Source organism: Sinohyriopsis cumingii, chromosome 14 (assembly GCF_028554795.1).
Source record: "Sinohyriopsis cumingii isolate HCF-2022 chromosome 14, ASM2855479v2, whole genome shotgun sequence".
In the NCBI taxonomy this organism is placed as follows: Eukaryota; Metazoa; Mollusca; class Bivalvia; order Unionida; family Unionidae; genus Sinohyriopsis; species Sinohyriopsis cumingii.
The window spans coordinates 1,711,846-1,827,845 of NC_142974.1; the positions used below are offsets into that span (position 1 = coordinate 1,711,846).

At 35.6% G+C, this 116,000-nt stretch overlaps 1 protein-coding gene across 2 annotated transcripts; it reads left to right on the top strand.

The window, feature by feature from the left end:
- The first annotated feature begins 16,120 nt into the window (after positions 1-16,120).
- LOC149783086 (uncharacterized) lies at positions 16,121-110,557 on the top strand. Of its 2 annotated transcripts, none has more exons than XM_089931301.1 (20): positions 16,121-16,209; positions 18,773-19,840; positions 20,430-20,908; positions 23,399-23,512; positions 26,758-26,907; positions 32,468-32,664; positions 36,843-36,991; positions 40,848-40,874; positions 51,036-51,183; positions 55,557-55,666; positions 59,822-60,014; positions 61,283-61,406; positions 78,564-78,634; positions 84,046-84,230; positions 87,425-87,713; positions 91,549-91,663; positions 96,314-96,439; positions 99,644-100,051; positions 102,777-102,854; positions 105,493-110,557. In XM_089931301.1, exons 2-20 carry the CDS (start codon positions 18,910-18,912, stop codon positions 105,550-105,552), a joined length of 3,954 nt encoding a protein of 1,317 aa, XP_089787427.1. In that variant the 5' UTR covers positions 16,121-16,209; positions 18,773-18,909; the 3' UTR covers positions 105,553-110,557. The 2 variants fall into 2 exon arrangements, with proteins under 2 accessions (XP_089787427.1, XP_089787426.1); XM_089931300.1 differs by having other exon boundaries at positions 105,489-110,556.
- The last annotated feature ends 5,443 nt before the right edge of the window (positions 110,558-116,000 follow it).

Sequence of the window (116,000 nt, forward strand, 5' to 3'; positions counted from 1 at the left end):
GTCAAACAGACGAGACGTTTAGCTTCCAGATTGCTTAGATGGTAGGTCAATTAGATACAAATTATTTTATATTGAAACAGACAGGAACACATATAGTACATATATAAGTGAGGCTATGTACATTGTTATATTGCACTACCAGTAGAGTAAAAGACGTACAGTAGAACATAACATGTCAATATGCCTTTTCTTTCTACGTTCTTGTATACGTATGAAGAAAGATAACACATCATAACAGAAGGATGCCATTTTCGGTGAGAAAATGAAAACATTTTGTCTTTAAATAATGCAGTGAAAATAACAGCAAATTAAATGACAATACAACAGTATATATGATGCAAATATACACATTTTGTTTTGTGTTAGAACATATGTACCACCTCACAGACAATGACGTATTACAGAAAAGCCAGCTACATAAATCACATCACCGAAAGGTTTAAAAATTGGACAATAAATATATCATCATGAGAACGATAGTATTAAATGTTCAAATGTATGCCTAAGATTGAATAATGGAATAGAAAGTATTACAGATGAATGAGAGTGCATGCATTCTCAATAAATGGACCACTATAATGACCACTATGATGACCACTATGATGACCACTATAATGACCACTATGATGACCACTATGATGACCACTATGATGACCACTATGATGACCACTATAATGACCACTATGATGACCACCATGATGACCACTATAATGACCACTATGATGACCACTATGATGACCACAAAAACCAAATGGAGAATTAAGGCCACCAAACACGCGGAATGGAATTTATGAGTTATTTTAAAGGATCATTTGAAATTTTTGTAATCACTTTTCGCGTATATTTAATTTGCTTTGTTTGTTAGTAAGGTTTTTTAAATGTATTTCAATTGTTCTTTAACACTGTGTGTTGGACTTAACTTTGTCCGATATTGAGTTCATTTCTCCTTGATCTGAATTTACTTTGTTATTGTATTATGTGTAAACAACTAATAATTAACTAAATTATTGTCTCTGTGTGTGGGTTTAAAATCAGAATTATTATTAACAGAATTAAATATGTTTGTTTAGGTCTGGGTCTAGGTTTTAGAATTTCCTTAGTGTATTTGACTATTTTGTAACATCATGATCATTCATGAAGGTTATCTTCCATAAGGTAATAGCTTTTTTATAAAATGCTAATTGTAACCTGATGTAGAGTAGAGAACTATATAATCTTGTAGCTGAGAATATTAACAGTCGTGCCTTAAGATTTTGGACCTTGGAGTTGTATTATATGTTGTGTCCATCTGGGCTGAATTTTATGTCTTCTAATTATTGATGTCAAGTGATTATGTTCACTGAAAATGCAAAAGTGCTCTCATTCAATTCTTGGATAGAGGCAATCACTGGAATTTATAGTGAATTTAAACCTGGAATTATATAACTGTGATTCAACAAAAAGATTGTTGACGCATGAACACTCTATATATTACCACAGACACATCATCGCCTTGAGTTTTTGGATCTGTTCTGAATTTATTCAGAATGTATTCAGAGCTCTAAATTACTAGGACTTGAGTCTGTAATTCTTAGATTGATTTATGATTTCATTTGCAATACGATACTTTTTTTTCTCTCTTCTCATTGGCACTTTGTATTCTATGGAAATAAATTATTTGTTGAATTTTACAAAGCGTGTTGCCTTTCGCTCTTTTCTTTACTTATTTTTAGAGCATAGATTCATAACAGAATATTGGGAGCTTCTCAGGGATACGAATCTCTCTTAAATATTCTTGAAAACTTTGTTTTTAAAATTTAAATTGACTTAGATTCAGAATTTGCTAAGTCTAAGGTGTTATTTCACATTCTATAAATCTTGAGTAAACCAATAAACTTTTTACAATGCTATCTAAAGTGAAGATCTTTATTTAAAATACTACCCAGGAACCGTTCGACAGAAAAGGATATATTACTTCTGCTTGCCAGAAAATATATGATCTTTCTGAGGCAAAGGCTTATTTAACGAAGTGTTATGTTTAGGCCCTTACAAAACGTAACAAGAAAAGATTGAAGACAACAAGCTTTGTAAAAATTTAACAAATAATTTGTTTCCCTAGATAAATACGGTAAAAATGAAAAAAGGAAAATACGGTTCTATGAATCAGATCCAGAAATAATCCAAGAATTATAAAATAAGTCCTAATAGTAAAAAGTCCTAATGAAACTGAGTTCGAATCCCAATGAGATCCAAAATTGAAGGATATGACGTATGCTGTGATCAGCGTCGTACTGATTTGTCAACAGTTCTTTGTTGAATCACAGAAAATAATATTCCAATTTGAATTCTGCATAAATTCCTATAACTGTCTTTGTCCAAGAATTAATTTAGAGCCCTAGTATTTCCAGGGAAAAATAATCTCTTTTAATCCAAATAATTAGAAGAAAAACAAATATTTTGCCCAAAGACGGGTCACAACATAAAACACTTTAGCTTCTCAGATGTTAAGGCACTAATGACCATTCGTTTTCAAAACATCAATAATAAATCTAGCTACAATTCGAAACAGATGCCCGGATGTTGGTCAATCCTCTGGAAAAACCTAATTGATACATGTTCTTTGTCATATACTCCTAGTATGGCCTCGACTCCACTTTCTGCGAAAGAATTTTTAAAAAATATAAACCTTTTTTACTACAACTCTTACTGTTTCTAAATCAAGGTCATGAACTAGGTCAGCATTAGATATAAAGTTTATATTACTAGTTGTTTATAAAAAAAGGTCAGGTCAAACATAACTGAACTGAAGTTCTGGACAATGTCAAATCCAGCAAATAAAGTTGCATTCCAATAGCATGTAATGGAATAAAAAATAAATAACATGCAAACAATTAAATTACATCAAATAAAAATAATATCAAATATACATGAAAGAAACCATCCAGAAATGAGTTTTGCCGAGATTGTGTCATAATTTTAGGATAAATAAAAACAAGAGGTTGTTGAGATATAAGTGATGCTGCAAGAATACAGCATCGATTTTCACCACATTAAGGGAAAATTGGTTTAAATATTAATCATTCCGTACTCTGAAATGAAGTATTGTTCATAATGTCTCGACCGGATACAATTTCATGAAATCCTTAGAAAGAGTGGAGAGAGAAAAGTAATATCTAATCTCAAGAATTTTAAAATGAATTAAACATTAGCTGGAGTATAATGTTTAGTTATTTATTCTGCCCTTAGCCCGTTCGACGCAATGCTCTTCCACATCCGCCCCAATCTCAAAACTCAATACAACTCTGCAGCTGTACCGAAAGTATTTCATTCAGTTTTGTCGTCTTCTTGTTGTTGGAACAAATATTAATCTTTTGTTCATGCATTTCCGTGTACGGGTGGGTGTGTTTTCTATCATGGTCTTTGTGTCTGACTCTAACCACGTCTCTATGTCTATGTCTGTATTTGTCCCTGGAGTAACGCGTATTTAGGTCAATCCCTTGCCACATTGTTGTGCCCTATGGAGGTCAGTCACTTTCAACATTGTTGACCTTGTTTGCCAGATTATATGGAGTGTTAAGACCATCTAGGGACAATGTAAACACCCATGTTAAATTTCCTATGTTACATTCCCATTGTCCCCGTTTACAAACACCCAAATTTAACACTAAGGTCGCATTGTCCCCCAATCGCCCCCCCCCCCCTTCACCACTTATATACAACCAGACAGAGAATGATTGTCCACCGCAATAAATCCAAAATTAATGTTGGAGGGTCCAATTTTCAATTTGAACACTAAACTAGCTTCGATTGTCGGAGGTAAAATGTGCAGCAGCGAAGCTTAAAACTATCAACACCTGACGGCGGATGGGGGGTGGTGGTGTTGGTGATGGAAAAGAGTTATTGGCCTTTTGTCTATGTGAGATAGACAGGATGCGACAATTTTTGTCTTTTAGTAAGACTGGATTCATGAAGTAACAAGCTACTATTCTTAACGTAATGTGATTGGAATAATTATCTGAAGGAAAAAGAGTATTGTCACAATTTGAATTTTCAATATTATGAGTTACAAGTAGGAAAAATATCACAGGATAAAAAGTCACAATTTGAATTTTTATAACGTTGCATGTCACAGGATAAAAAGTCACAATTTGAATTTTTATAACGTTGCATGTCACAGGATATAAAGTCACAATTTGAATTTTTTATAACGTTGCATGTCACAGGATAAAAAGTCACAATTTGAATTTGTTATAACGTTACATGTCACAAGATATAAAGTCACAGCTTGAATTATTTTTGTAATGTTGCATGTCACAGGATATAAAGTCACAATTTGAATTTTTTTATAATGTTGCATGTCACAGGATATAAAGTCACAGTTTGTATTTGTTGCATATCACAGGATATAACGTCACAGTTTGAAATTTTAGAATGTTACATGTGACAGCATATAAAGCCACAGTTTGAATTGTTTGTAATATTGCATGTCACATGATATAAAGTCCCAACTAGAATTGTTGATAATGTTGCATGTCACAGGATATAAAGTCACAGTTTGAATCTTTTTATAATGTTGCATGTCACAGGATATGAAGTCACAGTTTGTATTTGTTGCATATCACAGGATATAACGTCACAGTTTGAAATTTTATAATGTTGCATGTGACACGACATAAAGCCACAGTTTTGAATTTTTTTGTAATGTTTCATGTCACAGGATATGAAGTCACGAATTGAATTGTTTATAATGTTGCATGTCACAGGATATAGTCACAGTTTCAATTTTTATAAATATCCAGGTTTAAAATGAAGATATAACCTAATTAACTGCTCCTTAGTCACTGAGATATTATCACCATGAACCGTTAGCTGTATGATTTTTAATATTTTCAAGATATTTAATGGCAGTTTGTCACAAATAAGAGTATCCACTTTTTTAAAACTCACTGTTAATGCAAAAGTTCGTTAATAAATTAATTGATACGGTCTTTGTCGGATAATTCTTGGTGAATTACTACAAATCTTGTCAGTCGAATGTTTATAGCAGCACAACAAAGAAATTCCGAAATGGTCTTCCTGTCCGACAGATAATCAGCACACAAATTATGTGGTCTTTTCAGCAGTAAAACTAGGCTTTGTGGTTCTCTCTTTACGACTTGGATTCCTACTGAATCTTGCTATACTATTTTGGTAACTATGTCATTTTCTCTCTGAAACCAGTTTTTGCAGGTTCATATTCTTGGTTGTGATGAGCCTACTTAGAGTGTTGGCACGTGGGTTACCAAAAGTAGCTGTTTCGCGTACACTCCATACGGCTCTCTCTCTCTCTCTCTCTCTCTCTCTCTCTCAATGAAGCAGTATAATAGAAGGTTTAGAAATAGTTCACAAGTTCTTCAGCATTTGGTGGCTCCCATGACATAATTGATGGATGTAAGCTTAACACTGTAGCACATGGTTTATTGATAAAAGCTAAGGCGTCCAGAATCCAGATGACTGCAGAAGAAGTGGAAATCTGGATCATTCATGTAGCGATTGGTCTGTACAACAATCTGTATGTTCCTCAGTCTTGCTTGCGTTAGATGGTAGAAGCAGCCTTGGCGTTCCATATGACATCCAAATACGGCAGGTACTGCGCTCGGCATACTGTCATGAGTAACGACTATAGTGACGTCTATAGTAACTACTGTAGTAAAATCATTAGTAAAGACTATATTAACGTTGAAGTTTAGACCAAAACGGCTTCACTTGTCACTGATGGCTTGGAGAAACGTCATAATTCAGGGTTCAGTGACTAAGTTAAAAGTATTTTCAAAAAAAGTCACGTGACTAAGAAAGATCTAGGAGTATGCCAAATCACATGACCATGAAAGATATGCAATCACAAAAAGTCGTTGATTCCGATGTTTTAAAATTGTATTGATTTCCTGGCTCAACACAGAGTGAGATTTAAAAAATTAGAACCGACAAACTGATATAGCATTAGCCAGACAAACACATAAATAGATGGATGGACTATTCAAATGTAAATTTCCTGCAATTAAAACAATTCCAAAGCGACTTCTGCATTAAATGTAGTATATAGCGAGACATTTCCAAAATTAAATACGTATTGCCTGCTGTTACAATAATCACAAAGCGATAAGAAATGTCTTATTCGTGCTTAATGGAATTGTTATTAAGATTTCGACAATTTGAGGTCAATCAAATGAACTTAACTCTTATGATTATTTTTAAAATCTTCGATTAGTAATAGTTTATCTTCTAAATGTACATACAAAGCTATTTTATTCAACAGGCACACATAGGAAATACTTCTCATCACAAGGGATCAGAGAACTAATGACTATTTGCAGCTCTTTTCCCACACTAAGTTAGAATTCATTACTACTTATAGTAATAATTAAGACAATTGAAAGGAAAGGAAAGAAAAAAGGCATGGTAAAAGTTTACACTGCACCGAAAGCCTTATTTCTAATATTGATCTGAATACAGTCTTTTATTATGCAAATAATATTAATTTACCATACTGATAATATGGTGGAAACAATACGAAGCCGCTGATGCTTTTACCTCTAAAAGATCAACAATTTATGCACAAAATTCTAAAATACATGCATTGATAATGATATGCCTGAGTTAAATACGAATTTATGATCACTACGAGATGCATAAACCAGAAAGAAAGTTTTAAAAAAATGTTACATGAGGCATAGTAAAACAATTATATTAAAAAAATCACAAAATTTTAAAAAAGAAAGTGTTTCTATGGAACAAATGTGCAATTGTTTTTAATGGGGTGGCCATATATTACGTCACTAATCGGGGGGGGATGATGATGGATGGTACTTGGAGTATTAAAAATGTGACGTCATTAAATAACACCGGTACCACCTACAACATCAGGGAGGATGAACAGACCAGAATTTCAGACCGAAATAAAGCTATGTATGGAGTGTGAAAAAATACAAACATCAATAACGCTAAAGTAGTCATGGTAAATAGATCAGAATTTCAGACCGAAATAAAATTGCCTACGACGGGTTAAAAAAACGTCAATGAGGCCTCTAACTTGGTTAGTTTATTTTTGTGTAAAATATATTTACGTGGGTGGTCACCCAATCTGCTGCCATATGTGTAAAAAAAAAACGCGGTAAGATCTGTCAACCAAACTTTTTACCGAGACCTATTCGATATCGCGATCGAGTATCATGTAAATTTATCGTGATAAATCCACGAGGAATCGCTTGCGCGTGCGAGTCTTTAAATTTAATCATATATATGTCACCTGAACACCAAGTCTGATGAATATTTCGTAGGCTGTATGTATCAACACCATTAAAAACAACCAGAAGATTGCAGTTATCTCTGATCACTTTAGGTATTTGCACATATCGTTGAGAAATATATATAATATCGGTGATTGTGTGTCTTGCTCAGGAAAATATCCGAACTGGATTTGATTGTTTATCTAGCATCACATAATCGTATGCTACGAGATTGTTAATACTACCATCAAGATCATCTACGTATGGTGCATCTCTGACGTCGGTGATAAAATCAATAATATAATTACCGTTTTGATTAAATTCTTTTAGCACGGCGTAACATCTCTGATCATCCACAGATGGTGCCACTAACTATAACTTGTCGCACTTGAGCAATCTCAAGATCAGGTTCAGTAACTATTGAATCTTACCAGACACATATGGACCTAGGATAATTGATCTGATAGAATTTGGTAGAACTGGATGTTGCTTGATTGGCTCATGCTTTCGTGTCGCTGAGAAATCAATGACATTCATGTTGTAGGAATATATAATAATTCTATGAATGTATTTTGTGTTCGATGCAAAGCATTAGTCGGCCGGTTATTATGAAGAAAAAAAAATGGAATCGATGTATTATAGCCTAAGATGTTATTGGAGAGCAGCGATTAGTAAACTTGCTGATGGAGCAGGTGTCGCACGTTCCATTGCTGAAAATCAGTTAGTACGATAGGCAATATGGAAAAATTACCTACCACCGCCTAAAACAATTCAGTACGTACATTTTGACGTCAGAACTCCCAATGAAGTTCATCAGGAAGATAGTTTGTTTTTACCACATGATACTATTAAAATTGGTAGACATCAATCACGCACATACAAATACGCGTTGACTGTCGTTGATGTCGCAAGCAGATATAAAGAAGCATAACCACTATCAACTAAAAGAGCAAATGAAGTTGCATCTGCGTTTAAACGAATTTATCAGAGAGGACCATTGCAATGGCCACAGTTGCTACAAGCTGATCATGGCAAAGAATGTCTTGGTGCGGGAACGTCGATGATAAAACAGCATAACGTCAAAATCAGACGAGGACACATCGCAATTCATCGTGATCAGGCACTCGGCGAACGATTTAATCGAACACTTGCTGAGCGATTGTTTGGATATCATTGTGCGCAGGAAATTTCCCTGAAAAAGTTTAGTCGGACAAGGAATCTCGTGAATGGGTTACAAGACTAATAAATGTGATAGCCTCATCAAATAATGAAAATACTCTTCGAATTTATATGAAACCTTAAATACAATCACAAAAAACACATGTCAGTACAAAGACATGACACTTTCACAAAACAAACAATACTAGGTAACGTGACTGTCAAATATTTATCTGAACCTGGCGAACTTGAAGGAGGTTAAAAAAAAGCAAGTGACCCAATATGGAGTGTAACCACACATACAATTTCCAGCGTTGTAAGATCCACGGGTAGACATGCAACCTGCAAACTAGATTCAACTGCTCCTCAACGTGGATTTGTACGTGAACACTTAAAATTAATTCCTGAAAATACTCAATTAACACAATGCCTTCACTCTTGTAAATGATTATTAGCTAAAAGGGCGCCTGCGCAGCTACGTCGATTACATTCAAGACAGGTCAACGTCATATTTTCACGTGTGTGACCGAGACTATTATTAATTCTATCCAAGGTAAATTGTCTTGGATTGTTATTCGAATAAGAATTCGCATTAAGAAATCTTTGAACACATCTAGCGACACCGTGATTATTTCATCCCATTCTTCAAATGTATTTTTCATTAAATTTAACAGTTCCATCTCGTGGAAATAGGGTTACGTCGGTCAACCACACGTGAGCATTATGATCAACAACCTCTAACTAAGCTCCCTTTGATTTATATTGCGATTCATATAAAATCTCGCCTATTATTGTTTTCATCCTCATTTGAAAGTTTAGTTTCTTTTCCAGCTCGGCAACGTCGTTGATTGTAGCTCCCTGTTGCTTGACACCCCACTCATTTACCTTTTTGAGTCTCATATATGTTAGACCATTTCTACGTATATATCACCTTTGTGAAATGTTCTGTAACTCGCTCAGCTTCCCAATTCTTTATTGTCGACATAATAATTAATTGTCCTTGCTCGCTGGTCATTCATTGTAGCATCAATCCTAAACATGTCAGGGGTTTTATTGTCTAGCCTAATTCAGAATGTTGACCACGCAAGAATCGCACCATCGTTGCGAAATTCTTTCTTAGCTTCACGGATACTATTGATTATATATTTATTTGCCAAAGCTCGCTTTGGCAAGTCAGGGGTTATTCTGTCTAGATTGAATCTAGCTTGAGGAGGTTTAATTGTAGATAATCTCGTAAATTCCTTCATATTATAATCAAGGCAAATACATAATTAAATTAAACTTTAATGTATAATATACAATGATTCAAGCAAAAACATCATTGTAAGTGGTTGATGATTGGATCTCAATTTCTTGTAATCGGTCTTGCGTAAATGAATTAAGTAGGTATCATTTACAAAGTGTGCGACGGGCAGTCAAGGGAAAAAGCCGTTTATGAAATGTAACAAAGGAGTCCGGGAAAAATCGCAGTTGTGTGTAGAATGCGATGGTAACAAATACAGAGCTTTGAAACAATATCATGATAAAAAAAATACTAACGGAGTTGAATCTCCTATATAAAAAATAGACCGAAGACTATCTCGCTAGATTTTCGTGATAGCATCCCACATACTTTTTTCCAATAATAAAAAATAATTTAGACAAATAATATTTATTGTATAAATGGAGCAAGGAGAATTTGTTACACATCCTATCGTTAGAAATTATGAGGCATCACGTGATGGTATCATTTGAAATTGTAAACTAAAAATCTGGTCGGTTTGGTTGATAATGCTTGTTATCTTAGACGCTCTTGGTAAAAAGGTATCTCTGTCACAAGTCTGTCTATGAATGTTTTCAAGGACTGATGAACGATAGCCTTGTGATTGATCATATTCATTCAGATCCAAAACATTATTCTTTGGATAATTTGCAGGAGTCAGAATTGTAAATTTGGAAATACTGGTAAATATATTAAAAATAATTCAAGACCGTTATATCTGTGAATATAGAAACATATGAAGAAACAGAATTTTGATCGTTGTAGGCAGCTCCAAATATTTTAATATTTTCCCATCTTCGGTACAACATGTCGCGGATTTTTAAAAAATCAATCAGCATTTTCAAAGAAATACAAACAAAGCATGATATTTTGGTAAGCCGCCACTTCTGAATTAGAACAAAACATATTGAATTAGATATTCTTTTTTATGTTTTGGTATTTTGCACCGCGAGCCAGTGAAGGGAAATAACTCTGTCAAGTAAAGTTTCCTCCAGTGTAGGGGTTAAAGAGTTAACCTCGCTTGTATTTATTATAAATACTTTCACTTATAAATTAATTTTTAAAAATTGTGGTTGTTTGTGGGTTTTTTATAATTAAAACAAACATTATACTTGTTTTTCTGACTTTGTAAGGTTTCTTAACACTTCCGACTTTATCAGGGTTAATAGTTTAAAAAAAAGAGAAAAATTAAACCACGACCCATGGATGAGCTATTTCTGAATCAAAATATAAATATGTTTAACTATGTATGAAATAGATCTCCAGTTATAAGTGGGGGTCCTCCCAATGCTCGATATTCAACAGACGTGTACTCCTTCCCACCATGTCACCACGTGGTGTCTTCTATTTTGTACCTCCCCGGGGTTACTTATGGGGGAGGGCGTACAGAAATCTGTTGAACGTATAGAAGGCCCCTGGTAGTTGTAGGTGTGTAGATGTAATTAATATATGCAAATATACATATATGTAAATACATGTATATATGTAAATAAATGTATAAATACATATAGAATTGTAAAAAAGACGTGAAAATATGTCAATACGTGTATATATGTAAAATAGATGTAAATATGTAAATATATGTAACTATGTAAATAAACATGTAGATATGTATATAAACTCAGAGATAACTTCACCATTGTAGGTAAAATCCTGTGACAATGAAAATAAATCTCATGAAACTACAGCACTTCTTTGAGAAAGATTGGCCAATGAGAACTTTAGGGAAGTAAGTGGGTCAAAGTGGAGATGTAAAACTCCTGAAATTGAATTTCCTCTATTAGGGGTGCCGGAAGTATGTGAATTGTCGTTGTTCTAAAGAGTAAGTTAATATTATATGTTGTGCTGTCCTTAGATCTGCTGTAAATGCATTTCTTATTTGAGGAATGCTAATAGTTTTTATTTAAATATATATTTATTGTATAACCACTTACGAAAATATTAATACTATTATTTCTGCGATTGTAAAATTGCATGATTATATGGTAAAAATAATTCTGATCAACTTGATACTGAAAAAGCCCTTTGTGATTTTGAATCACTGCAGGAACGAAAATTCGAAGGTCAATAGCATAATCGTTGGCGAGCGTCCATGACGCGCAAGTTGAAAAATTCGTTTCAGTCGCACAGGCGATTGAAAAACTTAAATCAGAGTTGTCTCAGGAATACGAAACAAAAGAGATTTTAATGCGCATGTAAAACTGTTGAGAACGATTGTGTCCGATTATAAACATGGTGACAAAGTCACTTGTGAAAATGAAAGTGATTGCAACACTAAACAAAGTGAAAGTGTGAAACAAGGGGAATAAATAATTTTCGACTATAGCAAAAATAATATTTATTTGTTTCGTTATGAATCAAATATGTATTCTAATATTTTTTAACTTATGAAATTTAAGGCAAGAATGTGAATAATTCAGAAATATATCTCTATCGTACACAATCGTAATAATATGTTCACGTTGCAGCTCATTTAACTGCTCCTGCATTACCAAAAAATCTTCACCGCCATAGTAATCAATAAGTATATTAACACTAAACCTTTCTGTATGTGACTTTGTCAAGAGGGGACAGTGACAACATTGTTCTGATGTCACTTTCGAGTACCTCTTTGTTGTATACAAAAACTCTCGAGTGTTGGTATATATATATATATATATATATATATATATATATATATATATATATATATATATATATATATATATATATATATAATGCCGAACAAATAATTGTTTAACAGAATATTTGTATTTTACTAAATCCTAATTTTGAAGATCTACGATGAAGATCTATCAGCGTCAAGATCTAAGTTCTCACATACAAACTTCTTGTGGAAAAGTATCCTCGCAAATCAAGGAGGTATCCGCGCTGGTCAGTAAGTTTGAAATGTATCCATGACATCAGCGAATTATGGCATAGCAGATAAACAGGATGAACAGGTTCTAATACAAACAGAAACCCAGGTGGAGTTGGAGGGTTGAATGTGTATCAAATGTTTCCCTGCTGGCCTGGATGGATTTTGAAGTTCTATTTGATAGCTGCCATCGATTGCATCACATACAAGACTGACTCAGATCGTAGTTTAATCGCGACAACACCTGGTGGAATATGACGACCTCCACTGTATAGATAATTATTGTACTTTAGGATGTTTGCAGAGATATTTGTCTCGATGCGGCAGCGATTTGTGGAAAATATTCAATGATAATGTCATTGATTTTGATAAGATTTCCGTAGAATTTAAGTTTTGGCAAATCATTCTCAGATGCTACCATTACCTTTAAAAACTTTTATTTGATTGGTGTTTGTTAAATCAATAACAGACTGTACAAGTTTGGAAGATTCAAGATCATACTCTATTTTGTTTGTGTGTTTTATCTGTGAAATAATTCCCTCGCTATGTTTGTCATTGTGATATTCTGTTACGTAGCTGGCAAATTTCTTGCGTACCTCACCTATACTAGCATTATAATGGACAATAATATCATTAAATAAAACTTTAATGTCACTAAAACGATAATTCTTATCAGAAACAGAGGGTATGTTAAACTCCGAGAATATTCTTGGATTTCCATCTCTAAGGAATTCAACAGACGATTTAGGCGTCAGACGCACGCTCACACACGTCCACATGTAAGTAGGGTCACTATAATCTATATAGGATACTCCAAAATACTCCTTTTTGTAATCACGGAGTTGAGGTTCTGGTGGTCCCAGATGAACCGGCTTAATATCGTCGAACCTACATTATGACAAACGCCAGTTTCCCGACCAGCAATAATATATCGGGTACTGTTAAAAAAAAAGCCATAATTCCAATATTAACAAATCCACCCTGCTCATCACCATACTGAATACCATCGAGTTTTACAAGTCTAACCTGAACTTCAGTGAATGCCTCTGTGGGCAAGAAATATATACTTGTATCCTGAACATGTAATTCAATTCGTCCACGTTGGTTTAGTTCTCGTGCTTCATAAGCATGCTGTTGATAATACTGACTCATCCTTGAGTACTGGTGTGTCCATGTCAAATACTGGATCAGATACACATTTGAACATTATTTATATTTGCTGATGTCTAGAATGATGCATTCATCAAGATTGCTTAGCGATTGCGACGCTATAACTCAAAGCTAGCTACCAAATTTGCAGCTATTTTTTGAGGTTGGTCACTGGCTAATTCTTTCAATCGTTAATTTTCAGCTTGATTTATCATTTTACTAACGTTTGCTGGCATCATTTCGATGCTAGTAGTTTTACTTGCTAGGTTATCGTGGTATTAATCGTCTTATTCTATCATTGAGAATACTTGACCAGCAACATCACCAACAGTACCAATACCTTTATCACGAACAACGTCAATAGCTTTCATTCCTAGCTGCTTTGTTTTGGGGATTATCCTTCTGAATAGATCTTGAACAACATCGCCGAGTTCAGCTCCGTAGATTGCTTTATGTTTGTATTCACGAATTTATCACACTAACCATTACAGGTCAACGTTGAGCATTATGTATGATCATCTCATTTTCTTGCCACTGATCAAATTACATAGCCTCAATAACTGCGAGAATATCAGTGATTTATTCGATGAGTGAACGATAATCATTATTGGCCATGATACTGCCTTTAAATAATCTCTGACAAATAGCAGCTGTTTCATTAATGATTTCTGGGCTCGTCTTTCACCGGTGAAAATGTATAGTATGTCCACGTCGGCAAGGATGCTATTAGAATAAAGTGTATAAATTTTTTTTACACTGCCAGTGACAAGACCTCCTCCGGATTGTTGGGGTTGTCATTGTTCTCGTAGTCACCATGAAAAATAGTCATCTATACCATTGATAAAGGCAATATCATTGTATCATTATTTCGGGCCTGATCAACTCCGTAGTGTATGCGAAATATTCATTTATACCATTCATCACGGCATCATCAGCGTCCTCGGGTTTCAAATAATCTTTTCTGATATCAAAACATGCCGCGGCAAATGCAGGTAATTATCTTACTAAGTTGTTAGATGTGGTTAATACTTTCTTCGGTAAATTTATCGATCACTTCAATTCTCTCTCTCCCTCTCTCTCTCTCTCTCTCTCTCTCTCTCTCTCTCTCTCTCTCGCTGGTTCTGGTATATGGTCCCTTATATCGTCTACTTCAGAACGAAGCTGGTCAATACCCTCAAGTGTTTCTTGTGTTTGTGGTTGATAAGCAGCACCAGCTATTTCACATGAAGTTCTCTTAGAATCTTTTGTTATTTATTTTATAGTTCGTTCTGCTATGTTTCCAGTTGGTTTAGCGGTTTGCTCAGTTGCTTTAGCGGTTTGCACCAGCGTGGGATGATGACCCACGGCAGCCTTCGTAATCCGTTTAAATAACTGTTCTGCACCCTCTGTAAATTCCACCTGAGACTCCTGACGCTCTTTTAATTTTTGTTTGACAGAATCACGGATTGGAAGATATTTTTTAATTGCATCAAGTCGCAGTCGAGCTAGTTTAGTTGTGCGAGATTCCATGGCTAACACATTATGGATATAATAGTGGGTTAATTGCACCACCTGCCGGTACATCTTTTTTACACATTTTCCTCTGTCAAGTCGCACACAAGGGTGACTCCTAGATAAATATGTTTGACATACAATGATAATACTAATAATAACCAGTTAGAGGTCTCGGTGACACTTTTATTTTTTCACCGGTCGTAGGAAGGCTTTACCGCGCAAATATAATGTGTCTGTTCACTCCAACTGCTTAGCGTTATTGACACTTGTATTTTTCACCCTCCGGAGGAAACTTTATTTCGGTCTGAAATTCTGGTCTGTTCACCCTCCCTGCTGCTCCTACCAAAGAAAACGAAAACTGCATATCATCGTAGTATCACCATTGGTGGAAGAGAACACGGAGTCACAAATTCATGATATGAGATATCTCCAACTTTATTTCTTGAAGTTTAAGTCTATTTCCTCTCAATATTTTTGTCTTAATATAGGTTTCCAGAGGATTAAACCCCAGAATTATCAAAATATAGTGGCATGTTATTCTAAACAAAGTAATTTCGCACCAATTTTAGTTCCGACATTTATAGGGGTGGGGTTGTTATAGCCTAGTGACATCATATGAGAGGGGGTCTGAGTTTTTGTGACAAAATGTGATGATTGTCAAAAATCAACCAAAAATTTATATAAGAGGGGCTCATCGGTGGGAAGCTACTTCTACTACTATCAACACCTACGACATTTTATCAATCCAACAACGTATCTTAAAAATCAGTATACGCTGCTATTTGTTTAACCATAAATCTGTGCCTTTTCAAAGAGGGAAATTTTTTATTGTCATAGTAATGCTCTCCGTTAATTTCCGTGGCAATTTGTTATACGAGACTTCTGTCCGTAGCTTAATTCACCTATTTCCGGTACAGACTGGTACTTGACAAATTATATACAGATTAAGATGTTATGGAAAAAGTGAGAAACTCGTCAGTTCACGATTCAATGCAAATGGCAACGTTGTATGTAGGTTCGAGACCAGATGAAAGCCGTTCGTTTAGGTAACTTTTATAAGGGAGGCATACCTTTCAAAATTTATATCTTTTTCTTTATTTATTTGTAGATTTAACACAAACTAAGTAATTATGCTGCATCGTTATCTTTAGAGCTATGGAGATTAACGTAATGTTGACTACACTGGTACAGTACAGTACTAGTACAGTTTACATCATTCGCATACTCCCTTTGCCCTTACCCACTACCGATTTTTAAAAAATGGAATTAAAACGAAAAGCATCAGAGGTATATAAAGTGCATACAAAAAGTCATTTGTTTCATTTTAGTATTTCTTACCTGGTTGTTTGTGCATTTTTATATCATTGATGTTGTTTGTTTTTAAAATAGGCCTACACTACAGGTACTTGATTCTGTCGGTTGAAAACCAATACTGAGACTGTCCCATACTGCTGATTAACATGTATGTTTGTTAATTGGGAGTTGGGGAGAGTGTTGACATTTGTTTCCGCCTTTTTCAGTCGATATAATTAAGTGATCTTGTACTAGTTTACAAGATTATTCATGTAGCCATATAATGTATTTGATCAATAATTTACAGTTGAAATGCTCTTAGAGAACACACAGGGCTTAGTTTCTTAATTGAGAACTTTTGTGTTTTATATCATGGACTCCTTTTCAGAGATGATTTATAAACATTAGTTAATTTAGCATTGTATGGATAACAGAACGTTTGACTGGAACATATGTATATTATGTCATGCATATTTATGCACATCACATAATTATTTCTTCCTGTGATGACATTGTACATATGCTCCAGTAATAAAATTGTTTAAATATATTTAAAAAATGTTAGTCTCAGCATATGACTTAAATTGCTTTGTGTATATGCAGAACCTCAGTCTGTGAATGTAGTTTTTGGAACTTGAAAGCTGTTTTTGTTACTTAATAACTTATTTCCCTTGAAGTGCAAATAATCCGAGACAGAAGACATAATTACACCAGATGATTTTATTATAATTCTTACCATTATCAAACAATTAAAAATGAAAAAAATTAGTCAATGATTCTAACAATTTTCATACAATTAAAAATTAAAAAAAATAAAAATAAGTCAAACATGTTAAGTAACAAAAGAGTACCTTAAATAATTATTGAAAATTTAGAGTTAAAGTAAAATTGTTTTGTTGAAAATCTGATTACTGTTTTTTTAAATAACCAAAAATGTTGTGTTTGTTGGTTTAATTATGTAATATGATATAAAAGTCTTTATATAAATTTCAACAAAAATAACAAAGTGCCTCCACTTGGCATCAGTAATGAGAGATCCACACAAAACATTATAATTGTATACATCATTCTAAATAGTGATGCGATTGTCAACTTTATGTCACACATGTTGAGTAGCAGACACTGACTTTTATGGTGGGAAGTTTTATTGCCCTGAGAAATTAGTTGGCAGGATTTTTAAGCAGATATACTGATTGAAAAAAATGGAGTTTTTCATGAATATATCTTTGTTTCATTTTGCAACTGATAATGACAAAGAGTTTTGACAATTTTTCTGTCTGCGTGACTCAGTGTTGCTCACTGTAAGCACTCTTGTGGTTATGACATCACTGAGAAATTCTTGCAAGAATTTTGTGATTATGACCTGGCATTAGGCCAGTTATAATTGTAATCATAACTGACTGTAATCAGTTCCAGTGAGAGCTGTGATTGTAATTATCATCATTGATTTAGATGCTCTATAATCATAATTATAATCATCCTTCTTTGGCAGTGTAATCTCGCAGTGTAATGATGATTGCAAATGATTACAACAAAAATCAAGAACTATATTGTTAAATATTCTAAGAATAATACAATTTTCCCAAAAGACCATGAATGTTGACTATTACAATAAGGAATCGATAATTTTAGTTGACTGTTTGTTAATTCGAAAAATCATGTTCAGTTAGGAACTCATTCATTGGGTATAAGTTAGCAGCAAAGTATACTTCCAATAAATGTACTTAATGTGGCTTCTTATATAGTTATGCCAAGTTATATAGTTAAATTTAGATACAATCTGACATGTTAACTTTGAACGCTTTCTTGTAAAATGTTGATGTGTATGTGATGCTAATTAGTTCTCATTTGGTGTCTTAATTGGTATGTAAATAATTGTCAATAGACATTTACATAGAGTTAAAATTGTATTTCAAAACAAATACAAAGCAAATAAAGTGTAATTGTAATCGTAATTAAACACCTACAATCATTCCCATGCCTAATTATGATACTACATCACAATATAATATTGGATAACAGTTCCTCTATCCGACGTAAAAGTTTGGAAAATCATGCAGGATTCCAAGCTTTTGTAATTTACTCTGGAAACTTTTATTTCCAATGCATCAAATGCTTGTCGCAGATTGATAGATTGAAAAGGGGTGAGCATTTTGGATGCTGAAAAAATCCCTTAATATGGCTATTCGATGTTACATGATGTTTTTAAAAAAGGCCCACCCCAGTCAGAGAACTAAAATCAAAACCATCTGAAACTATGCCACACTTTGTCGTGTAATATATAATTACTATGAACTGACTCTCCCCTTTTTTCAGATGACTTAAGGTATGAAAAGAAAGTAAGGATTTGTTAATGTTTGGTCCAACAAGGTGATCAATTAGGTCATTGTGACTTGCTATTTTTGAAACAACTTGCTTCACAATTGTGAGTGAGCAGAGGCAAACTAGTCACGATGAGTAAAAACAGCCCTATTAAACCTTTCATGACCTCAACTCCTGTTCCTGCAAAGAGCCGGCAGCAAAAAGAAAGAATAAAGAACTTTTGTGAAAAATCAAATCAGCATGATAAAGGTAGTGAAGTGGATGCTGGCAACCATTCTGCTTATGATGGAAAGAAGGAAGCAAGTATAGAAAAAAAGAAAAGAGGCAGGCCAAGGAAAAACAAATGTGAAAATGAAGGCAGTGAAAAGAAAAAGGATGAAGTTGATAGTTCACTCATTTTAGAAACCTCTTTGCAAACTGAAAAGCAGATTAATGAAGCAATCAATGTGTCATCCATTAAAAGTGAATTTAGTATTAATGAGCTTAACTCAGACGCACAGAAAGAAGGAGTATCTGTGAGTTATGATGGCAACAAGGATGACGTGAAAAAGAATAAAGACAAATTGAGTGAAAATTCAACATTTAGTGATTTGTCTGAGGTGTCTGGATATCACTCTTTACTCAACTTAGAGAAAATTGAGAAATCTGAAAAGCAGGTTAGAGATACATGTACTAGTAAAGGTAAAAGAGGTAGACCAAAAAAAAAGATCGGTTCTGATGAAATTTTAGAGATTTCAGTTGATGTTCATGAATATTCAGACAGATCTGTACAAAAGGCAAAAGAAGAAAAGACAGACATTCTACATAATTCTTCAATAAATAACTCAGGGATGGAAGATGCCAATAATTTTACAAAAATAACCAGTGGTACAGAAACCCAAGATCCAAATCAGAAGACTAGGAGAGAGCGAAAACCATCCAAGTATTTGACTGAAGAGTACACAATGGATATTTCCAAGAAAATATCTGATAAATCAGTTAATGGAGAGCCCTATGAGTCTCTGGAAGTGAGTCTTTCTGAAACAAGCATTACAAGGAAACGAGGAAGACCCAGGAAACAGAGTAAGTTTTCCTTTGCAAGAACTGTCTATTTTGTCTGAGTTATAAAGAACACTCTGTTTTATATCCCCTGCTGTTATTATGCCTGTACACAATTTATAAAGGTTATTTAGTGTCACTAACTGCAGTCGATCTATTATCCATCACTGTTATTATCTATCAGTGTTATTATCTATCAGTGTTATTATCTATCAGTGTTATTATCCATCAGTATGTTGGACATTAAATAAGTGTACATTGTTATGTTAAAGTTACTGTATTTCTACTGATTACTAATCCTTCATGTGCTTTATTTGTTAGCAATAGTTTAATTGATATTAATGTATAGGATTGTGTATAAGCATGCATATTTTTTCCAAGGTAGATTTGCTCAGTTTCGTATTTGTATGTACATGTTGGTGACATGTAACTTCAGCTCTTCCAAATATAAACTGATTCTTGAATCTGTAAACATTTTTGTTTAGGTAATTATATTATTTATAATTATTACTGCATTGGCTTGGTTAAGTATTAGTTTAGTGTTGTTCAATTTAGAAGAGAATATTCATGCATGTTAAATGCACTAGCTTTTTGTTTTGATATTTAACTATAGAAACTCCAAATGATGCGATGGGAGAAAATGGAGGCAGAACAAGAGAGACGCTGGACAGCAGTTGCAATCATAAAGAATCAGATGTGGTTCAGATCAGCAACACCAGGTCTGGCAAAGAGTTGCTGTCAGATGAAGACACAAGTAAAACAAAGGGAGATAGCTCTCAACATGTACAGGACACTCCTGAAGTTGTCCCAGTAAAAAGAAAAAGGGGTCGCCCACCAAAAAATGCAACCCAACCCCATGACACGATGAAAAACTGTCAGAAAAGAAAAATTGAGTCTGTAAGTCCTGATACATCACTGGGAGAAAAAGACAATGGTGGTAAGAGAGAAAGAAAGAGGAGGAGAATAAGCTATAATAATGAAGAGGCTTGTTTGGATGAGGAATGTGATGGGAACAAGGAGGAGGAGGAAGATGAATGGGAAGAGGAGAAATGTTCAAGGAAAAAGAGCAATGTGAAGGAAGACAGTTTGGGGGTAATTGATAATGTGAATTATCAGTAGTTTAGGTTGGGTTTAATTGATGATCAATAGTTTAGGTCAAGTTTAATTGATGATCAGTAGTTTATGTCAATTTTAATAGATGATCAGTTGTTGAAGTCAGGTTTAATTGATGATCAGTAGTTTAGGTCAGGTTTAATTGATGATCAGTAGTTTCAGTCAGGTTTAATTGATGATCAGCAGTTTAGGTCAGGTTTAATTGATGATTAGTTGTTTAAATCAGGTTTAATTGATGATCATTAGTTTAGGTTGGGTTTAATTGATGATCAGTAGTTTAGGTTGTTTTTAATTGATGATCAGTAGTTTAGGTCAGGTTTAATTGATGATCATTAGTTTAGGTCAGGTTTATTTTATGATCAGTAGTTTATGTCAGTTTTAATAGATGATCAGTTGTTTAAATCAGGTTTAATTGATGATCAGTAATTTAGGTTGTTTTTAATTGATGATCATTAGTTTAGGTCAGGTTTAATTGACGATCAGTAGGTTATGTCAATTTTAATTAATGATGAGTAGTTTATGTCAATTTTAATTGATGATGAATAGTTTATGTCAGTTTTAATTGATGATCAGTAGTTTAGGTCAGGTTTATTTTATGATCAGTAGTTTATGTCAGTTTTAATAGATGATCAGTTGTTTAAGTCAGGTTTAATTGATGATCAGTAGTTTAGGTTGTTTTTAATTGATGATCATTAGTTTAGGTCAGGTTTAATTGACGATCAGTAGGTTATGTCAATTTTAATTAATAATGAGTAGTTTATGTCAATTTTAATTGATGATGAATAGTTTATGTCAGTTTTAATTGATGATGAATAGTTTATGTCAATTTTAATTGATGATGAATAGTTTATGTCAGTTTTAATTGATGATCAGTAGTTTAGGTCAGGTTTATTTTATGATCAGTAGTTTATGTCAGTTTTAATAGATGATCAGTTGTTTAAGTCAGGTTTAATTGATGATCAGTAGTTTAGGTTGTTTTTAATTGATGATCATTAGTTTAGGTCAGGTTTAATTGACGATCAGTAGGTTATGTCAATTTTAATTAATAATGAGTAGTTTATGTCAATTTTAATTGATGATGAATAGTTTATGTCAGTTTTAATTGATGATGAATAGTTTATGTCAGTTTTAATTGATGATGAATAGTTTATGTCAATTTTAATTGATGATGAATAGTTTATGTCAGTTTTAATTGATGATGAATAGTTTATGTCAATTTTAATTGATGATGAATAGTTTATGTCAGTTTTAAATGATGATCAGTAGTTTAAGTCAGGTTTAATTGATGATCAGTTGTTTAGGTCAGGTTTGATTGATGGTCAGTAGTTTAAGTGAGGTTTAATTGATGGTCAGTAGTTTAAGTCAGGTTTAATTGATGGTCAGTATTTTAAGTCAGGTTTAATTGATGATCAGTATGTTAAGTCAGGTTTAATTAATGATTAGTAGTTTAGGTCAGGTTTAATTGATGATTAGTTGTTTAGGTCAGGTTTGATTGATGGTCAGTATGTTAAGTCAGGTTTAATTAATGATCATTAGTTTAGGTCAGGTTTAATTGATGATTAGTATGTTAAGTCAGGTTTAATTAATGATCAGTAGTTTAGGTCAGGTTTAATTGATGATCAGTATGTTAAGTCAGGTTTAATTAATGATCAGTAGTTTGGGTCAGGTTTAATTGATGATCAGTATGTTAAGTCAGGTTTAATTAATGATCATTAGTTTAGGTCAGGTTTAATTGATGGTCAGTAGTTTAGGTCAGGTTTAATTGATGATCAGTATGTTAAGTCAGGTTTAATTAATGATTAGTTGTTTAGGTCAGGTTTGATTGATGGTCAGTATGTTAAGTCAGGTTTAATTAATGATCAGTAGTTTAGGTCAGGTTTAATTGATGATCAGTATGTTAAGTCAGGTTTAATTAATGATCAGTAGTTTAGGTCAGGTTTAATTGATGATCAGTATGTTAAGTCAGGTTTAATTAATGATCAGTATGTTAAGTCAGGTTTAATTGATGAGTAGTAGTTTAGGATGGGTTTAATTGATGATCAGTAGTTTACATCGGGCTTGCACTTTAAGAACTTTATAATACCCCAGTGCTAGACATCACTATAAACTGTCACACTGCAGACATCATATCGATAAGGCATTGGAATTTATGGCTGGGACTCTCAGATATAGACTGGGGACTTCAGAGTTCCAAGAGTGTTGAGTCCTGGACTCCGTATCCTGAAATTCTGTTGACAGCCTTGTAATAATAAAAGTAATAATAATAAAGTAACTCTGGAGTCATTTGAAGTTGTAGAAGCAAGCATGCATACAAGCCAGTGTAATCACCAAACAGATTTGTATCCACTTTACTGTTAATATTGATAAGAGTATGGTAAATTGTTTGGTGAATTATGGAGAAATTAAATTGTGGTTGAAACAGCATTTAAGATGTGGAGAACACTTCTTTTTATTATCAATTATTTCCAGAATAAAGTAAAGATTGACGGTCCCCAGAAGATATTTGAGTGTGTTCACTGTCAGAAGCAGTTGGACAGCAAGACCAGAATCAAACATCACATGGCTATTGAACACCAGGCACTGGTCAGTTGTAATCTTTTGCTAAATGTTTGACAGTTTTGTCTCTTTTTACATCACACCATAAACATATTGACTTGCTCAAATGTCTGGTCTAAATACAAATAACGTAGACCCTAACCTGCTATTGCACAATGAACCAGCAAATCAGTTTCTGTTCTGTTTGTTCTACTTATTAATCCTGACAGACTGCATTGATCCAGATCTGGCAGAGCATTGTGTGATGTCAGAAATGGATATATGGAGTTTGTTCTTAGCCTCAATTTACAAACAAGTATAGTTAGATCATGTAGTATTACGTAACCAATTTTTTCCACTGATTATATTTTACATTTAGGTCAGTTAATTTTCTGAAATTATTGTGGGGTGTTTGTGTGCCATCAGTATAATGTAATTTTTAATTTGCATTTGTAGACAGAATGATGCTATTGTTGTTTGGGGTTTAACACCATTTTCCAGCATATGCCATCAGTATAATGTAATTTTTAATCTGCATTTGTAGAGAGAATGATGCTATTGTTGTTTGGGGTTTAACACCATTTTCCAGCATATGACATAATACATGGCATTCAGTATATACGGTGGAAAAAGAACATGACCTTTTTTGTTCACAAGTTTTGAAACTTGCAAGGAGGGAGGGTAAATAATTTAGTAGTCTGCAGATGAGACAATAGAATCATTTTGCTCCATGCTGACCACTCCATTGGCCTAGTGTTTAGAGTGTCTGCCTCAAATGTGGAAGGTTGTGGTTTTGATCCCTGGCCAAAATGGTACTAACAGCTGCCTCGCTTGGAGTTCAGCATTAAGAGGTTAGTGTTAGGACTGGTCAGCCTGGTGTCAGGATAATGTGACTGGATGGGACATCATGCTACATGTCTGCGGCATGATAACACAGTGTTAGACATCACTATAAACTGCCACACTGCAGGCATCATAGCGATATGACTGAAAATTTTTAAAGCTACATTAAAATTTAAAATCATGTCACATCACACATGCTCTATGCCCACTACAATGCAAAATTGTGACAAACTGTATACAAAATAATTAAGGCAAATTGTACACTAGACAATTAAGGCAAATTGTACACAAGCCAATTGAGGCAAATTGTACACAAGCCAACTGAGGCAAATTGTACACAAGACAATTATGGCAAATTGTACACAAGACAATTACAGCAAATTGCACACAAGAATAATATGTTAGTCTGACAGACTTTTCTGACAAAGTGATGAATGCATGGATATAATAAATTGGCATTTTTCAAACTGATTAGTTGGAAAGTTGCTTATTGCTTGGCCTATAATTGGAACAAAGCAGCATGAGCTGTAATCAGGGAAGTCTCATTGTCCAGAGGGAAAACAAAATAACTAGAACAGGGAAGCCTCATTGTCCAGAGGGAAAACAAAATAACTAGAACAGGGAAGCCTCATTGTCCAGAGGGAAAACAAAATAACTAGAACAGGGAAGCCTCATTGTCCAGAGGGAAAACAAAATAACTAGAACAGGGAAGCCTCATTGTCCAGAGGGAAAACAAAATAACTAGAACAGGGAAGTCTCATTGTCCAGAGGGAAAACAAAATAACTAGAACAGGTAACCTTGGCAAAAAGTTGCCTAATTGTCTAAATTATGTGCATACAAAAACTAACACAAGATTTAGAACTGGTGCCTTTATTGCAACTGCAAATGACTGATGCAAGTGTCTAATTGTACCTACCGGAATATAGGACATGGTTATTATATAAAGTTATACAAGTGTCTAATTGTATATAATGAAGACATGACTATTATATAAAGGGATACAAGTGTCTAATTGTACCTACCGGTATTTAAAACATGGTTATTATATAAAGTTATACAAGTGTCTAATTGTATATAATGAAGACATGACTATTATATAAAGTGATACAAGTGTCTAATTATACCTAATTAAGACATGACTATTATATAAAGGGATACAAGTGTCTAATTGTACCTACTGGTAATTAAGACATGATTGTTATATGATTGTTATATAAAGTGATACAAGTGTCTAACCTTTCTGACACCATGGGTCACTGAAAAATGTTTTTCTTGAAGCCGAGGGCTGCAGCAGACAACTGAAAAGGAACAACTATACAGCTGCTCGAGCTCTGGCGGGCCATTTAAAATCAGCCCGTGGGCTGCATGCAGGGTGTGGGCTGAGGGTTAAACTAGATTCCTGAAGGCCGATTTTTCTTGCCACTACATGAACATAAACAGGCAGTAAATAAAGATTAGGACATTCCATTATTAATTTTTCCCCTATTGTGTAACTGTTTAATATAAAGACTTTGGGCAATGTTTGCAACTGCCATGATCCTGATGGCCTCAAACCATCAACTTTTGAGACAGGACATGAGATTTTGAGAAAATTGTACTATATCCTGAAATATTTGCTTTCCCAAAGACAAACAGCTTTTGAAAGTTCATTTCGAACACTTGCTTTTGAGAGTAGATGTTTGTTGCTCTGCTGTATTCTCACCAGCACTCAGTTGGAGCACTCTGTTGAAGTACTGATGTTTTTATGCAAGTTGAGAATCTATGTCCTTCCCTGGATGACCATTTAGATGAGAAATGTTTATTTCAGGTTTTCATTTTAGTGTGGGCTTGCCATATTGGTCATGGTATTCTTAAATTTGCAATTAAACAAATGTTACATTATTAGTTACAACCTTGAAAATCCTTGAGTTTGAGGATTTGCCTTGAAAATTGGAATTTCGTAAAGTTGCTTTATTCTTGAAAAGTCATTGAAGTGGTTGAAAAGTAATTAAATGTATTGAAAATTATTTCCCAGATCCTCTTCAGTATTTCAGAGGGAACAATACCATTAGGAGTGAATGTGCATCACTTTTTAAATGCAGATATTTTTTGTAATTTATGTACTTCAAAAATAAGATGAATAAAATGGGTTTTGATCAGTCCACTGATCCATAATAGGGCGAGTTGTCTTGAGTAGTGTCCCATTGGTATGTATATTTATTACTGGTTTTATTTTTTTATCTTCTTACAGTGATAAATAAAGTAACAAGTAAAATATAATTTCTGTATATAGAAAAGAAATAATGGAAATTTTATGATGTCTTTAAAATTCTTCAAAATTTGTTAAAAACAGCTTACTAGAACTGTACAAAGCATGTTTTAGATAATATTTCAAATAAATAAAACAAATTTTCAGAGTTGTCATTCATCTGGACTTGTCTGCTAATATGTTTTCTTCTTCCTTTGTTAGTGGGCACCAGATTGTCCAGAGGGAAAAACTGACATGACTTCTTTACGTCAGGTTATCCAGATAAAAAAGTTTCTTAACTGTACCAAATGTGGAAAGCGTCACAATCATCATCACTACTACAAAAATCATCTGGAGTGGTGTGGAAGAGAGGTAAATTATGCGTACTTAATACGGATTTGCTGCAGTTTGTTAGAAGTATTCAGAAGGAGGAAAAAAAACCAGTATACAACAACATAGACGCTGTAGGATTTTGCATATTTGCAATTGAGCAACTGCCGTTATAATATCATTGTTAACAAATGATCTTCATTTCTTAAATGTTCTATATGGTGATATTTTGTTAAACAGCATCAGTGTGGAGTTTATTTCTGCTTCAGATATATTCCCTGATCTTATTACATCAAGAATATTAGCCTGCTACATCACTAATCCAGCCCTAGTAAAAGACAGAAATCATCTTTTTTTATCTTATATACATAGGGCTGTGATTACCTCCCCTTGCCACCGCATCATGTCATTAGTTTTTTAGTTTCGCTATGGTACTGATAAGATCATAACATTTTAGTATTCAAATTTGGACCATCTAACTTTTCCATTTCCTGTGAAATTTGAGGGACGTTACACCATACTATTGTTGACCTCATGAGCTAGCATGACATTGACTTTTGTGCTTGTTCTGTTGGTAATGGAGTTGGTTTTAATGAGTTTAGCACACTGAATTGCTACTTTATGCTTTTTTTTTCTTGTTTCATTACAGTAGAAATGTCAACTAAATACATGAAATGCATAAGTTCAGAGCATGTTCTAGAAGGCATCAAAACGTGACACTGAGTTCAGAGCATGTTCTAGAAGGCATCAAAACGTGACACTGAGTTCAAAGCATGTTCTAGAAGGCATCAAAATGTGACACTGAGTTCAAAGCATGTTCTAGAAGGCATCAAAACATGACACTGAGTTCAAAGCATGTTCTAGAAGGCATCAAAACGTGACACTGACTATTTTTGATTGCTCTGTTAGTAATAGGGGTGATATTAGTGAGTTAATAACATGCTGAATTACTAATTTATGCTTAGTTTTCTGTCGTTTCATTAGAAATGTCATCTAAATGCATGCATGAAATGCAAAAGTTCAGAGCATTGAAAGTCTGCCTTGAGTCTTGTTTTATATATATATACTAAGTGTATATTCTCTATAATGGACAGAGGAAAATCTTGGTTACATTATTAATGAGTTAGTAACATGCTTTGTTTTCTCTTCTCCTGTCATTTAGGAAAAATGTCAACTAAATGCATGAAATGCAAAGTTCAAATCAATAGTCCAGAAGTCATGAAAGGGAAGGAAAGATGGAATAAGTCAAGGAAGATAACATTGATATCCTCAGTATACATTCCTAAAGTTCATTGATTGCAATTCCAACTCATTGGGGGAGTTTCTCCCCAAATTTAGGCAGTCCATTGGGCGTGAGTCCCCTCACATGGCCAAGAGTATGGCCTTCAGACCTGTAAGTCCAGATGTATAGGGTCTGTACTCGATCCATTTCATAATACAGCCTCACCATTGCCGACTGTCTAACATGGGGACCTTTTGAAAAAATGTAGTGATACCTTAAAACATTGTCATGGCATTGACATCAGTGTAGTGATACCCTAAAACAGTGTCATAGCTTGGGCATTAGTGTAGTGATACATCAAAACAGAATGTCATGGCATTGATATCAGTGTAGTGATACCTTAATACAATGTCATGGCATTGACTTCAGTGTAATAATACATTAAAACATAATGTCATGACATTGATATCAGTGTAGTGATACCTTAATACAATGTCATGACATTGACTTCAGTGTAATAATACATTAAAACATAATGTCATGACATTGATATCAGTGTAGTGATACCTTAATACAATGTCATGACATTGACTTCAGTGTAATAATGCATTAAAACATAATGTCATGACATTGATATCAGTGTAGTGATACCTTAACACAATGTCATGGCATTGACTTCAGTGTAATAATACATTAAAACATAATGTCATGACATTGATATCAGTGTAGTGATACTTTAAAATGTCATGGTATGTGTTACATGTTTATGCTCTTGCAAAACGTAACAAAGAAAAAGTGAAAACAACAAGTGTTATAAAATTTAACCAGTAATTTTTTTCCATAGAAATACAATGTAAATATGAGAAAAAGAACTTACAGTTCTACGAATGAAATCCAAAAATGATCTAAGAATAATCCAAGAATTTAAAAATAGAATTCCTGATAATAAAAAGTCTTAATGAGTGCAATAATACATTAAAACAGAACATCATGGCATTGATATCAGTGTAGTTGGAATCCCGAAGAAATCCAATATGGAAGGTGATGACATATGCTGTGGTCAGTGTTGTACTCATGTGTCAACAGTTCTTTGTTGAATCACGGAAAATAATATTCCAGTGTTTGAATTCTGTGCAAATTGTGATAACTGTTTTTGTCCAAGAATTAATTTAGAGCACTAGTATTTCCAGGGAAAACAAACTTGTAATTCTGATAGATTAAATTAAACAAAATAATAAGTCCAAAAACTGGTCACACCATTAAACAGTGTAACTTCTCAAGTGTTAAGGAACTAATGACTATTCTTTCTCAGACATCAATAATAGATCAAGCTACACTGTAAAACACATGCCTGGATGTTGTCAATCCTTTGGAAAAACCTAATTGATGCATGTTATTTGTCACGTACTCCATGTATGACCTCGATTTCACTTTATGAATCTTACTCTGAGAAAGAATATATATATATAAAAAAGTTGTTTACCGCAACTCCTACTGGTTCTGTATCAAGGTCAGGAACTATGTCAGCATTAGATACAAAGTTTCTATTAGTTGTTTCCTACTAAATTAAATTTCTGAACAATGTCAAGCCCAGTAAATAAAATTACATTACATAAACATGTAATGGAATAAAAATATTTAAAACTAACAAACAACAATTGAATAAAATCAAATATTAATTCAGTCAAATACACATAACACATGTACATCAGTGTAGTGATACCTTAAAACACTGTCATATAATTGATTTCAGTGTAATGAGGCCTTAAAACAATGGCATGGCATGGACATCTGTGTAACGAGACCTTAAAACAATGTCGGGGCATAGACATCAGTGTAGTGTTACTTTAAAACAATGTCACTGCATGGACTTCATTGTAGTGATATGATATAAAGGATGTCTCAATCACATGGCCCATGGGTCGCATGTAGCCTGCAAAGCTGTGTCCCGTGTCCCGCAAAATGATTGGTGTCACAAGGTGTCATGAGAGATAACAAAAGTGGTGCTGCCTTTGCCCTCATGTGGCTGTCACTGTGGCATTGACCTCAATCTAGTGCTACCTTAAAACAATGTCATGGCATTGACGTCAGTGTAGTGATACCTTAAAACAATGCCATGGCATTGACATCAGTGTAGTGATACCTTAAAACAATGCCATGGCATTGACGTCAGTGTAGTGATACCTTAAAACAATGTCATGGCATTGACATCAGTGTAGTGATACCTTAAAACAATGTCATGGCATTGACATCAGTGTAGTGATACCTTAATACAATGTCATGGCATTGACATCAGTGTAGTGATACCTTAAACAATATCATGGCATTGACATCAGTGTAGTGATACCTTAATACACTGTCATGGCATTGACATCAGTGTGGTGATACCTTAATACAATGTCATGGCATTGACATCAGTGTAGAGATACCTTAAAACAATGTCATGGCATTGACATCAGTGTGGTCTTACCTTAAAACAATGTCATGGCATTGACATCAGTGTGGTGATACCTTAAAACAATGTCATGGCATTGACATCAGTGTGGTGATACCTTAAAACAATGTCATGGCATTGACATCAGTGTGGTGATACCTTAAAACAATGTCATGGCATTGACATCAGTGTGGTGATACCTTAATACAATGTCATGGCATTGACGTCAGTGTAGTGATACCTTAATACAGTGTCATGGCATTGACATCAGTGTGGTGATACCTTAATACACATGGCATGGCATTGACATCAGTGTAGTGATACCTTAAAACACATGGCATGGCATTGACATCATTGTAGTGATACCTTAAAACACATGACATGGCTTTGACATCAATGTAGTGATACATTAATACAATGTCATGCCATTGACATCAGTGTGGTGATACCTTAATATAATGTCATGGCATTGACATCAGTATGGTGATACCTTAAAACAATGTCATGGCATTGACATCAGTGTGGTGATACCTTAAAACAATGTCATGGCATTGACATCAGTGTGGTGATACCTTAAAACAATATGGCATTGACATCAGTGTGGTGATACCTTAAAACAATGTCATGGCATTGACATCAGTGTAGTGATACCTTAAAACAATGTCATGGCATTGACATCAGTGTGGTGATACCTTAAAACAATGTCATGGCATTGACATCATTGTAGTGATACCTTAATACAATGTCATGGCATTGACATCAGTGTAGTGATACCTTAATACAATGTCACGGCATTGACATCAGTGTGGTGATACCTTAATACAATGTCATGGCATTGACATCAGTGTAGTGATCCCTTAATACAGTGTCATGGCATTGACATCAGTGTGGTGATACCTTAATACAATGTCATGGCATTGACATCAGTGTGGTGATACCTTAATACAATGTCATGGCATTGACATCAGTGTAGTGATACCTTAATACAATGTCATGGCATTGACATCAGTGTGGTGATACCTTAAAACAATGTCATGGCATTGACATCAGTGTAGTGATACCTTAAAACAATGTCATGGCATTGACATCATTGTAGTGATACCTTAATACAATGTCATGGCATTGACATCAGTGTGGTGATACCTTAATACAATGTCATGGCATTGACATCAGTGTCGTGATCCCTTAATACAGTGTCATGGCATTGACATCAGTGTGGTGATACCTTAATACAATGTCATGGCATTGACATCAGTGTGGTGATACCTTAAAACAATGTCATGGCATTGACATCAGTGTAGTGATACCTTAAAACAATGTCATGGCATTGACATCAGTGTGGTGATACCTTAAAACAATGTCATGGCATTGACATCAGTGTGGTGATACCTTAATACAATGTCATGGCATTGACATCAGTGTAGTGATACCTTAATACAGTGTCATGGCATTGACATCAGTGTAGTGATACCTTAAAACACATGGCATGGCATTGACATCAGTGTAGTGATACCTTAAAACACATGGCATGGCTTTGACATCATTGTAGTGATACCTTAAAACACATGGCATGGCTTTGACATCATTGTAGTGATACCTTAATACACTGTCATGGCATTGACATCAGTGTGGTGATACCTTAATATAATGTCATGGCATTGACATCAGTGTGGTGATACCTTAAAACATTGTCATGGCATTGACATCAGTGTGGTGATACCTTAAAACAATGTCATGGCATTGACATCAGTGTAGTGATACCTTAAAACACATGTCATGGCATTGACATATATGTAGTGATACCTTAAAACACATGGCATGGCTTTTGACATCATTGTAGTGATACCTTAATACAATGTCATGGCATTGACATCAGTGTAGTGATACCTTAATACACATGGCATGGCATTGACATTATGCAATAATCATTTCTTGTACTCCTACAGAATGAAACATATATATGTGAATTATGTGGTGGTGAACTGATTGCGCGCTGGAAGAAGATACACCTAGATTACTGCAGAAAGAAGAAAGAGGAAATAGAGCTCATCATGTCTCAGAAGAATGAGACTCTTATGAAAGAAGATATGGATGGTAACAATGATGGCAGTGGCAAAAGACAGAAACGTAAAGCAGCAGAAAAGTGAGAAATATGTTGATTAAATCATCTACATCTATTAAGTCATACATTGAACATGAGTCTTAAGTTCATTGAAGCCTAATGACTAGTTATATTTGCCATCATAATTGTTGTGAAAAATGGAAGGTATAAGCAAATTCATGAAGAAATAAAGTTGTAGCAGCAGGTGTTTGTGAATTAAAATTGAGCCATTTTGTACCAAAAGTCACATCCTAGATTTTGGCAAGTTATATACCACTAAAATCTGCTTTATGGTAAATCAGTGAAACTATTAAGACATTCAAACTTGTCCTATTGGTCACATTCAAACAGTGGTCACAATCACCATTCTAATTACCTTGAAGCAGATTCCTGTTATACATTGGTCACCTACTGTTGGAAGTCAGTAGTGAGGTGTTTCCTAACCAAAGAATGATTTCTTGTTTTAACAAATTAACTGCTGGAGGTTCTTGTCATTTTTGCCTGAAAATCGAGTAGGAAACACATTTTGAAAGTGGGGCCCCGAGTGGCTGAGTGGTCTAAAGCGCTCTCCGCTACGGATCATTGCCATCTCACCTCTGTCTGCATGGGTTCAAGTCTTGGATTCAGCCAATGTGGGTATGTGAGAAAGCTTGTCAGTAGCTTCTCGTGGGTCGGTGGTTCTTTCCGGGGTTTTCCTGGATTCTTCCTCCACCATTAATACTGGACACCATGTATAGCCTGTCTTGTGCTGAAAAATGGCATTAAACCCTACAAAAACATTTTGAAAGCTATTTCTAAATAGATCCAAAAACACCCAATCCTCAGTGATTTTTCAATAACATATTGCCTAGTTCTGTTAGAAACGTCGTTTTTCATTGGCTATTTGACTCGTACATGAGCAGAAGGGTAAAAGTTGGAGTTCTTTTGTTTTGGTTTTTTTTTGTTGCTAAACGGAAACATTATTTTTGTATCAAGACCACTCTTTATTCCAAATGCCCATCTTATCCTACTTTTTGCAAACGCTCATCTGTGTGTTTGCAGTTCATACCAGTTTGCCTTAGATCTGAGACCAAAAAGTCTCAAATCCAGACACAAACTCAAATTCTGACTACGTGATAATTTTGGGTAGAAAAAAGTCGGGTCTGTATTTTGTAGTGCAACTAGATATTCCAGATTATTTGGTATCATTGTAGAACTACATCTGTCTACCTTTCCATAATACTACCCACGTTAGTGTATCATGTATGACCATGATGCTAGAAAGCTTGGCAGTAGGCTGCTACCTCCTGCCCCATTAAGTCGTCGCTAGGAGTTAATGTGTTCAGTGATATCTGAACTCTATCAGCAGTGACTGTTCTATCTATACAAATTCAGTTTTTGTTTTGACTGCTCTCTCTATACATGCAAATTCAATTTTTGTTTGATTTCTCTTTCTATACTTGCAAGTTCAATTTTTGTTTTGATTTCTCTTTTTATACTTTCTCTTTTTATACATGCAAATTCAATTTTTGTTTGACTGCTCTCTGTTTACATGCAAATTCAGTTTTGTATTATTTCCCTTTCTATACAGGCAAATTCAATTTTTTTGACTGCTTTCTGTATACATGCAAATTGAATTTTTGTTTTGATTTCTCTTTCTATACATGCAAATTCAATTTTTGTTTGACTGCTCTCTGTTTATATGCAAATTCAATTTTTTTATATTTTTCTTTCTATACATGCAAATTAAGTTTTTTTTGACTGCTTTCTCTATACATGGAAATTCATTTCTTTCTCTTACTATACATGCAAATTCAATTTTTTTTTACTGCTTTCTCTATACATGCAAATTCAGTTTTTGTTTTGACTGCTCTCTTGTTATCTCTATAGACACAAATTCAGTTTTTGCTTTGACTGTTCTCTCTATACATGCAAGGGCCCTGAGTGGCCGAGTGAACTAAAGCACTCTCCGTTATGGATCACTGCCATCTCACCTCTGTCTACGTGGGTTCGAGTCTCAGATTCAGCCAACGTAGGTATGTGAAAAAGCTTGCCAGTAGCTTCTCGTGCATCGGTGGTTATTTCTGGGGATTTTTCCGGGTTCTTCCTCCACCATTAATACTGGCCGCCATGTATAGCCTATTGTGTGCTGAAAAATGGCATTAAACCCTACAACAACAACAACTATACATGCAAATTCAATTTTTTTTTGACTGCTCTCTCCATACATGCAAATTCAATTTTTGTTTGACTGCTCTCTCCTTACATGCAAATTCAATTTTTGTTTTGACTGCTCTCTCTGTACATTATTTAGATAAAGGATAAAGGAATAGTGTTCAAAAATTGGCATGTAAAAGTTTGTTATCTTCTACTCACCATACTCCAGTCACAATGCCATTGTATTAAATTGTATCATTTTACCCAAACTGATATTTAGGCATATAGCCATAGCGGAAATGGGAGTCGCTTTTTATGACAGACAAGTTTTATTTAAAATCTTGCATTTTTATATTTCATGAAAAAAGTTAACATTTGAAGAGAGATACAAATTTGTCCCATGGGGGGTGGGGGCAGCCACATGAAGCTTTTTTTTATTCCCTATTCATCACGAGTCTGTAATTTGAAGCCAAATCTTTTGATCTTGGCAAGTTCATGAACAGGTTTATCCAGATATTGTTTTGAGATGAGAACATCTGTTCCGAGAATTAGTTATGCAAATTGTCTTAACAGAGAGTCATTATTCTGTTTCAGTCATGTGTCAGCTGTCATTGAGTAGTGCACTGAAGGTTTTGTCATTGAGTGTAACACAAATGTCACATTGTCAGTGATTTCTTTTTCGTTGGATGGCAGGTTTTGACAGATTTTATTTAGCATGATGCAAAATTAAAAGTTTCTCTGTTTGTAAATTTCACAATGTGTAGGCATTGAATTTATTTGTGTAGTGAAAACTATCTACAGATTACACTCAAGGGATAAAAATGTGTCCTTTATGGATGTGTATCCAATATATAAGTTGATACACCATACATGACAGAATATTCACACATACATTTATAAGTGCATAGACATCTCTTTAGTCACAACTTTAAAAAAATATGAGTGGACATGTCTCAATCCATTCATGTAACACAGTCAAAACCTGTCTGCAGCATTGTAATTTGGTGGAACTTGTTACTGTGGATACCTGGATGCTAAAATCTGCCTTCAAACTTGTTACTGTGGATACCTGGATGCTAAAATCTGCCTTCAAACTTGTTACTGTGGATACCTGGATGCTAAAATCTGCCTTCAAACTTGTTACTGTGGATACCTGGATGCTAAAATCTGCCTTCAAACTTGTTACTGTGGATACCTGGATGCTAAAATCTGCCTTCAAACTTGTTACTGTGGATACCTGGATGCTAAAATCTGCCTTCAGTTAATTAGTAATTATTGTAACATTTTATCATGGATACCTTCCTGTTCAAAACCTGCCTGCAGCATTGTAATTTGGTGGAACTTGTTATTGTGGATACCTGGATGATAAAATCTGCCTTCAGACTTGTAATTTGTGGAACATTTTATCATGGATACCTTCCTGTTCAAAACCTGCTTACATCATTGTAAATCTGTGGAACATAATACAGTGCTTACCTGCTGACTGCCCAAACTTATTTAGGGATAAATCTTACATGTGTGTTATTCATTATGAATGTTATGGGGCAGCAAGGATATCCCCACCCCATCTGTGTGAAAACATAACAATACAGAAAAATGAAGCTAACTTTTTTAGTTGTAATGATAAATGCACGTAATGGGAATTTGTGTTAAAGAGAGAGGAACTCAGGAAATAAGATTAGTGCCTGACTGTGAAAACCTTAACAAAGTCTAAAGTTCTTAGATTGGGTTACATGTCCATATCTCAGCAATTTTGATTGGAGAGTCAGTTAATTCTTATGCTGTGAGAGATGATTTGTCTGGAAAATGTCATTCATCTAATCAGTTTTCAGTCTGTAAGGAATTCAGATTCAAAATAAATTTTAAATCACCTGGGTTTCACACTTTTCACTTAACAGAATAGTCAAACTTTCAGTCTACTGGAGATTTGGATTTTAGCAAAGTTTGTTATTCAGATTTTCATGGGGTACCAATTATTGGGATGTACTAACATGTTTGATGATGATCTTGCATTTTACTGAACTAATGTCGTGATCCTGTTTCATGGTGACTTTGCATTTACTATGATCTTACTGTGTTTGCAGAGCATCTGCTATGTTGCATGACCTGTCTAAAGCTGATGACCAAGATGGAAATTCTGATGATGACAAAGACCCAGATGCTAAGCTTGATGAGGAGATGAGTGATGAAGACGATTATGACTCTGATGATGTTGTTGATGAACATAAAATAAGTAAGTTTTTTTGTGTTGGTCTACACACATGGTCTTGTGTTTACAGTCTCAACACATTATACTACCAAATGGGTTCTGAACTTGCCGATTTTAAAACAGTGGACAAATTGATACATAAAAGTATTTTAGAAATTGGAATTTTCCATTAAAACATACATGGGACCCAGGGAAGGTAGTTTTAAAATGGGGTACTTGCCCAAAGACGCAATTTAGAATTTTCTTATCATTTTAATATGAACTCTGTGAAATCAGAGTACCCAGGCATATATTTTTTAAAAACTGCCTTCCCTTAGCACTGTATATGTTTAAATGCAAAAGCCCTACTAAAATGCAGATCAGATTTAATTAGGAACGATTGCAAACATTATGCAGTAAAGTACAAGCAATAGTTCATAAAAAACTTACTTTTTCTTATCTTTGCATCTACATATTGTGATGCACCATTACATTGACAAAAATTACAATTCCAAGCACCGTTACATCAACAGAACTTACAATTCCAAGCACCATTACATCGACAGAACTTACTATTCCAAGCACCGTTACATCAACAGAACTTACAATTCCAAGCACCATTACATCGACAGAACTTACTATTCCAAGCACCATTACATCGACAGAACTTACAATTCCAAGCACCATTACATCAACAGAACTTACAATTCTAAGCACCATTACATCGACAGAGCTTACAATTCCAAGCATCATTACATTGACAGAACTTACAATTCCAAGCACCATTACATTGACAAAAATTATAATTCCAAGCACCATTAAATCAACAAAAATTACAATTCTAAGCACCATTATATCAACAAAACTTACAATTCCAAGCACCGTTACATCGACAAAAATTATAATTCCAAGCACCATTATATCAACAAAACTTGCAAGTCCAAGCACCATTACATAAAACAGTCCAGTAAACTCAGACAAATGTACTTTTACTTCAAAACATCACCAATATTTTGATGGTTTATTGCCAGAACTAACTGTGAACCTGTTAACATCATGCATTAAAATGTTTTCTAGTTGTAATTTACGAAGTTAAAACCATGATTCAGTTTTCCCACTGACAAAGTAACATTAAAAACCCCAATTAAAAACATGTTAAATAACTTGTTGAATTGTACCTAATTGATTTCCTGATTTTAGTGTCCTGATAACTCATTGGGTTGAGTGTCTGCAGCTTTTGACACAATAGATCATATATTACTTCACCATCTCCAGCATGTATTTGGCATTCATGATATAGACTTACTGTGGTTCAAGTCCTAATTGGTCAACAAGACACAAATTGTATCTGCAAATGGAATACACTCCAGCCCAGTTGATATATGTTTTGGTGTTCCACAGGGGTCTGTTCTTGGACCTGTTCTCTTCATTCTATGCACTCAGTCACTCTCAAGTGTCATAGATCATCATCAAGTGTCCCACCAACTGTATGCTGATGACACCCAAATATACAAATTTAGCCACCCAACTGAAGTTGATGCTACCATCCAAGGTGTAGAGAGGTGCATTTCTGATGTGAAATTATGGATGACATGTAACAAGCTGCAGATGAATGATGATAAAATTGAGGCCATTTTGATCACAACATAAAGACTTTCTCATTCACATCCTTTACCTCAAACAATAAATATCAGCAACACCAACATTAAATTCACAAAATCAGTACAAAACCTAGGTGTTACTCTGGACAGTACTCTCACACTGCACCAACATGTCATGAACATATGGAAGGCTGCATATCCTGAGCTGAGACGTATCAGCTCCATTCACAAATATCTTTCAGTTGATGCCACTGAAACACTTGTGTGTTCATTAGTACTTTCAGGACTGGACTATTGTAATTCAGTTCTGTCTGGTTCATCTCAATATCTGCTCCAGAAACTTCAAAAAATTCGAAAGACAGCTGCTCGGATCATACTTAGAGTACCACGATCAGAGCACACCTCCCCACTGCTCTGTACCCTACACTGGCTATCCATTCGATCCAGAATCAAACACAAAATTTGTTCTCTGTGCTACATTTCACTGTTGGACTCTAGTCCAACATACCTATCTGACCTCACCCATGTGTATACACCAGTAAAATACTTACGCTCCTCTTCTGACAATCGTATACTCATTATTCCCACTATGAAAACAAAGTGATATGGACAGTGTTCTTTTGCATACTAGGGCCCAGCAACATGGATCGAATTGCCCACTGAACTTAAGACACAGTGATCCCATTCAAGAGTGCTCTCAAAACTCACTTACTTCAACTACAAGAACAAACTTAAAGACCTAATAATGTTTCCTACCTTAAATATTCTCAGCATGTTTTTTTAAGCTTTCTAATTTCATGGTGTTTGTTTTTGTAATCATATCATTATATGTTTTTTATCTTATATGTGTTGTCTAATGTTGTAAACTGCTTAGAGCTTCTAAAGATTAGGTGCTGTACAAAGTCCTCATTATTATTATTATTATTATATGTCACTTAATCATTTTAGTGTCCTGATAACTCAGTCACTTGTGCCTTAATATTAGAATAACATCTACTTTCTTATGATTGATTTCTGTTGTGTTTACCTTTATAGAATTGTGTTAATAGCACCATGTTTTGTAATATCTATGTTTAGAATAATTTATTAAAGATTTTATTAAAGACATGGTGGAAGATAATGAATGGAAGAAATGGTTGGAAATTTTGGTAGTTGATGATAACTGCACCAGCAGTTTATAATAAAAAAATTATATTTTATGCAGGTCTGTGAATTAGTCGATTTTCCAAATAAAATAAATATGATAGTTCACTGGATAAATAATTTACTTCCACATCAATAAAAAGATAACCCAGAAATTCAAAATTATTCTTATATGCAGCTAAGTGGTAAAACTGTCTGCCTCCCCATAAAAATGTTGACTGGATATCAAAATCCAGTAAGGAGCACATAAACATTTCTTAATGTGCTATTTCACTGAGAATTGGGAAGGAGAATCATGTATTTTCTGTGTGAAAAAACACAGCTAAACATAAATGGTAAATCACAGATATCACAAGGGACCCAGACTACTTCAGACTGTTATATAATACATCTTGTTAGCCAATACATTTAAGAATAAGATAAAATGAAAATTTGCTTGCTCTGAGTGAATAACATATATTTCATCTCATGGATTAGAAACATTTTAAGTATTTTCACCCAGTGAAATATATTCATTATTCACTCATTTCAAGCAAGTATCCTATATATAATTGTTGATGATACTTTTTAATAGCATCTTTACAACTGCAAATGCGTGGACCCTTGTGACATGATAATGGGTGTTGACCATACTTTTTTATAGCATCTTTACAACTGCAAATGCGTGGACCCTTTTGACATGATAATGTGTGTTGACCATACCTTTTTATAGCATCTTTACAACTGCAAATGCATGGACCCTTGTGACATGATAATGGGTGTTGACTATACTTTTTATAGCATCTTTACAACTGCAAATGCATGGACCCTTGTGACATGATAATGGGTGTTGACTATACTTTTTTATAGCATCTTTACAACTGCTAATGCATGGACTCTTGTTGTATGATAATGGGTGTTGACCATAGCTTTTTATAGCATCTTTACAACTGTAAGCAACATAGATCAAGACAAACACTGGGCAGATGCATTACATATAAAAAGGAATGTTTTTTATTGGTTGACATCATATTCAAATATTATATAATAATAAATATGGGAATTCTGGCAGCAGTGACAACATAGAAATTGGAGTATATGTGAAATTCATTTAAGAGGAATTCAGTGAAATTGTTATTTGCAAAAATCAGTACAAAAACTTTGATCTTTATTTTCAGAGCCATTTGTATGCGTGCATAAGAGAGGTTGGTATTATATTTGCAAGTACATTCATTCCCTTACACGTTTTTGTCAGCATGGTCAAATTTACTTACCTTAAATTAAATACTAATTGTTGTTATGCTAATATATTTAATGCTTTGAACCTTAAATGTCATTAGAAAGCTTCCAAATGAAAATAATCTATCACTGTAGAATTTTTTATGTGGCATCCTCGTAACAAACTGGGTGAAATCACATCTAATCATAAAATATACATGGTAGTACAAGTTTTTGCAACACTTGAAGCTTTTATTGTGACATGACAGTGCATTACATTCAATCCTGTTTGTACATATCACACCTTGAGGTTGACCTTGTCCCAAATATACTTTAACATTGATATTGTCTTTTGTATTTCTTGTAGCATGTATATGATGACCTTCCAAGGAATAGGGGTGTATTAAGAATAAATTAAAGGGAATGATCACTATTTCAATGCATGTGTAATCAGATTCTAAAAAATGATACATATTGCTGAATTAAAAATACCAATAGGTCTACATGACCTGCTTGATTATACTGTACTTTAAATAGGTGTACATGACCTGTATGATTTGTGCTGTAATTTAAGTAGATGTACATGACCTGTATGATTTGTGCTGTAATTTAGGTAGGTGTCCATGACCTGTATGATTTGTGCTGTAATTTAGGTAGATGTACATGACTTGTACTGTAATTCAAGTAGGTGTACATGACCTGTATGACTTGTACTGTACTTTAGATAGGTGTACATGACCTGTATGATTTGTGCTGTAATTTAGGTAGGTGTCCATGACCTGTATGATTTGTGCTGTAATTTAGGTAGATGTACATGACATGTACTGTAATTCAAGTAGGTGTACATGACCTGCATGACTTGTACTGTACTTTAAATAGGTGTACATGACCTGTATGATTTGTACTGTAATTTAGGTAGATGTACATGACCTGCATGACTTGTACTGTAATTTAGGTAGACGTACATGACCTGCATGACTTGTACTGTACTTTAGGTTAGATGTACATGACTTGTACTGTAATTTAAGTAGGGGTACGTGACCTGTATGACGTGTTCTGTAATTTAGGTAGATGTACCTGACCTGCATGACTTGTACTGTAATTCAAGTAGGTGTACATGACCTGTATGACTTGTACTGTACTTTAATAGGTGTACATGACCTGTATGATTTGTACTGTAATTTAAGTATGTGTCCATGACCTGTATGACTTGTACTGTACTTTAAATAGGTGTACATGACCTGTATGATTTGTGCTGTAATTTACGTAGGTGTCCATGACCTGTATGATTTGTGCTGTAATTTAGGTAGATGTACATGACTTGTACTGTAATTCAAGTAGGTGTACATGACCTGCATGACTTGTACTGTACTTTAAATAGGTGTACATGACCTGTATGATTTGTACTGTAATTTAGGTAGATGTACATGACCTGCATGACTTTTACTGTAATTTAGGTAGATGTACATGACCTGCATGATTTGTACTGTAATTTAGGTAGATGTACATGACTTATACTGTAATTTAAGTAGTTGTACATGACCTGCATGACTTGTACTGTACTTTAAATAGGTGTACATGACCTGTATGATTTGTACTGTAATTTAAGTACGTGTCCATGACCTGTATGACTTGTACTGTACTTTAAATAGGTGTACATGACCTGTATGATTTATACTGTAATTTAAGTATGTGTCCATGACCTGTATGACCTGTACTGTAATTTAGGTAGATGTACATGACCTGCATGACTTGTACTGTAATTTATGTAGACGTACATGACCTGCATGACTTGTACTGTAATTTAGGTAGATGTACATGACCTGCATGACTTGTATTGTAATTTAGGTAGATGTACATGACCTGCATGACTTGTACTGTAATTTAGGTAGATGTACATGACCTGCATTACTTGTACTGTAATTTAGGTAGACGTACATGACCTGCATGAGTTGTACTGTAATTTAGGTAGATGTACATGACTTGTACTGTAATTTAAGTAGGGGTACGTGACCTGTATGACGTGTTCTATAATTTAGGTAGATGTACCTGACCTGCATGACTTGTACTGTAATTCAAGTAGGTGTACATGACCTGTATGACTTGTACTGTACTTTAAATAGGTGTACATGACCTGTATGATTTGTACTGTAATTTAAGTATGTGTCCATGACCTGTATGACTTGTACTGTACTTTAAATAGGTGTACATGACCTGTATGATTTGTGCTGTAATTTACGTAGGTGTCCATGACCTGTATGATTTGTGCTGTAATTTAGGTAGATGTACATGACTTGTACTGTAATTCAAGTAGGTGTACATGACCTGCATGACTTGTACTGTACTTTAAATAGGTGTACATGACCTGTATGATTTGTACTGTAATTTAGGTAGATGTACATGACCTGCATGACTTTTACTGTAATTTAGGTAGATGTACATGACCTGCATGATTTGTACTGTAATTTAGGTAGATGTACATGACTTATACTGTAATTTAAGTAGTTGTACATGACCTGCATGACTTGTACTGTACTTTAAATAGGTGTACATGACCTGTATGATTTGTGCTGTAATTTAAGTACATGTCCATGACCTGTATGACTTGTACTGTACTTTAAATAGGTGTACATGACCTGTATGATTTATACTGTAATTTAAGTATGTGTCCATGACCTGTACTGTAATTTAGGTAGATGTACATGACCTGCATGACTTTTACTGTAATTTAGGTAGATGTACATGACCTGCATGATTTGTACTGTAATTTAGGTAGATGTACATGACTTATACTGTAATTTAAGTAGTTGTACATGACCTGCATGACTTGTACTGTACTTTAAATAGGTGTACATGACCTGTATGATTTATACTGTAATTTAAGTATGTGTCCATGACCTGTATGACCTGTACTGTAATTTAGGTAGATGTACATGACCTGCATGACTTGTACTGTAATTTATGTAGACGTACATGACCTGCATGACTTGTACTGTAATTTAGGTAGACGTATATGACCTGCATGACTTGTATTGTAATTTAGGTAGATGTACATGACCTGCATGACTTGTACTGTAATTTATGTAGCTGTACATCACCTGCATGACTTGTACTGTAATTTAGGTAGATGTACATGACCTGCATGACTTGTACTGTAATTTAAGTAGGTGTACATGACCAGCATGACTTGTACTGTAATTTAGGTAGATGTACATGACCTGCATGACTTGTACTGTAATTTAAGTAGGTGTACATGACCTGTATGACTTGTACTGTAATTTAAGTAGCTGTACATGACCTGTATGATTTGTACTGTAATTTAAGTAGCTGTACATGACCTGCATGACTTGTACTGTAATTTAGGTAAATGTACATGACCTGCATGACTTGTACTGTAATTTAAGTAGGTGTACATGACCTGCATGACTTGTACTGTAATTTAGGTAGTTGTACATGACCTGTATGACTTGTACTGTAATTTAAGTAGGTGTACATGACCCGCATGACTTGTACTGTAATTTAGGTAGATGTACATGACCTGTATGACTTGTACTGTAATTTAGGTAGATGTACATGACTTGTACTGTAATTTAAGTAGGTATACGTGACCTGTATCACGTTTTCTGTAATTTAGGTAGACGTGCATGACTTGTATTGTAATTTAGGTAGATGTACATGACCTGTATGACTTGTACTGTAATTTAGGTAGATGTACATGACTTGTACTGTAATTTAAGTAGGTATACATGACCTGTATGACGTGTTCTGTAATTTAGGTAGATGTACCTGACCTGCATGACTTGTACTGTAATTTAAGTAGGTGTACATGACCTGCATGACCTGTACTGTAATTTAAGTAGGTGTACATGATCTGCATGACTTGTACTGTAATTTAGGTAGTTGTACATTACCTGTATGACTTGTACTGTAATTTAAGTAGGTGTACATGACCCGCATGACTTGTACTGTAATTTAGGTAGATGTACATGACCTGTATGACTTGTACTGTAATTTAGGTAGATGTACATGACTTGTACTGTAATTTAAGTAGGTATACGTGACCTGTATGACGTGTTCTGTAATTTAGGTAGATGTACGTGACCTGCATGACTTGTACTGTAATTTAAGTAGGTGTACATGACCTGCATGACCTGTACTGTAATTTAGATAGATGTACACGACCTGCATGACCTGTACTGTTATTTAAGTAGGTGTTCATGACCTGCATGACTTGTACTGTGCTTTAAATAGATGTGCATGACTTGTACTGTAATTTAGGTAGATGTACATGACCTGCATGACTTGTACTGTAATTTAAGTAGGTGTACATGACCTGCATGACCTGTACTGTAATTTAAGTAGGTGTACATGAGCTGCATGACTTGTACTGTAATTTAGATAGTTGTACATGACCTGTTTGACTTGTACTGTAATTTAAGTAGGTGTACATGACTGCATGACTTGTACTGTAATTTAGGTAGATGTACATGACCTGCATGACTTGTACTGTAATTTAGGTAGATGTACATGACTTGTGCTGTAATTTAATTAGGTGTACGTGACCTGTATGACGTTTTCTGTAATTTAGGTAGATGTACCTGACCTGCATGACTTGTACTGTAATTTAAGTAGGTGTACGTGACCTGTATGACGTTTTCTGTAATTTAGGTAGATGTACCTGACCTGCATGACTTGTACTGTAATTTAAGTAGGTGTACATGACCTGCATGACTTGTACTGTAATTTAGGTAGTTGTACATGACCTGTATGACTTGTACTGTAATTTAAGTAGGTGTACATGACCCGCATGACTTGTACTGTAATTTAGGTAGATGTACATGACCTGTATGACTTGTACTGTAATTTAGGTAGATGTACATGACTTGTACTGTAATTTAAGTAGGTATACGTGACCTGTATCACGTTTTCTGTAATTTAGGTAGACGTGCATGACTTGTATTGTAATTTAGGTAGATGTACATGACCTGTATGACTTGTACTGTAATTTAGGTAGATGTACATGACTTGTACTGTAATTTAAGTAGGTATACGTGACCTGTATGACGTGTTCTGTAATTTAGGTAGATGTACCTGACCTGCATGACTTGTACTGTAATTTAAGTAGGTGTACATGACCTGCATGACCTGTACTGTAATTTAAGTAGGTGTACATGATCTGCATGACTTGTACTGTAATTTAGGTAGTTGTACATTACCTGTATGACTTGTACTGTAATTTAAGTAGGTGTACATGACCCGCATGACTTGTACTGTAATTTAGGTAGATGTACATGACCTGTATGACTTGTACTGTAATTTAGGTAGATGTACATGACTTGTACTGTAATTTAAGTAGGTATACGTGACCTGTATGACGTGTTCTGTAATTTAGGTAGATGTACGTGACCTGCATGACTTGTACTGTAATTTAAGTAGGTGTACATGACCTGCATGACCTGTACTGTAATTTAGATAGATGTACACGACCTGCATGACCTGTACTGTTATTTAAGTAGGTGTTCATGACCTGCATGACTTGTACTGTGCTTTAAATAGATGTGCATGACTTGTACTGTAATTTAGGTAGATGTACATGACCTGCATGACTTGTACTGTAATTTAAGTAGGTGTGCATGACCTGTACTGTAATTTAAGTAGGTGTACATGAGCTGCATGACTTGTACTGTAATTTAGATAGTTGTACATGACCTGTATGACTTGTACTGTAATTTAAGTAGGTGTACATGACTGCATGACTTGTACTGTAATTTAGGTAGATGTACATGACCTGCATGACTTGTACTGTAATTTAGGTAGATGTACATGACTTGTACTGTAATTTAATTAGGTGTACGTGACCTGTATGACGTTTTCTGTAATTTAGGTAGATGTACCTGACCTGCATGACTTGTACTGTAATTTAAGTAGGTGTACGTGACCTGTATGACGTTTTCTGTAATTTAGGTAGATGTACCTGACCTGCATGACCTGTACTGTTATTTAAGTAGGTGTACATGATCTGCATGACTTGTACTGTACTTTAAATAGGTGTGCATGACTTGTACTGTAATTTAGGTAGATGTACATGACCTGCATGAATTGTACTGTAATTTAGGTAGATGTACATGACCTGCATGACTTGTACTGTAATTTAAGTAGGTGTACATGACCTGCATGACTTGTACTGTAATTTAAGTAGGTGTACATGAACTGCATGAGTTGTACTGTATTTTAGGTAGGTGTACATGACCTGCATGACTTGTACTATAATTTAAGTAGGTTTACATGAACTGCATGACTTGTACTGTAATTTAAATAGGTGTATATGACCTGCATGACTTGTACTGTTTTTTAAGTAGGTGTACATGACCTGCATGACTTGTAGTGTAATTTAAGTAGTTGTACATGACCTGCATGACTTGTACTGTAATTTAAGTAGGTGTACATGAACTGCATGACTTGTACTGTAATTTAAATAGGTGTATATGACCTGCATGACTTGTACTGTTTTTTAAGTAGGTGTACATGACCTGCATGACTTGTAGTGTAATTTAAGTAGTTGTACATGACCTGCATGACTTGTACTGTAATTTAAGTAGGTGTACATGAACTGCATGAGTTGTACTGTAATTTAAGTAGGTGTACATGACCTGCATGACCTGTACTGTAATTTATGTAAATCTTACTAATTGATCACATTTAAAGTTAGTGCTGACTGTGAACTTCATTCCACAAAGATTCATTCTATATCAGAATTGTTTAAATTTTGAATTCAGTCTTGATTAAGATGACAAAAATTTGTAAATATGCATGACTCATTAATTCTGCACTCATCTGCAATTGTCACCTTCTTAGCCAATTAAAATAATAATAATAAATAATAATAATAATAATAATGACTTTATTTAAAGAGGGTAACACATTTACCTAATACAGTACTTTATCTACCTTGAGGCCCTATAGAAATACATTTATTTATTTTCACTGCATCTCTGAAGCCACTGGATATATTGGGTTTGGAAGAAGGAAATAGAGTGGGCATTTCGAATGTCAACTAGAATACTATTCCAGAGCAAAGTATAGAAAACTTTTTTTAAATAATTCCTTATTTGGATTACAGGTGGGGAATGTAGCCAGGTAGTGATTGTAAATAATCAGGAGCACTATTATGGGATATACTGTACATTAATTTGGCTTTTCTCAATCAGATTCGGTCTTTAATAGGTAATATTTTTAACTTACCAGCTAAATTTTCCTTGCTTTCATTCTGTATTGATATTAGCACAAATACTCTTTCTGAAGATGTGCCAGCTTAGCTATGTCTTTATCATTGGAATTACCCCATATTGTATTACAGTAGTCTAAATAGGGTTGTGTGTAACTGTTATAAAATAGTTTTCTATTCCTTTCAGGGAGAAAATGTCATATCCTACTGAGAAGCCATAAACTTGTATTGACTTTTTTGATATGTTTGATATGTTCAGTCCATGATCGGTTATTATCTACCAAAACACCAAGTAGTCTATCATGACAGACCATTTACAGATTTGTATCTTTCCATGTCAGACATAGTTCATCACTATCGAGATTTGTTCTTTTTAGCTGTGTTGTGATACGTAATAGTTTAGTTTTACCAGTATTTACCATTATGCATTGCATGTGCACCAGTTGGTGTACAGAGTGTTACCAGTATTTACCATTATGCCATTGCATGTGCACCAGTTGGGGTATAGAGTGTTACCAGTATTTACCATTATGCTATTGCATGTGCCCCAGTTGGGGTATAGAGTGTTACCAGTATTTACCATTATGCTATTGCATGTGCCCCAGTTGGGGTATAGAGTGTTACCAGTATTTACCATTATGCTATTGCATGTGCCCCAGTTGGGGTATAGAGTGTTACCAGTATTTACCATTATGCTATTGCATGTGCACCAGTTGGGGTATAGAGTGTTACCAGTATTTACCATTATGCTATTGCATGTGCCCCAGTTGGGGTATAGAGTGTTACCAGTATTTACCATTATGCTATTGCATGTGCCCCAGTTGGGGTATAGAGTGTTAACCTTGACCATCCATTAGTTAACACCCATGTAAAGTTTGCCATTTTCAGTAACTGATGAATATATTTCTTGAACTGTAAAAACTCATCCCTGCTAAATCTAACACACACAGTATTCACTGTAACATAAAGACCATATATCCTGCTCCATTACCATTTTTACCAGTCAAGTGTGCTTCAGTCACATTGACAGAATGGCTGAAATATCAGCTAAAGTTATTTTTCTCATTACATTAATACAGAGCATTTGCAACCAGCTTGGAACTATGTACACTGTGATACATTTTGTTTAGAAGTATAACTTTTATTGCTGTTTAGCATATGAAAAATACAACCTCTGTATTTATGTGGACCATTAATAATAGTGGAGTGTTACCATTGAACATCCATTAGTTAACACCCATGTAACATTTGCCATTTTCTGCAACTGATGAATACATTTCTTGTACTGTAAAAACTCATCCCTGCTAAATCTAACACACACGGTATTCTCCCTCACCACCTTCCCATATGGCCATAACAGTGTGTTTAAAGAAAGTTTAGTATTGACAATTCCACCTGAATTGTTGGTTGTATCAACATAGGGTCTCCATTAAGAAATCTTTAGCCTTGTATCAAGATGGGGTCTCCATTGAAAAACCCTTTGCATTGTGTAGTTTATTAAAATGATGCTAATCTTCAAAATGACTGCCTTAATGAGCATCCTGAAAACTAGTTTTACAAATAGATGGTTTTATTTACTAAACACAGTATGTACCAGATTCAGAATGAAAACAGTTCTGATCTGACCTCCATAATTGCAAACATTGTGGCCATACAGAAGCTCTTGTGGTCACTGATCCTCTTGATTGACAGAAAAACCTCATGCAGTGTTTACTTGATTGACATAAACACTCATGCAGTATTTAATTGATTGACAGAAACACCTCATGCAGTATTTAATTGATTGACATAAAAACTCATGCAGTATTTAATTGATTGACAGAAACACCTCATGCAGTATTTAATTGATTGACATAAACACTTATGCAGTATTTAATTGATTGACATAAACACTCATGCAGTATTTAATTGATTGACATAAACACTCATGCAGTATTTAATTGATTGACAGAAACACCTCATGTAGTATTTAATTGATTGACAGAAACACCTCATGCAGTATTTAATTGATTGACAGAAACACCTCATGCAGAATTTAATTGATTGACAGAAACACCTCATGCAGTATTTAATTGATCTCGAAGGAAAATGCTACAGATCTAACCACCACCATGTTTATACTCTTGTGAACAAGTTTGAAAACACTATTAGGCTTTAGGGTCAAGTTAAAATAATATGCTTGTGTTTTTTTATTACATTCTCCATGTTAACACAGTGACCTGATACATCACTCACTCATTGGGTGTGTCCTGATAACTTGCATTGGCTTGTTATCATTCACCCATTTTAGTGTTATGATAACATAGTGAATTAGATATACATCACTCACTCATTATAGTGTTATGATGACATAGTGAATTGGATGTACATCACTCCCTCATTTTAGTGCTACGATAACATAGTGAATTGGATGTACATCACTCCTTCATTTTTGTGTTACGATAACATTGTGAATTGGCTATACATCACTCCCTCATTTTAGTGTTTTGATAACACAGTGAATTGGATGTACATCACTCCCACATTTTAGTGTTATGACAGTGAATTGGATGTACATCACTCCTTCATTTTTGTGTTACGATAACATAGTGAATTGGATGTACATCACTCCCACATTTTAGTGTTATGATGGCATATTGAATTGGGTATACATCATTCTCTTATTTTAATGAGTCCTGATAACTCAAAATAACTTGCATGTTAATCAATCCCTCATTTTAAATCCTGATAAAAGATATTGTATGTATATCGTTCTCTCATTTTAATGAGTCCTTATAACTCAAAATAATTTGTATGTTAATCATTTCTAATTATAGCGTCATAATAACACACACACACACACACATGCTGTCCTTTTGAAACGCAAATGTTTCTGTTTTAACCCTGTTGTAGCATATCTAAGTTTGTTAATTGTGCATTTTAGGTTTCAGCAGAGGTAGATTACGCCTTGATGCAGCTAAATTTTATGTGGCTATAAAAAAAGTATTGAAGTACACTGAAGAGAATTACCTGAGGTCTGTCCACCCCAATCTGCTCCCATGTGTGTCAGACTGGACTCTACTTAGTGAAAGGTATTATGTCTTTATTTCTGTACTAAAACCCTGACTATTCTGTTGTTATGAGCAATAAAATGATTGAAAATTTAGGAAACCCAATGTCTCATAAAGTACCTTTTCTCGAGTCCTTTGTGTAGTCTCAAGTCTTTTTAGCAGTCTTCAGTCATTTCCATATTCTTTGCATACTTCTTATGACATCTAGTTGATCTGAAATGAAAATTATGAGTCTGATTCCAATATAATCATCACAACAGCTATTTGGAAAATGTTGTTATTGCTACACGTAAATGGAAATTCATTAAAAATAATGTATTTCTACTCCTCCTAAATGGAAATTCGTTGAAAATATTGTATCTCAACTCCTCCTAAATGGAAATTCATTGAAAATATTGTATCTCAACTCCTCCTAAATGGAAATTCATTGAAAATATTGTATCTCTACTCCTCCTAAATGGAAATTCATTGAAAATATTGTATCTCTACTCCTTCTAAATGGAAATTCATTGAAAATATTGTATCTCAACTCCTCCTAAATGGAAATTCATTGAAAATATTGTATCTCTACTCCTCCTAAATGGAAATTCATTGAAAATATTGTATCTCTACTCCTCCTAAATGGAAATTCATTGAAAATATTGTATCTCAACTCCTCCTAAATGGAAATTCATTGAAAATATTGTATCTCTACTCCTCCTAAATGGAAATTCATTGAAAATATTGTATCTCTACTCCTCCTAAATGGAAATTCATTGAAAATATTGTATCTCAACTCCTCCTAAATGGAAATTCATTGAAAATATTGTATCTCTACTCCTCCTAAATGGAAATTCATTGAAAATATTGTATCTCAACTCCTCCTAAATGGAAATTCATTGAAAATATTGTAGCTTTACTCCTTCTAAATGGCTTACTGTATCAACATTGGATTTTCACCAGTAGTCTTCTCGTGATGCCTAGTTGGTCCTAAATGAAATTGGTACCATTGGTACATCCAACATGGCTAATTGGTACCATTGGTACATCCAACATGGCTAATTGGTACCATTGGTACATCCAGCATGGCTAATTGGTACCATTTTTACATCCAGCATGGCTAATTGGTACCATTTTTACATCCAGCATGGCTAATTGGTACCATTGATACATCCAACATGGCTGCAACAGCAGCTTTCAAAAAAGATATTACTGTCACTGCTCCCCTTGACTGAATGATCATTGTGAAATGGGGTTGTCACCAAAATACCTTCTAATGATGTCTAGTTTGTCCTAATTGAAAATGGTGCTATGCTGATTTCCAGCACCACAGCAGCTAAAGTCAAAAATCTAGTTATCAGATAGGAAGGTAGATAGTTTAACACTCAACTGTTAAAAGGAAGAAATATTGTTATTTTGAATTCCTGAAAATTGCTTCTGCTTCTTAGAATGGCAGTGCATTTGGGAGACTTTTGTGTATCAGTCTGTTCATCATTTGTACTATAAATGTGCAGATGAAATGAGGTATGTTTTCATGGGGATTTAAATATGAATGCAAGAGTTTGTTACAGTAATTAACTGTATAAATATTTGTAATTCTCTTTATGTACATTGCTCACTCAGGTGGGTCATGATTATCTCTAAATATGTTACTCAGTTGGGTCATGACTATGACTAAATATGTTACTCAGGTGGATCATGACTATCACTAAATACATTACTCAGGTGGATCATGACTATCACTAAATATGTCACTCAGGTGGATCATGACTATCACTAAATATGTTACTCAGGTGGATCATGACTATCACTAAATATGTCATTCAGGTGGATCATGACTATCACTAAATACATTATTCACTCAGGTGGATCATGACTATCACTAAACATGTTACTCAGGTGGATCATGACTATCACTAAATACATTACTCAGGTGGATCATGACTATCATTAAATATGTTACTCAGGTGGATCATGAATATCACTAAATACATTACTCACTCAGGTGGATCATGACTATCACTAAATACATTACTCAGATGGATCATGACTATCACTAAATATGTTACTCAGGTGGATCATGACTATCACTAAATACATTACTCAGGTGGATCATGACTATCACTAAATATGTTACTCAGGTGGATCATGACTATCACTAAATACATTACTCAGGTGGATCATGACTATCACTAAATACATTACTCAGGTGGATCATGTCTATCACTAAATATGTTACTCAAGTGGATCATGACTATCACTAAATACATTACTCAGGTGGATCATGACTATCACTAAATATATTACTCAGGTGGATCATGACTATCACTTAATATGTTACTCAGGTGGATCATGACTATCATTTAATATGTTACTCAGGTGGATCATGACTATCACTAAATGTTACCCACTCAGGTGGATCATGAATATCACTAAATATGTTACCCACTCAGATGGAACATGACTATCACTAAATACATTACTCAGGTGGATCATGACTGTCACTAAATACATACCCACTCAGGTGGATCATGACTATCACTAAATACATTACTTGGGTGGATCATGACTATCACTAAATACATTACTCAGATGGATCATGACTATCACTAAATACATTACCCACTCAGGTGGATCATGACCATCACTAAACATGTTACTCAGGTGGATCATGACTATCACTAAATACATTACTCAGGTGGATCATGGCTATCACTTAATATGTTACTCAGGTGTATCATGACTATCACAAAATATGTTACCCACTCAGGTGGATCATGAATATCACTAAATACGTTACCAACTCAGATGGATCATGACTATCGCTAAATACATTACTCAGGTGGATCATGACTATCGCTAAATATGTTACCCACTCAGATGGATCATGAATATCACTAAATACATTACCCACTCAGATGGATCATGACTATCACTAAATACATTACTCAGATGGATCATGAATATCACTAAATACATTACTCAGGTGGATCATGACTATCACTAAATACATTACTCAAGTGGATCATGACTATCACTAAATACATTACTCAGATGATCATGACTATCACTAAATACATTACTCAGGTGGATCATGACTATCACTAAATTCATTACTCAGGTGGATCATGACTATCACTAAATACATTACTCAGATGGATCATGAATATCACTAAATATGTTACTCACTCAGATTGATCATGACTATCACTAAATACATTACTCAGATGGATCATGACTATCACTAAATACATTACCCACTCAGGTGGATCATGACTATCACTAAATACATTACTCAGATGGATCATGACTATCACTAAATACATTACTCATATGGATCATGAATATCACTAAATACATTACTTAAGTGGATCATGACTATCACTAAATACATTACTCAGATGGATCATGACTATTACTAAATACATTACTCAGATGGATCATGAATATCACTAAATATGTTACTCACTCAGGGGGATCATGACCGTCATTAAATCCTAAGTTAAAAGGAATGGCAGACTCCAAATTAAGTGCAGTTCATTCACAAAAGTATTTTTGACAGCAGTTTTGCCATTGTTTTTTTCTTCTTCATTTTAATCTTCAAACTTATGAGACAGAGCAAGTATAAAATGCATGAAATCAATACCTTACACAATAAAGATGAAGCAGCAATTTTTGACATGACAATCAATACCCTATGCAATGAAAGATGAAACAGCAGTATTGGACATGACAATCGGTACCCTATGCAGTAAAGATGAAACGGCGGTATTTGATGAGAATTGGTACCCTATGCAACAAACGATGAAACAGCAATATTTGGCATGAGAATCAGTACCACTATGCAATGAAAGATGAAACAGCAGCATTGGATATGAGAATCTGTACCCAATGCAATAAAAGACAAAACCGCAGTATTTGACATGAGAATTGGTACCCTATGCATAGAAGATAAAACAGCAGTATTTGACATGAGAATCAGTACCCTATGCAATGAAAGATGAAACAGCAGTATTTGACATGAGAATCGGTACCCTATGCAATGAAAGATGAAACAGCAGTATTTGACATGAGAATTGGTACCCAATGCAATAAAGACTGCCATATAGGTCAATTATGAAAGCCTCTATTAGTATTTGTTGTAAGGATTTTTTTGTGTTACATTATCCGTTATGGTTGCTTTTCCATTTTGGACAGGTGCACACATTTAAATGTTGTATGTATGATTTAATTAAAATAATGCATAATTTTATAAAACACCAAGTCATCCAATTACTTTTGCAATCAGATGTTTGTAACTTAAATTTATATTGTGAAGTTATAACTAGGGTTTTCAAATTATATCTGTGGTATAAATCAGTATGAGTTTTGTTATCTCATGCCTAAAAAGATTGGAATGTTTTTTCCATTTTCAGTGAAGCCAAGAAATACCTACCAAACCATTCTAAGTCAGCAGAATTTAAATTCACAGGCAAAATGGAGAACACCACATGTCTTGAAAGTTTTGAAGGAAGATTCACATGTGGTAATCTATTTTTGTGTGATATATATACCAGTGTGTACAAATGTTTGTGTGATACCTGCCAGTCTGTAGAAGTTTTGTGTGATACCTGCCAATGTTTATAAATGTTTGTGAGATATATGCCAGTGTTTAGAACTGTTTTGTATGATACCTGCCAGTGTGTAGAAATGTTTGTGTGATGTATGCCAGTGCCAGAAAATTTGTTACTTTATTGTCGTTAATTTTATTTATACTTCATATTCTTTTTCCTAACATGCAAAAAATATCTTACTAACAGAATTAAAATCATTTTCTTAGCTACATAAAATTGGAAAAACATTTAAGAAGAAAACACCTCTTTGTTACAGTAGAAGTTAGAGGACAAAGTAAAAACAACATAATGGATTGATAATGTATGGAAACTTAAATCATTAACATAGAGAGTCCCATTAAAATTTGTTTACCACATAAGCTCATTTATAAAGTCAAGTGAAACTGTAAACAGTATAGACTGATACATAATGTGTCAACAGATAAGGGTTTGTATTGCTCTGCCCTATCCTCTAACAATTTGGATAGATCAGATGTACTGGGCCTGGCACATTATGCATTGGCAGATCAGGGTCTGTGTTGCTATGTTGAATGCCCCTAACAATTTCCACAGATTAGATCTGTTGGCCCTGGCTGGCACATTATACTTTGGCAGATCAGGGCATGTGTTGCTATAGTGAATGCTCTTATTTTTATATATCAGAGCTTTTGGGCCTGACACATTATACACTGGCAGATCAGATTCTATGTAGCTATGCTGAATTCTCCTAACAATTTGCTTAGATCTGATCTGTTGAGCCTGGCACATTATACATTGGCAGATCAGGGTCTGTGTTGCTATGCTTATTGCTCCTAGTGATTTGAATAGATCAGATCTTTTGGGCCTGGCACATTATACATTGGCAGACCAGGGTGTGTGTTGCTATGCTGAATGCTCCTAATGATTTGCATATATCAGATATGTTGGGCCTGGTGCATTCTATAATGGCAGATCAGGGTTTATGCAGTTTGCAGTTGGACTTGATTCATAAACAACTATATGAGGTACTGCTAACTTGGGAAGGCAGTTTAAATATCCTGGACTAGCCTGTTTTTATGCACTTTAAACACTTCACCTTTTGAGAAATATACTTCTTTCATGAAGATATCTCTCATTACTTTGGAAGTATTAGTTATTCAGCAAAGTATGGGTAATAACGATCCCTCATACTCCTTAATAAGCTTTCATCAGATGACCCCTAGTCACAAGCTAGTGTAGAACATCACCTATTTCGATGCATCTCACAGAAGTATACTTTTTCTGTGATATTATTGTATAAAAGCTCTGGAGAAAATAATATCGCATAGAAAGCTCAAGTTTACAGGAAAAATGACATGAAATGTAATTATTTAGCATTCAAAAGATTCTTATATTTATCACAATCTTCATCTTGGAACAAATTTTGTCACAAAAGCTAAAATAATTGAATTGTGGAAAATTATATTTGTATCTTGATAAAAATGTTAACTTATGATTAGAAATTAAATTTAGTGTATAATATTTTTGAATACTTAATTGGTATTGTTAATGTTTAGACCCTCAATCTTTGAATGCACCACTTTTTAAACTTTAAAACTGGTTAGCATTCTTCACCAATTGAATCATTAAAAGTGAAAATAATCAAAGACAGAAGACAAAGTTATAAGAGATGGTCTTAGTTTCATTTGTTGTAATTCTTACCATTATTAAACCAATTTGTAAATAATAAATTGGTCAAAGTAAACTACATACATGTATTGAGATTCTCATTAAGGCTGCAAAGATAGGTTACAAAGCAAGAACCATTGACAAAGTATAAAAATTTTCACTACAACTAATGTTTTGAAGATAATGTACACTTCAGACAGTAGATGCAATTGTAAATGTCATAAAGGACTGGTTTTTTAAAATGGTCAGAAAAGCAACAGCTTTAACAAAGTTTTAGCTTGATAATTATATTTTGCTGGTCAGTGTTTTCAATATTTTCAACTTTCTAAGTTTGGCCATCGCTTGAAACTGGTTGCACATTAAAGTTCCAATACATGACTTAACCTCAGCAATGCCAACGCTGGTCGGCCATTTGAAACAATTGGTTTTGGTATTCATCTGACATAAAAACTGTATGAGTGCCAGATCGGGTTGGTGTACTTCCAACACTTGTCCAATGTAATATTGGTCATCGTAATACACAGCTACCCATGTGAAGGAGTATGAGGATAGGATGTCTCAGGGTAGAGTTTCTTAATCCACTCATGAACTTGAAATGTAAAAGGTTAAAAAGAGTTAAGTCAGATGCAAAAGAACTTAAATAAATTTGTGTTGATTATTTTTTCAGCCCCAAATAGTTTTTCATTTTTAAAAATGGTCCTGTTTTGTGGTTGAGCACTGCTTGTTCTTTGATTTCCTAAATGAGGCTGAATTAATTTGTTTCACATGAAGTATTTAAAATGAATTATGTACTTTTAGCTACATTTAATGATGCTGACCTGAAAATTTACCGAGTTGTTACAGACTGGAAATAATAGAAATGCCATAAAAATTGGAAATTGCGGATAGGTCTCATAGTTTTAACATACTAAATTGCCAGTCTATTGCCAGCTAGATTTACAATGCCCTTTCATCATTAATAAACACTTATCCGAAATTTTGGACCCTGCTCAAAATTAAAAATAAAAAGAAACAAGGTGAAAAGAAATAAAGAAGGGTAACAGAGTGCATTTTCCTTTTGGTGAATCATGTTTACAAACAGAAAGATCAAAAGTCACAATTTTATTGCTATCCAATTCAATCTATTAATTATTACTTGCTTAGTCACATGCAAGAAGAAAAAACTTATGCCAACAAATTTACTTTAAATATGTAAAATAACATGCCAAGCTTCATTCAAGGCCATTTTTGCATGCATATTTCATGTGTAAAAATGACTTAGCCAAGGAAATTGGACTAGAAAGGTTTTCCTTGAATCACAGAATAGTAATATGAATAAATAATTCCATCCAAAATGAGATACTGAACACAACAATAAGGCTGATATCTGCTTCAGATGTCAGCATTGTCTAAACACAATATTATTTAATGGAATTTTCTATTATAGAACAGTCTTGGTTCACCACAAGATAAAAGCACTTACTGAAATTACTCTAATTAATGACATCAGGTACTCAATATACAGACATAAAGACAAAAATAAACATAAAACATTAAAAACGAATCATTTTACTTACAAGCTAGCGATAAATAATCCATGGATGGAATATTGGAAGTCATTATATGTCTTGGATTTACATCGAGTCATGTGGCATAAGTGTTAGGCTAGCCATTGCATATGGCTCATTCCCAGCATATGTTAAAATGCGCATTGATCTCATGTGACGTCATGGAAAATTCTGTCATTTAGAAGTTTTCATTGTGTAAAATTTGAAGCAAAAACAAACCGATTTACACAGTATAGATATCAAAATGTAGGTCATTCTCTCTGCGTCACAATTTTGCTAAATATAGCAGCATGGGAAATATCATGCATAATCCCAAGCCTTACAGTAAACATGTATGTAAAATTTTGACGTTGGGACGAATAGCCGCTGCATAAATTGTGCCCTTTACATACCTCAAAGAAACATATTTTCAAATATGAAAATAAAATAAAAACACAAAGATTTATGCATAAAATGATAGAAGAAAAGTGGTTAATGTGACAAATGCATATATTTATTGATTTTACGAATAGTGATGGCATAAAATTTATTGTTCAAAATGTGAAAAACTTTTACTTTTGCCCTGCTAGCAGCCCATTGACCTGGTCAGCTAGGGTAGCTTGGAACACCAAATGTAAATATATTTTAAAAACATTTGAGAGAAGCTTAAATTTTTCTTTTTTTTAAATATTTTATTAGTAGCTTGGAAGAAAGTTTTACAGAAAATGACACAAATTTCTTGGTCAACTGTGCAATTGGTTATTATACAGATATCAGCTTGGCTTATGTCTCTTGCGTATACGCGATTTAAAGGTTTCGTAAACTAAAACAAACTATGCATGTAATGATTTGTGATGTCCTTATCATTATTGTAGGATTCGTAAGTTTTAATCCAATGTCATGTGATTGCTTCAGGTCAGTTTAGTTTCTACACTGGCTGCTCAGTTTGGCGAGTTTCATGGTGTCCAGTTCCATGTGACAGTACATCAGACCAGTACTTAGCAGTTACGGGTTCACTGGACCATGACAATTTACACCCCATCACTCAGACTGCATCAGGTCCTGGATTGATACAGATCTGGAAAGTTCCCATTAGTTCCAATAAAATGTAAGTGCTTGATTACATGGCATGCATGGGGACAGGATAAAATATAAAATGTCAGTTACAGTGATGTTTTTTTAATTTTCTATGAACTTATTACATGAAGTTAAAACAGTATGCAATGGCCCCTTGGTTTTGATTTGGTGGTTTGAAGAGGGGATGTTGTGGTCTGGATTGGATTTGCCATGGCCCCTTGTTTATGGTTTGGTGATTTTGAGGAGAGAGTGTTGTGGTTGGGATTTGATGTGACATGGCCCCTTGGATATCATTTGGTGGTTTTGAGGATGGGTGATGTGGTTGGGATTGGATTCACTATGGCCCCATGGCTGTGATTTGAGGTTTTGAGGAGTGGGGTTTGTGGCTGGGATTGGATTTGCTATGGCCCCATGGCTATGATTTGAGGTTTTGAGGAGTGGGGTTTGTGGCTGGGATTGGATTTGCTATGTCCCCTTGGCTATGATTTGATGGTTTTGAGGAGTGGGTATTTGAAAAGGTATGCTAGGTTATTTTCTAAATATTGATTCCTAGCAAATTGTGTCAGGCTTTTATTAAATTATGTGGCAAAGATGCTTTTTATGTGCTCTGCAACCTAGCTTATAAAAGTACATCTTATTACTTGCATTTTTCATATCATGTGTGAAAATATGTCGCGGTAAGGCATATTACGTTGAGTAGTGTGGTGTGAAAATAAGCCGTGGTAAGGCATATTAAGTTGAGTAGTGTGGTGTGAAAAATTCTCATTTGGGCCAACGTGTGCCCCTCATCTCTTAGATATGAAAGATGGCCTTTAAATTTTCATGCATTGTTGATTTGAACAAATTAGTAATGTTTTATAAATGTACGTGGCATATTTTCATTATAACCACTTACCATTGAACACTGTGAATTCCAAGTAAAACAGGAAACAAATCAACACTATTCTATCTAGGTCCCTCAACTTATTTCCCATGTGTCTATCATAAACCCAGCTGGGTAGATATTCTAAAATTCTGTTTTTTCCAATGTAGAAGCACTTCCCTCCTTTAAGCAATTTTACAAGGTTTTTATTCCATTGTGTTGCCCCTAGTGGTGCAAGATTAATAGTCAAAAATCCCCTTGGTGTCAGAACTGGGAATCAGCATGAGGGAAAAACAAACCTTGGTGTTAGAACTGTGGGTCAAATGAAAAATATGATGCCTTAATGAGAGTAAATGGAAACTGCTCCAATCCCCACTCCTCACTGGCTTTTCGTAAGAAAAATACTAAATCCCCATGCCCTGTCTCTTCTGTTGCAGTGCAAAGGAATCATCTGTACCCCTAATGGAATTTGGTATTGCGCATGACTATGGTTTTGTTACAGACATGAAGTGGTGTCCATCAGGCTGCTGGCAGTCACCAGATGACCCCAGTCAATTACAGGTTAGTGAATGTTTTGTTCACATGGAGTTATGATAACACCTTTTCTGTTTGTATATTATGTCATTTCTATTTATGTGTGGCATGGTTTGTATGTTATGTCATTTCTATTTATGTGTGGCATGCTTTGTATATTATGTCATTTCTATTTATGTGTGGCATGCTTTGTATATTATGTCATTTCTATTTATGTGTGGCATGGTTTGCATATTATGTCATTTCTATCTATGTTTGGCATGGTTGGTATATTATGTCATTTCTATCTGTGTGTGGCATGGTTGGTATATTATGTCATTTCTATTTATGTGTGGCATGGTTTGTATATTATGTCATTTCTATTTATGTGTGGCATGGTTTGTATATTATGTCATTTCTATTTATGTGTGGCATGGTTAGTATATTATGTCATTTCTATTTATGTGTGGCATGGTTTGTATATTATGTCATTTCTATCTATATGTAGCATGGTTAGTATATTATGTCATTTCCATCTGTGTGTGGCATGGTTGGTATATTATGTCATTTCTATTTATGTGTGGCATGGTTTGTATATTATGTCATTTCTATTTATGTGTGACACAATTTACTCATGTTAAAAAGGATGTGCCTATTGCATGTGTCTGTACTCAGTGATGCTGTATATGACAGTATTATATTTATGACATGCAGTGTGTGTGCATTCAGTGACACTGTATGACAGTACTATATTTATGACATACAGTGTGTGTGCATTCATTGACACTGTATGACAGTATTATATTTATGACATGCAGTGTGTGTGCACTCAGTGACACTGTATATGACATTAATTATATTTATGACATGCAGTGTGTGTGCACTCAGTGACACTGTATATGACAGTATTATATTTATGACATGCATAGTGTGTGTGCACTCAGTGACACTGCATCTGTCTTAGAGATTTGCACATTATCAATAAACCAATAATGGTATCTTAGAGATTTGCAATTATCAGTAAATCAATAATGGGGTCTCAGAGATTTTCACATTATCAATAAACCAATAATGGGATCTGAGAGATTTGCAATTATCAGTAAATCAATAATGGGGTCTCAGAGATTTTCACATTATCAATAAACCAATAATGGGATCTCAGAGATTTGCACATTATCAGTAAACCAATAATGGGATCTTAGAGATTTGCAATTATCAGTAAACCAATAATGGGGTCTCAGAGATTTTCACATTATCAATAAACCAATAATGGGATCTCAGAGATTTGCACATTATCAGTAAACCAATAATGGGATCTTAGACATTTGCAATTATCAGTAAACCAATAATGGGATCTCAGAGATTTGCACATTATCAATAAACCAGTAATGGAGTCTCAGAGATTTGCACATTATCAATAAACCAATAATGGGATCTCAGAGATTTGCACATTATCAATAAACCAATAATGGGGTCTCAGAGATTTGCACATTGTCAATAAACCAATAATGGGGTCTCAGAGATTTGCACATTATCAATAAACCAATAATGGGGTCTCAGAGATTTGCACATTATCAATAAACCAATAATGGGATCTCAGAGATTTGCACATTATCAATAAACCAATAATCGGGTCTCAGAGATTTGCACATTATCAGTAAACCAATAATGGGATCTCAGAGATTTGCACATTATCAATAAACCAATAATGGGGTCTCAGAGATTTGCACATTATCAATAAACCAATAATGGGATCTCAGAGATTTGCACATTATCAATAAACCAATAATGGGATCTTAGAGATGTGTACATTATTGAAAAGAGTTAGCATGGTGCCTAAATAGATTTTTTTATGTAATAATTCGTTGTTTGTTAGTTTGTGGGCTGTTTGAACTGTTAGAAGTTTTGAACCAGCAGCAGAGGGGGCGAATCCTACAAACTACTTTTCCGAGATACCCCATCCACGGAAACTATTCCCGATAGAAGCGTTATTTCCATGAAATAACACTTTTATTCAGAAAACGAGACAAAAAAAAAAATGTCCTTGAAAATGCTTTGTATTTCCGCTGATATAACGCGAGTTACTTCAATAAATCCGACTCGTATCCGACATAATTTCCACGGTGAGGTATCATCGAAAAATCAGGTGTAGTTTGCGCCCCCTCTGCTGCTGTGGAAAAAATATTTTACGTTAGTGGAATTAAATCATTGACAAATAAATAATGGCAAATATTGGAGAATCATTTACTACTAGACTAGCTCGAGAACGTCTCGAAGCAATTCAGAAATTTCTTCCTGTCCGTGATAGTGTCAGACAAAAATTACAACTAAGACAGCAAGCACGGGAAGGCTTTGCAGAGACTACGGAGGAATTATTTAAACCCGTGACCAAAGCTACTGAAAAATCCGCAGCTGTTACCAAAGAGGCTTTAATAGAGCAAAGGAAAATTTTACAGGATATTTCAGCTGGACTTAAACCCCCGCCTCCACCCGATGAAGTTGTTGTGTCAGTACCTGCTGGTAAGCGAGTAACAGGGAGAATTACTGACCCCGCCAAAAGATTTACGCCGGATTATATTGAACTTCTTAAAAATGTACCAGAAGAGAAATTACCTGAGACAATACTGTTAGGATTGATTAGAAGAGATGTGTCTTTAAACCCAGAACACGGTTCTATGACAGATGATAATTTTATCAAATATTCGTATCGTATACGTGAAAATAAAAAACAAATCAGCAGGGACGATACAAAATACGATAGACTTGTAGATGCTATACGTAAACTTGAAATTCCACCATCGCAACCTCAAGAAGAAAAATCACCGTTGCAACACACAGAACGACAACAATATCCTTCACGGCGAAGAGCAATAGATCCTGACCTAACTCCGTTAAGTGAATACGAGGCTGCATCTGAAGGAAGTCCGCGGGGCCAAAAATTCAAACAAACTAGGTCGCCGATAATTAGCTTAACAACATCTTCTGAAAGTTTGCCTCAAGACATTTTATCCCCAAGAATTGTACCATCAACAGGGGAGGGTTTAGGATCCGGTTTTATTGCCTGCCCTAATAATATCATCGATGATGTATCACGGTTGGAAGTTCTCATCGGAGGAAGACGTGCCGGAAACAATTCTCCGGAAATTATAAATGAAGCCGCAGATATCTGTCAGAGACTATTTCAGCGTGGCATCATGGATATCAGCATCTACCGGGGGCTCATTGATGAACTCGCAGACGGTTACCACAGCGACTAATAATTAAATTTGCTAGCAAATTCAGTTAGATAAACAATAATTAAATAAAATGATACTACACGATTCTTTTCGCAGACCAAGAAGTGTCAGAGTAGTAAACTCACGATTACCAGTATACGAGGTTGTTTACGGAGATGGAGTCGGTGATGTTGTTAGGGATTTAGTCACAAGAATCGCTCCGAAAGCTGGACCGTTAGCAAAACAATTCGCGATGAAAGCCGCTGATGTTGTCAAGGATAAAGCCATTGGCACTGTTGGTAGTCTTGCCGGGAAAGCATTTCAATCAATCAAGGATCGACTAGCACAGCTGATACGAAAAAAAAACCCAGTCGAGAGGTTGGTGCCAGTAAAACTACCATCCACTGAAGCTATGCCGGCAAATGTTAGTAGCGTAGTAAATAAGGCCGTAAATCAGAAATTAGCTGAGATCGCAACAGCAGGAATTACCTCCAAAGCGTTGCAAGATAGTGTAACTGCTAATTTGATAGCTGGTAGTGGTTTCCGGTGACGATAACATTTTAATTAGATCATCACAAATAATAATAATGTTTGCACGAAAATCCAATGACGCGTTTGATATGTCCAAACCAGTACTTAAAGATGATTCTGTACGTGATTTTCAATATTATTCTTATGAAGCACGTGATCCTAACCAACGCGGAAGAATTGAACTACAGGTCCAGGATACAAGTAGATACTTCTTGCCCGCTGAGGCCTTCATCGAAGTTGAAGGTAGGCTTTTAAAGAATGATAACACTAACTACGGAATCGGCGACCGAGTTGGATTTGTTAACAACGGCATCATGGCGTTATTTAAATCCGCTATTTACATGATAGATGGAAAAGAAATTGAAACAATTCATGATAACGTCGACGTTGCCACAACAATTCTCGGGTTGGCGAGATACTCGGATGATTACACCAGATCAGCCGGACCATCAATGATGTTTGCAAAGGATATAACCGACAGCCCCGAGAACAGGAATGTAACAATGAATAATGCCGGTGACGCAGTTGCATCGATGAACGAAAATTTTAATTTGGGTTTTGCAACACGTAGATCGATGTTAAGTGGAGATGAAGAGTTCTCAGGTGTGATTCCATTGTCTCACATCTTTGGATTCTGCAGAGATGTCCACAAGGTCATATTCGGTGCCAAACACACAGTTGTACTTGTGCGAAAACCTGATGATAATGACGCTATCTGGCGAGATGCTGCTGTTGCCCCTGGTCAGGTAATACTAACTAAACTGTGGTTGTGGATGCCAGTGTTGTCTCCGTCAATCACCGAAGAACAACGACTGTTGTCTTTCATGGACACGGGCGGTAAATCACTGCTATCCTGGAAAACAACAACCACAGACGTTATTCAGGGTGATAATGGTGGGTTGTTTACATGGCATATATCATCGCAACAAGGAGTATCAGCACCACGACATATTTTCATTGCATTTCAATACCGTGCTAGAACAGATAGCCAGGAAAGAAATCCAATGGTATTTGATACACTTGGAGTTTCTGAAGTTTCGTTGAGAATAAATGGGCATCAGGAGCCATCTGAGGATATATTAATAGATTTCGAACATCATCGTGTCGCACGCGCGTATCATCGTCTGATGTCATTTATGGGGCGCGACCTTAATGTAGACACTGGCCTGCAAATATCACAGCGAGACTTTATGAGTTTATATCCGATTTATTACTTTTCGCTGGAACATCTTGATCTGGTTAAACAATCTGTTGTCGACCTACATTTCCGAGCTCGTGTAGGTGTTCCTGCTGGTGGTTACAGAGCGATTGCTGTCATACTCTCCGATAAAGCAATGCTGCTTGAAGGTGTTGGCGGACGAATGAGGGTCATCGACGCTCCAATCGAGAATATGTAACGCAATTAAAATCAAACTTAGGATATAATGTCATACAGTCATGTTAATGTCACCTTGACTTCCGGTCAAACGAAGAAATTGCAATCAAAGAACGCAAGCACGTGCGGGACATCAATAACACTAAAACGAGATCAGATTACTGGTGGTCCAAACAAATTGTCGTTGACTAATACTCAGCTTAAACATTTTAATAAGGCACTAACAGCAAAAACCGGTGTCCGACTTGATTTCTCTGCTGCAGCTATCAAGGACATGACTAAAACCGGTGGAATATTTCCTCTTCTCGCAGCAATACCGGCGTTGATTGCCGCGGCAGCACCAGCCGTAGCAAAAGCCGCAGCACTCGGTGCAGTTGGAACGGCGGCCGGAATGGCACTTAAAAAGGCAACCGGAAATGGATACAAAAAAAAGGGACGCGGTCTAAGACTACCAGGAACTCCGGCATCATGGTACCCAAAACGGGTTTAAAAACGCTTCGTGAGACGCAGTCTCCAATGAGCAATTTTGATTTATTAGATGCTGTTAAAAAATTGCGTATAAAACATTTCAGAGGTGTATTCATGCGAGATCAATTACCGCAACGACCAAATAATCCAGAAACTGGCATTATCAATCTCGACAACAAAGACGGTCCTGGAACTCACTGGGTTGCTTACGCGATCGATCCACGTGGAATTATTTATTTTGATTCGTACGGGCTAGCACCACCAGTTGAGTTTCTCAGGTATGTCAGCAGCAGATTTTATAATGTTCCAGTGTGGCAGTCGACGTTACCAACACAAACACTAATTGATCCGCCCATTTGTGGTCGGGAGGTTTTAAATGTTCTTGATGCGATCTCAAGAAATCTGGCAACGTCTCCGCATCGAGTAGTGCATGAATATACCGCATCGAGAAATGCTAGCATCTAAAAAACAGCAATAACAAATAATGGTAGATATTTATGGAAGACCTTTCACAAGAAAAGTCAAACCAAGCACGGATGTTGATCTCTCAAAATATGCGACCCGAGATGAAGTCGATAATCTTTTGAATTTAGCGGGAGTTGACCCAGATGAAGTTGCTATTTTTCAAGACAGGCAAGGAAAACTAAGAACGAGCAACATTAAGTGGAATGATATAATTCGCAGAGTTCTTGGAGCTACCAAGGATAACTTCGTTGCATTTAGTGATGGCGGCCGGATCAAGGACTCGAACATATCAATCGCAAGCATCAAAGACAGTATTGATAAAGGTGTTGACAAGTGCGTGAAAAAAGCCGGTGACACGATGACAGGCGAACTCAGCATGAGCGGCAACAAAATAACCGTTCTAAAAAATCCGGAAGGTCCCGAAGATGCCGCAAACAAACAATACGTCGACGCGCAGCACAAACTCGTTGTTGGCCTAGTCAGCGACAAAGTAACAAAATCCGGCGACGTAATGACCGGCGGACTTGACATGAGCGGCAACAAAATAACCGCGTTAGCGAATCCCGAATCCGACCAGGATGCGTCAAACAAACAGTACGTAGACATCGTCAACGGTAAACTAAATACGCTGCGTGCAGAGTACGATCTTCACGTGGGCGCGTTTACAAGACTTCGAAGAAACTTCGCAAAAACTGATGAGGCCGTGGATAAGTTCTTTGGGACTCCTCCAGTCGTCGATGTGAAACTCGCTGATGTAAAGACCGACATTAACACGATCAAACAAACACAGCAGGATATCGTATCGGGAATTCCTGAGATCGTTAACAAAACCAGTCTGATTAAAGTCCCCACTGGAGTTACTCCCGGGCATATCACCAACATCGTATTCACGGTATCATCGGGATTCGCAACATGGTCACGACAAAATAACACTATCAAATATACAGCAACAGCCACCGGTGTTTACAGGTTGTCTGTGTTTTCAGCCGCTAAATTTGAAATCTTCACAACATATCCTTGGAGACATTCCACCGATAAGTATTCCGGGGTTTGCACTGTAATACTAAACAGCGGAACCGAGGAAACATTTATGCTTGAAGCCGAGGACGATAGTTTAACAGCAACATCTTACTGGTTTTGTTTGGAATTCGTCGCTGCAACACCTCAATTGGTTACCGCGTAATTGAATAATGTCAACGACGCCAGATGCTCAACAATATCGATACAATCAGGTCCGGACGTGGCAATCTGAGTTAAAAACTGTCATCGACGCGACGTCCCAAAAAGTAAAAAAATACCGCAGACGCATAACAGTGTTAGACGTTATGGTTTATTCAGTATCCGCCGTTGTTGCATCCGCGGGAGTAATACTATCAGCGGTTACTCCAGTGACTGCAGTAGTCGCTGCCACGATCTGTGTTTCCACGGCCACTACCGCGGCAGGAGTTTTTAGCATCATAGTAAAAAAAATATCCTCGTGTGCTAACACGAAATTACACGATTACACGACAAAATTAAATACAGCCACGACCGCATATCAGAAATTATCATTGCTGATATCATCATCGTTAGACGCGCAATCCAGCGACGCTACGTCGATATCAGATTCTGAATTTAAACTAATGTCAGATGCGTACAATGACTATTTGAAAACTAAACAAATAAATAATGTCACAAGAACTGCTTCAACAAATAGTCACAAACACAACACCGGTAAGGACCACAATGATCTCAGCAAGTTCGACAAAGCCAGAATTCAGCATTAATTTTCGAACTCCAATTCGTGCGAGTGAAATCGCGTTGGCAAAGCTCAGTGTGTATCACAGCTGGCCCAATGTTAGGTCGGAATCATTTGGCGGTCAGCAGCCGAATAATTCGTTTGTGTTCTCGTGGAAAACCAAAGCGGACTCGGTCGACTCCCGCGAACTCGACTGGGATACAATTACACTTCCCACTGGGAGTTATCAGATCGAAGAAATCAACAATGAGATACAACATCAAATAAAACGAATCACCGGCAAGAAAGCCAAAATATCTATAACAGCTCATGAACCAACATTGTCCGCGGTCATTGAAATCTCAACGCCAGGATACGCCGTGGATATTTATAACAGCTCAATCCGAACAGTATTAGGATGGCCAAAAGACCCCGAGGTTAAACCGCGTCCACCAAAACCTGAAAAATCGGATTTTATGACCAATAAAGAAGCACTACACGACCTCAAGTACAGCAATTATTTTTCCCTTGCAGATAAATTACTAGCAAAAGAAGAAATTTTTATGACACCAGATATTACAGCCAAGAATTGGAGTATATCAGTTGCACGTGATGATGGAAGTATGATGTCAAATGTTTACAGTTTTGATAATATAGAATCTGAATTATTTATTCCGATCAGTCAAGAACATAAACAACAGCTACAACTGTTGCGAGCATATTTCCAAGATTATATTTCTGATTTAACAAGTCCGCGTGATAATATTATCACAACCATAAAAAAACTAAACAAACTCGCATCCGCCATGGAAATCATAAATCTAGAAATAATTCAGTCTATACCGGGGGGGGGGTCCGGATGCCTGGAAGGAGGATCCTCTGAATGTCTTTGGGGATCATGGACAGGCTGTTAGATTAGAATTTGCAACACGATATGGTATTCGCGTGGAGGATATTCCAAATTTTAAATTTCCTGGATATAACGCGCCCACGCTGAGAAAATCAGTCTCTGATCTCATCGATCAATCTTTCGAAGATATTCTTGCCACGTACGAACAAATAAAACCACAACCTGTTATTCTCAAGCACGACAACAGTACAGCATCCGATGGCAGACACATCTCACCGGGGATCGTAAATATCACAGATGTTATTGCGGTCAATCTTGTATGTGACGTCATCGATGGCAGTTACAGCGCATCAGATACTACGACGGCACAACAGGGGTTTATCCTGTATACGTTCACACCAAGAGACCCCCCTGGTTTTCTGATTGTGCAAGAACCAATCAATCCGGTCTATCTACGGTGTCATAACCCGTGGTTGTCAACGATAAATTTCAAACTCACCGACCAGAGGGGGAATTTGTTGGACCTGCGTGACGAGACTGTTAGTATAAACTTACTGGTGAAGTCCTAAGTCAAGGGATCCATAATATTTATAATAGTTTTTTTTTCTGCACTGATCCATTTTCGTCATTTTATCGTGCAAATACCCTATCAAAACCAGCATAAGTTATCGTTGAAAGTGCTAGCACGCATTTAAAAAAAAACGGTTGTGTATAATGTATCAACCCGAGTACATTCATGCACGAGTTCATATTCATGATAAGCAAATTCTTTACGAGGCAATAAAAACCGCATTTCAAATACAGACATTCCCAGAACAGTATTTCCCCGTTAAAATAGTTATTGACGTGTATGGTGACGAAGACTTCTTGTTAACTCCGTCACAATTAACAGAGCTACAGCAAAATCATATGATCATAGTTTGGTGTCAACGAGAACAGATTATGAACTATTCTCATTCCTGTATTGATGTTGAAACGCTTAAGCAAATCCTGAAAATCTGAAAGCGCCCTTCACTTGAGAAACTCTTTGAGTTTCCAAGGGCAAAAAAAATAATACACTTTTTTTTTTACCCGTGGAAATGTGCTTTACACTCCAAGCGGGGGGGGGGGGGGGCGCTAGCGTTCTCAGGTTCTACTTTCACTTTGTGCTGTGAGTCACACGCTATGCGGTTTATACTTCCTTGTCGGCCTCGTAGTCAGAAACACTAGTATTTTTGTCAGAAATGCAAGGCATTTCCGTGTCTAGATTCTTTATATAACCTTTTAACCGTCTCACCCTGGTGCTAATTAATTTTCGAGTCTCATACTCTTGTGACAATCCAAGACGAATCTTCTCAACTGCACGGCACAGTGGAATAAATTCAGATACCTGATTTTCAGTTATCCCGGCAAGTGACCTGTAAACGTGATCCTGTATATTTTTAATGAACCTATAACACGCGGCAAGATTGTTCTTTCCGTTCCGTGATAGCTCATTCAGGGATTCAAAATCTGACATAATTGTTTCAGTGTTTAGTAAAATATTAAAACCCCGCTGTTGCAATTCTTTAATTTCAACAAGTATGGTATTTATGTTTTCGTGATTGATATTATTATATATTTTTATATTTTTAAATTGCATGAGAAATGTTTAGGAGTTATCGTCGTCGTTAAGGATAAGCTGTATGTGGGAAAATGAAATATATTGTTTGAGCGTTTTTGAAAATGCTGTTTTGTAGATCCCATCTGCGACTCGTTGTACCGAAGGTCGACAAATACCGAAATATTTGCCAGCTGCGGCCATTGATTGAAATATTATTTCTTCACGAGTCTGTATATTTCGAGACCTAACAGCCCGTTTTCCAACTGTTTTACAACGACCTGTGTTACCCAGTAAGCAGTTCTTGCTCTGCGTGACCATCCGAAGATTGTTTATGGCATTATTCCTAGGATTCCCGTCAACGTGGTCAACGACAAGACCCTTAGGGATCAATCCATGGAAACATTCATAGACGAAACGATGACAGAGATAATCTTTTTCTCCAGCATGGAATTTTAGATAACCGGTATTACTTACAACACCAACTGGTTTCCTCAACCTGCAGTGTCTCACCGTACCATCTCGTGACGCTTCATAATTTGGGATAGTTGGATGTGGGACGAATTCTTGATTCATTATACTATAAGCAAATCATTGTCTAATTCATAATTTGTCTGAAAACTTATTTATGTAATCACGCTCCGAGAGAGTGTTATCACAGTCTGGATTTTTTTTATCATAATACCGTTTTAGTTCTCGATAGCGTTTTCCACCACACGCTGAACATAATTGCGTTTTTCCTCGTACTCCAATGCCGCATCTGATACACGGTATCGGTCCTAGACTCCCACCGCGGACCTGTTGAGCATGTTGTCCACAGTATTCGCCTCTGCAGGGTTTGCTACACGGCGCTGATGAATTTAGTTTGATCCACTTGCATTGGTTCATCATATAATATATTTGTCTATTTAAATATTTGTCTTAATTATAATAATGGGTTTTGAAAGACTATCCAGAATAAAACCCATATCAGGTTCTAGATTCGATCTTGACCGGTTAACCGCTGATCCACGACGAAGAGAGTTAGCAGAGGTAATTGGTGTTATCAAGAATGCCAAAGAAGAGTTTCGTCGTGATGGTGCCGCACACACGTGGTCTTCGTATAAAATTATCCTCGGAAACGCGAGCATTTCTCGTGACCGTATCATTGATGCTACCATGAACGATACAATCGCGCGTAACATAATTGGGTATCTCGACGATAGAAGATATTTCGTACAGATAAAATTTATTGTTGGAGTCGGCGAGGGAACGTGGATTATCAGAGACAAACTAGACCCTGTTCTTGATGCCAGAGGCGTTCGTGGAAAAACCGTTCTGTTAAGTAAAGACTCAAAACCGGGAGTACTTGTTGGGATTGATATACCATATTATGCCAGAGCGTATCCTGTGACCGCAGTTGTTTATGGAATTTATCCGATGAAGAAACCACGCGTTGATAAACTCAAACCGATGAAGGTGTCGGTGTTGAATTGTGTAGCTGAGCGAGTAATGGAACATTTTAAAAATGCACCACGTGGAAATGGTCTAACCGAGATCAGAAAAAATAAAATAACAGAATGGGCTAAACGAGTAGCGGATACAGGCGCATCAATAAATGATGTTGCCGCGTTGGAACGCTCGCTGAGATTTCCTATAACTGTTTCATCGTTAACCGGTACGGTATTGTACGAGTCAAAATATAATCGCAATGGAGCTTCAATAAATATTGTCGATCATAACAGTCACGCTTGGACTGACCAGGTTAGGATATTTCCGCGAGACCGTGTTGTCAAGTATTACTCGGGAAATATGTTTGATTGTATTCATCGGATAAGTAAAACCGATCCAGTGTCGGTGTGGTTATTCTCGAGCGAAGATGGAGAATATAATCAGTTTGTGAGACCCGACGGGGAAATATACAGAACGGCGGCGTTATAGCACGAAATGAAAAAACTCGCAGAAAAATATCATGCGACGGACACTGATACGTTACTGCGACACTGTTTTACTGTCCCGGGCGTTGCCGCGCATGTAGCCCGGGAACGAAATTCATGGAGACCAACTCCGAAAAGTTTCCTTGGGGATATCCAACAGAGCTGTGTCGAATACGGACACGGCGGTTTGTGGAATACTCGGTATGATTACCGCGATATGATATCCGTGGACATGACGGCGTGTTATCCCGGAAGTTTCCTTGGGCGTGGAGAATGCAGTGAATATTTTAAACGGTTTGGCCACGTCGGCAACGCCATGACAAGAGTAGCTATCAACGGTGGTTTACCCGATTTTGACTTGACCGGATTTGCTTGTGCGTCGTCATTTAAATTCGCTACGGATTTACATCCTGTGTGTTATGTTTGGTTTGGCAGACATTTCGTTGAACAGCGATGGGCTCCAATAGTGTTATTGCGATACATGCTTGACAGTCGAATACTGTTGTCGCTGACGGTCAGCGAAGCGATTATATGTTATTGTCGTCAAACCGAAGTTTGGTTGCCAACTCCGGTTACGTCACAAGAAGTCATCGAAGATTGGTCACGAGAATATCCAGAAACTTCTATCGACGATATTATCAAAAATGATGCAAGCACAGCAAAAGATCTAGGACGAAAAATAATAGGAAAATTCACTCAAGGTGGAGCGTATGATCATAAACAACATCACAGTCGATTAATCATGGACAAGACTGAATTGGATCTTATTGTCGCTGATGCAGCCACGAACAACATGTTCTGTAAACGCGAAGATGTGTTTCTGTCAAACGGGGAAAAACTAGGGACTGTTTTTAGTTACATCGACGGAGAATCATCTCAGTACACACATTTGAGATCTTCGATGCTCGCTTATGTATCCATAAATTTGTTGTCGATGATTAATAGATTCCCCGTTGACGCAGTGAGAGTTGCAACGGATTCATTTTATATTGATAAAAAACACTTAGCGGTGTTGAATAATGTTATATCGGATGATCCATCGTGGGGCTCGTGGAGAATAAAGAATGAAATGTTACACGGATATTGTGAATCGGCTGATGTGACAATCGAAGATAAATACCGCAGCGCAGAAATGCCTTCGACGTCGTTGTCGCCGCCGGTGCACGATCCTGTTACAAGACACAAAACAGTTTATCTGAACGGTCCCGGTGGTTCTGGTAAAACAACTCGAGCGATTGAATTATTTAGAAACTCTGACATGATTGTGCTAACACCCACACACAGACTTGCCAGGGAGATGAGACAACGCAAAGTAAAAGCTTGCATGTATCACAGTTTTTTCAAATACAGTGGTGGTACGTGGACACCATCGCGGATGGGGACGAAATATATCCCTGAGAAAATCATCTGGGATGAGATAGACACTGTGCCGTTGGATACATTAAAACAGTTTCTGGATTGGCTGCTAAAAAAAAATACCGCAGTGGTGATGTGCGGCGATCATGGTCAACCACCGCCATTTACAGGTGAATCTCCACACGAGTGGCTGAAAACTTTTGTAGATTATTATGAGGAAATAACTAACGATCACAGAGCACTCGATGAAACGCTGAAAGAGTTTAAGACACTGATCAGGCTACAAACCAATAAAGTCCAGTGTGAGATAATGCGTGAAATAATTCCACAGACGGAGCTGAGCGACTTTTGGGAAACGTGGAAACCAGATGATTTAATTGTTGCAAGTAGAAAGATAGTCAGGGACACGCTTCAGCAGCAGTTATTTCAGTTACATCAGAAGAAATTTCCCATGTTGCCAACGCCGCTGTGTTATAGACCAGCTGATACGCGACTGCAGAATATTGATGTTGATATTCCAGGGCGCCTGACTGCGTCGGGTCCGGAAAAACAGAATTTAGTATTAAATGATATTGTTGTCGTTGATGTTGATGCTGTCGAACAGGCACTAAAAATGAGCAAATCCCCGTGGACGCTAGGATACGCTATGACCATCCACAGTTCGCAGGGACTAACTATTTCAGATACAACAGTTTGGATTGTTGATGATCGCATCGAGTGGTCAAATTTAGTTTATTTAGCAGTCTCCAGAGTAACAAGGATAGGTCAGTTACGAAGAATTGTATTAGATGATGTTGTCAACGACAGCATCAACAGATCAATCGCTGATGATACAATAAGAAAGAAATTAGCCGGTTACAAACAGAGCGACAAAAAAAATGGTAGAGAGTTTGATCTCGACGAAACATTTATTATACAATTACAACAACAGCAGAATAATCACTGCGCGAGTTGTAATTGTTTATTGCTGTGGCAGTATTCGAAAAATAATCCAAGGCAATTTACCGTAGATAGAATAGATAGTAATCGCGGTCATACGCGTGAAAATGTAATGCTGACCTGTCTTGAGTGTAATCGACGCAGAGGTGTTGCTGCAGTTATTTAAGTGTGGATCACCTCAGTGATCGAGGTGGTAATTGTGTATCCGTGGGAATCACCTGAAGTTGCTCGCGTGTGAATCCACGCTGAGGAGCAGTTGAATCTAATCTGTAGATTGCGTTTCTCCCAGTTGATCTGGTTATGCTGGATATCTTGTGTGTGGTAACACTCCATGTCGGATCGGTTGCTCTCTTTTTTCCTCCTTCGGCCTCGCCAGGTTCGTATAAATACCTAACGGTGACATTACCCAGCACTGGCCGAGCTGAAACATTTTGTTGCTGTTTTTTGGGTATATATTTTTTTGTGATTGCATTTACAGGTCTCATGTTTGTTGTTCTGGTAATTTCATTATTCAATGCGGCTATCACGTTTGGCAGTCTTGCAACCCATTCGCGAGATCTACCGTCCGCGTCAGATAACGCGGAAATGAATTCCCTCGCGTACTGGTATCCGAATAATCTCTCAGCGAGTGTTCTATTAAATCGCTCAACAATTGCCTGATCCCGATGAATTTCAGTGTGTCCTCGTCGTATGATAACGTTATGCTGCTTTGTCAGTGATGATACCGCGCCCTGAAATTCTTTACCAGGATCAACTTGTAATAATCGGGGCCAGCTTAGAGGTCCTCGCTGATAAATTCGTTTGAACGCAGAAGCAACTTCAGCGGCTGTTTTAGTCGCTAACGGTTCTGCTTCTTTGTATCTACTGGCAACATCAACTACTGTTAGCGCGTATTTGTATATTTTTCTACGGACAGTATCATGAGGAAGAAATAGTATGTCAGCCTGATGAACTTCATTGGGCACACTAACATCAAAATGTGCAAAATTGATTTGTCGAGGTGGTGGTAGGTAGATTTGCCATATTGCTTGTTTTGATAGCCAATTTTTGGCAACCTTGCGTGTTACTTTTGCTGCGCTGGCGAGTTTATTAATTGCTGCATTACCTCTCCAGTATCCGGCCGGGGAATAATAAATCGCTTGCATTGAAAATGCTTGCATTTCTATTAATTATCCAGCGCCTAATGCTAATTTAGATTTCATCGCTGATCGTACTAACCAATTAGCGAGTGACTCCTTAAATGATTTATTTTTTATGGCGCTTAGTGCATGAATTAATTTCACATCCGCGATATGCCTGTCTTGTAGATCTTTACTTCGATAAGCAACATCATGTATGTGACACGCTGCGTCGATAGCGTTTATCGGATACTCTCCCGGTTTTGGTTTAGATTGTTCATCAAGTCTGATATCTAGTCGTGTCCCTGGACCGCAGTAATTGTATCCCGGAAGATGCTTTTCTCCTGGATATTTTGCCCAGGGAGTTCCGGGGAGCTTTCCAAGTTTGGCTGCAATGTCACCTCCGGTCGAACTAGCTTTTTTTTTTGAAATCTAAATTTTTTTGTGCCACATCGCGCACACTTACCAGAGAGTGCTTGTCTGTTATTTTTTGTTGTAATGGTTGTTATGTCGTTTGTAGGGGTTCGTGCCTTGCACTTTACACAATATAAATCCATAATTATTATTCTTTATATACAAATGGAAATCACTGATTTTTCTGCGACGCGAAGGAAAGAACCAGTCAAGCATAATTCCGTACTACCAAATTCTATCAGAATGATCATCATAGGACCGTCAGGATCAGGTAAAACGCAACTGCTACTGAACATGATAATGAAGTGGATGAAATGGGACAAACTATACTTGATAGCTCCGTCTGTGGATGATCAACGTTGCTATGATGTTATAAAAGATTTTAATGAAAGTGCAAAAGCGCTGAGTGAAGACGGCGACGAGGATGTTGTTGAATTTATAACTGATATTGAAGAAGCTCCGTCCGTGGAAGACCTTAACGGGGAAATAAATAACCTAGTAGTGTATGATGATGTGATGCTGGACAAGCAAAAAAATCCTGCAAGAATATTTTCACGAGGTCGTCATAAAAACACTGATGTGATTTATGTTACTCAGCGTTATACACAAATTCCTAAAGTAATTAGAGACAACTGTAATCTTCTTGCGGTGTTTAATGGAGTTGATGTTCACACGCTGAGAAACATTCATCAGACATGGTGTAGCGGTGATATGGACATAAATAAATTCAAAAATTTCTTTAGTCGCGCTCAAAGAACCCCGCACGGATTTGTAACAATAAATTTACACGACCCCAGAACAAGATACCGTATCGGACTTGATACACTGTATGGTTAACATGAAAATGTTTCCTTGGAAATCTTCGACTTCTCACAGCAGCAGAGGGGGCGCAAACTACACCTGATTTTTCGATGATACCTCACCGTGGAAATTATGTCGGATACGAGTCGGATTTATTGAAGTAACTCGCGTTATATCAGCGGAAATACAAAGCATTTTCAAGGACATTTTTTTTTTTTGTCTCGTTTTCTGAATAAAAGTGTTATTTCATGGAAATAACGCTTCTATCGGGAATAGTTTCCGTGGATGGGGTATCTCGGAAAAGTAGTTTGTAGGATTCGCCCCCTCTGCTGCTGAACCACATACACCTTTCTCCATTAGCTCGTGGTTTATGGGTATCAATATGGTCACAAAGTTCTTCATACTTTGGTAATTGTTTGATGATCATACATGTACTCAGGCTGAGCACTCTTTTTCTACAGGAACAGTCAGTGGTTTTACGTCTAGGACTCCTTGCCATTTCTTGCAGTGACTCGACAATTAGAATTTATAGGTATGTGTCAGTCTTTAAAGTTCATTTAATTAAGGTTTTTTATGTTTGTGTCATATTTTGTTTGACAGTGGCATGGAACATTGATTTGGAAAGCTATTATGAAAAGGAACTTTATCAATGCTGATGTCATAGCTTAATGTATAATGTTAGACAAGTCAAGGTACAAGTATGTTGGTATAAAAGACACCATCAGATGCAGTCAGAACTGATTGTGATACATTACAGCCCAAATTTTTCCCCAGATATCATTTTTCTCCAGATGTCATTTTTCTGTCATTTTTCCCCAGATGTCATTTTTCCATTAAAATTACAGGATTGTCACCATGGTTTTATTGTCCCCAAGGGAGATAACTCACAATGAGAGTATGTATTAATGGATTGTTACAATCTTGTTTTGACATCACTCAGTATCAAGCTCCCTGACTTAACACATGGGTAAATTTTATGAATAGCTCCCTGATCTAATACATGTGTCAACATGTGTCACTTTTTGAACACCTCCCTGATTTAAGACATGGATCATTTTTTGAACACCTCCCTGATTTAACACATGGATCATTTTTTGAACACCTCCCTGATTTAACATATGGGTCACTTTTTGAACACCTCCCTGATTTAACACATGGGTCACTTTTATGAATAGCATCCTGACTTAACAAATTGATTACTTTCATGAACAACTCCTTCAACTCCCTGACTGAACACATGAGTCACTCTTATAAAAACTCCCTGACTTAACATATGGGTAATTTTATGAATAGTAACTACCTGACTTAACACATGAGTCACTTTTATGAACAGCTCCTTGACATAATACATGGATCACTTTATGAACAGCTTTCTGACTTAACACATGAGTCACTTTTATAAACAGCTCCTTGACATAATACATGGATCACTTTATGAACAGCTTTCTGACTTAACACATGGGTCACTTTTATAAACAGCTCCTTGACATAATACATGGATCACTTTATGAACAGCTCCCTGACTTAACACATGAGTCACTTTTATAAACAGCTCCTTGACATAATACATGGATCACTTTATGAACAGCTTTCTGACTTAACACATGGGTCACTTTTATAAACAGCTCCTTGACATAATACATGGATCACTTTATGAACAGCTCCCTGACTTAACACATGAGTCACTTTTATAAACAGCTCCTTGACATAATACATGGATCACTTTATGAACAGCTTTCTGACTTAACACATGGGTCACTTTTATAAACAGCTCCCTGACTTAACACATGGGTCACTTTTATAAACAGCTCCCTGGCTTAACACATGGGTCACTTTTATAAACAGCTCCCAGACTTAACATATAGGTCACTTTTATAAACAGCTCCCAGACTTAACATATGGGTCACTTTTAACAGCTCCCAGACTTAACATATGGGTCGTTTTTATAAACAGCTCCCAGACTTAACATATGGGTCATTTTATGAACAGCTTTTTGATTAACACATGGGTCACTTTTATAAACAGCTCCCTGACTTTAGATGTGGGTCCCTAAGTTAACACATATTTCTTTTATGAGCAGTTTTATAGAATGGAAGAATGTATTATGGTCCATATTAACTAAATTTAGTGAAAAATGCCTGAACTCCCAATTAAAGAGATGTAGAGTATGTAATTGGCAAAGCAAAAACGTTCTCTATCTTTCCTGTAAAAAGTGCTACTGGAGAGCTCGAGATCAGATTTAATAGTTTATATTATCGGATATTTAACACAATCTTTTTTGTGGTCAGTGTTTGTAGAAAAATCTTCAAAAGGAAAGAATGTTGGTTTAAACACAAGGAATAAAAAATTGAAGTGCTCTGTGTTTACAAACTCTGCAGAAATAAAAATGGAAACATCTGGAAGAATTGAAAAAACAATGTGCATTGCTCACTGATGCTAACAAGAGCTTATACCCCAAGATTTAAAAAAAATATTTTGCAAGAGTTTGTTATTGACTACCTATGGAGTCGAACAATGGATTAGATTGTACCATGACTCAGAATGGAAATAACAGATGAACAAATGCATTTATCTCCTGCCAAATTAATCTTGAAAACAGTTCTTGAAAAATGGGTTGTTCCTGAGGACCTCTTAACCCAAGAGTTTGTAGGAGTTATCAACTGCATATTGTAACTAGAGGCAATTTGACTTTCAAAGAATGCATTAGAAAGCATGGTGGAACTATTTTGCAGTCGGTTGAAGTTACACACCTACCATATGTCAACCCTATTGAAAATCTTGTGGTTGTGCAGGTACTAATTATGAATTATCAGTTTGACACACCTGTGGACTTTATTTCAGCCAATAATTAGTTCAGTAGTATTATGTATTGCATTACAGAAATTAACTTTGGCGGTTCTATAACAGGTGTCTGTAAATCGAAGAAAAAAATTCAATAGTCACGACAACAGTGGTCACACGACCTTATTAGTAGCAATACTGGCTTCTCCAGCACCATTGGTGAGCCTGGTAACAAAGGGTTATATAAACCTCTCACTTTCATAAAATGATCAGCTGAATGTATGAATCAAGCCAAATTATTCCCTCTGATGAGCTACAATAGTAAAAAAACTGGTCAGGGACATGTGATGACTAGAACACCCCACATCCAGTCAGCCATCTTCTGAATTTCCTTCATCCATGTTGACTCTGTTGATGGGACTGCATTTTAGAGTACACCAACACAAGAAGATTACTTAATGTCGAGGCGTAATGAGTTAGCTATTATACATCATTTGTGCAGAATTCATAGAGTACGAGCTGCATGGATAATATTAACACAAATAAGGAACTTTTATATTGGCCATCCTTGTAAAAGCACTCAGATTTTGTGTTTTACTTTATTTTGGTTTTCTTGATAGTTTAGTTGATTAGGCAGTATATCAGCAACTGGTCAAGGCAAAATGATGGTAACTGGTCAGTTAGGAGATAGGTCATTACTTAACCTGCCAGTTGTTTAATGTCAGAACTCATGAATATGACTCACATTAACTCTTGTTATGTATATTTGATTTAATTTATATTTCATTAAATTTAATTATTTGTTTGTTAGTTTTTTTTTAAAAAATGTAATTCTATTACATGCTATTGTAATGTAACTTTGTTTACTGGATTTTATATTTTCCAGAATAGAGCTCAGTTCTGACTGATTTTTTTTAATTTTTTTACGTAAACAGACATTGCATCTAATGCTGACCTAGTTACTGACTTTCATTCAGAAACAGTGGCAGTTCTGGTAAACTTAATTTTTTTTATTCTTTCCCAAAGTAGAACCATTGATTTCAGTTAAGGCCATACTGGGAGTACGTAAATGTAAAAATCTTCTATTTTGTTCTAGAAAGATGACTATGTGACCCTCATTCGGGCATCTGTTTTGTGTTGTAGTTAGACTTATTACTGATGTTTTGAGAAAGAACAGTGATTCATGCCTTAACGCTTGAGACCTCTAGGTGTTTTATGTTGTGTCCAGTTTGGGCTATTTAATTTTCTTCAGATTATTTGGAGTTCAAGTAATTGTTTTCTTTGGAAATACTAGTGTTCAAAATTAATTTGTGGACAAGGACCTTTATCAAAATTTATACAGAATGCAAAAACTGGAATAAAATTTTCTGTGAGTCGACAAGAGACTGTTGAAAATGAAGCACTTCACAGGTTACAACAGATGTCATCATCTTCCATTTTGGATTTCATCGAGATTCAAACTCAGTTTCATTTAGGACTTTTTAATAATAGGACTTCTATTTTTTAATTCTTGGATTAATTTTGGATTTGATTCATAACACCTTAAGGTCTTTTCCCCATTTTTACCTTTCTTTTAGGGAAACAAATTATTCATTATATTTTACAAAGCTTGTTGTCTTCACTCTTTTCTGTTATGTTTTGTGAGAGCCTAAACCAGTAGCACTCTAAGCATTTGTGAAGCAATAATTAATAAGATAAATATAGTGTGATATGTTCGGATGGGTTTCAGACCTTGCTTAATGCTTGCTTTTGTGGAAATGTGAAATATCAGCCTAAAATAACAAATCTCGATCTCTCGTAATAAAAGTCACAACTTGAAGGTGGAACATACTAATTATGGGTTTTGTAAAATAAAATAAAAAATTGTTCTTTTATCGATATAATTATCACACCTATCAAAAGGTAACATACATGGGTTTCAGATTGTTAAAAAAGACCTCAGCCTAATATATTAAATATAATTAGGATTTCACTTAATGAAGTCAGCAGAACCCTTTGTAATTAGGACTCCAGTTGATGAAGTCAGTGGACACCATTGTAATTTAGGAGTCCACTTGATGAAGTCAGCAGAGCCCTTTGTAATTAGGACTCCACTTGATGAAGTCAGCAGAGCGCTTTGTAATTAGGACTCCACTTGATGAAGTCGGTGGACCCCTTTGTAATTATGACTCCACTTGATGAAGTCAGCAGAGCCCTTTGTAATTAGGACTCCACTTGATGAAGTCAGCAGAGCCCTTTGTAATTAGGACTCCGCTTGATGAAGTCAGCAGAGCCTGTTGTAATTAGGACTCCACTTGATGAAGTCAGCAGAGCCCTTTTTAATTAGGACTCCACTTGATGAAGTCAGCAGAGCCCTTTGTAATTAGGACTCAACTTGATGAAGTCAGCAGAACACTTTGTAATTAGGACTCCACTTGATGAAGTCGGTGGACCCCTTTGTAATTAGGACTCCACCTGATGAAGTTAGCAAAGCCCTTTGTAATTAGGACTCCACTTAATGAAATCAGTGGACTCCTGTAGTAATAACAGCTTTCAGTCTATCCAGCTGTCTATATTTCAGCAATTCCATTACCCTCAAGGAAATCTTGATGGAATTTAAACAAATTTGTTATTCTGTTTAATTCTGATGAGACCTAAATTGATTTTGATTTCTAATTTTTCTGGCATTTACTGGAGTTATGGCTCCTGATTGTATGTCCTGCTGACTTTGGTTTCTGCAGGATCACTTTACCAAGTACTGTTGTATTTCATTATTATTATTTCGAGAAGACTGAGTGATTTTTTAAAAAAAATGTTTAACCATATCATTTACAAGAGTTATGACCCCTGATGTGTCCTCTTGATTTGGTTGCTGTACCCTAACTTTAAGGGATATTGGATTCGAAAGACATGAATTAGGACCCTTGACTTTCTTCTTCATTGGGTATCTGTAATGTAACTTCAGTAAAGAAATTGGATTTCACACATATATTGAGGAGACCTTGAATGAATTGAATTTCCAGCATTCTACATCCTCATTTTTGCCCTCTGATTCAAAATTCCACAAACTTTGGTTTTGCAACAAAGTTTGTCTGTTGAAAGACCTGCAGAACAAATTGTAGTGATGTTGGCCTTCTGTGATGCACACATCATGAAGAGCTTCCCTTTCATGTATCATTTCAGTGTACCTCAACCCAGCAGTATGTCTCAGCAGAAAACAGAAGAGGGACCACCTATTGTGTACCATGTACAGCCTTTACTGACCCTCAAACCCAGCCGGAACCCATCTAGTCATCCAATGACGTGCTCATCTCTAGCCTGGCAGAGTGCCAACGATCACCAGTACATGATGGGAGGTTTTTCTGATGGTATGTAAAATGGAAGTGTATGTAGTGCATACTGTATCATGTGGCCTCATAATGGTAACGTGTATATGTATAGCATATAATCTGACATCGTGTGTTGTATGCTTTGTTCAGTGTGTGATCTAATTGTGTGTGTTTATATCCATGTGTACAGTATATTATATGATTTAGTGTGTGTGTGTTTTGGATTTTTATCCATATGTACAGTATATTATATGATTTAGTGTGTGTCTGTTTTGGATTTTTATCCATATGTACAGTATATTATATGATTTAGTGTGTGTGTGATTTGTATTTTTAACAAAGCTTTACCAATTTTCAAGTCATATTACTATGACGTCAGCAGGGTGTCAGTTTAGTCTAGCACTGGTGCATCATGTTGCTGACATGTAGCATTATGTCCCACCCAGTCACATTATCCTGATACCAGTCCAGCTAGTCCTAACACTAACCTCTTAATGCTGAGTGCTAAGCAAGGAAGGTACAAGTGCCATTTTTGTAAGTCTTTGGTATGACTCAGTCGGGGTTCAAACCAGTGATTTCCTGCATCCGAGGAAGGTGCTTTAACTACTTATGACACTGGAGTGGTCCTCTGGTTTAGTGTATTTGCATATGCGCTGTATATAATCTGGTTCTGTGTGTGTGCAGTATATGAACATTTTACTTTCATTTACTCGAGTTTGTACAGTATGCAATCTGATTAGGTGTATGTATATGTATATGTGTATGTGTATATATATATATATATATATATATATATATATATATATATATATGTGTGTGTGTGTGTGTGTGTGTGTGTGTGTGTGTGTGTGTATATGTGTGTGTGTGTGTGTGTATATATATGTGTGTGTGTGTATATATATATATATATATATATATATATATATAAAATTCATTGATAAATAGAGATAAACAATTTTAGTAATATTTGTATTATGAATAATGCACACTATTTAGAGGTACAGAAAATAAATACATAAAAAAGAGAAAGAAAAAAATTATATTAATAAAACAAAATAAATAAATAAAATAAAAAAATTTAAATAAAAAATATATAGAATATATATACTAATATAATCTTTACAACTGTTAATGAGGTTAGCAGAACTCAATTTATATAATAAAAAATATGGTGTGCATAACGCTTGCTATCAAGTATTTTATAAATAATTAATCATATTATATTGAAAATTAATTTACAAATTCACTTTCATTTTTAAAGAATTAGTAATCTTATTTTTTTTGTTATTAGATTATACTTCTACCAATTAAGATTTTCTGCAAAGTAAAATAATATGAAATATTCATATCTAATTGTAAACAGGGGACATAATTCAGAAAAAAAATTACTAAATGTCATATAGTGTTTTTGAATTTAGACCTTTTGGATATACCGTATTAAGACAGTGAATCCAATAGGTTTCCTTTTAGTAGATGTTCCATTTCAGAATCAGCTTTAACAATAGGTTGGAAGGAGAAATCTTGCAGTGTATGGGAATTTTTGTTAAAATGTGCGGCAACATGAGATGAAAATGATTGATCGGTATAATTTTTTATATCTGATCTATGTTGGTTCATACGTTTAGATATTTTTTAACTGGTTTGTCCAACATATTGTATGCCACATTTTTTGCATGTTATCAAATAAATAACATTTGTTGTTGTACAATTAATATTACAACGCATATTAAAAGTTTCTTTCGTATTGTTATTATTGAAAGAAGTATTTTCATTAATAAATGAACAGTGTGAACATCTAGGTCTATTACATTTAGTTGATGATCCTATTTTATATGATGGTTTTTCTAATTTGGAATTAGTTAGGAAATCTTTAAGATTTTTAGTTCTTTTACAAGCAAGTGTGGGTTTGCTTTCGTGTAGCGATTTAACACTTGATATACTTAATACGGTATATCCAAAAGGTCTAAATTCAAAAACACTATATGACATTTAGTAATTTTTTTCTGAATTATGTCCCCTGTTTACAATTAGATATGAATATTTCATATTATTTTACTTTGCAGAAAATCTTAATTGGTAAAAGTATAATCTAATAACATAAAAATAAGTTTACTAATTCTTTAAAAATGAAAGTGAATTTGTAAATTAATTTTCGATATAATATGATTAATTATTTATAAAATACTTGATAGTAAGCGTTATGCACACCATATTTTTTATTATATAAATTGAGTTCTGATAACCTCAATAACAATTGTAAAGATTTTATTAGTATATATATTCTATATATTTTTTATTTAATTTTTTTTTTTATTTATTTATTTTGTTTTATTAATATAATTAGGGGCCCCGAGTGGCCAAGTGGTCTAAAGCGCTCTTCGTTACGGATCACTGCCATCTCACCTCTGTCTGCGGCGGTTCGAGTCAAAGATTCAGCCAATGTGGGCATGTGAGAAAGCTTGCCAGTAGCTTCTCGTGGGTCGGTGGTTCTTTCCGGGGTTTTCCGGGTTCTTCCTCCACCATTAATACTGACCGCCATGTATAGCCTATCGTGCTGAAGAATGGCGTTAAACCCCACAACAACAACAACAATAATATAATTTTTTTCTTTCTCTTTTCTATGTATTTATTTTCTGTACCTCTAAATAGTGTGCATTATACATAATACAAATATTACTAAAACTGTTTATCTCTATTTATTAATAAATTTTATATACAGTTATCAGTAGAGATATATGTATCTGTAAGATCCAGTTTTATATATTTTTATGTATTAAGATATCATTAATCTTTGCTGTATATGCACATCTCCATTTAAATTATTCGTTAAAGTATAAGATAATTACGTTAAAAATGTAAGCTATGACGTCATCTTGTTTATGTCATATTGTTTATTTCATTGATCACTTAGAAACAACATATTTAATGACGTAAGCAATGATATAGAATTCAGTTTGAATTCAGTCTGATGAAGCATTAAAGCGAAACCGGTCATACATTCTACGTGTTGGTGTTGTTTATTTTATAATTTATTTATATATATATACATATATATGTGTGTGTGTGTGTGTGTGTGTGTGTGTATATATATATGTGTATGTATGTATATCTGGTTAGGTGTTATTCTATGAATATGCACAGAATATAACCTGATAAAGGGTATTTGTATATATATGCATATAGCCTAGCCTTTAGTAATAAACCATTCCTTCATGACTTTTATTTATTTTCAGGAACTGTAAGAATATGGGATCTGTGCACATCCTCCCTCATGCTGCGAGTTAACCAAGAGTTATTCCCTTTTCACTCTTTCCATGCACATAGCCGAGTTGTTAGAGGGTGTGACTGGTCAAAACTGTCCGAAAATTATTTTGTTACAGCAAGTGATGACAAATTTTTGAAATTTTGGTGCTTGGACAACACAGAGTATCCAGTATGCAAGGATAAATATAGCGCCTTCAATGGAGTAGAGTGGCCCCTTATGTACCCAGGAGCTTTGAGTGCATCTGATGATGCCATGGCGTGAGTGTCTTTACTGCATTTTGATTGTATATTATATGCAGACACGATTTTTCTCTGTTTTAAAGTGGAATTCCGTTTTTCTCTGGACTTCAATCAGATTTTTCTTGATATAGTCCATTTTTTATATCATCTCTGATCCAGTTTTTAAAAAGGGTCTATCTGCTCCCATTCAGCAGTGACCCTTGTAATTTTTTTGTTCCATATATTAGTTAGTACATGACCCTCATAAAGAGTATTCTGATTGGTCAAAGATTTAAATTCATCCAATGAATCTTTGTATAATGGAAACTGATGGCAAGGGGAAGAAGAAGCATGCTTGCAAAACATGACATCCCGAGTTGTTGAGAGAGACCATGACACAAAATGTTTAGATTTTGGTTTAAAAAATGTATGGAAATGGTAATGGCTGGAGCAAAAAGTTTATGGAAATTTTTAGAAAACTGAATGCTAGAGGACTGGCATTTTGTGACCTCTGCAATAAAGATCTGAATTATGGTAATCACAGTTGGAAGAGTTTAAAACAGCACATACAAAAGAAGCTGCATACGGAAAAATTGTAGCGCAGAAGGCATCTGGAAAAAGTGCAGTTAATTACTATAAGAAGAAAGATTTCTTGCATGAGATAACAGATGTAGCCATCTGTGAGAATATGCACACTGTATGTCACCAATACAAGCACCAGCTTGAAAGGGAAAATGCTGTCATTGAGAAGGAAAAAAAACGATTGCACATTGAGCCAAAAAAGAGCTCAACTGGCATATCAACAGGTTGTGTCCACTGGAGAAAAAGACAAGTGAATGTATGGGATATTTGTATATATTGATGAACTTGGGTGTTTATTTTACAGCATTGTTATGAAAAGAGAGAAGTATAATATATTTGCTGCAAAAATTGAGAAACCATTGTGACATTTATGATGGGAACACTGATAGTCACATGAAATAACTTCAGCATCAGTAGTACTGGAGAACAAATTCATGTGACTTTAAATATTGTGAAATTATTCAAGTTTAACATTTTTGGTAAGATTTTCAAATGATTATTTTGGTTTATTTTATATCGTAAGTTGCACCAGGAGCAGTTTTTTATGAGTGTAAAATGCGTTTCTGGCTGGGGTCCTTTGGCTCCCTGGACCCCTGCATCGGGGTCACTGCCCCTTGAGACCCTGCTGGGGGAGGACCCCCAAACCCCCCTAAAAAAAATCAGCTTTTTTTACGGAAGACCAAAATCTATATATGGTCACATCACAGACAGTGTACATCTGGTCATTCCCATTCAACCCTTACATCATCTGCAATTGCCTAAATATATCTTGCCAGAATTTTTAACTGTTCTCTGAATATTAAATTTGGATGCATGCAAAATGAATCCACTCTGAATATAGTATATATTTATTTGTAATGCTACTGTGTGTTGTAAAATTCATAGAAGTTATGAAGACTACAAAGATAAAAGCATATTACTGTAGTATCGTATGTCAAGATTGTTTTTATTGCCAATGATTGTGAGATGTTTTCTTCCAGCTGTAAGGTTCAGTGAGCCATTCATGTGGTCCTTCATCTGCCAAGTCCATCCATTTGTATGGTCCTTCATCTGTCATGTTCATCGATTTGTATGGTCCTTCATCGGTCATGTTCATCCATTTGTTTGGTCCTTCATGTTCATCCATTTGTATGGTCCTCCATCTATCATGTTCATCCATTTGTATGGTCCTTCATCTGTCATGTTCATCCATTTGTATGGTCTTTAATCTGTCATGTTCATCCATATGTATGGTCCTCCATCTTTCGTGTTCATTCATTTGTATGGTCCTTCTGTCATGTCCATCCATTTGTATGGTCCTCCATCTGTCATGTCCATCCATTTGTATGGTCCTTCATCTGTCATGTTCTTCCATTTGTATGGTCCTTCATCTGTCATGTCCATCCATTTGTATGGATTGTCCTTCATCTGTCATGTTCATCCATTTGTATGGTCCATCTGTCATGTTCATCCATTTGTATGGTCCTTCTGTCATGTCCATCCATTTGTATGGTCCTCCATCTGTCATGTTAATCCATTTGTATGGATTGTCCTTCATCTGTCATTTTCATCTATTTGTATGGTCCATCATCTGTCATGTTCATCCATTTGTATTTCCTAGAGAAACAAATTCAAAAATCTACTGAGAAATAACCTCTTCAGTGAATTTTTAGCATACTGTCTTTTATTTCTGAGTTATCAGAATTTATTTTGCAGGCTCTTGCATAAAAGTACACAGGTTCTGAACTGTATTTTGATTAATAATAATAATAATAATGACCTTATTTAATTTTGATTGAATATAAAGGTTGCTTCCTTGCTCAGGATATTTCATGATCATTAGTTATTTCCCACACTAAGAGCATAAATATCTTAGAATTTGAAATGTTCTTCAGCGACTAATGTTGATCACGTCTCTTATTATAATCATGTGATTCAATGAGACTGGTGTAGATGGGTGGTAATTCAAGCCTCTTGTCCCTGTTTAGTGTTGGCCTCTGCTGTCATATTTTTGGTAATGTGATTCAATGAGACTGGTGTAGATGGGTGTTAATTCAAGCCTCTTGTCCCTGTTTAGTGTTGGCCACTGCTGTCATATTTTTGGTAATGTGATTCAATGAGACTGGTGTAGATGGGTGGTAATTCAAGCCTCTTGTCCCTGTTTAGTGTTGGCCTCTGCTGTCATAATTTTGGTCATGTGATTCAGTGAGACTGGTGTGGATGGGTGTTAATTCAAGCCTCTTGTCCCTGTTTAGTGTTGGCCTCTGCTGTCATATTTTTGGTCATGTGATTCAGTGGGATTGGTGTAGATGGGTGGTAATTCAAGCCTCTTGTCCCTGTTTAGTGTTGGCCTCTGCTGTCATATTTTTGGTCATGTGATTTAGTGAGACTGGTGTAGATGGGTGGTAATTCAAGCCTCTTGTCTCTGTTTAGTGTTGGCCTCTGCTGTCATATGTTTGGTCATGTGATTCAGTGAGACTGGTGTAGATGGGTGTTAATTCAAGCCCCTTGTCCCTGTTTAGTGTTGGCCTCTGCTGTCATATTTTGGTCATGTGATTCAATGAGACTGGTGTAGATGGGTGGTAATTCTAGCCCCTTGTCTGTTTAGTGTTGGCCTCTGCTGTCATATTTTTGGTCATGTGATTCAAGGAGACTGGTGTAGATGGGTAATAATTCTAGCCCCATGTCCCTGTTTAGTGTTGGCCTCTGCTGTCATATTTTTGGTCATGTGATTTAATGAGACTGGTGTAGATTGGTGGTAATTCAAGCCTCTTGTTCCTGTTTAGTGTTGGCCTCTGCTGTCATATTTTTGGTCATGTGATTCAGTGAGACTGGTGTAGATGGGTGTTAATTCAAGCCCCTTGTCCCTGTTTAGTGTTGGCCTCTGCTGTCATATTTTGGTCATGTGATTCAAGGAGACTGGTGTAGATGGGTAATAATTCTAGCCCCTTGTCCCTGTTTAGTGTTGGCCTCTGCTGTCATATTTTTGGTCATGTGATTCAATGAGACTGGTGTAGATGGGTGGTAATTCTAGCCCCTTGTCCCTGTTTAGTGTTTGCCTCTGCTGTCATATTTTGATCGCCTCCTTGACAGGGCTTGAATTATCACATATCTACAACAGTCTTCGCATATCATGTGACTATTATAGGTCATTACAAGTCAGCCACTATGATGTTTTGTAAGGTGTCTAACTTTTGAGTTCTTTGCCAGTTACTAAGATGTTGTACAATAGTAGAACTTAGAAGATCTCTACCAGATAAGAAATCTAACTTTAAGATCTAATAATTGGTATTTTTTCCTATAATACATTTAGAATGATTAGCAACAGAGGGCGATTTGTGGAAGCAGGGCACTTAAAATGCAACCTTCGAGAGGATCTGATGAGAAATAATATCTTCTTCCTTACTGTCCACAATGCTGCCATTTGGGTAAGTCAGCATTTTACTGTTACATTACAGCCTTCTGGGTAATTGGTAAGTGAACACTTGCTTACTGTCCATTATTATTCTGTCTTTGTAAGTCAATGCTTCCTTACTGTCCACAATGCTGCCATTTGGGTAAGTCAGCATTCTACTGTTACATTACAGCCGTCTGGGTAATTGGTAAGTGAACACTTGCTTACTGTCCAATATTATTCTGTCTTTGTAAGTCAATGCTTCCTTACTGTCCACAATGCTGCCATTTGGGCAAGTCAGCATTTTACTGTTACATTACAGCCTTCTGGGTAATTGGTAAGTGAACACTTGCTTACTGTCCATTATTATTCTGTCTTTGTAAGTCAATGCTTCCTTACTGTCCACAACGCTGCCATTTGGGTAAGTCAGCATTCTTCTGTTACATTACAGCCGTCTGGGTAATTGGTAAGTGAACACTTGCTTACTGTCCATTATTATTCTGTCTTTGTAAGTCAATGCTTCCTTACTGTCCACAATGCTGCCATTTGGGTAAGTCAGCATTTTACTGTTACATTACAGCCTTCTGGTTAATTGGTAAGTGAACACTTGCTTACTGTCCATTATTATTCTGTCTTGTAAGTCAATGCTTCCTTACTGTCCACAATGCTGCCATTTGGGTAAGTCAGCATTTTACTGTTACATTACAGCCGTCTGGGTAATTGGTAAGTGAACACTTGCTTACTGTCCATTATTATTCTGTCTTTGTAAGTCAATGCTTCCTTACTGTCCACAATGCTGCCATTTGGGTAAGTCAGCATTTTACTGTTACATTACAGCCTTCTGGGTAATTGGTAAGTGAACACTTGCTTACTGTCCATTATTATTCTGTCTTTGTAAGTCAATGCTTCCTTACTGTCCACAACGCTGCCATTTGGGTAAGTCAGCATTTTACTGTTACATTACAGCCTTCTGGGTAATTGGTAAGTTAACACTTGCTTACTGTCCATTATTATTCTGTCTTGTAAGTCAATGCTTCCTTACTGTCCACAACGCTGCCATTTGGGTAAGTCAGCATTTTACTGTTACATTACAGCCTTCTGGGTAATTGGTAAGTGAACACTTGCTTACTGTCCATTATTATTCTGTCTTTGTAAGTCAATGCTTCCTTACTGTCCATAATACTGCCACCTGGTTAAGTCAGCACTGATAATGACAGAGATGCTGCCAGAGCATGAATCGTGCAAAATTTTTACGAAATTTTTTAACACATTTGATGGAAATGCTGAAAGCTTTATATGAATTGTAACCAGGCTTAGCAAGATTAACTTAATTTTTTTAATAGAAAATTCTGTTGTAACGAAAACATATCACAATTTGTAATTTTTCAGTAATTGAATGTATATATTCGACATCATGCAGAGTTCATTAATGTAGTGTTCGGGATTGTGGATGGTTCATCAAATCAATGTATCCTTTTGGGTTCATATATGGTTCTTCAAACGGATGTATCATTTTGGTTTTGTGCATGGTTCATCAAATGAATGTATCATTTTGTTTGGTATCATGCACGGTTCATTAAATGAATGTATCATTTTGGGATCATACATGGTTCATCAGTTGAATGTATCATTTTGCAATCATGCATGGTTCATTAATTGAACATATTGTTTCAAAGGCCATTGCTATTTAGAATAGAAGACAAACATACACATTTCCATTCAGCAGTGAATTGTTGGGTTTATTTCTTTACATTAATGTACCTGTATGGACCAATAAGCAGTATTTCCCTTTATGCATATTTGTGTATCAGGGATGAACACTGGAGAAAATTGACGCACATGTTTTGTTGCTGTGAGTTTTTTTTATGCAAAGGATTTGCATAAATCGATCAGGATTTATTTAGTATCCAGTGCTTTGGATGAGGGATTACATCGTATATACTTCGTGCTCAAGCATGGACTGGTTCCCTGCTACATATGCTCCCTGCATTGCACTCCGCCATTGATAAAGTGTATATTCATATAGCGTTGTGCAATGCGGGAGCATACAAAACAGGGAACCAGACTAGCATAGTCAGTGTTATGATGTAGTAGCTTCCCCATATCTCACGAGCTCTCATGAGATATCCATTGATTTCATCAAGATGGCATCCAGATGTCAATGCTTGTTGCACTAGAAAGTGATCACCAGATTGAAACGGCTTTGACTGAGAATCATTAGCAAAGAAAGTGAAAGAAGCAGAACACAAAAGAGTATCTGTGGATCCAACTTTAATTAAAAATGGAGAAAATAATTCCCTTGACTGGAATATGGCACATCCATTTGGATTACTGGTGTGACTTCTGATCACATGATTGCAAAGACTGCAAAAGTGAATAATCCTTTCATGACAGGGCTTAAGAATTTAAACAAATCTGCTCTTGTTTGCCACAAGGTATCTGAAGAACACATTATCACCCAAGACATTCTTTCACAACAAAGAAATCAGTAAACTTGCTGAGACAAATGCGTTATTTGATTACAAAGTAAGGGGGTCATTGCAGATTTTGTTGGTTTTTAACCTGCTGCAATAAAAGAAAGATCTGAAAGTTCAGGTGTATCTTATTAGAAAGAAGACTAATCATTAGCATTTTTGATTTTTGGATAAATGTTTTCTCGGACAAAGTGGAATGAAACCGATCATAGTACACATTTTATGACAGGCAGTAAATTAACTGCCATTTGATTAAAAAGATTTAATTGGCTTTTTGAATTGGCTTATATGTAATGTGTTTGTCTATAATACAGCTACAAAAAGATTATAAGGAGACTGTTAAAAGTATGACTTTAAACTAAAAGAAAAATGAACTAATGCAATTATTCTTTGAATGGACAATGCATTGCATTTGTTTGTTAATTGTGCCTGTTGGTTTATTTGTATTTTTAGAGAGAGAGAGAGAGAGAGAGAGAGTATGTTGTGCAAGTTGCAATATCCTAATTCAAGCTGAAAAAGTACGTTTGAGTTGAAAATTTGTCAGTACGCTTTTGACCCCCACATGTTTTATTTGACCCCCAGTTCTGACACCAAGGGTTTTTCTTGCCCTCAATTTTACACCCATGGGGGATACACTGCAATAAGATACCGTTAGGGACCAATAAAATACCTGTTTATATTAATGTACCTGTAGGGACCAATAAAATACCTATATGGACCAACAAAATATATGTTGACATTAATATACCTGTATAGACCAATAAAATGACAGTTTACATTAATATCTGTATGGACCAATAAAATGCCAGTTTACATTAATATACCTGTATAGACCAATAAAATGACAGTTTACATTAACATACCTGTATAGACCAATAAAATGACAGTTTACATTAACATACATGTATAGACCAATAAAATGACAGTTTACATTAATATACCTGTATGGACCAACAAAATGCCAGTTTACATTAATATACCTGTATGGACCAATAAAATGACAGTTTACATTAATATACATGTATGGACCAATAAACGGACAGTTTACATTAATATATCTGTATTGACCAATAAAAGGACAGTTTACATTAATATACCTGTATTGACCAGTAAAAGGACAGTTTACATTAATATACATGTATGGACCAACAAAATGCCAGTTTACATTAATGAACCTGTATTGACCAGTAAACCGTATGGACCAATAAAATACATGTTTTCAATCAATTTATTACATGAATTGTGAACAATAAGTATCTGACACTCCACTTCATTGTCATTTTTGGGTTTTTGTTGGGGCAGGGGTATGGTCTATATTGTTTCAAAAGCATGTAAGTTGAGTTTAACATTTAAATAGATTTGTCAAACGTTGTCTTCCTTGGCTTCATTGTCATGACAGATGACGTACAGCCAGATTTGTCAGTCATTCATTTATCAACAGTTATAATATTTCATTCACCTTTTGCTTAATGAAGGAAAGTTACATTTGAGTTACATATGATGATTACATAATTCATACTCAACTGAGTTACATATTACATAATTCATATATTGTTGTAATATCAACCAGCAGTTACATATATTACATAACTTATATATAATAATAATATCAACAAGCAGTTACATATAATGATTTCATAATTCATACATAATTGTAATATCAACCAGCAGTTACAAATAATTTTACATAATTCATACATAATTGTAATATTGACAGTTGCATATAATGATTACATAATTCATACATAATTGTAATATTAAGAAGCAGTTACATATAATGATTACATAATTCATACATAATTGTAATATCAACAGCTACATATGATTACATAATTCATACATAATTGTAATATCAACCAGCAGTTACATATAATTTTACATAATTCATACATAATTGTAATATTAAGAAGCAGTTACATATAATGATTACATAATTCATACATAATTGTAATATCGATAGTTACATATAATATTACATAATTCATACATAATTGTAATATTGACAAGCAGTTACATATAATACATAATTCATACATAATTGTAATATCAACAAGCAGTTATATAATATTACATGATTCATACATAATTGTAATATTGACAAGCAGTTACATATAATGGTTACATAATTCATACATAATTGTAATATTGACATGCAGCGTAGAACAGTTAAAGGAATAATTTGTCAATAACTTGTCTCTGAATCATTTCAGTCACTTGGGTGGTCAAACTGGCTGAATATGGTATTCTTTGCTGACAATAGGGGACACATCTATGCATTTCCATGTCCACACTTTTCTGTGCAGAACCCAGATACCAAAACCTACAAATACCGACTGGTAAGTATAGAACCCAGATACCAAAACCTACAGCTACTGACTGGTAAGTATAGAACCCAGATAACAAAACCTACAGATACCGACTGGTAAGTATAAAACCCAGATACCAAAACCTACAGATACCGACTGGTAAGTATAGAACCCAGATACCAAAACCTAGATACCAACTGGTAAGTATAGAACCCAGATACCAAAACCTACAAATACTGACTGGTAAGTATAGTCAAGCCTTGCTCTATAGCTCATTTGTGCCAAAAGACTTTACACTGTGGTCTTGGGTGTCCAACCAGTTATTGTATTGAAAATTCCAACAACCTGCTAACTAATTAGATCATGTATTTTGGGTGAATCAGTATCCAGGAGGGCAGTTTCATAAGCACATATGTCGGGGTACTCTGATTACTTGAAGAGTTCATATAAAAATAGAGAATTTTAAAAAATTTTTTCAATATGTGACTATTCCAAAGTAAAAGTGCCTTTCTTGGGTCCCATGCATGCTTTGCTTGAACAACTCTATATAAACTGGTCACTTTCATCACTTTTGAGTATTGTTTTAATTATAGCAAAGTTTTCAAAACAGAAAGCACCTATTGTTAGGAAACAAATATGAAAATTAGTAGGTTGAATATTGTTTTCTAGAGGGTTAAGTTGATTCACAGAGATACAGGAGTTTCGGTTTTGCTGGCAAATCTCGGGTTTTGTCATCAGATATCTAGTTTCTGAATTTAAGATTTTTGAGTTTGTTCTAGTTTTGTTACACTGGACTTGGTTGCTTTCTGTGTATTTTACCCCAAACAGTGGATTAGGTCTTTTTCAAAATCCTAGAGATATGTTTTACACATTACTGTCAAAATACATTTGAACCATTCTCAATGAAGATTTTGAAAGGGCTTAAAATGTAATCAACCAATTGCTTGTTTAATGATACTTATTGTGTTTAGCATGCGAGCTAAAAAAAAGTTGGATATATACCACTTAGAAATCCAGGGGGTCCACATTGAAGTCCTTCACATTAAGGGCAGACTAAATGTATTATTGGACTCATGGCCCCAAGGGAATCAACTAATGGAAGCCCAACGGCTGCTTGATCCCATCAATTGAATCTGTACCTGATGTGATCGACCACAGATGGATATATTTGTACAAAGGTGGAACACAAAATTCCTAGCCTTTATACTAATAACAGATATGCAGACCGAGGCAGATCTGTAGGCCAAGGCAGATGAGACTCTTTCCTTAAAGCTACATTAACAATCCAAAGCACACACACACACACACTCCTTCATTTGGTAGTCCCTTAACCTTATCCTCCAACACCTGAGATCCCAAAAGTCTTGCAAAAGTGAAGGTATAGGGATGCCATCTAATCCACAAATGGAAAATCATGGTTAAATAAATGACTGGCTAAATCTGACTGGAAAATCATGACCATTTCTCACCAGCTTTGGTGGGAGCAATTTTGATCCTAACCCAGATAGGTTGAACTTACCCATCTACATCATATTACAGAACAGATGGTGGAGAAAATCGGATCCACATCTTTGAAAGCCAGTGGTGCAAGTGAGGACACATTCAAAGTGAGGACACATTCATCCACTTAAGGCATCAATGCCCCCAAGTAGCTAACTTTCTACTATGGTTCCTTGAAGTGAGAAAGTTAGCTCTTTGAAGTGAGAAAGTTAGCTCCCATCATGATAAAATGATGCTGCTTCACGATCTCAGACACACTGCCATCATGAAAGAAAGGATATAGAACAGAACCAAAACCTTTCTTGGTTAATTTTTATTTGTCATACCCAAAGACATTGGTTTAGTGCGTTAAGTGGAATTGATCATGGGTTCTAATGGGTTGAATAAGTCACTGTGAAAACAGCACTTGAGAGGATTGTTGGTTCACCTGCTTCATGCTCAGTGTAGCTAAAGAAAGCAACAACATTATTGCCTTCCCTGAGTTAGACTTAAGCTCTGTGTTGGGTTGGTATAGATCACAAATTTGTTGGTAGCCCAATGGATTTCTAATTTCTTTAATATAATTGCTGTTCACGGGCCAGATTTCTGTTCTTTTACTCTGCCCTGAGGGCCGGACAGAACACGTTCACGGGCCAGATCCGGGCCATGGGCTATGCACCTCTGATTCATATGTACACTTGAAAGAGAGATGGGTTGCATGTAGAGAATTAACCCAAGAGCAAATAAAGATGTACATTTTGGCTCATAAAATTGTGGTAGTTATGGCATGCACTGCATTTAAATAAGCTATTCCCTGGCTGATATTATACAATGATAGAGTTAACTTTCACAAGTTTCTTTAATCTCCAAAAGCTCACTTAAACCTGCTGGCACCAATGTCAATATAATAAGCTACCTTTCCATGTCGTTCATCAGCTTTTCCTTGATGTGGAGTCAGTTCTCCCACTGGTTATATCAAGATTTAGAAGCTGCCTCAAATACCTTTGGAGAGTGGAAGTGACCTGTCTCTTGGGTAAGGGATGTAAATCTCTCCACCTATTACTTATTATCCTAAAGTATTAGGATCACATAGCATGTTTGAAAAAGAAACTAAAATTTGTTTGATAATACTTACCTGATCATGATACAGACACATCCTTCCAGTGACTCCTCAGTTACATGCTACCAGGAGAGTGTCCACTATGCTCCAGTAGTAACTTTGGAACATGCAGGATTTTATGCCTGTTGTATATCAAAGGAAGATTACTCTGTGAGACAGCAACCTTTGTGGACAGACAACTTTTAAGCTTCAATAGCTAGCTGGTCTTAGCCTGGGAGGGCTGGATTTGCAAAATATTGGTTGTGCTGCTAAGGTATTATGATCAAGTAAGTGGTATTTAAGAAATAGATTTCACTCCAAAAATTGGTTTCTTGTTCAAAAGTTTTAACAGATGTAAGAAAATATTTTTTTATTAAATTTAATTTGATGGAATTTCTCTAGAATATTGTAGATAGCGTAAATATTCAGAAGTTATAAAAAAGAGACCATTTTAACATGGATTCATGTAAAGAAAGAGTTCAGTCCCTTGATGGCTTTTGTTACTTTTCTTGTAATTAATGTATAATTATTGAATATTGTTTTGATTAAAATTATTTGCAGTATGTATATTTAATAACAAACCTGTAGATCTATTTAGAATTTTTGCATTTGCACATTTTAACAGAATTCATAAAATATCTGCTTATTCATTTCAGTCAGTTCTTAAAACAGCACTCAAGTTTAAAGATGAGGAAAGTAATGAAAATGAGGAAAGAGCAAACGAAAGACAACTAGTTAACGAACCAGATGATTCCGAAAGGAATGAGCCAGAAATAGATAATATCAAGAATAGTGAAACAGTATGCAGTAAATCCATGGAAAATATGCCAGACTCAGATGCTTGCGAGAAAACTGAGGCTGTGGAGGGTAGTTCAGAAAAAGATATCCCAGAGAAAAATAAAAACTCTAAGAAAAAAGAAGAAAAGAGTAAAAGATTGAAAGGAAAAGTCAGTGGCTATGAAGAGATCAAGAAGGACAGTGAGGTAAAACCATCCAAAGTCTGGCCTGGCTCTTACAAAGAGGCTGTGGAGAAAACATACTTGGAATATACTGAATCTGTAGAGGTTAGTATATACTACACTCTGGTACGCATAAATTTGTCACTACATCAGTAGTGTTGTTGGGTGTATTTGAATGCCTTAGAGTACAATCCAACTCAACAGACATCAAATACTATAACAGAGCTGCAACATTTTGTACATTGTAAAATACAGACAAAATATTGTTGAAATCATTTTCCTGTTGTCTAATTCCTGTATTTTAAAAATATTTACTTATATTTTCATGTAAGAATATTTAAGCCTTCCCATCATGCTATGCAACACTTGATTGTAAGTGTCAAAAGAATTACTGTTGTCAGCAAGAAAACTGGCATTTTGTGAACAAAAACTGCATTAACCCCCAAGCATGGAAATGATATTTGGCTGAAGAGGTACGTGGGAAAGCCTGCCAGTAGCTTCTTGTGGGTCAGTGGTTCTTCCCTGGGTTTTCCAGGGTTCTTCCTCCACCAGTTATACTGGCTGCCATGCATAGCCTATCTTGTGCTGAAAAATGGCGTTAAACCCTAGAACAACAACAACAACAATTTGGCTGAAGATATGTGATTCATCACTGTTTGCTTTTTTATGAAGATATGCCCCATTTACTAGCTTGATAACAATATGAAAAACCTGGTGTGTTGCATCACTCAATTGGACTTGTCAGAAATATAATTTATTGCATCTCAAATCAACAATTCTGTCTAACATCTGATATTTCTATGATAAAGGCAGTTCAAACTGAGATGATCTTACAAAATGATGGGGCCCCGAGTGGCCGAAAGCGCTCTCCGTTACGGATCACTGCCATCTCACCTCTGTCTGCACTGGTTTGAGTTTCAGATTCAGTCAACATGGGTATGTGAGAAAGCTTGCCAGTAGCTTCTTGTGGGTAGGTGGTTCTTTCCAGTGTTTTCCTGGGTTCTTCCTCCACCATTAATACTGGCCGCCATGTATAGCCTATCTTGTGCTGAAAAATGGCGTTAAACCCCACAACAACAACGACAACAACAACAAAATGGTTGGTGGGGGTCATGTGCAGACAAGTGAGCTTAATCTTTGAAGCTTTTAATTCAGAAAGCAAGATTAGTTATAATATAAAAAGATAATTTTCTTTTCAGTATAAATACAGGATATATTTCATCATATATTAACTCATACAAAAATGTATATATATTAACTCATACAAAAATATATATATATATTAATTCATACAAATTTATATATATATATTAACTCATAGGTTAACTCGCCACTCATTAAAATGTTTTCTTATACCACATATTGTGCATAATAACAAAGAGAAAGAAATATTCTCTGTATACCTACTGACCAGTTGAAAGATATTGCATGGGTAAGTTTTATCTGCATAGAGCAATTGTCATTAGATCATGAATAGTGTGTTTTAAGGTGCAACCAAGAGTATGTACTGATAGTTAGCATGTACTACTCTTTAATGGTGTATTAGCCAGGTTTACAGCTTTGTAGAACATTTCTGGATGTCTTTTCCAGCACTTTAGTGAAACCATGTTGTATTTCATACCATCTGTTATATATTTGTATGCTAAAAATGCTGTTGACTTATGCTGTCACTAGCACATCCTTTGGCATTAGCACATCCTTTGGCATTTAGCATATCCTTTGGCATTAGCATTAGCACATCCTTTGGCATTAGCATTAGCATATCCTTTGGCATTAGCACATCCTTTGGCATTAGCATTAGCACATCCTTTAGCATTAGCATATCCTTTGGCATTAGCACATCCTTTGGCATTAGCATTAGCACATCCTTTGGCATTAGCACATCCTTTGGCATTAGCATTAGCACATCCTTTGGCATTAGCACATCCTTTGGCATTAGCATTAGCACATCCTTTGACACTGATATATATAAGTGAGTTGGAATATTGAATTCCTCCAACTATAATTACAATTCAACAATTCAGTGAAAAATTTAATTTGCATTAAATATCATTATTTTATCATGGGTCTGTATAATCACACTACTCAAATATATCAGAATCTATCATTGCTGGTAGGCTGTTGTTACCCCCTGGGTCATCTCAACTGTAAACCTTTGTCCATTGTCTTTCAGTATTATTAAATCACAACATTGTCAGGACCTTGTGTTTCTTGTCACATATTGAAACACAATTTAAAAAATTAGCAAAAAAAACAGACTATATATTGCAGAACTGATACACTTCATTGAGACATCATTGACAGACTATATATACTGATACACTTCATTGAGACATCATTGACAGACTAGATATACTGATACACTTCATTGAGACATCATTGACAGACTAGATATACTGATACACTTCACTGAGACATCATTGACAGACTATATATACTGATACACTTCATTGAGACATCATTGACAGACTATATATACTGATACACTTCACTGAGACATCATTGACAGACTATATATACTGATACACTTCATTGAGACATCATTGACAACTGTTGCTTGCAGTCTTATAACATAGTCAGCCCTTTGGTACTTTACTGCAAGTCAAGAATTAAAGAATTTCAGACATATTCAATGCATTAGGTGGAAAATAAGAGACATGCAATCTAATAATTTAGTGTCAGAATGTATGCTTTTCTTCAGGTGGAACTTTACCACCAGACAGAGGGAGGTAACATGCTGTGGGGAGTATGTCTATATGATTTGTTGTGTTTGTTGACAGTGACTTTTTTAAGACTTGCATTTTTTTAAATACATTTCTTTCTATTTCAGACCAAATCACCAGGACCAAAAACTTTAGATGAAATTGAAACCCAACTTGACAGTTTTCCATTAGGATCCCTCTATTCTGTGAGTACTTATCCATATTTTACACAGATCAGAACCATCACATTTCTGTTTTTAGAAACATAAAATTGAGGTGTTATCATCCTGAGAGGCATTATCTCTGTCAAAGGCATTATCTCTCAGAGGCATTTTCTCACTGAGAGGCAATATCCTTCTGAGAGGCAATTTCTGTCTGAGAGTAATTATCTTTGACAGGCAGTATCTATCTGAGAAATATCATGAATCTAATACTATTGGCAATTTTAAATTTTACACTGTTGAGACCAGACAGTTTATAGAGATAGCCAATATACATACAAGGTTCAGTATTAAAATAGCTTTATTGGAATCAATGTATGCAGTGAACACCAGTTTATAGAGGTTAATGGGTTAAAATGACTTTATTAAAATCAATATGACCTGTATGCAATGAACACCAATCTGCAGAGATTCAGTGTTAAAATGGCTTATTCGAATCAATATGACCTGTATGCAGTGAACACCAATCTACAGAGATTCAGTGTTAAAATGACTTTATTAAAATCAATATGACCTGTATGCAGTGAACACCAGTTTACAGAGCTTCAGTGTTAAAATGACTTTATTAAAATCAATATGACCTGTATGCAGTGAACACCAATCTACAGAGATTCAGTGTTAAAATGGCTTATTCGAATCAATATGACCTGTATGCAGTGAACACCAATCTACAGAGATTCAGTGTTAAAATGACTTTATTAAAATCAATATGACCTGTATGCAGTGAACACCAATCTGCAGAAGTTTAGTGTTAAAATGGCTTTATTGAAATCAATATAACCTGTATTCAGTGAACACCAATCTGCAGAGGTTCAATGTTAAAATGGCTTGTTCGAATCAGTATGACCTGTATGCAGTGAACACCAATCTGCAGAGGTTCATTGTTAAAATGGCTTATTCGAAACAATATGACCTGTATGCAGTGAACACCAATCTGCAGAGGTTCAATGTTAAAATGGCTTATTCGAATCAATATGACCTGTATGCAGTGAACACCAATTTAGAGAGGTTCAGTATTAAAATGGCTTTATTGGAATCAACATGACCTATATGAAGAGGCCCTGGTTTTGAGAAGTGTTTTGCTGCACCTCTGGGGTTGTCAGTCAGCTGCAGATACCAATCTTTGCTGATGGCTTGTGATTAGAGTAAGGAAGAACCCAATTGATTTCAGGCCAAGGTCACCATGACTAATGGAAGAAATATAGTTTTTGAAGAATACTTTCCACCATATACAATTACCAAACTTTGTGGATTGCTTGCACTTAAGGTAAGGAATTATCCTACCTTGTTTAGGGTCAAAAGGTCAAAGAACAAGGCCACTTTGAATGAATGAAGACAAATATTTTCTGCACAGTAACTTGTCATCAACAGTTACAAAACTTTTTCAATGGTTTATACTTGGAATATTGATTTTTGGGGCCAAAAGGTCAAAGTATAAAAATGGTTTTAGTACAATAACACTATAACATTATTACTTCAAAATAACATTGGTTCTTTGTCACAAACCTGGCCCAAACTTTGTGGATGGCTTGTATTTAGGGAAAAGAAGTTGCTTATCTGTTTGGAGGTCAAAATGTCAAAGGTCAGTGTCACAGCAATATCAGTTATCTACATTGAGGACTATCAGAAGATGGCGTATAATGTGCCATTCACCATACTTGTGTTATTTTGCAATGATGATACTTATTGTTGGTTGAGCACTAAAGTGTTATGTCAGATAGCTGTCAACCCCAATTATAACACTTGTTGATGGTTGAACAGTGAAGAGTTGTGTCAGTTTGTTGATGGTTGAACCGTGAAGAGTTGTGTCAGTTTGTTGATGGTTGAACAGTGAAGAGTTGTGTCAGTTTGTTGATGGTTGAACAGTGAAGAGTTGTGTCAGTTTGTTGATGGTTGAACAGTGAAGAGTTGTGTCTGTTTGTTGATGGTTGAACCGTGAAGAGTTGTGTCTGTCTGTTGATGGTTGAACCGTGAAGAGTTGTGTCAGTTTGTTGATGGTTGAACAGTGAAGAGTTGTCAGTTTGTTGATGGTTGAACAGTGAAGAGTTGTGTCAGTTTGTAGATAGTTGAACAGTAAAGAGTTGTGTCAGTTTGTTGATGGTTGAACAGTGAAGAGTTGTGTCAGTTTGTTGATGGTTGAACAGTGAAGAGTTATGTCAGTTTGTTGATGGTTGAACAGTAAAGAGTTGTGTCAGTTTGTAGATGGTTGAACAGTGAAGAGTTGTGTCAGTTTGTTGATGGTTGAACATTGAAGAGTTGTGTCCGTTTGTTGATGGTTGAACAGTGAAGAGTTGTGTCAGTGTGTTGATGGTTGAACATTGAAGAGTTGTGTCAGTTTGTTGATGGTTGAACAGTGAAGAGTTGTGTCAGTTTGTTGATGGTTGAACATTGAAGAGTTGTGTCCGTTTGTTGATGGTTGAACAGTGAAGAGTTGTGTCAGTGTGTTGATGGCTGAACATTGAAGAGTTGTGTCAGTTTGTTGATGGTTGAACATTGAAGAGTTGTGTCAGTTTGTTGATGGTTGAACAATGAAGAGTTGTGTCAGTTTGGCTTCCTATCATAATGCTAATAAAATTATTGTTTTTAATAACACTTTATACAACTTGTGTTTATTTGCAGATAGCTGTCAACCCTAATTACCACACTTGTTGCTGGTTGGCTAGTGGAGGTGAGGCAGGAATAGTCCGGGTCCAGAACATCAAGCCCCTAATTATGAATACAATGCTGAAACCACATGTGCCAGATACTTAACCAAGGGTTAATGGAAACTTGCATGACAACTTACCCAAATAAACACATGTGATGACTAACCTGGATAAAATCCATACAGCTCTTGACATGGGTAAATGCATGTGGCAGTAGACACGGGTAAATGCATGTGGCAGTTGACATGGATGATCACATATGGCAATTTACATGATCATGTGACTGCTGACATGGATTATCATGTGACAATAGGCATGGATGGTCACATTCACATATGGCAATTGACATGATCACATATGACATTTGACATTGATGATTGCATGTGACATTCAGGGTGATGGATTTAAATGACAGTTTGTGACAGTTGACATGAATGATTAGTAATGATAAGTGTGGAAGAAGACTTCTGATGAAGGATATAGATTATCACATGTGACAACTGGCATTCTTCAACACACGTGTCAACTGTCATGGATGAACAGTGAATACAACCTTGTAATAATTAATGTGGATGGGCACATTTTGGACAGCTGATATTTATGAATATTTGTGACCACCACCATGGAATAATAAAATTGAAAAATGAGATGGATGAACATGTATAACAATGTACATGAATTACATGTGACAATATACATTAATAAAACATATATAGCAAATGACATGGATGAACACACATGAACTCATGAACTGTGGCGTGAATGAACACTTGGTATCAGAGATAAATATTGTGACACATAGACAGGTATACTGTATGAGAAAGTTTTCTTGGATGTGCTGTAGGTGATGGCTGTTGAAATGACTGATTTTACCATAGTTTCCATGAATAACTCAGTCAATATGTGCAATATACTTAGTATTGATGTATATTTAAGTGTGAGGTAAACTTACGTGGAGCATCACATGCAGTAATCTGTAGATGTTCGGAGAAACTTGTGTGATAATTCAAATGTAGGATCACATGCAGTAATCCGTAGATGTTCGGAGAAACTTGTGTGATAATTCAAATGTAGGATCACATGCAGTAATCCATAGATGTTCGGAGAAACTTGTGTGATAATTCAGATGTAAGATCAGATGCAGTAACTTAAATATTTGGTTCTGTCTTACCTCTTAGTCTTATCTCAGGAACTAGGCCACCATCATTTGCCTGGTTTGATCTCAGGAACTAGGCCACCATCATTTGCCTGGTTTGAGTGACTGCACAGTATTACATAATCCAGACAAAAAACATGGGAGTAATACAGATAAACACATTGGTAAAAGCTGGCAACATAAAAAAAAACTTGGGTAGACATTTATGGAACTTTGTAGATAAGTTACCCTTGAGTAATCTGGGTAGATATTTACTTAACTTTATAGTTAAGCTGCCCTTGGGGTAACACTTTGAAAGAGGGTTTTCATCCATGGCTTCCACCCCATTGGGTCACTAGGAGGCTGGCTAAGGTCAGATCTGCAGGAATTTCTATGGTTACATTTTTTGATATTTTCTGACAAAGCTTTCTATATGCAGTCATACAAGGAAAATTATGTGTGACATTTTAAAGTTTGATCCCAGGCTACAAGTTCATGGTCTGAATTAGGTGTTGTGGGATGAGTATAGGGCTGGGGTGGATATGTATGGATTTTGAATATGTTGTGGAATGAGTATAGGGCTGGGGTGGATATGTAGGGATTTGGAATATGTTGTAGGATGAGTATAGGGCTGGGGTGGATATGTAGGGATTTGGAATATGTAATTCGTGTGGATTTGTGATTGTGAGCACTTGCAGTTATTCTAGTAAATTAGCTTATTACACTATGTTTGAAGCTCCGCAGAGCCTTAAAAGTGAGCTCGGGGGTAGAAATGCATTCTTATATGCTCACTTGCCAAGAATAACTGAAATGTTCAAATGTTAATTTTTATGCATATTAGTATGACTGTGGGAGAGTCTTAATAACTTTACTGAGATGTTGAGTTAAATTAGGCCTGTATTTGTGGGACTGTATAAACTAAATTTTATTCAATGATTTTATTATTAAAGAGAAGACCTCAGCACATGTAATGACTGTATTTAGACTCATTCATTTCAAAGTTGATGGACCTTACTTTCATATTTATGGCAGATCATATAATTATGATATTAGTCAAAATTTAATTATCACAGGGTAGCAACCTTTTTTCCATGTCCAAGTACTCTGAATTAATTCCCTTTCTCATATGGGGACATCACACCAGCACTTCCCATTTGCGATAATGGTTAGGATGTACCTGTTATTATTTGAGTCTACATTCCATACAGTGCTCTTGTATTTTAGTATTTACATCTAATTTGCACAGGATTTATTGCAGTAGATATTACTGGAACAAATATGTTTACATAAGAATTCTACAATTTCATAATAGTTCTTCACACATAATTTTTATACAAGATCTATACAAGATCCACCTTTTTAAATTTAAATTCTGTACTGATTAAAAAAGATACAAAAATTCTAGTCATAAGTTTAATTAAATACAAAAAATATTGACAAACAGTAGACATTTTTTGTATTTACTTTTTTATAGAAAGAGTGAGTAGATCTATGATCTAAAATGTTGAATCGCAAATTGTTTTTAATTGTAGAACACGTTATTTGATATGGTTATTTGTTTTGATACTTGTCTTAATGTATATCTTTTCCATGAGGTACTTTATGTTTGTAATTAACATGAATTAGATAAAAATTTGTGGATAACAGTTGTTAATTCATTACATCATGTTTGCAAGAAAACTATTTATCCAATTGTGACTAAAAGTGAAACAAGCTGACTGATGCGTGTTTGCAGTGTTAATATATACACATGCTGTCTAACACTTCAGTGACAAATCAGATGGAGTTAAGTTTAGTAGACCTTACACTAACAGCAGGAAGTGACAGTCACATGACACAAATATTGTGTACTGTACAAGGAAATGTCCAACATCCAGTGTCTGAAGCTTATTTATCCTCAACTGTTGTGCCAACCTAAATTTTACAGATGTAATAAATGAAGTGAACCCCATCTTTTGAGTACATATTGTAACTTAGACCTGAATTTCCCTTTTAATTCTTGCGGTGAAACCGTTTACTTGGCCCAAAAATTACCCTGGCTCTAATGCATTAAAATATGGTTACAAGCCGTATTCCATACCGTAATTGTATGTGTGCTTTTACAAGTGAAACCATACAAATAGAAAGGTGTTGTTCAGTTATATAAAATAAATGCATAGACCTAGAGATTTGGCTTTTAAATCTTGTTTTCATATGTCCAATAGGAAACATTTTATGTTGCAGTAATTGACACATTCATGGTACAGTTACAATACTTGATGTTGCAGTAATTGACACATTCATGGTACAGTTACAATACTTGATGTTACAGTAATTGACACATTCATGGTACAGTTACAATACTTGATGTTGCAGTAATTGACACAGTCATGGTACAGTTATGATACTTTGTGTTGCAGTAATTGACACAGTCATGGTACAGTTACAATACTTTATGTTGCAGTAATTGACACAGTTATGGTACAGTTACATATGTTGCAGTAATTGACAGTCATGGTACAGTTACATATGTTGCAGTAATTGAGTCATGGTACAGTTATGATACTTTGTGTTGCAGTAATTGACACAGTCATGGTACAGTTACAATACTTTATGTTGCAGTAATTGACACAGTTATGGTACAGTTACATATGTTGCAGTAATTGACAGTCATGGTATAGTTACATATGTTGCAGTAATTGACACAGTCATGGTATAAGTTACAGTACTTTATGTTGCAGTAATTGACACAGTCATGGTACAGTTACAATACTTTATGTTGCAGTAATTGACAGTCATGGTATAGTTACATATGTTGCAGTAATTGACACAGTTATGGTACAGTTACAATATATTGTTATATCTGTTGATTTATGTACAAAAAGTATTTGAATGAAAGATTTTTTTATCAAATGACTGAAAAATTGTACAATAAAGGCTGGGAATTATTAAGCTGTTGTCATTCATTGATTTTGATGGCCTTGTGGTACTGCATAATTATGGTAGGTCTAATATTTACCTGTATGTAGTAATGCATGATTAGATCTAATATTTATCTGTATGGAGTACTGCATAATTAGATCTAATATTTACCTGTATAGAGTACTGCAAATTAGATCTAATATTTACCTGTATGAAGTAATGCATAATTAGATCTAATATTTACCTGTATTTAGTAATGCATAATTAGATCTTATATTTACCTGTACGGAGTACTGCATAATTAGATCTAATATTTACCTGTATGTAGTAATGCATAATTAGATCTAATATTTACCTGTATGGAGTACTGCATAATTAGATCTAATATTTACCTGTATGTAGTAATGCATGATTAGATCTAATATTTACCTGTATAGAGTACTGAATAATTAGATCTAATATTTACCTGTATGTAGTAATGCATAATTAGATCTAATATTTACCTGTATGGAGTACTGCATAATTTGATCTAATATTTGCCTATATGAAGATAAAAATGCAGTTATTTGTTATACAGAAGGGTAGTTTTATATCTAAATAGAGACATGCCCAAGAAAAATAGTTTAGTTTGGTTTTGTACCATTTAACACCATCATTTTACATGACAGGTTATACATGACAACCGGCATATTTGGTGGAGAAGAACCCAGGAACAACCACCAACACTGGCAAGATTTATCATATTGTTTGAGCTATATGTAGAAATCATAGATTGTGAGCCTTCTAGCTGCAAGCGTTTGGATGTATGGAATGCTCTCTTAAACCTGGAAGCATGTTTTGTGTGCTTACTATGGAAGAGTGAGTGCTTTTATCCATGCCAGTCTGTCTTTCCATCTGTCCATTATACCTGGGTCATTGATTGCATTTGCACGAGTTTTCTTGTGCATATTTTAGCTCTTGGTCAAACAACTTGGGTCAGTTGAAAACCCATCCAACAGAAGTAGGTGAATTTTACCTACTGGTATATATAAAAATAAACTAATTTGGGTTAAATTTCGAATTTATAAGTTGTTTTCTTTGCACCAGGGATATGAAACATAGTATGTGGATTCCACTGTGACTAAAAGGCTCGAATCAAGAATGGCACTGTAACCAATATTTCATGCTTTTCTAAGTGTTAAGTTTGATATGGAACCCATATCTTGTCAAAAAGATGGGATACTTGGGCTTTTGTGTTCTACTGACACATTTCTTGTTTGAATAGAATACTTCATTATTTCAAATGCCTTGTTCATACTTGGGCTTTTTTTGTTCTACTGACACATTTCTTGTTTAATAGAATAATGTATTATTTCAAATGCCCAGTTCAATGTAAATATATCTGATGAGAAAGAGAGTCCTATTTGACTAAAAATAAATACCACAATGACTAATAAAAATATGGTAGTAATGACAAACTGCATGGCTACTCCACATTTTACAGCAATAGTGTGACTTTCACTTCAAGGACAAGATAGCAGTCATGCACTATCTGATACACATAAATCTCCCTGGACTTGGGGGAAGTGTATAACAGGCCCTATGCATTCTGATTTAAGTCGTAAGTGGTGACTAATAGATATTGGGCTGTGGAAGTGTATAACAGGCCCTATGCATTCTGATGTAAGTCGTAAGTGGTGACTAATAGATATGGGGCTGTGGAAGTGTATAACAGGCCCTTTGCATTCTGATGTAAGTCGTAAGTGGTGGCTAATGGATATGGGGCTGTGGAAGTGTATAACAGGCTACATGCATTCTGATGTAAGTTGTAAATGGTGACTAATGGATATTGGGCTGTGGAAGTGCATAGCTGCCAACCATCCAGGCTCACAATTAGTGAAAACTGGGATAAAAAGTCATGAATTTGGACATGAATTCGTGAAAATTACCATGACAATAGCTCCATCCACTCCGACCGTCAATACTACACTATATCAAGTTCACAAAATAAAAACAAAACACTACATATATTCAGAAATATTTATTTATCAAGACATGATACTGTGGCAGATTTGAACTTCCTCAACTGCTTGATCGTAAATTTGTTTTCTAAACAGTTCTGACTTCTAGCCTGCTGGTTGATCTTGGGGACTAAAATTGCTGACAAATTTTCTGCAGCTAAGGAAGCCCTAAAGTCTTATTTTTCCTCACTAAAGAAAATTTTGAAGCGATTTTCGACGGGAACATTTGTCAGAACAAATGTTTAGCATGGTCTCCAGCTGATAAAGGTAGATTGTGTTCGTCATGAAAACTCACAAATAATGCTTCAGCATTGGTAGCCTGCAGGTCTTCTGCCAATGGTTTAAAATATTCCAGAGCTGAAATCTGCGAATTCTTAATTTTCCCAACTTCTACATGTTTTTTGCAACCGACATTCTTCCTCACATCGTCTCTGCGATGGCACACGGAGTGCAAAAAGCATGAATGAATATCAATGTTTAATGGCAGAATGCATGGCCAATTTTTTATATATTCCAAATGCTAAAGTCATTGTTTTGACGCATGCGCGGAGCAAATTTCCGGTTAGGCCCGTTTCTCTCAAAAGCATTTGTAAAACTATTCTTATACATATAGATTAAAATAGGCTAAAATGCTTGCTACCGGGCCAACTGTACTAATCGGCTGTAGATCTACTAATATCGTGACCAGCAGTACCGGACCGTTTCGTCAACTGTGAATATCACAACTAGCGCTTAACGGGAAATCGGTTATTTTATTAAAGATTTAAAATAATTTAGGATTGGAAAATTCGTGAATATCTGGCTTACAGCGTGAATCCGTGAATCGCTGAAAAAGTGATGAAATTCACACCAAATTTGTGAGAATTGGCAGCTATGGAAGTGTATAACAGGCCCTATGCATTCTGATGTAAGTCTAAGTGTTGACTAATGGATATTGGGCTGTGGAAGTGTATAACAGGCCCTACGCATTCTGATGTAAGTCGTAAGTGGTGACTAATAGATATGGGGCTGTGGAAGTGTATAACAGGCCCTATGCATTCTGATGTAAGTCGTAAGTGGTGACTAATGGATATGGGGCTGTGGAAGTGTATAACAGGCCCTATGCATTCTGATGTAAGTCGTAAGTGGTGACTAATGGATATGGGGCTGTGGAAGTGTATAACAGGCCCTATGCATTCTGATTTAAGTCGTAAGTGGTGACTAATGGATATCGGGCTGTGGAAGTGTATAACAGGCCCTATGCATTCTGATTTAAGTCGTAAGTGGTGACTAATGGATATGGGGCTGTGGAAGTGTATGACAGGCCCTAGGCATTCTGATGTAAGTCGTAAGTGGTGACTAATGGATATGGGGCTGTGAAAGTGTATAACAGGCCCTATGCATTCTGATGTAAGTCGTAAGTGGTGGCTAATGGATATGGGGCTGTGGAAGTGTATAACAGGCCCTATGCATTCTGATGTAAGTCGTAAGTGGTGGCTAATGGATATGGGGCTGTGGAAGTGTATAACAGGCCCTATGCATTCTGATGTAAGTCGTAAGTGGTGGCTAATGGATATGGGGCTGTGGAAGTGTATAACAGGCCCTATGCATTCTGATGTAAGTCGTAAGTGGTGGCTAATGGATATGGGGCTGTGGAAGTGTATAACAGGCCCTATGCATTCAGATGTAAGTCGTAAGTGGTAGCTAATGGATATGGGGCTGTGGAAGTGTATAACAGGCCCTATGCATTCTGATGTAAGTCGTAAGTGGTGACTAATGGATATGGGGCTGTGGAAGTGTATAACAGGCCCTATGCATTCTGATGTAAGTCGTAAGTGGTGACTAATGGATATCGGGCTGTGGAAGTGTATAACAGGCCCTATGCATTCTGATGTAAGTCGTAAGTGGTGGCTAATGGATATCGGGCTGTGGAAGTGTATAACAGGCCCTATGCATTCTGATGTAAGTCGTAAGTGGTGGCTAATGGATATGGGGCTGTGGAAGTGTATAACAGGCCCTATGCATTCTGATGTAAGTCGTAAGTGGTGACTAATGGATATGGGGCTGTGGAAGTGTATAACATGCCCTATGCATTCTGATGTAAGTCGTAAGTTATGGCTAATGGATATGGGGCTGTGGAAGTGTATAACAGGCCCTATGCATTCTGATGTAAGTCGTAAGTGGTGACTAATGGATATTGGGCTGTGGAAGTGTATAACAGGCCCTATGCATTCTGATGTAAGTGTTTCTACTACTTACAATCATGACAAAAGCTGGGTATGAAAGAACTCCATCCACAACCCTCAATATAGGGAATGAACCCACTTGTTATATTTTGTTAATAAGTCTAGGTTCTTACAAAAAGTAACAGAAAAGAGTGAAGACAACAAGCCTTGTAAAATTTAACAAATAATTTATTTCCCTAGAATATCAAGTGAGAAATGAGAAAAAAGAACTTATGGTTTTATGAATCAAATCCAAAAATAATCCAAGAAATAAAAAATAGAAGTCATAGTAATAAAAAGTCTTAAATGAATCTGAGTTCGAGTCCCAGTGAAATCCAAAATGGAAGATGATGTCAGTAATAGTCAGCAAAGTACTGCAGTGTCAACAGTCTCTTGTAGAATTACAGAAAACATTATTCCAATTTAAAGCACTAGTATTTCCAAGGAAAACAATCACATGAAATTCAATAATTTGAAGAAAATAAAATAATTAGCCCAAAATTGGTCACAACATAAAACAACTTAACTTCTTGAGTATTAAGGCATGACTGACAATTCTTTTTCAATACATCAGTAATAAGTCTAACTAAGATGCAAAACCGATTCCTGGATGGGGGTCAACCTTTCAGAAATGGAAGTTTGTTACATGATAATTATCACATCATCCAGGTATGGCCTTGACTTAATAAGTTACTCTGAGAAAGAATAAAAGGTATGGCCTTAACTTAATAAGTTACTCTGAGAAAGAATAAAAGAAAAAAGAAAAAAAAGTTGTTTACTAAAATTGTCAATGGTTCTGAATCAAAGTCAGAAACTAAATAGTGTTTCTATTATTAAGTATTTCCCAATGAAAATTTTAAAAAAAGTCAGGTCAAACAGAAGTGAACTTAATTTTTAAAAAATCAAGTCCAATAAACAATATTACATTACAATATCATGTAACAGAATAAAATAAATGAAAATAAAACATCAGAAAAACAATTAAATTAAATCAAATATACATAACACACTGATAAATATGGTTTTTAAAATGCATTTAAATATTCCTTCATCTGCAAGCATAATTACCATCAAGTGTTTACCAAGTTACAAGACATCATGAATATGAAAGAAAAGGAGAGTAGTAGTAAAATGACTATGCAATATCTTCTCTGTCAAGGCAAAGTAACTTTGTAGTAACATAACTGCATGCAATATCTTCTGTGTCAAGGCAAAGTAACTTTGTAGTAACATAATTGCATGCAATATCTTCTGTGTCAAGGCAAAGTAACCTTGTAGTATCATAACTGCATGCAATATATTCTGTGTCAGGACAAAGTAACCTTGTAGTAACATAACTGCATGCAATATACTCTGTCAAGGCAAAGTAACTTTGTAGTAACATGACTTTATGCAATATATTCTGTGTCAGGGCAAAGTAACTTTGTGGTAACATAACTGCATGCAATATATTCTGTGTCAGGGCAAAGTAACCTTGTAGTAACATAACTGCATGCAATATACTCTGTGTCAAGGCAAAGTAACTTTGTAGTAACATAACTGTATGCAATATATTCTGTGTCAAGGCAAAGTAACTTTGTAGTAACATAACTGCATGCAATATCTTCTGTGTCAAGGCAAAGTAACTTTGTAGTAACATGACTGCATGCAATATCTTCTGTGTCAAGGCAAAGTAGCATAATAGCAACATGATTGCATGTGATATCTTCTTTGTAATAACAGCAACATGATAGCATGTGATATCTTCTGTGTCATAATAGCAACATGATTGCATGTGATATCTTCTGTGTCATAATAGCAACATGATTGCATGTGATATCTTCTGTGTCATAATAGCAACATGATTGCATGTGATATCTTCTGTGTCATAATAGCAACATGATTGCATGTGATATCTTCTGTGTCATAATAGCAACATGATAGCATGTGATATCTTCTGTGTAATAACAGCAACATGATAGCATGTGATATCTTCTGTGTCATAATAGCAACATGATTGCATGTGATATCTTCTGTGTAATAACAGCAACATGATAGCATGTGATATCTTCTGTGTCATAATAGCAACATGATTGCATGTGATATCTTCTGTGTCATAATAGCAACATGATAGCATGTGATATCTTCTGTGTAATAACAGCAACATGACAGCATGTGATATCTTCTGTGTAATAATAGCAACATGATTGCATGTGATATCTTCTGTGTCATAATAGCAACATGATTGCATGTGATATCTTCTGTGT

Excerpts from the sequence above, each read along its gene's own strand:
- LOC149783086 (XM_089931300.1), top strand. The coding sequence starts at position 18,910 with ATGAGTAAAAACAGCCCTATTAAACCTTTCATGACCTCAACTCCTGTT. Across the intron at positions 40,875-51,035 it reads TGTATGCGTGCATAAGAGAG|GTTTCAGCAGAGGTAGATTA; the intron begins GTTGGTATTATA and ends TGTGCATTTTAG. Across the intron at positions 87,714-91,548 it reads GCATCTGATGATGCCATGGC|AATGATTAGCAACAGAGGGC; the intron begins GTGAGTGTCTTT and ends TAATACATTTAG.